A 142,855-nucleotide genomic window follows, 5' to 3' on the forward strand; every position below is an offset into this window, starting at 1 on the left:
AAGGCACTAGCATTTAGAAGGATCAAGAAAGACTCTTTCACATATAGCAGGTTTTTAGCTGAGATTTTAATCAAGCCAGGGGAGAGAGGAGGGAAAAAATTCCAGGGATGGAAGATAGCAATAGAACAGTAAATGGAAAAGACTATATAATGATTAAAAAATACTTTTTTGCCATGTATGAACCTCACCCAATTAATACTGGAATAACTGATAGCATTAGTCTTATCAACTCAAATAGATTTGTTTCTTAAGGACAGGACTCATTTTTTGAACATCATAGAGCAATAGATGCATTAATAAAATAATAAAACCCAGTGCCTGACCTTATTCCTTACATAAGCATTTCTTTACATGTTATAATATAATGAAAGAAACCTTAGGAACAATCTAGAATCAGTTTTCTTTGCTCCCCAAATGAAAAACATGAAACCCTGAGTGGTAAGATGACTTGCCCAAGGTAAATATTGATTATGAAGTTAATGTTGATTATTTGTTCCATAATGAAATTTATCCAAGATACAAAATGCCTAAAAGTCTATTCATTCTTACCTTTCTGGTGTTGTTATATCACAAACTGAGTAGCAGTTTTTCCTTACATCTTCTTCTAAAGAGGTAGCCAATTCTGGAACAATAGTTTCTTGGTGATGATGCCATGAATACTTGTGAGAAAACTCTGGATGAGTTAATAATGTACCCCCAGGTCTCTTTTCACTTCCATTAGAGCCACACTCTTCCTTATTAATGGTCTTCTTAAAAGAAACTGTCTTAGATTCCACATTTTCCTCTGGTTCCATTGATGAACTATCCCTCTCACTATCACATGAATCCAAGTCATTCTTGTGTTCCAGAGTAAGGTGTTCAGCTCTGGAAAATTCTTTGTCTGGAGAGGGTGTCAGTGTCTATTAGGAATTTTAAAGGGAATTAAAATCTGAACCTGTCTCTTTCTCCAAGCAAAATTCTAAGAAATATTTCTTGGTTTATAGCTTTCATCTTCTCAGATCCCTCCTTTTTCAGTCTAAATAAAACAAAGCCACTTTTCCCTCTCTAAACTTTCCCTCTTAGCTCTCTAACATATTTTCATTTTTTTCTGTCCCATCCTTTTTATTTACAATGTCTCTCAAGGTTTTGTTTTTTAGTTTCTCTATCTTCTTCATCATTTCTACCACTCAAAATTCCTGGAACTCATTTGTAACTTCTATTTGGTTTTCTTATATTTCTAGTTGCACAATTCATTCTTTTCCCTGAAAAACACCCTAGTATGTTGCTATATACTCAAATATAACTGAATAGCAGGGGGTGAAAATTGATTTGCAAAGAGTTACAAACTATAATCCTTCTTGTAAGATGGAAGAACCACTAAGTCTTATTCTTGTCCCTGTTACTGTGCCCTATAGATTTAATAGATCTGATCATGTGCCCAACCATTAGCTGTCATTTGGATTTTAGGGTATGGCCATCTGGTTTGCTTATGTCTTTAGAAACCCTTGGCCTTGACATCTATATTTTCATTGCACCAGAAAAGATACTAGGTCATTCTCATTCTATCCATCCTGCAGCTGTTGCTTCACAATTAGAATGTGACCTCTTAGAAAGCAAAGACTGGCTCATTTTGAAACATGGTAAGTATTTAATTTTTTTCTTCATTCCTTCATCCTTCCATCTTTTTTCCTTCCGTTACTCTCTCCTTTTCTCCCTCACCCTCATTCCTTCCTTTTCCCCTCTCTCACTCATTTTTGCTTCCTTCTTCTATCATTTAGTCCTTCCTTTCTTCCTACCTTCTTTCATCCCTCTCTCATTCCTCCCTTCTTTTGTTTTTCCTTCCTTTTTTCCTTCCTTCACATCTCCCATATTTGGAACACATAAAGTATTTTCTTTCTCTCATTATCAGTTTTCTCTAAATCATTTAGATTAAATCTCATAAACCATAAATTTCTAAAAGAATGTGGTCTATGATCTTTTTTCCTGTTCAGTTGTAAGCTTCTTGAGGGCAAGAATTATCTTTCACTCTTCTTCATCTCTCTATTGCTTAGCACAATGCCTAGCACATAATAGATGCTTAATTAATCCTTATTGATTTAATGCTGTATAATTGATAAATGCTATTGATAATGATGATTCCCTACACTTTATAAAAGACTAAGCACATTTTTTTCTACTTTACTCTCTCTTAGTAGAAATGTATATTCAATTTAGTGGATGGATGACCTCTTCTGTAGTTCTTTTGCTTTCTACCTTTTAAAAATTCCCATCCTTCTGCTCTTGCTTAGACTATAGAGCTACTGACAAAGGGAAAATATAAATTGAGTCCACACTTTGAAGTCTCATTCTAGTTGACTCAAGTACAAAAGGAGAATGTAATAAGGGAATGGAAGGAACAGGAGGAAAGTGTGAATGAAAAGATAAAGGTACAATAGTGCCTTTTTAACAGATTCTTTACATTTATAAAGAAGGAGGCTCACTGATATTCAGGTAATAAATTTGCCATTAAACTCTTTCATAAAACTAAGGCAATAAGTGTGCCTAAAATATGCATCTAAATTTCCAGATAAGAACAATTTGATCTAAAAAAAAATATCATCTTACCAGCAAATCCTGGTCTATTTCAGGCAGTGTACCTTTAAGTGGTCTACAGAGACACAAGGTAACCTTGTCAGGAGCACCTCTCAGTAGGTGAAGTACATCCTAAAAGTCATATACATGGATGTTACCAATGGTTAGTGAATTAGTGTATCTATAGATTACAGGTTCCAAGCCAGAAAAGATGGCAATGGTCATCTCTTTGTTCTACAGATGAGGGATCCTTGGTTCGAAGTTAAGTGACTTGCCCCAAATCAAAAAGTTTCAAGTGGAAATTGTTTTGAGTTGTTTTGAACCTAATCCATAATTATTTCCATTATGCTATTCTACTTATATTAGACATTGAGCAACATGTTGTTCCCATTGCACTTTTCTACCTTTCCTAAAAGAGTCCTCAGGTCAACTTCTGCCAACTCTTCAGTGTGAGCATTCATACTTCAGATGTTGGCAGACAATATTAGGTTATTTTTTGTTGATTGTTTGGTTGAGAGTGATGAAGAAAATATTAATAATGCAAATTAAACTTACAAATGTGTGACTATATGTATATATATATTTAATAACCTTTCCCTTCTGTCTTGGAATCAATACTAAATATTGCATCCAAGGCAGAAGAGTGATAAGGGCTAGGCAATTGGAATTAAGTAACTAGCCCAAGGTTACACAGCTAGAAAGCATCTGAGGACAAATTTGAACCCAGGACCTTCCATCTCTAGATCTGGATCTTTATCCATTGAGCTATCTATCTGTTCCTCCTTATTTTTCAGAGAGATAGTTATTAGACACCCACCAATGAAACCTTGTCTTTCTTCTTATAATAATGTTCTAAAGGGAGGCACCATATGCCCACATACACAATTATTTTGCATAAAATTTCAGGATAATCTATAGACAGTATTATTTTTCAGCATTTTCATTTCTAAGACTGTCCATTTTAGGTACATGGCCTATAGTTGAGAAGAACCTATATTTGAACCAAGATGGCATCATCTTCTTTTTATCCTCTCTTATCTTCATTGTTTCCTCTTTTTCCAATTTGTGAATTTTAATAATTTTATATATTTTTTAACAATTGAATATAGGCTATCCTGAGGAGCTCTGAGGAAAAAGTGCTTTATGTAAATAGATGAAAGAATAGCGTGTAAAGTCCAGCTGTAGTCCCATGTGAGCACTTGAATAAAATCTTTTCCCATATTCTCCAGATGATTATAGTACATAATAAAAAAAATCCACTAAATTCTGTGGCTAATGAGAAAACCAAGGACTAGCAATTATAGTATTTTGCATTTACCTCCTTTTAAATTGCTTAGAAATAAAAGAAATTGATTCCAGAGTTGCCTAGAATTGACCAATCAATGAAGTTGGAGATGAAATAGACAGTATTTTCATGTGCTTAGTAGTTGAGTCATATATAATATGTCCTTCAAAGTAATATTTCCCATTATACACACCAAAGTGAATAAATCAAGTATACAGGTCAGAATATTGTGTCTGGTGTAATAATTAAGTTAATTATAATCAATACTAACCCAGTGCTGCCCATTTCCAGTGCTATGAAATAGAAAATTAAATGCAGATAATTATTCTGCATAACTGGTCTATCCTTCCAGCCAAAGATGATTTCTTCACCTGTAATCTTTAGACAGAAAAGTAATTCAAAGCAGTGAGCCTGATGAAATTCAACTTGGCTTTAATTATATCCTACCATGAAGAGCATCATTTGATAAGCTCCAATACCTGGTAAGAGAGGCCTTGTGTAGGCTTTCCATTCACAGCCAGGATAATATCACCAACTGCAATTTCCCCATTCTCTTCAGCTGGCTGCCCTGGAAACAGCCTCTTAATCCTCACGACATAACTTCTAAGGTGATCTGAGCTCTCCCTTGCCATCTGGAGGAAGCTGAATCCAAGGCCACTGGAGTTCTTCGTCAGAGTGACCTCAAATGTGTTATCTGTTTGATGAGCAGTCAATAAAAGGAATTCATCAGTAGATGAGCTCTGGGATTATCCCCCCAGTGATTGAAACAAATGGAAACTATGTAAAAGCTTTACTCTAAATTTATAATCCCCAAAAAATACAAAGCAAATTTGTCACAATTTCAAGTTTAGTTTTGTAATTTTCCATTTTTTGCTAAAATTACATATATGAATGCAAAAAATTCACTCATGTACACACACAGTCCACTACAGTTTTTGGCATTACCTTTTCAGACCCACCAATCTTAAGAGTCTACAAAACTTTCATGAAACAAAAATTCAAATAATTGGGTTAAACAATCCAAAATATAAGATTAGGAGAAGATTTTTTCTAAAAATGGGAATTATGCTCCAAATTCCTTGTGTGATTGCCAAACTCTTCATTTTGTTCTGCTATGTGGACTTAAAACATAATTGTTACCTTTGGATATCATGTATTCAAAATTGTACAAGAGAGTAAGATGGCCTGTCAGAAAAATCAGGTTTTCTCCTGCACGATGGTAGGCGGAACAAAGAGAGACCCAACAATGATGATGGTGAGCATGCACTGGAAGGAGAACTGGTTAGGGGTCAGTGGACTTCTTCTCAAAGCCTTTCAAGGCTACTTACCACCTGTGTGACTATTTAAATCACTCAATTGCTCTGGGACTCAATTTCTTCATGAGCCAAAAGAGGGGATGGGAATGGGTGATCTCCATAGAGAACCAGGATAATTCTATGATAATCTTAGCTCAACATTCTGCATGGATTTATGGTTTACAGAGGACTCTTCTTAGGACAACCTAGGGTGAATAAGCAGTCAGTATATGGGCATTATTAGGCTTGCTTTGTTATTCTGTTATTTCATTTCTATCTGCCTTTTCATGCCTCCATTTGGGTTTTCTTAGCAAAGATGCCATTCCTTCCCCATCTCATTTTACAGATGAGGAAACTGAGAAACAGGATTAAGTAGCTTGCCCAGGGTCACACAGCTAGTAAGTGTCTGAGGTTAGATATGAACTTAGGAAGAGGAGTCTTCCTGACTCAGGGCAGGCACTCTATCCACTATGTCATCTAGCTGCCCAGACCTACTTCACAGGTAAGGAAACAGGAGCATTTGATGACTTTTCAGGAAAACTAGAAGTAATGTGATTCAAGCCAAGACCTGTGTCCAAGTACTTCCTTTGACAATAGTTATGTGACCATGTGTCTTGGGCATTATTCCTTCTACCTAGGCTTTGAACATGAGGAGCTCCTTTGTCATGGAGACAGACTTCAATATGGATCAAGAGAATGCACTGTTTCCGTTTAGAAGGAATCCTATATAAACTACTATCAAAAAGGAAGGATAGATTTTTTGGATTTGATGGGGATCATTATAATTAGTGACCTATGTGCCAACCCATTGGAAAATGTCACTACTATATCCTTACTAAGTGTTTGCTTATATATTTTAACTTAGTTTTTAGATTAAGTAAACTGATTTTTTAAAGTTTCACTCATTAATTCAACCACCCTCATCCAGAATTTCTATTGGGGGCCATTGTGCATTTTGTTTAAGATATAAGTTTTACAAAACAAAAATACCTCCTTAGACTAATCTACTAAGTCATACAATTGTAGCATTCTATGCCCAACAAAGGGAGTTCCCAAACTGGAAATTCTTCACAATGGAAAAAAAGTCTGCGCTTTGGCATAAAACCATTTAAGGGAATCTAATGCTTTAATAACTTATCGAGTTTTTTAAGCCATTTTTATCTTTTCTCTAACAAAGATGTCAAGGTATCATTTATCTTTTAACAACTTTTTTTTACTGAAGTCAATGCAGCTGTGAAAGAAAATGATTATCTTTTCTTTCTCTCCACTTTGATCAGCAAATAGTTAAAGTGATGTTATACATATGAAAGATAGGTGGGCTTTATCTTTTCTTGCCCCAGAGAGTAGAATTAGAAATAATGTGTAGAAATTATAGTGAAGTAGGTTTCAGTTTAGCATCATGAAAATTTTCATAGTTGTTTTATTTATAATAAAAATAGTAGTCACAAACTCTTCCAATTAGATCATGAGCTCCTTTCCTTGAGAGCATGGATGGTCCTTTACCTTTCTCTGTATCTCTAGCGCCTGGCTCAAAGTAGGTACTTAAATGACTGACTCCTTTATATATCTCATCTGAGCCTCATAACAACTTTGTTGGATGAGGGTGGGGAACCCAGTATGATGCCTCCATTTTATAGTTGGGAAATCTGAGGCTCAGAGTCATTACATGCCTTGTCCAGAGTGGCACAATTAATACAATTAAGATGCAGGTTTGAAATCCTAATCTTCTTCACTCACTCATTGAATATAGGCTATCCTGAGGACCTCTGAGGAAAAAGTGCTTTATGTAAGTAGATGAAAGAATAGTGTGTAAAGTCCAGCTGTAGCCCCATGTGAGCACTTGAATGGAATCTTTTCCCATATTCTCCAGATGATTATAGTACATAATAAAAAATGCACTAAATCGTCTTTCCACCTAATCAGTCACTATGATGGAAAACTGAGAAAAGCTTCTTGCAGAAGGTAGGACTTTAGTGGAAACTTGAAAGAAGCTAAGAAGCTGGAAGAGATGAGAAAGGAAAAATTCCAGGCATGGGGCATAGCCAGTACAAATGCATTGAGTAAGAAGATAGAATTTCATGTGTGAGGAACAACAAGGAGGTCAGTGTAGATGAATTGTATAGTTCATAGAGAAGAGATGTAAGGCTAGGAAAGCAGAACTTTCCTATGTTTATGAAGCACTTTAAAACTCAAACACAGGATTTTATATTTGATCTTATAGTTAATAGGGTGCCACCTGGTCAGACCTGTGGTTAAAAAAGATCATTATGATAACCAAGTAGAGAATGATCTAGAATGAGGAGAAAATTGAGTTAAAGAGATCAACCAACAGGCTATTTCAGTAGTACAAGAATAAGGTAATGAGGACCTGTACCATGATGGTGGTAGTATCAGAAAAGAGATGGAGTAGTATTTGAAAGATGTTACCCCCCCCCAAAAAAAAACCTATCAGGTGTCAACTGATTGGTCTGACTATGGTAATATTGCCATCACCAGAATATGAGTCACCAACTGCTAAAGCTGTCTACTACTTATGAAAACCATCTATTAAGGCACAGGAGTGAAATGGTCTGCCTTAATAGTGAATTTCCCACCACTCAGGGTCTGCAAGGCAAAGACTGAGTGGCTACTTGCTAGGAATTTTGTAAGGAATATTTCTACTCTGGAAGGGGTCAGGCTAGCTATTTTCCAACTCTAAAATCTGCTGTTTACCACAGGATCTGTCTGCATTGAGACTGAAAAAAAAATCCCTCTATAAGAAGATTTAAAATAGCTTAGCATCCAACATGGCTGGCTTTGGAATTCAATGTTCCCTTAGGGCAAAGCAAATTAATCAGCAAAGGGCTTTGAGACAGAGAGTGAGAAGGTGTCTGTTACTTCTAAGCAAATTGATGGGGGTGGGGTGTGTTGTTCTCATTTTCAGATGGGGCGAGTCTTCTTATGTACCATATTAACCTAAACTGCAGCATCTTATTAACACTCCAAGAGATGAAAGACTTGACCAATCAAAGCTCCTCTGTCATACTTCAAGATGGAAAATTGTCCCATTCTCCAAATCCAATCTTAATCTCAAACACTGTCACACAAATCTAGTCAGAGTCAAACCACAATTTCTGGAACAAGCTGAAAAGAATATCCTGCCTTATGAGCATTTTTGGCATCTTACCCTTTTCAGAAAAATGCTTAATTATTTTGCCTTCTATCTCATCAGGGAAGATACCCAGTTCCTTATCAGCATCATTCTGTTTTCTCTTTAACACCTATAGAAACCATTTTTTCCACGCCCTTTTTTTAGTTCACTATTTCAACACCACACGAGGACAATATGACAATAGTAACACTCGATTCCCTCTCCTCTCACCATCTGTCACCAAGGCGCAGCTCTCAGGGTTGTCAGGCAAGGTTGTTGCTAAGGAAACAGCCACACATTCATCTTTCTTTCTGTCATCAGCAGATGGACACTGCTCTGCCGGTCTCTGGTCTCTCCTTTCTAAAACCAGCCTTGCAACCTGCAAGGATGGAGGGAGAAATGCAATTTACATATCATACAGAGAGCATAAGCTTTCACATCTCTCAAGAAATTCTGCTTTTCCCTCTCATGATCTGCTAGATAAGAAGAAACTGCTTAGACTCCAAATTCATCTTCCCCACTTACTTTTCCTGACACAGCACTAAAAGCATCTGACTTTGGAAATCACACCTAGGAAGATCTTTGGCCAGGTCCAATTAACTAGGAAACTGCAACAAGTATCAAAAAAGGGGATGGGGACCAGAATGACTCTATGAATTCTTAATAGAAAAAATAATTGTCAATCAACCAGTTCTTAACTGTGGTCTGGGCTTCTGAAGTGCATAATCATGTCAAATCTTTTACTTGATATTATGGTTATCTGTATGATATCCCATTTTAGACTAGAAATTCGTTGTTATAAAGATATTTCATTTTACCAGTTACAATATAAAAACAAATTTTCACTTGTTTTCCAAAGTTATATGATCCAAATTGTCTCCTTCCCTTTCTTCCCTTTCCTCTCCCAGAGCTGGAAAGCAAATCTATCTGAGTTATATATGTATTATCATGCAAAACATACTTCCATATTCTTCATTTTTGTAAGATAATAATCATATAAAGTCAAAACCCCAAAATATAAATGCAAATAAACTAAAGGGCAAAATGATATACTTTGATCTGCATTCTGACTCTAATAGTTCTTTCTCTGGAGGTGAATAGCATTCTTTGTCCCTCAGAATTGTCCTGGATCTTTATATTCCTGAGAGTAGCAAAGTCTATCACAGTTGACCATCCCACAGTATTGCTGTAACTGTGAGAAATGTTGTTTTTCTGCTTATTTAACTCTGCATCAGTTCATGTAGATATTTCTAGTTATCATCCTATTCATCATTCCTTATAGCACAATAGCATTCCATCACAATCATAATACCATAATTTTTTCAGCCATTCCCCAATTGAGGGGCATCCCTTCAATTTCCAGTTCTTTGCCACAACAATAAAAAAAATACCGTAAATAGTTTTGGTCCTTTCTCTCTTTTTTTAAATATCTTTAGGACACAGACCTAGTAGAAGCATTATTGGATCAAAGAGTATGCACTGATTTATAGCCCTTTGAACATATAGACTATAAATTTTTGAGAACAGAAATAATCTCATCTAAACTTTGCACTTCTTCAGTACCACTCAACTCTGCATATCAGGACTCTGAATACAAGAAGGATTTAATACTAGTTGAATAGATGAATGAACAAATTTGTAGACTATGTTTATGTTGAGACTAGACACATAACTAGTGTGGAGCAGCCAAAGATTTGTTGCAGACCTGGAGAAAAGGGTAGGACATAGGGTAATTTTGCTATTCAAGAAATTGAGGAATTATGAAGTAAAAATGACTTACAGGTAGTAAGTCAAAGAGTCAAGATTCAATTATTGCTTATCTTATTGTTTTTACTATATCTGAGTCATCCCGTTACAAGAAAAAGCAATGAGCCTAAAATAGAATGAAAATGAGATGGATTTGGGGAAAATATATTCAGCAAAAGTAGGGATTTCCTTAATATGAAGAATGCCCTCTTCTACTTTGAGGTCAGCATCTTCTCTGCAACTCATAATCTAAAAGTTGACCCAAATGCTGGCTTGTCAAAAAGTCTCACAATCAGCATGTAACAAACAGGATCTGAGCTCAAGTCTTCTGGGCTCTAAGGCCATGTTGCCTTTTGAAGCAAATATAGCTGATGTAACTCTGATATCTAGAATCTATCAGAAACTAAAGCAGATTTTTAAGAGTACAATCCTTCCCTCAGTGAATAAAGGACAAAGGATATAAACAAGCATTTCTTGAAGAAGAGACAAGCGATAAATAATCACTTAGAGACATTTAAACACTTTCATATCAAATAAATGCAATTAAAATATCTTTGGAATATTACATTACATTCACTAAACTGGAAAATATTTAAAATGATCAAAATCCCATGGTGGTAGGTCTGTTGGGAAACAGGCATACTATTATATTGCTGGTGGAGAATCCATTGAGTGCAATTTTATTGAACATAAGACAAGTTATAATAGGAATTATAAAACTGATCATTCCCTTTCATTTAGTGATTACACTACCAAGATTATACTCAAAGGATGTTACCAAAAAGCAGGAGGGAGGGAGGGAGGAGGAAACATGGAAAGGAATACTACTCCATGCAAAAATGTTCATAGCAGCTTTATACATAACAGAGAAAAATAAATCAGTCTGTGTGGTCAGTAATTAAAGACTAAATGAGTAAGTTATAGTATGCTAATGTAATGAAATATTGCTATACTACAAAATTGCAAATATGAAAATGTCAAAGAAATATAGGAAAACTTAATGAAAATGATACAGAGAAAATAAAGCAAAAGCAAAATTATAACATCTATTTTGGCTACAGAAAAATAACAGCAATAACATCTATTAAGTTCACAACTGGAAAATGCTTAGAAAGAGGGACAAAGAGAATTAGTTATTATGTTGTTAAACTACATAGCTCTTTTCCTTTTTACCAAATTGTAAATAGTTTGGAGGTGGTATTATCAATACTTCTATTATTTTATTTGTTTTGTCAATATTATCATATTTGATGTTGTATTATTTTAATTCTTTTCTAGTATATTAAGAGACTTTGGACCATCATATCCAAACATCATTTTATAACTAAAGAAACTGAAAGTCATTGGACAAATGTAAAATAAAGTAAAATAGCAAAGTTAGAATTTAAACCCACATTTTCTGACTTGTAAGTGTATTGCTTTTTCCACTAACTTATGCTGCCTCTCAAAGGAAAAAGAATGGATTTTGGTTTCTACATGTTGCATTGTATAGAGTCCTAAACCTGAAGTTAGGAAGACTTGAGTTAAAATCCAGTGTATGCCATATACTAGCTCTATGACCTTGGATAAGTGGTTTAGTCATTATTTGCCTCAGTTTTCTCTATGGCAAAATAAGGATAATAACTGCACCTATTTCCCAGGATTGTTGTGAAGGTCAAATGAAATAATAGTTTTAGAATTTCTGACACCTAGAAAGTGTTCTTTTTCCTTTTTTTATTCATTTGTCAGCCCTAAGTTCACAAAACATTAAAAGAGACTGCTTCCATGGAGCACTCTTTTGTAACTCCAACTTTAGGTCATCTCTTGCTTCTTCCACATTGTACCCTGCCATCCTCCTATATATTTTCTCTCTCGGTTTTTCCCACCTTGAAAAAAGCCAAGTATACTTGGAAACTCCAGTTCCACTTCTCCCACTCCCTTCTTTTTTAAAATTTTTAAATTTTCTCTTATTACTATGAACTTAATAAGCACAAACAAACATGAATGTCCACATTTAAAGCACAGAAGAAAGGACCACATAAAATTCCCTTTCTCTTCTAAATCCTCTGCCATCTGGCTCCCAACCTCATGACTAAATGGAATCTTCTCTCACCAAAGTTACTAATGATCTCATGATTGCTAAATCCAATGGCATTTTCTCCATCCTCATATTCTTCTTAACTTCTTTAAAGCAATTGATTCTACTAACTACTCCTCTCTTTCTAGATACTCAACCTTCCTTGGGTTTTCATAATACTGCTCTCTTCTGGATCTTCTCCTACCTCTATGGCCACTTGTCAGTGTCCTTTGCTAATTCTTCACCCACATCACATCCACTAACAGTTAGTGTGCCCCAAGGCTCTCTTCTGAGCCCTCTTCTTTTGGATCTCTACATTCTCTCACTTGGTGACTCCATCAGCTCCCACAGATTCAACTCTCATCTTTCATAAGCTTTTAATGAATGCTTGTTGTTTGATTTACTCTAAGCAAATGACTCCCAGATTTAAGTTAGCCCTCCTCAGCTCCTCTTAGCACTAAAATGAAATAACTGCCTATTGGATATTTTAAACTAGATTTCCTATCAAATCCAATAGGTTCAAAGCATTAGACATTCTCTTTCTTCCCTAGAACCACTCTTCTTCCCAATTAATGTCAAGAACAACACCATCCTTGTAGAAATCCAGGTTACCTCCAAGTAACTTCAGTATCACCCTTTATTCCTCATTCACACCCACCTTACATATTAAATCAATTGCCAAATATTGTAGTCTCCACTTTTGCAGCATCTTTCATTATATTCTCTTCTCTTTATTCCCACTATTGTTCAAGCACTCCTGAGCACTCCTTGCTCAAGCCCTCATCTCCTTTCACATGGAATATTGCAGTAATTTCCAATTTGGTCTCCCTGTTTCAAGTCTTTTCCCATTCCAATTCCTCCTTCAAGTAAGTACCAAAATAATTTCCCTAAACACAGGTTTGACCATGTCATCCTTCTCTCCCCCTTCAAAAGACTGCAATGCTTCCTTATTACCTCTAGGATCCAATGCAAACTACTCTGATATTCAAAGCTCTTCACAGTCTGGCTCCTTCCTACTTTCCCCATCTTCTGGCACATGAATCTCATCCATATACTTTCTAGATTAGCAATACTGGTTCCTTGCTGTTCCTCCAACCCAACTCTCTAGTTCCATTTTCTACATCTTTATACTGGCTGTCTTCCATGCTTGGAATGCTCATCATCCTAACTTCTGATTTTTGAAACCTCCTGTTTCCTTTAAACTTCAGGTGCCATCTTCCACATTAAGTCTTTTCTGATCCTTCTCCAGGAGCTAGTTTCTCCCTCTCAAAATTGTCTTGTGTTGTCTTTGAATACATGTTGGACATACTTATCTAGTTATCACTGTTGTCTCCCTTGTGACAATGGAAGCTCCTTGAGGTCAGCAACTATATCATCTTTGTCCTCATATCACCAATGATTAGCATGGTTCCTGACACACATAGCGAGTGTTTAATAAATGCTGATTGAAAGACTTATAGATTCTCAGTTCTTTTTTTAAAAAATATAATGTTTTACAATTGATATTAAGTGGCTCCAAGGCAGAATACTGGTAAGGGCTAGGTAATTGCCTAGGATCACACAGTTAGAAAGCTCCTGAGGCCAAATTTAAACTAAGAACTTCCTGTTTTCAGGCTTGATTCTCTATCCACTGAGCCTTGTAGCTGCTTTTAGATTCTCAATTCCTATATCACAGAGTCAAAGAATCCTATCTATTTGATAATTAATCATAATAAATAAAATAAATAATGTTATTAATAAATTAATAATAATTAATTTTTCTGACCCTATATAGGAACAATGATATTCATATTACTAACTTCATAGAGCTCTTTAAGGAAAATGCTTTGTAAAGCATTACATAAATGTTACCAATCATTATTACACTTGTGCTCTCTCTCCATTGCTAGAATGGCTTTTTTGCACAGATGAGGTATCTCCTATATCAAGATGATCATGTGCTTATTTGCTCTGCAGAGACTATTATTGAACTTTGTTTGCTATAGATAATCAACCAATAAATGAGTATTTATTTATTAAGCATCCTACTGAGTGCTTAATATCTATATTAAGATAGATATCTTATATATAAATATGTAAAGATAAAAAAATTGATCATTCTTTTTCTCACCAAGTTTATATCCTATAGGGCAAGATAAAATTCTCAAATATACATATAGACACATATAATGAATGTACATAAACATGTCTGTGCATAGTCATATATATAAGTACACACATCTCACCAAACAGGTGTGCACACTATATCAAGTGGGCATATATGTATATATACTCATGTATATATATTCACATGTACATGTATAGATGTATAATCATCCACAGAGAGAGACAGAGAGGAGATAGAGAAATAAAGAGAAGTAAAAAGAGACAGAGACAGAGACAGAGAAGGAGAAAGAGAGAGTGAAAAAGGAAAGAGAGAAAAAACACAAACTACAAGGTAGGTAGAAAAGGAAATCAGTAGCAGTTAGAAAGGTTTCATGTAAAAGATGCTGGAGCTTCATCTTGAAGGATGTGAAGGACCAGAAGGTGGACCTAAGAAGTCAGGGCATTCCAGGGCTGAGGACAGCCAGGGCTAAGGCACACAGGTGAGATGCAGAGTGCCATATATGAGCTCATCCCAGAAAGTTTCCATTTTCACTAGTCTCTTGACCTTTATCCAGATTCTTTCATTGAATATAATATTGTTATTTCCTAAGATGAGAAGGACAGTGAGTTCTTGATGGTTACACCCACTGTGACATAAGGAAGTATCTCCCTCAAGTCATACACACATAGACACATTCACTGCTGGCATGCCATCTGTTTGGTTGGCAGCTAACTATTGATGGTGTCCAAATTTTCCATAAAATCTTCCCTGATTATGGAGAAGAGACAGAGTGCCCAGGGGGCAAATGGGCATCTGCAACAACAGCCTGTGTGATAATCTGAAAAACAGAGTGGGGCTTGTTAAGCCATTGGCCTTTAGAATCCAGGCAGCCCACTGCATTAGCCAAATTTCAACAGTCTTCAAGCCAATATACAAAGGACAAGATTTTCAGCTGGGAAACATCTGGCTTCACCTGGATTTCATTCTGCTAAAAAAGTGAGATGACTAAGAGAGAAGAAATCTTGGTTTTGTTTCTTGCAAAAGTATGCCTAACCCAAATTAGCTACAGTTTATGGGTTTCTGTGAAGCTTTCTGAAGTGGAAGATCTCAAAAGGATAGAGTGGATATAATTACTGCATAAACCTGCTGGGAGTTCTTGAGGCATTCAACAGCCTGCTTGTGGGTGATCCCGCACAGATTAACTCCATCCACCTCCAGCAGGCGGTCACCTGGGAATGAGGAAAAGACTGATGTCAGTATTTCCAGTCCTTTATTCCAAAGATGCCTGTGTTCAGCTCCCAACATACACATACTCCCCAACATTTCCATGGCTACAAGAAGTATTGTCCCTTATTATTTCTTTTTCCCAGCACAATCCTAACATACTGAGAGAAGAGAAGGGAAATACAATACCATGGCTGAGTTTTGAATTAAGAAAAGAAACCATACACAGTATGATGATGTAATGAGATTAAAGTATTTAAAATGGAAGCTTAAGGGCAGCTGGGTGGCTCAGTAAATTGAGAGTCACATCTAGAGATGGGTGATCCTGGGTTCAAATCTGACATCAACCACTTCCTAGCTATATGATCCTGGACAAGTCACTTAATCCCCATTGCCTAGCCTTTACTGTTCTTCTTCCTTTTAACCAATACACAATATTGATTCTAAGATGGAAGATAAAGTTTTTTTAAATAGCTTAAACCTTTTACAGGAGCAAAATACAGAAGATAAGGGTTATAAAAAATTATGAATATAAGGAATTAAGAAAAACATGGGGAGACATATAATCTGAGTGTAGAGTGAAGACAGCAGCACCAAGAGACAAAAAGGGAAACAAAATGAATGCCCATAATCTTGGAAATGATTAAACAAATTGTGGCATGTGAATTAAGAAATGATGGAGGGGCATCCAGGTAGAACAGTGAATTGAGTGCTAAGCCTGGAGTCAGATGGACATGGGTTCAAATTTGGATTCAAATATTTCCTACATGTGTGACCCTGAGAAAATCCCTTAATCCCGTTTACCTCCCCCTTGCCACTCTTCTGTCTTAGAAGTGATACTAAGACAGAAGATAAGGGTTATAAAAAATCATTAATATATGGAATTAAGAAAAGCATAGGGAGATTTGTATAATCTGATTGTAGAGTGAAAATAGCAGAACAAAGAAAATATATCCAATGACCACTAGGCTTGTTGTCCTTGATCCTCAAAGAAGATTGAAATGACTTTACGATGTTGGGATCAATGTACAGTGTGCCTGACTGTGACTCACCAGACCAATGAGCTCACGAGGCTTTTATACAAGTTGGGAATAAATAGTTCATGTGAGCATTTGAGATGCATATATCTCTAAATTTGCTTATCTTACATTAATACAAAAGAAAACAAAAATGATATCAAAATCCAACATTTTTCTCAAGTGCAAATGTACCAAATTAAAGTATAATTGGGAAATATTTTTAAAAATAAAAATAGACCAGAACATAGATAAAGTTAGTATATGGTTTTCTAAGTCAATATGCATCCTAGGAGAAGGGAATCCTCATGGAGGTTTAATAGCCCTTATTTCCATTGATACCATTGCAATAGAGAACCAAAGATAATCCACACAGCCACATACATTTCTCTCTCCTCAATATGGGGGCAGAAAACTACAGACTGGGCTGCTACATACACTAACAGAAATGGTCACTTGTAGTAGTTTGTTATATTTAATTCTTATTCTTTTTTACAAGGATGGAATCTATGACAAGAGCATTATTATTATATATAATTATATATTCATTCATTATTAACATAATAATCATATATAAATATACAATAATATAGTATTATGTAATAATATTGAAACATTATTGTGTTATTATTAGTATTAGACAATACAAGTGATATAAAAATCAGTTAAAATATCAAGAAAACAACAAAATAAAATGAAAAGTATATTTTTTTAGTCTTTTTCTAACATTTGAATGTATACTACCTGCAGTAGATACACATATATACTGAAGTCTCAAACTAACCTGGCAGGACCCCTGTGTACAGGGAAGCATCTCTTCATTGTTGGACTCATCCTTTAAGTAAATGACTAATTAGAGTAAGATGATAATAGACTAAAAGAATTCAAAGGGAGAGAGCTTTTTATGCATAGAACCTTTTAATATGTATAGGGAGGACCTTCCTTATATTGCCTCCATCATACTATTGAAATTGCTCTCTCCTTTTTATTGTCAATTTATAGCCTTGTTTCATTTCTGAAATTACCTCATAATCAAGTCAACATTTATTAAGCATCTACTATATATATATATGCCAGCTACCATGCTAACAAAAAAGCAAACATGGTCCCTGCTCTCAAGGAGCTCACAGTCTAATGGAAGAGACAATATTCAAAAAGCTATGTTTAAAAATGAATATGCAGAATAAATTTGACATTAAACTTAAAGAAAAGACACTAGCATTAAGAAGAATCTGCAAAGTCTTCTTGCATAAGGATATTAGCTGTGACTTGAATGTGGCAAGGGAAGACATAAGGTAGAAAAGAAGAGAGAATTTCAGGCATTGGAAGCATCCAATATAAATGTAGAGTCAGAATACAAAGCATCATCGGTGAGACACAGCAAGGAGACCAGTGTCATTAGCTAAACAAGTTTATGGAGAGGAGAAAGTATAAGAATTTTAGAAAAGTAGAAAAATCAGATTGTGACAGATTTTAAGAGCCAAACATAAGTTTATTAAATGGAGGAGAACACTGTGATATGGTCAGACCTGCTTTTTAGGAAAATCAATTTGAGAGTTCATTGGAGGATAAACTGGTATAGAGACTGATGAAGCAAGGAAACCAGTCAGAAGCAGAAAGGTGGGACAATACTTAAGGAATGAAGTGATGAGGAGCTGCATTAATGTAGTAGCAGTGTCAGAGGATAGATGGTAACATATAAAAAATGTTATGAAGGTAGAATTAGCAGATCTCAGCAATAAATTAAATGGGAGGAGTGAGGGAGAGAGTGAGGCATCAAGAATAACAACTAGGTTGTTTTTTGGGGTGACTGGGAAGACAGTGGTCCCCTTGACAATAATAGAGGAGATTAGAATAAGGAAAGGTTGGGGATGTGGGAAGATGAGTTTGACTTTGGACATGTTGAGTTAAAAAATATCCATAGGACAGTTAGTTCAAAATACCCAAGAAGCAATTGGAGATACAAAACTGGTCAGGTCAAGAGAAAGATTAGGACTGGATAAATAGATCTGAGAATCATCTGCATAGGAATTATATTTTCTCTTTTTTCCCATATTTCTCTCCAAAAGGGTCTAGTACCTCAGCTCATATTTCAAAACAGGACCCTCTTGTGTCAACATCTGATGCCAACTATTCCCCACATGCAGATATAAAGCACCAAGTTATTATTTTCTCCACCAATGAGAATAGTTTTATGAAAATTCATCTGGTTTGCCCCCATCATTACATAGAAATAAATATAAAGTTTTGTACTTGACCTCAAAAAATAAGCTTCACAAGTATAATATGAGAGTAAGTATAACTAGATAGACATTTGTCTGAAGAGAGGGAAAAGGGGGGGGGGTCTTACTGAACAGCAACCTCAAAAGCCACCAACAATGTGAAATAGCAGCTAAGGAAGGGAATGTGATCTTGGGCTGTATTGAGGGTATAGTGTCCAGGACTGTGGAAGTAATGTGACAGTTCTGCCTTATTCTACTCTGGGTAGATCACTTCAAGCGTATTAATGTTCATTCCTAGATATTTTGGTTTAGGAATGATATTGATAAGCTAGAAGAGAGAAATCAGGATGATGACATGCTTTATTTTATCTAATTTAAGAAATTGGTGATGTTTAATCTGGAAAAACTCATAGGGGACATTAAAGCTGCTTTCAAGAATCTGAAATATTGCCATTGGAGAAAGGAATTAGATTTGTTCAGGTTGCCCAGGGAACATAACTAGGAAAAATAGATGAAAGGTAGAGAGAGAAAAATGTTGGCTAGATAGAAATAGGGAAAAATTTCCAGGCCATCAGAGTAATAACCCAAGAAAAGATAATAAGTTGACTGTGGGTGCCTTGAAGTCTGCAAGCAAAGGCTAGGTGAGCCCTTCTCCAATAAATCATAGAGGGGAGTCTTGCTCCAATATGGAATGGATTACAAGACGCCTGAGAGTCTTTCTAATTAGGAGATTCAGTGAATCAATGCCTATTTAATAATCTGTGAACTGGCTCATTACCTCTAGTCTTTCTCTGCTCTAGCATATACTTGACACCACTGTCAGCAAAATCCCTTACTTGGCTACCCCTCACCAATAAGTGTTTTAATCCTCAGTAGAATCCTTGAAGCAGAGACAATCTAATTTTTGCATATCTGTTTGGTCTAGCACACATTAGATATAACAAATTCTTGATTAATTGGTGGATTATGTAGTTCAATCTCCTCATTTTACAGAGGAGGAAACATGAAGTTATTCTTAAAGTATTTCTGATATTTCCTTGGGCTTCAAAAGTATCTCAGATATGTCCTTGGTCTTCAAAATAACTTTGATTTGTTTTGAAAAACCTGATTTAAGGGGCAGCTTGATGACTCAGTGGCTAAAGAGACAAGTCTACAGATAGGTTCAAATCTGGCTTCAGACACTTCCTAGCTGTATGATCCCAGGCAAGTCATCTAACCCCAATTGCCAGCCCTTGTTACTCTTTTGCCTTGGAATCAAAACTTAGTATGAATTCTAAGACAGAAGGTAAGAGTTTTTAAGTAAATTAAATGTTTAAAGGAAATTGATTTATAAAATATTTCCACTCTGCACCAGTCCCATCAATCTGATCTCTATATTCCTTCTACTAAAAAACTTTGAAGAGTTACCCATCATCTACAAAACTTATCCTGGCAATCAAAGCCCTGATCGATCTGGTTCCAAACTAATTTTCTAAGCTTATCTCACACTATGTCTCCCTCCACCTCTTTGTTGAAATTTCCCCTTTATTCAGGTCTTAACTGGGATATGTTGAGTTAGATATGCCTATGGAACATGTAGTTCAAAATATCCAAAGAGAACCCAGGAGCCCTGATGAGATCACCAAGCAAGATAGAATATGTATACCTAGAAAGGTCCATAGACTGATGAACTATGGATAATCTCACTGAGCTTTCCACCCAATCATCAGGTCTTAGAACACAAAAATACCTTGCTAGTTGTCTATTGATTGTAAGAATTTCCCAATTACCTACTTTGTAACTCTTGCTCAAGGAAGAATCAGTATTACTATTACTATGAAAAAAGGGTATAAGATTACTACCCTGTGGCTCCATTTGTGATTCCTGATGCTATTTAGATCAATATTCTCTTCTTTGGCTACCATTCCCCAATATATGTTGTTACCTCTACCTCTTCCATGATATCTTCCCTGATCCAATTCCCATTCCTCCTCTCCCACCTACCTCCCAATCTGGAAGTTATTTCTTTGAATCCTAAATGTTCAGTTCAGAAATTTCAACTATGAGTTCATACTTTACCCATCTCAATTTGCCCTTCTTTAGCAGCAGGTCCTCCAGGAACAATGGATTTCACATATATGCCTCCATAGCACACACTAGTGTTAATTCCACCCTGAAAAAACCAAACATGCCATTTGTCAATTCCAACATCAAAAAAGCAAGATAATGAGTCTCAGCAAAAGTTTAATTCATATGTAGCTTCGTAACAAATGTAGTACTCTGTGAAACACAAATGCATATTATAAAAAACTTTCATAGAGGGGGCAGCTGGGTGGCCCAGTGTATTAAGAGTCAGGCCTAGAGATGGGAGGTCCTAGGTTCAAATCTTACCTCAGACACTTCCCAGCTGTGTGACCCTGGGCAAGTCACTTGACCCCCATTGCCTAGCCCTTACCACTCTTCTGCCTCGGAGCCAATACACAGTATTGACTCGATGACAGAAGGTAAGGGTTTTAATTTTAAAAAAAAAACTTTCATAGAAATGAATTGAAGGAAGAAACAATTCTAATGCGGATATAACCCCTTGTCAAAGTAAGTCAGACCATAACATTTCAGGAACCATTTTATAAACAGATTTTCTCAAAACACATCAGTTATTTTGAAGGTCAAGGAAATCACTATACCTGAGATACTTTAAGAATCACTGCAAATTCCCTACTTTGTAAAATGAGGGGATTAGACTAGATAATCCATCAATTAAATAAGATTCATTATAGTTAATATGTGCTAGACAAAACAGAAACATAAAAGGTAGACTGCCCCTGCCTAAGGGAAATTTCATTCTACTGGGAGTTATAACATGTACTGGTAAGTGGCAGCTAGGTGGCACAGTGGATAGAGAGCCAAGCCTAGAGTTAGGAAGATTCATCTTCCTTAGTTAAATCTGATCACAGACACGTACTAGCTGTGCAACCTTGGTCAAGTCACTTAACTTTGTTTGCCTCAGTTTCCTAATCTATAAAATGAGCAGGAGAAGGAAATGGCAAAGAACTCTATGATCTCTGCCAAAAAAAAAACAAAAAAACAAATGGAGTCATGAAGAGTCAGACATGACTAAAACAACAATAAGTCAAAGAATGGAGTACTGATCTAGCTAGTTTTCAGAGATCAAAAACGGAGTCACAGGGTAGTAAGCTACCATACTCATTTGATTATTCTTCCTGAGCAAGACCTGGATAGGCAAGTGAGTAATGCTTACATCAAAAAGGTAGGAGGTAAAATATCTGAACTTTCTAGACTCAGGAGATTGGATGGATAGTTCAGTGAGATGATGCACAGTCCCTGACTCAAAGGCTAGGTCTACATATTCTATCTTGCCTGGTGATCTCATCAGGTCCCCCTGGGTTCAATTATCATCTCTATGCAGATGATTCCCAGATGTATATATTTAGCCTTTGTGTCCCTCCTGAACTCTGATTGCAACCACCAACTGTCTTGAACTAAATGTGCCATTTCCCACTTGTCATGCCCCTAAGAGAACCCATCTTTCCCCCTACACCTGCTCCCCAAATTTGCTATTTCTATGAGGGTATCACTCTCCTCCCAATCTCAATATCATCCTTAACTCCTCAATCGAATTCACCCCTCTTATATAATATGTTATCTAATCTGGTTGTTCCTTCCTTCACCCCACTGTCTCCTACACATTGCCTTTCTCTCCATTCACAATAGCTGCCACCTTGGTACATCATCTCTTATTTGGACTACTGCAATAGTACTCTAAATACTTTCTTATTGCTTTCCCTCCCTCATGTTTCTTCTCAGTCCAATACGTCATCTATTCAGCTAATAAAGCAATTTTCCTAAGGCAAGATCTGACTATTAACTCCAGGGTCAAATATGAATTCCTCTATTTGTCATTTAAAGTCCTTCATGTTCTAGCACCTTACTAAATTTCCAGGATTCTTACCCTCCCCAAGCCTGGGACACTCTGCTACCTAGCATTTATACAACACTTCAAGGTTTGTGTTTAAAAAAAAAAAACACTTACCTTCTGTCTCAGTATCAATAAGATAGAAGAGTGGTAAGGGCTAGGCAATCAGGGTAAAGTGACTTGTCCAGAATTACATATCAAGGAAGTGTCTGAGGTCAGATTTGAACCCAGGTCCTCACAAATCCAAACCTGGCACCCTATTCACTGTGCTACCTGGTTGCTCCATTAATTATTCACATAGATTTTTATAAATATTATCTTACTCTCACAGCATCCTTGGACATAGCGGCTGTTATTACCCCTATTTCCCTGATGAGGAAACTGAGGCTGACAGAGGTTAAATGTCTTGAACACAGTTACATGGCTATTAAAAGTCTAACATTCGATTGGAACTCAGATCTTTCTGACTCCAGATCTGACACTCTATCCATTGAACCTCGTAGTAGTCTATATCTTCTCACCTCTGCCTCTTCTTTCCCTGACTTTCTTCAAGTCACAATTCAAATCCTGCCCTCTGTAGGAAGTCTTTCTTAGTCCATCCTACTACTGGTATCATTCCCCTGAGATTACTTTCCATATAGCTTATATATACATACCTACTTACATGCTATCTTCCCCTATTAGAATAAGAGCTCTTTGAGAGAGAAGGAAGAATTTTTTAATTTTTTTTAATTCCCAGCACTTAGCAAAGTGCCTGGAACACAGGAAGTCTTTAATATATGTTTGTTGGCTGATTGACTGACTCAGATATTTTTAAATATTATTATGCTAGGCTAGAAACAATTAATTTTGCACTATAATAAGCAATGCTTTGGCATCTTTTTCAGGCAGGATTGTCAGAGCTGGCTTATTACCCAGCTGCACCTTGTTAAGCAAGAAGGCAAGCAAGATGAAGTAGGGAGGTGTGCAAATATTTGTCTATTGCACCCCAATACTAAAAGCTTTTACTGTTGAGCTAACAGCAAATCAGTCATTTTGTCCCTCTGGGAGCTGAGACTTGGTTGACTTTCTTTACCTGATCTTTACACTCGATGTAATTAATGGAAAGTGCTCTGAATTTGAAATCAGATGATATGGGTTCAAATCATAGATCTACTCCTTACAAGCTGTGTGACTAGACAAGTTGATTCATTGTGCTGCATCTTTTTCCTCAAGTGAAAAGAGGGAGTTAAAATATGTGGCTTCTAACATTCCATTCAGCTCTAAATCCTATGAGTCTATGAATAAATTGTTCTTCAGCATCCCAGGGGGGTAAGTATTTCATCCCTTCACCTGTGGACTTTATAAAATCTATTGTCAAATACTTAACAGTTACACTGATTCCAAAGGTCCCATTTTCCTTAACCAATTCCACACAGTAGGTTTGGTTGCTGTTGTTTTTTGCAGATGGTGAAGGAGAGGCGGAGCTGATATCCTGTACAGAGCAAGAATGGGAAACAATCAGGATAATTGGTTCCATTTATGCAGCTGGTTGAGTGGCGTACCTTTAACCTCTTACCACAGGAGACTACAGCAATGTCTGATAATGCCACACATCCAGAAAAAAGCTGGAAAATAGGCAGTAAATTCCCAGTCCCTGAGTGTTTGTTTTATTTTTTGTTACTCCAACTACTCAGCTATCAGAGTGAAGCATTCCATTTTTATCTGGCTCCTTGACACTGGAGGCTAGACCAGTCTTCTTGAACAGTAAGAAATATTCAGGGGCTGCTTCACTGGTCCATTCAGCCATGGTATTTGGACTGGATCTCTGATTTTGTATTCTTTTAATTTTTTTCTACTATGGCCAGACAGAAGTTCTCTAGGGAAAGAGATGACCCCGTCAAGAACAGAGAAAGAAAATACACATCTTCATGTTGTGGTATGCCTGATCCTTCTGGCACCACTGGGGGTTATTGTCCAATGCTTTCGTATGAATTACTTTTTGCCATTAAATATGCCATTTCTTTTGGAAAGCAGTATGGCAGAGGGGATAAATTGGTGGCCTTGGAGTCAGGAAGAACTGAGTTCAAGTCCTGCCTCTGATACCACATATGGGACTATGGGCAAGTCATCTAACCTCTCACCCCCACCTCAACCCAATCCTCTAAAGATACTAGTTGGGGGGGGGGTCCTAATCTACATTGTTGAAGGAAGTTTTCACACCAGGAGTTCCCTACACTAATTAAAATCTCATTTCCAGAAAACCTAACACTCCCCCCCCAAAAAAGCCATGTGGAAAACTTTCAGAGAAGATTCTTTCCTTTCTTAATCCTACCCATGTTGTGGCATTAATATGTATATTTCCTCAAGATACTCTCCAGAAAGTGCTCCCACTTGGCATGGAACGAGAGCCCTTCTGGGTTTGTTCTGTGCAATTCAGTACACTAAGCATCAGTGTCATAGCTCTTGAAGGTCCCCAGTACCTCCTTGCAATAGCAGAGATAACTGCAGGTAGCTCCAGATCCAGAAAAGCTCTCAGCCAGTCTAGCCTGATCTTCTCTTGACCCAAGCAAGCATCCCTTCTCTGTCTAAATGTCTCATTTGCATCTGTAGTATCTTATAGGATGCTGCCCTTCATCACATGTTTCTAAACCCATTACCTCTCACTCCAGATAAGGGAATGAAGGCAAAAGTACTAAATCCACCAAGAGAATCAGTGTGGTTCAAGTAGGCCAATGAGTTGTAGAATATAAGGTATGCCCAGGTTTTCTGTCTTTTACATGGCCATGGTAGAAAATCCATGAAACTGGATAATTTGTAAATAAAAAAAAAAAAACAACAGACCTCTGTTAAGAACAAATATGATATGAGATTTCATCACTGTGGTTGCATCCATGTCCTGACACAAAATCCCTGCCCTTCCATGTTTCATTCCATGTGATTCTTCCCTTTGATGTCTCCAAAATCTTCCCTTTTTTCTGACCAAGCCTGTGATTTCACCAGGATAGATCAAAGAACTACCTCCCTCTGCCAATACAGATCAACACCTGAGTCTTGCCTGGCACGTTGAGATTAAACAACTGCCCCAGCATCATACAGCCAGTATATCTCTGGGAGGAAACACGTAGTCAATTCTTCCTGTTCGATTATCTTTATAATAATAAACAGCATGTATTTACATATCACTCTGAGATTTGCAAAGCGTTTTATAATTCTGATCTCATTTTATCCTCACAACAACTTTGGGAGGGAGGTTATATCATTATCCCTATTTTAGAGGTGAGGAAACTGAGACAAATAGAGATTAAGTGACTTGCCCAGAGCCCTACAGCCAGTAAGTGTCTGAGACCAGACTTGAACTAAAGATTCCAGATCTGGTACTCTCTCCATTGTACCACCTGTATCTTCTCTGCCACATGGCCTCTCCCAATCCTCCTTAAGGAGAAATAAAATATTAAAAATAAGCCTTTCAGGACCTATGACATTTCCTTCACTATATTTCTTTGTTTTAACAGGCTGACATGCTACAATATATAGCTTTTCATTTGCAACCAGTCTCAGGTGGTAATTACCTCTGAGCAGAGTCCGCCAGCTGATGGAGTTAGAAGCTGAGGTTGGCCCAGGTTGGGCACCAAGCTCTGAGAAAGCATTGCCTGGAGCTCATCAATATTTATGTTTTGCTCTTTGCTGTATGATGAACAGCTCCTTTGAAGGCTCTTTCTCCCACTGGCTGCAGGAGAGACCTCAGACCTGGCAGGGCTGTGTTTTCTCTGACGGTTCATTCCCTCTGTGGATGCTGTCTCACAGACTTCTACAAAAACAATCCAACAATCAATTGCCAGCCCCTGGAGAGCAAGCAAGAATCTATATGTACATATGTAGAAGTAGGCATGCATCTTTGTCTTTCAATCAGACGTGCCCTTTTTAGGGGCTTTGAAGTTGCCCATGTCAGTAGTTCCTGAATGATATAATCATTCACTGGTTTGTTGTTTTTTTTTAATTCTTTGGCAGAGAAGGACTGGGGAGGAGGCAGGAGGTGCAATTACACAACCTACTAAATGAATGAATGTTATGTTTAGAAAACAGGGACTGGAATTATGAATTCATTTTTTTTTAAACCTAAAAATGTTATCACTAAGCCCAGATTGGCTGAGAATCCAGTATTATATAGTCAATGGCACGAGAGATTGGAAATCTGGAGACTCAGTTCAATGAAAGTGTCTGATGTGGCATCTGGAAGGTCTAGGGTCACATCCATTCTCTTAACACTCTTTTGCTGTCAGCCAAGAGTAACTCACTTAATGTCACCTACCCTCAGTTTTCCTACCCATCAAATGGTTGGCTTGAAAACTTTCAAAAAATTAAATATGTCCCTAAGTTAGAAAGGGCTGCCTTGAGAAGCACAAGGTCCCTCCTTCTTGTAGATCTTCAAGCAGAAACCAAATGACCACCTGGTTTGATGTATTAGAGTTGGGGGTTCCTTTCATGTATGGGTTGGACTACTCCTACTCTCAAATTCTGTAATTTTGGGAAACAAGTATAATAATATTATTATTATTTATCATGTAGGCCTTTTTAAAAATTGAGTGAGATGAAGTATATAAATGTTATGTCAATTTTAGTGATTTATGTATACTCAAGACATTCCAAGATTTTTACTTTAATAGTTTTTTATTTTGTTTGTTTGATTTATTTTATATTATACATTATATACTTTTTTCTATTTTTATTTATTTTCTATTAAATAAGCTTTAATATCTTTTTTGTCATGTGTTTTTTAATTTTATATTATTTATTTTATGTTTAATTTTCTATTTATTGATTTTATTTGTTTTTTATTTTTATTTACTTTATATATTTTACACATTATTTATTTTATATTATGTAAACTTTAATAGTTTAATCATTGAACTGCACTAAATCTTTGGGAACATCCTCTGTGAATATTTCTCTCTAAAACACATATAGAAACATACACATAAATATACACAGATTAAAAATATGTATTTACATATATAGCTGTATGTTATATGATTCATGTGTATAGCTATACTGCATAAACACATGTACATATATAATATGTGTGCATCCTATTAACATACATGTAGATATGTGTGTATGTGCATGCCTATATATATGTATATGTGTCATCCATTATCTTTGTTGGTTTTATGATTAATTAGTCACCCACCTATCTGAATATAACATTTTTTCATCTATAAAGTCATAACAATAATCTTATTGCCTATTCTTTTGAGGAAAGTAAACTCTAAAGCTGCTAAGTAACTGTGAGTTATTATTATTAACCAAGTTTTTTATACTATATCTATGATTTCATCAGTTCATAGAACGCCCAGATCAGAAAACTCCTCTCCTAAAGGAGGTCAGCATTTTGGTTTTACAAGTTATAGTAACATAATTATTGTAATATGATATGTTAAAATATAATAAAAATTAAAATTTTGATTTAAAAATTAGTTTTTAGAAATTATAGATATCCCTTCTACATCATGACTCTCCTTATCATGTTTTCTATACATTGCAGGTCAGGATAAGAAATTAAATGGGAATTTGGGGAGAGTTTTGCAGAAGGTACAGATGACATGCAGAGGCCAGAAGATGACACAGAAAAAGGCTAGAAACTCAGAAATACATAAAATTTATATAGAATATTATATATTGTCAACATATTTTATTTTTTATACCATAATATACACTATTTTTAAGTTAAAATAAATAAAAAGTTAAAGTTTGCAAAAAAATATGAAAGTCAGCAGACAATACACAAATGCTTGAAATGTTAACATTCACCTACTGACCATTTAACCCAATAAGGTACTATAAACACCCCATTAAAAAAAAAGAAAGAAAAAATTCAGACTTCTTCTCTGGTATGACTGAAGGACCAAAAAATTTTGCATGGATTTTCCAGATCTCAGAGACTCCAGGATGCCACTAACTCCCATGATGTTAAAGGGATACCTGTATAGTCTCAGAATCTTCCTAGGACATGGTAAGGTTCAGTGACTTGCTCCAAATTTCTTAACCAGTCTGGAGTTAGGTGTTGGATTTGAACCCAGTTCTTTCCTATTATGGATTCAAGCTTTCTATCCATTATGGTTATCTGCCTCTTTAATAACACTTTACCCAAAGCTAAATGTGACCTTTTCCTCCCATTTCAGAACAGGTAAGGAAGGTGCTGATCTAGAGAATAAGGAGAAAAAAGCATAAAGAGAGCCTCCTAGCAAGATGAATCAAACAACCAAGAGGAATAATAGCAATAACCATTTATCTAAAGAAATTAACCTCAATCCCACACTCTCTCATTATCTATTTCTACAGAGAGAAAGAGAGAAAAGTCCCAGCTCTGCAGATTCTAAGAAAATTCACTTTAACAAACCCTTATTCCAAATCTTCCCATCTTCCCCCTCCAGAGTTCTCAGCCAGAGGCTGAATCACAGCAGTGATGTGAATTTGTGTTCATCTTGCCTCACTCCCCTACTGGCAGAATAGACATAGGTTGGTTTCACTCTGGGCAAATTTCACCAGTCATGGGGTAAAATTGTGTTCCCCCAGGTAATTGTTTAAAAAAAAAAAACAACTTGGAATCTCAAAGTTGGAAGGGAGTTCAAAGACCAAATAAGGCACCTTATAATAACATAGAACTCTCCTCTGTCCTTCCACCTCTCCAACAAATGGTGATAGGGGTGTTTTTTGCTTGAAGACTCTAATAAAGGAAATGCACTGGTGATTCCACTTTTGCATAGCTCTAATTTTTACAGAGGTTTTCTTTATGTATTGCATAAATTGAACTTCAGTAACTTCCACTCATTGTTCCCAATTCTTCTCTATGTTCACTGTAGACTTTGAGCATTTTAAAATTTAGAAGTGGAAGCAACCTTAAACTTTTGTAGTGTATAAGTAGAAATTTTCTACCTTTGAACTATGTTCCCCAGAATTCCTTTTGTATTTCCCAGCATCCTTTTTCCTTTGTTTACATGGGTCTTTATGTGATTGTTTATAACTTTCTGGGACTTCTCCCTCTTTCTCTTCGAGATCAGGGCTTGAATTAGCTCCTTTTTAACTCTAGTTTTTATTTTAATAAATCTTATAAATATAATACTTGACCTATTGTATATTAATTTTAATTCTCACAGTAGTCCAGATCCATCCTTTTAAATATGGAGAAAGGGAGGTTTCAAAAGAGAAACTAAGTTGCCTGGCATGATATGTTGAATGGAGTGCTGGATTTGGATTTGGTCACAATAGACACATTTATCTGAAGTAATAATAATAACTGATGTTCATATGGCATTTTAAGTTTTGCAAAGAATCTTACTTATATCATCTCATTTGATCCTAAGATGAGCTTTATTATTATCCCCTTTTTTTCTGATGAGGATATGCGAAGTGTCTTGTCTATGGTCCCACAGTTAACCATATGAAAAGTGCTTCTCATTATCCCCCCCTACATTCTGTCTCCTACCTTGCTTTTCCTTAATGTGCCTCTACTTATAAATCTATATTTGCATGTCTACGATGGCTAGCCATGCCAGGGGTGGACTAGTTGTGAGGAGCACACAATGAACTGATAATTACATCTAGCCACTACTAAAAGGATTTTCACCTTCAGGGGGGAATTTAAAGGTTTGATCTGCTCCCCTTAAATTTCCTATCTATTGATCTATGAAACTATATTATTTAGCCATTCATTACCGATGGAGAAAAGCAATTTTTAAAGTCCTCTGGATACTTACAGGAGTCAGTGTTCTTCACTAATCTCTTGAGCTTTCCATTCCTAAAAAAAAAGCAAATCTCTCAAAATCCACTTTATCTCCTACCTTTGGGTTGAGAAACAATCAGGTCCAATTTGTCAGGAGAATTCTCAATGATTTTAACAGCTGTATTAAATGTGACACCCTCCAAACTGATGTTATTCAATGATATTATTCTCCCTCCTGGAAAAATGAAAGCATTCAGAGAAACACAGAAAATAAATAAGCGAGAAAGAAAGTTAACCCTAAATGAAATCATTACAGCTCACACATTCAGCTAGTACTGGAGTTTTTTAACTTGACTGGCTGAGATGAACAAATGTTTCTTTGGTTGTTATTTTGTTTGTTTATAACTTCATTTTGCTACAGTTAGCTTCCTTTGTATTCCCATGTATTTAATGATCTATTTTTAAATTTATTATGGGAAGCAGAGTTCATAGGCTTTACCAGACTGCCAAAGGGATCATTTGACACAAGGTTAAGAAGCCCTGATATTAATGGCTAACTCCTACTTATCACTTTAAGATTTGCAAAACACTTTACATTTGTTGTTGGGTTTTTTTTTTTCATTTGACTCTTGTAACTTCCCTTTGAGGTAGATGCTATTATTATCTCCATGTTACAGATGAGAAAACTAATACTGAGACAAGTAAAGTGACTTTTCCTACAATGACAAAGTTAATAGATGTCAAAGGCTGGATTTGAACTTGGATTTTCTCGACTACAAGTGCAACGCTGTCTGTTGAGCCACCTCTTTGTCTCAAAGTGCTTTTGTAAACATTGTTTCATTGGAGGTTGTCCAGGTATTACTGAGAGGCAGCATAAAGCATGGAAATCACCAAAGGATTGGACTTGGAATTTAAACTTTAACTTGACTCCATTCAAGTCCAACCTCTGATATTTATTAGTGATCATATACAAGTGATTTAACATCTCTAAGATTTCGTTGTCATTGTTATTAGGTGGTTCTAGTCATGTTCAGCTTCTTGTGACCCCATTTGGGGGTTGTTGTTTTTTGATAGAGAAACTACAGTGATTTGCCATTTCTTTTTCCAATTCCTTTTACAGATGAGGAAACTAAGGCAAAAAGGATTAAATGAATTACTCAGGACCATACAATATGTGTCTGAGGCTGAATTTGAATTCATGAAGATAAATCATCCTGATTCCAGGTCTAGAACTCTATCCCCTGCACCACTTAGCTGTCCAATAAGCACTGAAGAGGGAACTAAAAAAAGGAACTGAAATCCAACTTAGCTACCAACAAGCCCAGAACCCTTTCCCTTATGAGCATCCCACCTCCATGTACCTCCCTCTCTTCCCACACCCCATCCCCACCTTGGCACACACAAAATTCCATTATTTCTCTAGCAAGCACTTTACAGTAAAAAATATTTCACATACATGATCTCATTTGACACAGCAATCTCATGCAAAGCAATGGTAATTTAATGAGAAATGCAAGATTTACCTGGCTTAATCATTTTTGTTCTCTCAGCAGGTCCCCCAGGTATAATGGAAGTAATAAAGATTCCAAGGTCCAATTGGTCCACATTTTCACTTCCAATAATGACAAATCCTGCAATAGAAGATGATATTTAAGGACATGCAGGTTGCAAGACAGTATCATGGCCTTCAAGCTATGGTGTCCATAATGTAGGAGTAATGATTTCTTTGGATGATGTAATAAGCAACAACAAAACAAATGAACAGTAAAACGTTAAAGCACAGCTCAAACAATGAAGTGAATGTTCCCCAAACATCTACTGAGGAGGATGCCCTACTAATGGACCTCTGCAGCCTGTAGGGCAATCAGAATAAGTGGAAAGGATTTGCAAAGACACAGGTCTCCAGTTGGGCCCATTTTTTCAGGATTTCATCTCCAGAATAGGTAAGAAAAGGATAAGTATGGCAGAGTGGGCAGTGTGATAGGCTTAGCATTAGGAAGCAGTTAGTTTAAATTGTGACTCTTGATTTTTTCTACTTATGCGACCATGGGTAAGTCATTTCACTTGTCTAAGCTTCAGACAATTCTCTAAAGCTATAAATTATATGCTTTATAAAGGAACTTGGAAAAGAGACTCAGAGAAGTGCACATATGGGAAATGGGGTGAGGTGAGGAGAGCTGTTATAAAACCCTAAATATAAAGTGCTTAAGAAGTCTAAATATAATAAAAATTAAAAGATTAACAAATGACATGGATATAATCTTTATACTGCCTTGTTATTATTATTTAGTCATTTTTCAGTTATGTCTAACTTTTTGTGACCCCTTTTGGGATTTTCTTGTCAAAGATACTGGAATGGTTTGCCATCTCCTCCCATTCATTTTACATATAAGAAAACTGAACCAAAAAGATTAAATGCCTTAGCCAGGATCACACATCTAATACATATTTGAGGTGTGATTTGAACTCAGGAAGATTTATCTTCCTGACTGCAAGCCTGATACTCTGTTCAGTAGATCACCTGGCTGCCCTTTATGCTGCCTCTGGGATCTTATAATACTATCAACATGAATTAGTCTCTTAATAATATTAAGAAGGAAGAAGAACCTACTGTAGTAACTAGAGTACTGGACTTAGAATCAAGACTTCCTGGGTTCAGACCCTCCCTCTGACACTAACCAGTTTTAACTCTAAGTCACGTCTTCACATCTTAGGGTCTCAAGGAAGTCCCTAGGATTTCCCTCCTAAAGCATAGGTAAGTTGTGAGCTTCCCCACACTGGGATAACCCCCGAGAAATAGGCTAGAAAGATAAATTATCCCCATGACAACAAAGGGTAATTAAAATATCAGTTGTTTAAATGACTTACCTGATGCCACAAAGCTAGTAAGTGGCAGTTCCTAGAACTCAGTTCTGTTTGATTTTTTAGTCCAATGTTTTTTACAGAATTGCCACCTGGGTCATTGTTAATGTTTAACAATCCTTCAACTCAGTCAAGTCTTATCTACTCTTTATCTCATTCATCACAGATATCTCCTTAATTGTCTTTTGCCAAAACCACCATGACTGGGAAAACTAAGTCTACAAAGCAAGAACTATGGTCTTCAAATCTTCCACTGTTTAAGTCTCCAAATAATTTTTAGAATCATCACCCATTTTCTCCTTTCCTTCTTTCATTTCCTTCCTTCCTGCTTTCTTTCTTTCTGTCCTTCCTTTTATCTCCCCTTAATTCTTTCTTCCTTTTTCCTTCTTTCCTGTCTTATTTTTTGTTCTTTCCTTCCTTCATTCCTTCCCTATTTTCTTCTTTCTCTCTTTTCTTCCTTTTCTTTCCTTCTAACTTTTTCCTCTTCCTTTATTTCTTTATTTCCTTCTGTGCCTCTCTCCTTCCTTGCTTTCCTTATTTCTGCCCTTTATTCCTTTATTCTCACCTTAATTCCTTCTTCCATTCTTTCTTGCTTTCTTTTTTCTTTCCTTCTTTCCCTCTTTTCTTCTTTCTTTCTTTTCCTTCCTTTTTTTCTTTCCTTCTTCCTTTTTTTCTCTTCCTACTTCTTTTATTTCTTTCTTTATTTCCTTCTCTTCCTCCTTCCTTGCTTTCCTTCTTGCTGTCCTTTCTTCCTTTATTCTCACCTTGATTCTTTCTTCCATTCTTCCCTGCCTTCTTTTCCTCTACTTCTTTCTTTATTTCCATCATTTTTCTCCCCTTAATTCCTTCTTCCACTCTTTCCTTCTCTGTTATCATCTTTTTTGTTCTTTTCTTCTTTCCTACCTTCTCCCTTCCCCTCTTGCTTCCCTGTTTTCCTGCTTTCCTTTCTGTCACAGAAGCTGAATTCTTATGCTTCACTAAGGCTCAAATACTACTCATTATATGTGTTTTGGGTTCCACTAATTACCCCTCTCTCAAAGACTTGTCTCCAAAGGAAAGCCTTCAATTTCATGTATACTCACTCTCCCTTGCCGCTAATTCCTTCTCATCTACCTACTATCATTACTAGATCTCCTCAGTCCTTAAAAATAAATATATATTCCCCCTATCACTTATTCATCTATTATCCTATCTCCCTGTTTCCCTTAACTGTTCAACTTGAAGAAAAAAATGTCTACATCTTACACTTGCATTTCCTCTCTACCCATTCTCTCCTTCAGTGCTAGTAATTGAACTACTTCTCCCATCACTCAACTCACACTGCTCTCTCTCAGGTGAGCCATGACCTCTTAATTATCAAATTTATTGATTTTTGCTGTTGTCATCTTTCTTGGCCTCCCTGAAGATAGGGAGGTTAACTACACTTTCCCTTACTCTTGTTAGATGATTCCTTCTCATATTCAATGAACTTTTTCCTTGTTTTCCTAATGTTTCAATAACATTCTTTCTTTTTTCTTGATGGATTTACTTATTTTTCCAATACTGTTTAATGTGTGTCCTCCCCTCCCTTCTTCATTAAACATAAGTTTCATGAGGACAGATACTCTGCCTTATTTAAATAATATCCTTCTCTTGGCATCTAGTACATCATTTTGCATTTAATAAGTGTTCCACATGAGTCTGATGAATTATGATTGACCCTTGGACAAAGAATATCCATGATGCATTAAGGCAGAAATTTTTAGCCTGGGGTATATGAACATGTTTTTAAAAAACATTTTTAAAACTGTATTTCAATATAACTTGTTTACTTTGCAATGTCATCGACTTTATACAATGGATTTTAAAATGCTACTGAGAATCAGCTTATAGGCTTCACCAGACTAAAAAGGATCCCTGACACAAAAAAAGATTCAGAACTCCTATGTTAGAATCACATAAAGAGAAGAAAAAAAGCAGAAGTAGTCTAGAAAAGAAATTAGTCTGACTGAGAGAGCTGCAAAACACACAAAAAAGAGACAACTATATTTCCCCATTAAGAAAATTCACCTACCCATAAATGCTTGGTTTCCACATACTTTGGAGAAGATGTTGAATAGCACACAATGTCCATTTCTACTTACCAAAACCATGCTGTGGGTCTCTTTTAAGAGTCACACAAATGATTTCCCTTTCTAGTCCAGTTAGAAAATTTTCTCTTTGAAAATTTTGTGGTCCTGGATGCACAAAATGGAAACAAATTTAAGGTCAAGATATACAATGATGAAGAAGTATTTAATCTGAAGAAAAAAAGACTTAGGCTGGGACTTCACTACTATTTTCACACAAAAAAATCATGAGATCATAGGAGTTTTGGAGCTGTGGAGGAGTTTTAAGAACATTTAGTCCAAGTCCCCAATTTTCTAGCTAAGAAAACTAAAGACTAGAGAGATGGACTTGTCTAAAGTTGTATTAATAAAAATAATCTTAGTAGAGGTGGGATTTTAATTCAAGTCATTTCGAAGAGATATCATATAGGAGAGGAGTTGAACTTGTTCTCCTTGGACCAAGAGAGTAAAAATAAAAGCCCTAGGGAAAACTTAGACAGTTTGTGGTTCAATGTAAGAAAGGACTTCCTGACAATTGTAGCTATAATGAAAGGAGCTAGAGGGAAATGAATTCAAAACAAATGAGAGCTACAGAAAAAATAATTGAAATAAGGAATTAATATCTTGGCATAAGAGATACAAAACTTTGCCCAAGCAATGAACTGCCTGAAAATTAAAATAGACTAAATAGAAGATAATGACCCCATGAAACAATGAGGAATATTAAAACAGCATTAAAAACTAAAGAAATGGAAGAAAATATAAGGCATCACCTAACAAAAAGAATCAACCATGAAAACAGGTTGAGGAAAGATTACATAAGAATTACTGGACTACTTGAAAGCCATGACCAAAATAAGAATATTGACATAATATTTTAACAAACCACAAAAACTACAAAGATTTCATAGAACCAAGGGGCAAAATGGAAATAGAAAAATAATCTATCAGTCACATTAAGAAATAAACCCCAAAATGAAAACTCTGAGGAAGGTTACACTGAAAATCCAGAGCTTATGAGTAAAAGAAAAATATTTCAACCAAAAAGAATATTTGAAGTCCTGAGGAGCCACATTTAAGATTATATATTATACCACTATAGAGAAGTAAAGAGTTTATAATATGATTTCAGAAAGCAAAAAAAAATATGGTCTTACAACCAACAATAATTTACCTGAAAAAACTGAGTATAATCTTAATGGCAAGGGTAGAGAGAAGTTGGAATTTTAATGAAATAGCATTCCAGGTGAGAAGAACAGAGTTGCAAAAAAAAATTCTGAAGCACAAACACAATGATCAAAAGAAATATATGAATATAAACATGAGTAAATAATAATAAGTAACTAAATAAGGATAATTTGTTTACATCATAATATGGAGATTTTATACATGTGTCCCCTCAGAACCTTAACATCATCAGGGGTTAGAGAGTCTAATTAGATGGAGAACCTGGGAGTGGTTCTATCATAATGATCTTTTAAAAAGAATAGAAAGGGATGGGAAGAAAAGAGGAGAGGATGGCTGAGCTAAATTATTTCACATAATCAGAGTGCACAAGTAGAAGTCTACACAAACAATGAGGAAAGGTGGAGGGAATGAATTATAATTGAGTTTCACTTTCAACTGAACTAGTTAAGAGAGAATTACTTATATTTATCTTATTTATTGTGTTAAATATATGTATATAAAGAAATGTATTTTACTGAACAAGGAAACAGAAGGGAAATGAGAGAAGAGAGGGGGAATAAGAAAATATTAAGATTTGTCCTAAGAAAAACAAACTCTAAAAGTGTACAAAAATATTTATAGTAGTTCTTTTTGGGGTGGCAAAAAATTGGAAACTGAGAGCATTCATATCAATCAGGGGATGATGGAATATGTAATGGTATATAAATCTGATGGAATGCTGCAATGCCATAAGAAAAGATAAAGCAGATGGTTTCAGAGAAAGCTGAAAAAAATTAACTAATGCAAAATGAAGTCGGCATTAAGAAGAGAACAAATTATACAATTACTTGAATATTATAAAGATAGATAACGCTGAAAGACTTGGGAACTCTGATCAATGTAATGGCCAACCATCATTCCAAAGGTCAGATAGATAGATAGATAGATAGACAGACAGAAAGAAAGAAAGAAAGAAAGAAAGAAAGAAAGAAAGAAAGAAAGAAAGAAAGAAAGAAAGAAAGAAAGAAAGATAGATTGACAGCTAGATTGACAGCTAGATGGAATGAATGACATTTGTTTTGCTTGGATATATATGTTTGTAACAAGATTTTTTTTTCATCTCTCAATTGGAGGGGGTAAGGGGGTGGATGGAGCAAAGGAAAATTTGTGCTGATTGAAAAAATAAATTTAAAAAAGAATAGCATCAATATCACTAAAGCTTAAAATAAGCAAAGACAACACTAAACAAAAATGATTTTGTCTGGGGTATGTTAGGAGTAACAAGTTTGAAGCAAGGATAAAACATGTATAGATAAGATGATAATAATGGACATTGAAGAGAAGACAAAACAACTCATTTCTTTTCTTTCTTTTATTTTCTCTACCAAGAAAAAAAAACCTTCAGATTTAGGAGGATAGAATAAAAGTGTTAACAAGGAATTAAAAGCCAAAATAAGTAAAGAGGAGGCAAAAATAGAACCTTGCTACTCTCAATGAATTCAAAACATCAGACTTGAAGAAGGGAGTTCAAGACAGACATCTCCCCATTTCCCAGCTGGATGTCTTACCTTGAGATTTTTCTGACTTCTCCACCATGCCCTAAGAACCTTAATATCCTTCAAATTTGAATCAACCTCGATACTTGCCTCTCATTACTACTCTCTGTCCTTCTGATTGGAGGATGGAAGGATTAACTCCAAAACCTCCATTTGAGGAAGAACAACATCTCAGAGCATCCCTTCCTTTTTTCCAGCCAGCTACACTACATTTTGGATTTCTAATGATTTCTCCACTGTGGCCTTACTTCGGCCTTCATCTCCCTCTTCGCTTCTCCATATGTTTTCATCTTCCTTTTCTATATCATCTTTCCCTCATTTGATTTTGAGTTTCTTGAGAGCAAAGACTATCTTCCCTTTTTTTGTAATTATATTTCTTATACTTACCACCACATCTGCACATTAAAAGCACTTAACGAATGTTCACTATTAACTAATGAACAACATCCCAGGGTTACTAGCCTAGGAGATCAGGGAAATATTCTACACATAGATATCAGTTTCAGCACCTTCTGACAACATCTTTTAAGATATAATTGTGGACAAGATGGAGAAAGATGACCTAGAGGATCATTGTCATGTAGATTCAGAAATACTTAAATAATTGGATATTCCAATGGCTCTCATAAGAAGGAGGGACTTAACTCCTTTGATTGGCATCAGAAAATAAGACTAGAAGCAACAGGGATGACAGGGATGAGAGGATGAGAGATGTGGCAAAAAAAAAAAAGTTTAGGTTAAAGGTAAGTTGTTTTTTTAAAGCTTCCCAACACGATTAAAGCTCTTCAGAAGTGAAGTGGACTACTTTATAGGGTGGAGGGGTAGAGATCCTATGATTCTGAAAGTAAAAAATACATTTAAATTGAAAATAGATTATGCAGTCATCAAAATGATAGATGTGTTTTGGGATGTGTATGTATTTTATAACCGTCATGATTCCACATTGTGGCTACACCTCTCCCCTGCAGGGTCAATTTTGTTATTCATTGCTCTGAACCCTGGCATTAAGAGCTTTTCAAAGGAACTCTTCAAACTTCTGGGCTGTCAAAACTGGAATTTCACACTCTCTAGGCACAATCTATCATGACAGCTCAAGGGATGGAAGCTGAAATTTCTCCCAACCGTGAGCAGTTTTAAAAATAAAATTAGCAAACACCATTTGGAAATTTAAAATTCATTAAACTGGAGACAATAGTTAAAAGACTGAACATGTAGTTCTCTCTGAACCAAAACCCACCCTTTTCTGCTGAGTGCTTGGCCTGTTCATATACTTACCAGGGACATTGTTCTGTGCCAGCTGAGCTGACAAACCCATCCTTTGGTTTTCAGTTATATAGAAACATGGCTCTGGCTGTGACCATCCAAAAGAAGGGCTGAAATAAGAAAGGATACCCCAAGATTGTGACACTCTTATAGGAAGGTCCTTTATATTTCCAAATGTAAAACTGGGAACTGTGCCTAATGAGATGGATAGATTATTTCCTCTCTACTGCATGATTTTTTTAAAAATGCAAAACAATTAATTCCCTGTCAGTCAACTCTTATTCATTTGTTTCAGTTGTGTCCAACTTTTCCTGACTTTATTTGAGATTTTCTTTGCATAAATACTGGAATGGTTTGCCATTTCCTTCTCCAGCACAATGTGCAGATGAGTAAACCAAGGCAAACAGGGTTAAATGACTTGTCCAGTGTCACACAGGTAGTAAAGTGTCAGAGGCTAGATTTGAACTCAGAAAGATGAGTCTTCCTGACTCGAGACCCAGTATTCTATCTACTGCTCCAACTAGCTGATCCATCATTCAAATAGGGTTAGTCTAAATATGTTAGAATAAACACCAAGCCAACTAAACCTTTCTTTCTTAAAAAAAAAAAGTCATTATCAGACTGGGAGAAAAGGAAAGAAACTGATTGCACTGACCAAAAACTCAAGAAAACCCCCCATGATTATTAACTTATGATAATCTTTTATTTCCTAGCCTCTCCAAACATTTTTGGCACATAAAATATTTAGCCAGACTCAGTATGTTGATAGCTAAATACAATTCCTATTTTTCTCCCTGAACAGCTTGGAATTACCTAAAGAAGAATGATTGCTTTCTTTAACAGTTAAATGAATTAAAAATCACAGAACAGAAATGCATGCAGAGAGTGAGACAAGAATAAGATGACCTAATTCCATTATAATAAGGTGAGAAGGGCCATAAAGTGCCTTTTTAAAGTCCTTTAATACATGCACCTCAAGCTCAAAATGGTGAATACCACATTGAGTTTTGAGCCAACTGTGGCATATATATGGCAATTCTCTGATGAATTCTAACCTAAAACTTAAATGTCTTATCTGAAGCATTGATTTCTCCAAGAGCCTATACAAATTGCTAAGAAGGACCAAATATTTTCTTAAATGAAAATGTAGCTCAACATTAAAATAGCCTTTTATTCAATTATATTACTATTTTGGTTTATTCCTTTCCCACTAAAATACAATCCCCACAAACTACAATTCCCAAAGAAGACCTCTTATATGATGGCTTGACCCATTGGTTTGAATTGTATAGGATGGGAAAAGTCACACACTATGAATAGTCATGGATGGGATATTGTCTACATTGTTAGAGAGATGGTATACAACAATACAATCATTTATGAATATTAGAATTTATTAAAAGCTTTAAGATTCGCAGATAGTTTTATGTGTATTATCTAATTAGATCTTTCCAACAATCCAGTGAGGCAGATACTGTTATCTGAATTTTACAGATAAGGAAACTGAGACAGAAAAAGTTTAAGTAACTTGTCCAGGATCACACAGATAAATGTCTGAGATAGATTTGAACTCAGATCTTTCAAAATCAAATTTCAGCCTTCTAATCACTTCATCCCATAACTTTCCCTCCTCCAGATGCACTAAAATAATTATTCTTATTTAATAGAGGCTGATAGACTTTTTAGCTAAAAAGAGAGTTCCAGGAAAATATGTTACCACTATCTCCAAAATAGTGGTGGAGATAAAGTGTAGGAAATAGAAATATGAACTTAGAATAGGATCAGGAAAAAAAAAAGTGAGTTCAAATCCTGCCTCAGATACTTATTATTTGGGTAATTGTGAGCAAGTTACTTAATCTTTCTTAACCTCAGTTTTTTCATCTACAAAATGAATGAGGATGATAATAGTACCAATTTCACAGGGATATGGTAAGGATTAAATAGGATAGATGTAAAGACCTTTGTAACTTTTAAGCACTATATAAAATGTTAGCTCTCATTACAATCTAACAACCAAGGGTATGTCAGCAAATGTGAAATCAAATCCCCTTTTTAGTAAAGTCTGATCCATGAAAGTGGAGAGTTTTTTATTTATCTCAAGATCTTACCCAAGCATGAACATTGTAAAGGCACAATGTAAAGTAGTAAAAATACTACTGGGCTCAGAATCAGGAAAACTTGAGTTTAAAGCCCTCCTTTAACCCTTACAACATTTGATGACTTTAAAACATTCTATGACTCCTTAACAAATAAGTCCAAACCATTAAGTATACTAGCTGTTATCTGGACCCTGCCTACCTTTCAAGCCTATCCTCCCATTTACAATCTCCACTTGAGACAAATTGTTCTATTTAACATCCCCTGAACATTATTTTCATATTCTCAACTCTCTACTTTTATTCATGCTATTCTGCCTGCAATGCCCTCATTTCTACCTGCCCAAATCCTACTGTGCTTTCCAACTAAAATGCTGCCTTTTCCCCAAAACTTTTCCTGATCTTATCAACCAGAAGTAATCATTGCCTCCTCCAAACTTTTATGGTATTTTGTATGTTCCCTATATCATTTGTCACATCCTTCCCTTGTGCAAATATTTCATCACTCCTGATAAAATATAAACTCTTGGAGGCCAGGAATTTATGTTCAATTTATCTCAGTATCCCCCATGGTTTCTAAAACAATACTTCACACACAGTACGGGTTCAATGATTATTTGCTGAATGTTCCTTGAAATTAATGTTGACTCTCCATTTGACTTTCATCATGCCTCCAAAATGGAGGCCAGATTCTCTCTTATGAATCATGTAATTCAAGGCTCAGAGGATATTTGAGAACCTGTCTAATGGCTCTCTAAGTTTTAAGAGAACCACTAAAAAGCAGTAGTTTCAGTTAATTAAATAATGCTCTCTTTCATTGAAAGTGTTAATAAACCTGACATACATTGAGGGGTTGATTAATTCTTTCATAAGCATGCTCTATCAGTCTGCCAAGTGATGGCTATTCATTTGAAAGATCTTATAGAAATGTTATAATGATTTGCTAAATTTAGTGGAAACTGAAAATATCATGTTGAGCCAAGAGCCTCTGGAGAGCTGTTCTGGATTTCCTTCTAGATGGCTAGCTGAATGGACAGTCTTCTTTAACCTAAGTCACTTCTCAAAACTGTCATTCCACATTAGTGAGAACTGAGAAGAAATTGTTCTTAAGCATTAGAGCCCAGAACATCTGCTCTAGGGAAGCATTGCGAGACCCAGTGTGCTTCATCCAGAACAGAGCATGATTTTTTATTATTTATAGCATCTAGAAAAGACAGGAAATGGATCAGGATTCTGCCAGATGGAAAGAAAAGAAGATAGAAACAGAAAGAAAAGAAGGGAGGGAAGAGAGGGGAAGGAGAATGTCCAGATCCAAAGAGTAGTCATTAAACAATCAATGTCACCAGAAAAGGAAGTCTCTAGCAGCATATCCCAGGGATCTTTGCTTGGCTGTATACCATGCAGTAATTTTGCCAATGACCTGGATAAAAGCATAAAGGGCGTTTATCAGATTTGTGGATGTCACAAACCTAAAAGGGATAACTAGGGCACAATATGACAAAGTCCGGATTCAAAAACATCAGACTAGAACTTTCATAGGCCAAATATTATAAGATAAAATACGATCTTACAACCTCACAAGAATAAGATTGGGAAAACTAGCTAGTAATTTACCAGGAAAAAACTCCTGTGGGTTTTAGAATACTATAAGCACAGTATGAGTCAACAATGGGATGTGTCAGCCAAAAAGTTAATGTGAGGTGGGGAGGTGGGGGGGGGGGCAATTAAGTGGCTTAGTAGATTTAGAGCCAGGTCCAGAGATGAGAAGTCCTGGGTTCAAATCTGACCTCAGACACTTCCTAGCTGTGTGATCCTGGAGCAAGTCACTTAACTCCCATCATATAGCCTTTACTACACAATATTGATTCTAAGAGGGAAGGGGAGGATTTTAAATAAAAACCAATAAAGGTTTAAAATGAAAAAAGAGAGAGATGATTTCCAAGACAAAGGTGATCTTCCTGCTATACTCTGCCCACACCAAACTACATCTAAAGCATTGTGGTCAGTTACAGGTGCCACATTTAAAAGGACATTGATGAACTGGTAAGCACCCAGAATCAGGTAATTGAAATGATAAAAAAAAAAACATTTGAGTTCAACCAAATGGGAGGATGAAGTTAGAAGAAAGCATCTTAACTTAAGCCATATGGACCTGGATCTATGGATGGATGTTAGGGACTATACATCTGGGAAATTGCAATTTTCTTTCCAATTACTTCTAACTGAAATTCAGAATTTCCCTCAATTATTTAAAAATGTTATTCTGAAAAGGAGTCCATAGCATTCACTGAAAAGTCAAAGGAGTCCATGACACAAAGGTTAAGAATCCTCGGGTTAGAGGAACTGAGGATATTTAGCCTAAGAAAGGACAAGACTTGGGGGGGGGGGGGGATCCAGTTATAACTATGTCCTTATACAGTGTTTGGAAATGGTTGAAGAATGAAGATGTTTAGCTTAAAGAACAATGATCTGTCACAACAGGACCATGACAGCTGTCGTTAAGCATTTGACAAACTGTCATATGGAAGAGGTATCCCATAGTCATATCACAAAAAGTTATCCCATAGTCACAAATTCTATATCTCTCAGGACTATGGGTAGGAAAGATATTCTTTTTTTTTAAACCCTAGTAACAATTCTAGGACAGAAGGGCAAGGACTAGGCAAGTGGGATTAAGTGATTTATCCAGGGTCACACAGTTTGGAAGGCCAGATTTTAACCTGGGACATCCCCTCTCTACACCTAGCTCTCATTCTCCTAAACCACCTAGCTGCCCATCCCATAGTCACATGGTTCTGTTCTCTGTCAAGTATTTTGGCAACTTCCTCCTGAAGAATAGAGATGAAGCTTTTTCTATGTGGACCTGACATGACTATTCAGCACATGAACTTTTTCTTTTGGCATGTAATGATGAGATTCCCAAGATTCCTTAGATCTGACAACCACTACACACATCTTGTGGTTTGTTGGGAATGAAATATAATAAAATTAAGGAAAAAGGGAGAACTAGGCAGGAAAGAGTTGACTACTGAAGAACAGGATTCATCTTTCTATCTGTGGCTTAAAACAGAAATAGCAGGTTCTTTGCTAGAGGTGTTATATATCTAACAAAGAACATAAAGAATATATTTACCTGAAAATCTGCTCAAGGAAGATCAAAACCAAAAGGGAAGAAAGATGGAGAAAACTACTGACAATCTCTTTACTAAAAGTAGAACATTTCATAAATTCTTCAGTTCGTTTCAAAAGGGAGAAATGGAAACTGATTGGAATTGGATTCCAAACATGATCTTGACCAATGAGGAAATACCATCTTCCTTCTTGTAACATGAGCTCTTTAAGAGTAAGGATTATTGAAGTCACTGTATTTATGTCCTCAGCACCAAGCATGGTGCCTTGTATATAGTAAGAGCCTAACAAATATGTGTTATTTAAAAAACATGTTAAGGAAGAGAGACTGAAGCAAAACTCGTGTCTCATTATAAATGATCAATTCATAGCATATGTAACATATTCATAGCAAATATAAAGACTTTCAGTTCTATTTGTTCATATTTCAGTAGTGCTTTAGAATTCCCAAAGCACTTTTTCTACAACAATCCTAGAGTGTAGATGGTGTACCTGGGACATAGTAGGCACTTAATAAATGTTTATTGGTTGATAGGGTAAATTATGTTCCATCATCTCCATTTTGCACAGGAGAAAACTGAGGCTCAAGGATGTTAAGTGATGTGCTTGTTATCACACAGAAAACTCTGGAGCCAAGATTTGAATCCAGAGCTTTGTAATTACTGCAAATCCATGACTCTTTCCACTATATAGCACTGCCTAACTAGAAAAGTGAATTCAAGATCTTAATTTTTAGAACTGCAGGCTCTCTGGGGATATCTGTGACAGTAAAGGCTAAAGATATTTTATAACCTAGATATGTCTTGGCTATAAAAATAACCAGATCTCTTTACAAATGGGCCCATTTACGGTAAACATACCACTGGCGCCATTTTAAAACACCAATTATGAGTATTCAAAATAAAGATACACATAGAGCTTGGCAAAAAGTCATTAGTCTCAGATGTTACCAGACTGCTTGTTTCTTCTGAACGTCCCCAAAAATTTCCTCTGCAAGTTTAGGTCAGTCTAACCAGTCTATATCAGATGGGTACTGGATAATTTCAGAGTCAAGGGAATTCAGAGCTGTGTGAATGACAGTACCCCAAGAGCAAGAATTAATGGATTGATGTGACCTTGAAGGGAGGTCCCTCAGGGCATTGTCCTTAGCCTTGTTCTATTGAACATTTTGATTCGTGCCTTGAATGAAGACATAAATGCCATGTCTATCAAATTTACAATGGCATGAAACTATAAGGGATAACTAATAAGCAGATGACATATTTAGAATGTAAAGATTGCAATTGGCTAGAATGGTGGCTAAAACCTAATAAGATGAAATGGAATAAGTATAATTATAAAATAATATAACTGGGTTTAAAAAATCAATAACAGAAGTCCATATTGGGGGAGGAGAGGCTAGATAATAATAGTTCATGTAAAAATGACTTGAGAATGATATAGTTAAAATTCAATAGAAGTCAGAGGTAGCTAGGTAGAACAGTGGATAGAATACCATGCCTGGAATCAAGAGGACCTGGGTTCAAATTTGACCACAGAAACCTCCCAGCTATGTGACCCTAGGCAAGTCATTTAACCTCTCTTGCCTAGCTCTTATTGCTCTTCTGTCATAGAATTAATACTAAAATAGAAGGTAACTGTTGTTTTTGGGTTTTTTTTAACTCAATAGGCATCATCAGGAAGACATGATAGTCAAAAAAAAATTCATGAAATCTCAAAATGCATTAATGGATGAATAGTATCATGAATGAAAAAGACAAGCTTCACTCTGACTTCATTTTTTCCTCTCTCTATGGTTTGTTCATTCCACTCTTTCCACATGGAATTCTCCTCATGTCTGCCCATTGGAATCCTTCTTGTTCTTCAATGTCCAGAATGAACGCCACCATGAAACCTCTCATTGCAATCATCCCAATGAAAATAACCTCTTCCAATCTCAATTTCTAGAATTCTTTGTCTAGACCGCCTGTACAGATTCCACTTTACCAATGATTCAATAAATTTGTCAAAATGAATTCAATTTGAGCATGTATCCCAAACATCACTGTAAAATATTAGCATATACCTTGTCTACTAATTGCAAATAGAGATGTCATTATGAACTAATACTTGTAGTACCATAAGGATTGTAAAGTCCTCTTCATGTGTTTCCTCACTGAGAGATAGCTACTATTATCACCCCCATCTTACAACTCTATGATAGAATAAGAAGGCTATGTACTATTTTCCCAGGGTCACACTGATAGGAAATGTATGAGGCCAAATTTGAACCCAGGTCCTCCTGACTTTAGGCCTGGTGCTCTATCTGCTGTGCCACCTAGCTGTCTCCTACAATTATCTTCTGACCTAAGTTCTGGCTTGGGGAACCTTGAGCCAAATTTCCCTAAGAATCAGGGTTCTTTCTCTGGTTTCCCCACAACCACCACCAAAAAAACCCAAACCAAACCAAAACAAAAAACAACCCAAAAAAATCCTATTATCTTTTCCATGAATCTTTCTGTTCTAAAAGAACAAGCATGGGAAATTATGTTTCTTCTTAATGTTGATGAATAGGATACAAACCATTGATATTTTCAGACTGTACCCAGAGTTTTAACTTACTAGCTAAGATAAATTAGTTCACATTTAATCAATACAACAAAGGAGCCTTTTGTTTCCTAAAACACAGTTGGGAAAAGCAAATGTCTTCTTTCACAGGCTCTAAATGGAAAGGAATAAAAGAAAAGCTTATGACAGCTTCCTAGTGAGTTTATACTTCCTTCTAGACTGGCATTTAAGGCCCTCCAAAAGCTGGTTTCCACCTACCTTTTTCAGTGTATGTTTCTTTTTACTCCTCTGTCATGAATCCTCTCTCAGTTCTAGACCAGTTGTTCTGCTAACTTTCCCCCATATCTAATCTTCCATTGCCTCTTGTCACTTTTATTAGGTATAATCGGTCCCCCAGGTCTGGAATGTACTCACTCCTTATCTATACCTCTTTGTATCCTTGGTTTCCTTCCAGGCACAGCTCAAGCATGGGCCACCTCCTATTTGAGACCTTTCCTAAACCTCCTATTCATTCATTCTTTTCCCTTTTTAAATGCCTTTGAATTATTTTGAATATGGATATATTCAACATATACAGTTATATGTATCTATGCCCTGTGTATGTGCTAAATGCCCTCTCCCCCCAAAAAATGCAAATTTCCTGAAGGCAAGGATTAATTTTATTTTGTGGTCTAGACACAGTTCCCCACACATAGTAAGTTAATAATGAAAAGATGTTGTTTTGTTTTCTTGTGATACACTATATTTAAGCAATTTCATAAAAACCAAAGGGGAGAGGTTACAGATCAATCAGTCTAACCCCTTCATATTACAGTGTCATTAAGGACATTGAAAACCAGAAAAATTGACTTGCTTAAGATTACACAGAGCCAAAATTCAAAACATGGTGTTCTGACTCAGTCTGGGGCTCTTTGTACAATACCATAATGATAATTTGGCTGTCCATGAAGGACTGAATAAAACCCACCTGTGTTGGTTGCCTTCATCTCCAACTCTGAGACCAGGTTCCATATTGAAGCTATCACATGATTTGCCCAGCAGCCTTCCAGATGTATTTTCCAGATTGGATCCAAGCAACATATTTTCTGAGCAGGACAATCTTTGATTCAGAGGGAGACACTCCCGTTGGGGAACATTTGCAGAATCTGATTTGACCATTTGCATGAACTGATTAACTTTTGGATTTGAGAAAGGAGGAAAGGAGAGATAGACAGACAGACAGACAGAGACAAAGACAGACAGAGATGGAGAGAGAAATAGTCATGAAGTTAATGCCATTCTATCTGCTGTATCTCACCAAAAATTTAGGCTGCTAGAGACTCTTCGCAGCTTAGCTGTCTCTAAAGCTGTGTTTGCATTTCTAAAAAAAGAAAATGATTGTTGAATTTAGGCCATCTGTTTCCCACTATAATAGAGAAATTAAAGAAGTGCCAGCATTTTGACATATGAGGTTAAAGTAATATGAGGTATAAGTTAAATGTAAATGTGTGAATGTCATCAATTAGAGCTCACCTAAGCCAACTCCCTCATTTTATAAGGAGGAAACTGAGACTCAGCAAGACAAAGAAATTTGTCCATGAATCGAATGTTTAGTAAGTAGCAAAGCCAGAATTAGAATCAAGATCATCTGATTCTAATTCAATTGGTCTTTCTTCTTTAACACAGTACCTGAGATGGATGTAACAAACTGTAGATGCTTTAGATGTTTGTGTATGTGGTGTGTATGTGTTGTGTGTGGGTTTGTGTCTGTGTATAACTGAAAAAAAATCTATCTTCTCAGGTAGCTGTAGCAATATTTCCATTTGGCTTTCCAATGAAGCTGTAGAATGCATCTACTGAAAAAATGCATCTTCTAAAGCCAAGCTTTGCTCCATGGATTGCTTACACATCTTCTCAAGCCCATAGCCATTGTTTTTGTTGGAAAACCAAAGGGGTCTGGTTTTTATTGAAAGAAGAGCTTTCTCATCTTGAATCAAAACTTTGAAACATTTGCTAAATACCTATGTCCAAGTCACTATTTTAAGTGCCTCGGGAGTTATACAGGAATAAAAGATTTGGACTCTGAATGCAAAGGTAACAACTAAATTTGTTAAATAAGTATTAGATGTTGAATCCCAAAACAAAACTGTGTCTTCTCTCAATGTAATTACACTTTCTTTGGCTGAAGCTAAACTCTAGCAAATTCTCTGCAGGTGGTACATAAAGAAATATGGCAAGTGGATAGTATATTGGACCTAAGGCACAGTTGAATTACAAAGAAAAAAATCAGTGTGGGTAGAGAAAAATGGTAGAGAAATAAGGCAAATTCCAAGATCACAAAGATATGTGTCCATGAACAGACTCTAGATTATTAACTTTCTGTTCATTTATTTACTCAGCCTCAAAAGCAAAGAGAGTTTAAGGTTTTCTGAAGTCATGATGCTATTCTATGTTTTAATCAATAAATATTTATTAAGCACCTACTATGTTTCAGGTACTATTAGGTACTGGAACTATAAAAACAAAACCCTTTCACCAACTATCTTTAACTGAATTTAACACAAACATAGCAAATGGATTTGCCCCTTCTAATACAGACAATCCAGAAGGAATTTATTGTTTAAGTCATATAATGTTATGTTTGAGTCACATATTTACCTTGGGCAGCTAGGTGGCTCAGTGGGATAGAGTACCAGTCCTGGAGTCAGGAAGACTCACTTTTCTGAGTTCAAATCTAGCCTCAGATACTTTCTAGTTGTGTGACCTTGGGTAAGTCACTTAACCCTGCTTGCCTCAGTTTCTTCATCTGAAAAAATGAACTGGAAAAAGAAAAGGAAGTGGCAAAGCATTCCAATATTTTTGCCAAAACCCCAAATGGGATCACAGAGTTAGATACTACTAAACAGAAACATTTCCTTAGCTTCTTATTTTTATATGAATTTATTTGGTCATACAGTTACATTAATATGAAATGTTTTTCTTAAGTGTATCCTGCTCCAAAAGGTCACATATTTCAGGACTGGAAGATACCTTATGATGAAATTCAACAAAGGTCTATTGATCACCTACTATTTCCTGGCATACAATCCTTTTTCCCAACACACAAAAGTAGATATTTTCCAGCATTCTATCCTTAGCCCTCTTCTTTCTGTAAATTCTTCTTACCTGTCAATCTCATCTATTCCAAAGATTTCTCCTCTATACAGATAATATCCACATCTATTATATCTAGTCTAACATCTTTCCTTAGCTCTTACGATCTGCATTTCTGACTGCCTGATGGTCATCTGGTTGTCTGAGCTTTGCTGTTAGTTCAACATATTTGTGACAGAACATTTGTCCACCCCAAATCAACTCCATCTCTCACCCTACATCCACCAACTCTTCAACAATTCCTTCCTCATCCTATCTCTCCTATATCTAATTGGTAATAAATTTGATCTGTTTTTCTTTTGACACATCTTTTTAAGCTTTTGCCCATTCTATTTTGACTGAGGGACACAAATGTGATCTAATTCTGCCATTTTTATAAATGAGGAAACTGAGGTCTTGAGAGGTTCTACAACTTAGTGATTCCAATCCAGTTATTTTGATTCTAGGTCTAATACATTATTCACTCTACTATATTTCTTTTATTTATTGGTTAATTTACTTTCTAGTTTTATCTTTATTTTATTCCAATAACAAATTTATACAAAAGTTTTCCAAAGTTACATGATTCATATTGCCTCCTTCCCCTCTCCCCTCCCTGTCCAGAAGATGATAAACAGTTCCATTGCTCTACCATATTTCTTTACATGCCATTAACAGGGATTGGACTAGAGTTTAACTTCAGCTAAAGGAAATATAATCACATTGAGAGAAGATGTAGTTTTTGTTTTGTCTTGGTGTTTTTCAGAAAAAAAAAATAGTATTACCTAAAATGCATTTATTCATTTCTGCCTTATGTCCAATTCCCCTAATGCTATGTCATATCACCTGGTTTTGAAAATGTTTCATAATCTTCTTTGAGAAAGTATAGGCCAATTATCATAGAATAAGGCATTTGAAAATCCTCTCCAGAGAAAAGGCTGGTTATTCTCTCTAAAATACTGCTTTCATCATGTTATTCTTTGCTCATAAACTTCTAGTGGCCCCCTACTGCCTTTAGAATAAAGTTTAAACTCCATCATACATTCAAGGACTATCAGAGTCTGGCCTGAACCTAGATTTTTTTCTTTATTTTTTCCATGGTTACATGATTCTTATTGTCTCCCTCTCCTCTTCCGTCCCCCCTCCTGGAACTGGCACACAATTTCACTGGGTTATACATATATTATCACTGAAAATCTATTTCCATATTGTTCATTTTTGTAATAGTGTAATCTTTTAAGTCCAAAACCCCAAATCACACATTAACTTTTTAATCTTATCTACATAACCTCATTTATTCAACAAAAAGTTACTATTAAATTTGGGACACTAATACACTGCTGGTGGAGTTGTGAATTGATCCAAATATTCTATAAGGCAATTTGGAATTATGCCCAAACAACTTTAAAAGAATGCATGCCCTTTGATCCAGCAATACCACTGCTATATTTTCTCCCCAAAGAGATAATAAAAGAGGGTTGTACAAAAGTATTTATAGCTACACACTTTGTGGTGGCAAAAAATTGGAAAATGAGCAGGTATCCTAGGATTGGGAAATGACTGAACAAATTGTGGTATATGATGGTGATGGAATATTATTGTGCTGTAAGGAATGATGAACTGGAAGATTTCTATATGAACTGGAAGAACCTCCATGAACTGATGTATAGTGAAATGATCAGAACCAAGAGAACATTGTACATAGAAAGTGAAACATTGTGGAATGATCAAATATAATGGACTTTGTTTCTAACAGCAATACAATGATCTAGGTCAATCCCAAGGGATTTATGAGAAAGAATGCTAACCACATCAAGAGAAAGAACTATGGGAATAGAAATGCAGAAGAAAAACATGACTTATCACTTGTTTATATGGGTACGTAATTTGGGTTTTTGGTTTTAAAAGATTCTCTATTGCATATAACATTTGTATAATATAGTGGAATTGCTTGTTCACTCTGGGAGGGAGGGAGAAAAAAGGAGAGAGAAAGAAAATATAACATGGAAATATGGGAAAATAATTTTTAGAATAAAAATAAAATTTCTAAAAGTTACTGTTAAATGCATTCATACATATATAAGCAAATTACTATGTCTGATGCTGGTAAGACAAAAATAAAATTAAAAAAGTAGCTCTTGCCCTCAAAGATTTCATATTCTATCAAAGTAGCGAAGCGTGCACATGTGGATAAAACATGTTCATGGATAAATGTAATGCAAGGTAATTTAGGGAAAGGGATACAACTATTGTCTAGGTGATGGGAGTGGAAAGGAGAAGGCTTCACAGAGTCTCTAGCACCTGAGGTAAACCTTGAAGAGAGAGAGGGAATTCTGAAAGGCATAGATGGGGAGGGAGCACATTCTCTGCGTGGTAGATGGTTTGTCAAATGCTTGGAGGCAAAAAGTGGAATGTTGAATTACTGGAACAACTAGTAATCTAGTGTGGCAATTATATGACTATTGTCAATCAAAATAATTTTAAATAAGCCTGGAAAGGTAGATTGGAGTCATGTTAAACAGAATCTTCAATGTCCCACCAAGTAGTTTGTAGTTTATCTCTCCCTGTGTATCCCTTCTCTGTTTCAGCAAAACCTGGTGTAATCCTTCAGGTCAAGAACATCAAAAAGCATCATGATGTGGTGGAAAGAGTATTGAATTTTAAATCAGGGACCTGGAGTGCTACCACCTGCTATTTGTGTGATCTCATGAGAATTGCTTCCCCTCTGTGGGGCTCGATTTGGTCATCAGTAAACAAGGCATTGCTACACATATACTCCAATGAGGTCCAAGTCAGCAAGAAAGTATTATGAATGCCAAATATTCATGGCAGCACTTTTGGAAGTAACAAAGAAGTGGAAACAAATAGAGGCTCATTAAACTAGGGAATGGCTAAAATAGAAGTTCTAACCCTTTTGTATGCCATATACCACTTTAACAGACTGGAAAAAGTTTTGAGACCCTTCTTAGAATAATGTTTTTAAATGTGTAAATGTATAAAATAAACTACATAGACTATAAAGAAATTAAAAGTGAAAATAAATATTTAATTTTTTCCTCATCCAAGTTCCCAAACTCTCTGAAATCTATCCTTTTCTTGAATCCATTGGCACCAGGTTAAGACCTCTTAGACTAAACAAATTGCCTTACATAACTATAAGGTAGTATCACTATACCAAGGGATTGATGAATATGAAATTCAGAGAAGAATGGGGAGACTTTTATGAACTAATTTAGAGTGAGACATTTTACAAATACCATCCCATTTTATCCTCATATATATCCTAAGAGATATATGCTAAACAGAGCAAATGGAGGTTAAGTGACCTGTCCAGAGTTATACATCTAGTAAGTAGTCAGAAAGAAAGTCATTACACATGCTGGAAGAGAAGAGAAAAGGAAAGGGAAAGAGTTTGAAGCTAGGTCTTCCTGATTCCAAGTCCAGTGCTTTATCCATTGAAGCACCTAACTGCCTGAAGGGACCTATGTTCTTTGGCTTTGTTGAACTGCCTTTTTATTCTATATTGCTTTTTATTTTTTTAAAAGGGTGATCCAATGGATAGGTGAGCAGGGAGAAATATAGGTAGAAATAAAGGTAAGTAAAAATAAAAGATATCGATAAAATTAAAAATAAATAAAATGAGAAAGTAAGACCAGACGACCTCTAAATTTTTCTATAGCTCAAAGTCTATTATCTTGCTTTTCACTTCCATATCTTTTCTCAATTTTCCCATACAAAAATAATATCTCACATTATACAGTGCTTTAAGGTTAACCAAGCACCAGCCTTTCAACTACTCAGCAAAGTAAGCAATGCAAGAATTATTATCCTCATTTTTCAGATGAGAGAAATGGTTCAGAGATGCTAAATGACTTGCCTAAGGTCTTATATCTGATAATAGGGATCCATGATTGATCTAGGGGACATCTAAAAATAATCTCATAACAACCCACGATTCATTTATAAGCAAAACCATAAGTGTGTCATATTAGAAATATTTTCCTTAGAATTGTGAGTATGGCATTACTCACCTGAGGAAACTTGGGAAAACTGCCCAGAGCTCATCTGTGTATTAAATCTGTGCTGGTCAGAGCAGAGGTCCAGCAAATATTTACATGTCTTGGCTGTGTCGGTAATGAAAGTATGTTTCTTACCAGTGATGCTGCTTTCAATAGTGAATTTCTTTCTCTAAAGAATGAAAAAAAATAAAGACTCTCACATGGCAATTTATCCAAATGCAATTCACTGAGTTCTACTAGTTGTGTGTTTTTTTTTCAGCTATCAGGTTCATGAGGAGTGTCTAACTATCTTTATAGTCATCCCTCCAGGACCAAGACAAATGGTCCTAAGCCTGGAAACTTCATCCAGTCAACTTGCCCAAGGCTGTCTCTTCACCCATATAAGCAGCAGGTCTGAATCTCTGTTGTAAAACAGAGCCATGATGAACTGAACTGACTTAATTTTCCTTCAATCCAATTTGGTCATAGTCATTTAGGCATAGCTAATAGCAATCCCCAGGGAAGAGAAGACGCCTGCTGATCTCCACTTAAGCAGTGAAGCCCAAGAAACAAAAACCCAGAAAGAAAGTAAACAGAAACAGAGAAAGGTAAAAGTATTATTAGGCAGACTAAGCAAGTTTAGTTAATGGGAAAGAAAACTGGCTTTGAAAATTTTCAAGGAAAAAAAAAAGTAGAGCCTGATCTTAATGCCTAATCTAATGTAACTCCTGGAAGAGTAGTACTATATCATTTTTGCTTTTGTTTACTTGTTATTTTGTCCTGTCCAACTCTTCATGACCCCTTTTGGGGTTTTCTTGGCAGAGATCCTGAAGTGATTTGTCATTTCCTTCTCCAACTCATTTTATGGATGAGGAAACTGAAGGAAATAAGGTTAAGTGACTTGTCACACAACTACTAAGTGTCTGAGGGCAGATTTGAACTCAGGAAAATGAGTGCTTCTTACTCCAGACACAACACCCTATCCACTGAGCCACCCAACCATCCTTCATATGCATTAGCAACAGGCAAAATTCCTGGTACATATGAATGTTTATTGTTGTGGAGGTGGTAGAAAGTCTGGGTTTGAATCTTAACAATACACTTACATAAGCAATCTGAGTCATAGTTTCCCCATCTATGAAATGGAAGCACTAATGCTAATAATATCTATCTTACTAGATTGCTATATCTCAGTTTGGTTATTTGTAAAATGAAGAGGTTACACTCAATCTCCTTTAAGGTCATTTTATAATTATGTTACAAATAAGCAAACTGAGAAACAGCAATCATGTAGCTTGTCTATGGTCACACAATTGAGAATTGTAGAATTTGAATGCAGGTCTTCCTGAGACCTAGTCCAACACACTATCCACGACTATCCCATGCTGTCATTGGCTATAATTAAATAAGAGAGAAGAGGAAAAACAGGAAGAGAAGGAGAAATATTGAATAAGAGGAAAAAAGAAGGTGAGAGAAAGGGAAAGAGAACTACAACAATTATCCTGCAGAAAGGAAGATAGAATAAATACCTATTTGAACAAGTTACAGCCCATAAATGTTGCTGATTAAAAAAATCCTCTTTTTGGGCAATAATTGTCACAAAAGCTTACATACTAAGGCTGGATGTGGTGCCCTTTAATACAACTGGGCATTCAAGAAGTCAAAAATAAGAAGCCTGAATACTCCTGAGTGCCCAGTCTAGACTATCTACCCACTACTATCAATGCTGATGGATTCCTAGAGTTACGAAAGCTTTCCCCAGAAGGAAAACCTAATCCTCTGGGCATTAAAGTGACATCATTCCCCAGAGTAAAAAATTTAGAAGAATGGCAGACACAGGGTTTGACCTATTCAAGGTTATGGTTTCCATTCTTTCTATAGAGTATCAGGCAACAAGAAGGGGAGAGGGCAGAGAAAGCAAATGATTCGTAGTTCTTGATTAGACTGACCTGAGTAGAAATTTTTCCCATTTCTCTCCACTGGAAACATAAACTTGCAATTCTACTATTGTTTTTTACTTCATATATAATTATGCCCTTGGCGCAAATCCCCAAGGTCATCTCTGCCTCTGGCATTTTCTTCTCTTGGAAGACTCGATAGAAGAACACACCGTATTCTGGAAGCTTCTGGGTCAGCTAAGGAGACAGAAATGGCTGGTTTAGAAGCATATAATTTAATCAATAGATATTTATTTAAATCCTATTGTGTTCAACATTATGCTACATTGACAGTAGAGAGTAGGGCAAGGAATATAAAGACAAATAACAAATTCCTTTCTTTGTCTTTAGATAAGAATTAAAGATGCATACATCTTACCACATATCTTCAGTCTTTGCCTCTCTATGGGCTCCTCTCACCTACAGAAATGTGTGGGTCTTCCCAATCCTAAAATAAAACCTCTTCTCTTTCTTTCTATACTTTATAACTACCATCTATCTCATCCAACCTTTCCACATTCTGACCAAACCTCTTTAAAACAGAGTCTATACTATACTATACTACCATTTCCTCACTTTCTTCTTAAGACCTTGCCATTTGACTTCTGATCTTACCATTGTAATATAACTACTCCTTCTAGAGTTATCAGTAACCTCTAATCAATGAATTCAGTGACTTTTCCCCAGTCTTTATTTTTCTCAAATCTCATCCCTCTTAATCTTTATTTTGACTGGACAGTGAGAAAATCCTCTCCTTGGAGATAGCCTCTTCTCTCTGTTTCAGAGATACTTCTTTCTCCTTCCATCTCTTTAAATGGTCCTTCTTTGTTTTTTATACTGGCTCCCCTTCCTCTTATCCTGAAGATAAGCAAGGTTCTTTGACTTTCCTCTCCATACGTTTTCCATGGGTACTCTTGTGATATCCCATGGCTTCAACTATTGCCTCTAAAGCAAAAGACTCAAACCATATCCATTTAGTGGGTATCTAAATGGGTGTTCACAAAGTTTTATAAATCTGTACATTCGCTTATGTGTTGATTTTAGATGTAATTGGTGATTTCTCCAACTCCTGAATGCCTTCTAGGAATCAGACTCAAGTTAGGAGGAATGAATTGGTGTTAACCTGACTGAGGTATCATTGGGCAGAGTATTATAGGTCTGGAACTCAGGCCAGGATGGCTTATGGTGATACAATCTGAGCTCAATTGACCAGAGGCAAAGGCCAAGTAATGTAAATATGACCAGTCCTCTCGATTCTGAAATTCCGTGGGTTTTTTTTTTATTCTATTATCATGAAGGAGTTCAGATGTTAAACAAGCAAATATGAGAAAAAGAACAGAGGCAAGAGGCATGTCCAGAATCTTCAAGAATCCTGAACAGTAGGAGAAAAAGGATCCAAAAGAATGAAGAATTAGAAACCAAAGTGAAGGTCAACAACAACCAAATACCAAGCAGGTCAAAGGAACCTCATTCAAGCTGAGCTGATTAAAGAGTTTATGCAATTTGCCACACTCAATGAGCTGAACATACCTTGAAGCAAGAGCATGGAAGCTTAATCCTCCCCTGACTCCCTCCCCCGTATTTCTTCAGCTATGCTGGCATTGGACAGCTCCCATATGTGTGCCACTTTGGGGGAAGGCAGGGTGGAGGAATATATTAGGAATATGAAAGACAGCTATGTATAAGGACATTTTTGTCTGTTTTACTTTTAATCCGTCCTCATACATTAAGAGGAAATAAAGCTAAAATGTGGTAGAACAATAAAAATAAATTTGGCAGTCATATTTTAAATCCTCTGATCTTCTTCCTGAGATAAGGGAAATCTCAGAATATTGTAAGAGTTTTCGTCTTCCTTGCAAATTGTGCAGGTCAATTTCCATAGCAACCAACTCTAAGGGATTATCCAAATGCTTTTGTTGTATGGGAATATTATTAGAGAAACATGAAATGTTTATGTTGGAAGGCACCCTAGATGTCATCTTGTTCAACTTCTCTAGCTTTCCAGATGAAGAAATCTAAAACGAAGGAAGTAAAGTCTTTTGCCTAGCTGTCAATAGCAGAAGTGGGTCTAGAATTTGAACTCATCACATCTCTCCCAGTTTCTTTACACTAGAACACAGCATAACTCTGTAATGTTAAATATTATTGATGATAATTTGGTGATTTGGCATTTTTGTTAGAAATGTTTTACCCTAACAATTATAATGGAATTTGATCCTTAGAAGGACTTGAACCTCACACTTACATTTCCATGCTTTACTTAGTAATTGGTATGTTTGGAACTCTCTCTCCCTTCTCCTTTTTACCTATTAAAGTCCAGCACATTCTTTAAAGCTTAACTCAAAAAAAAAACTTCTTTTAGAAATTTTTCCCAAATGATGCTTCTGGCCCTTAAAAAGACCATTGTAGTAGGGCAGTTAAGTGACTCATGGGATAGAGTGTCAGATCTGGAGTCAGGATGACTCAAGTTCACTTCTGATCTTAGACACTTTCAAGCTTTAAGACCAGCTTTGCAACCCTGGGTAAGGAATTCAATTCAGTTTGTCTCAGTTTCCTCGTCTGTAAAATGAACTAGAAAAGGAAATGGTAAACCACTCCAGTATCTTTGCCAAGAAAACCCTAAATGATGTCCCAAAGAGTCAGATAGGACTGAAAAACAAAAGAACAACCTTTTTACTTGGAAGATCATTCCACCATTGTGGTCTTGTCTTCTGGCAAACTTCCATACCTAGTCTTTCAATCCTCTCCTGGCTTCATCACTAACTTTTCAGGCTTTTCTTACATATGAGGTATATTTTTCTCTACACTTTTCCCACACACACTTTTTAGCTCCCTTTTATGTGTTGTCTTTCCCCATTAGAATATACATAGAGAATATATATATATAGGTATGTATATATGTATATATGTATGTAATATAAGATCCTTGAAGGCAGCGACTATTGTCTTTTTGTTTGTATTTTTATTCCCAATATATGGCGCTATGCCTGGTATATAGCAAGTGCTCAGAACATGTCTATTGTCTTTGTTGTAATAAAAAACCTTCACCATTGCCCCTCACATTTTATAGATCATGTAATATTGTATAATAGAACAATTTACAACAATACCTTTTCCCTCCACCAGACTGTCAATTCTATGAGAACAGGAGCTATGCTTTATTAAAATTATGAATCTCTCTCCCCACTCGCATGCCTAGCACAAAGCTTTGTACACAGAGGGTGTTTAATAAATGTTGTTCCTGTCATTCTATTTTTCTACAGCCTGGGAACTAAAGATTCCATTTAATTTATCAAACCTTTATTAAGATACGTGCAGAACATAGACCTAGTCACTAGGGGAGCTACAGCAATTAAATAAGGATTTTAGTCAGGCAAGAGGAAGCAGGTAAAGAAAGGGCTTTTAGCAAGAGAAGGAGTTAATCTGGCAATGGTATGAAGGATAGATTGGAAGGGGTGGGATGCAAACCAATTCCCTCTTTCTCCTTGGAGTTGCCAAATGTGGTATGGCTGTCATTTCATCTAGCATTTATTCCACTCTGTCAAGTCTGCTATCAGTGTGAGATAATGAACTGGCTCAATTAGGCATCCAGTGAAGTGAGGTGAAAACATAAAACTGTAGGAGAACATTTCTGTTTTAAGATAGCATCCTATGACAACAGTTTAAAGGCTTTAAAAAATAGTCCCAAGGAATGGCAGCCATAAGAAGCTGTGATTAAATAACCATTTGACAAGAGCTTTAGTGTTCAAGCAAAGAAAAGCATAGCTAAGACATTTGATTCTCTTGACAGGTAGCATATCATGGCGGAGCCAGGTGACTCCAATCTGCCTGGGACAATGTGTGACCATGGGAAGTCACTCAATCTCTCTTAATCCTCATTGTTAACATGAGGTTAATGATCATGGAACTACCTGCTTCACCAAGTGATTAGAGGACCAAATGAAATAATGCCAGTAAAGCACTTTGCAAGACCTAAAAGGTACTTAGGTGGTGGTAATATAATCATAATAATAACTATAATTTGTAAAGTGTTTACTATTTTTCAGGCTTCATACTAAGTACTATCTAATTATTATCTCATTTAATTTTTACGATAACCCTCGGAGGAAGGTGCTATTATTATCCTCATGTAACAGATGAGGAAACTGAGGTTAACTGACCTACCCAGGATCACACAGGCAGAAATTTATTATCCCCATTTTACAGAGGAGGAAACTGAGGCAAACAGATTAAGTGACCTGCCTGGGGTCACACAGTTAGAAAGTTATTATCCCCATTTTACAGACAAGGAAGCTGCAACACACATAAGTTATAAAATGTGTCCAGGGTCACACAGATAATAAGTGCCTGAGATAGGATTTGATCTCAGGTCTTTCTGATTGCAGGTCCAGGACTCTGGTACTGGCCAGAGTCAGGAAGATCTGACTTAAAAACCTTCCTCCGTGTCTCTGACACTTAGGACTTTACCAACAAGATTCAGCTGCCTTCTTCTCTCAAACTCAGTTTCCTCATTCATAAAATTGGAATGATAATAGCACTGACCTAACAGGCTTGTGAGAATCACATGAAAAAGTGTATGAAAAACACTTTATAAGCCTTAAAGCACTATATAAATGCTAGTTATTACAAAGTATCCTACAAATGTATATTATCAACTTACTATTACTATTATTAATACCAATCATTGTTCTTTATAAGTTTGTAAATGATCATAAGGAGGAAATATACCCTCTGGATGTTGTAACCCTGGGGCAAAGTCTTAGCCTCCTCACAGTGATTACAGCTCTCCAGTTGAATATAGAAATATTCATATGCCCATAGACCACCTAAGTACTACAAATGGAGATGACTTTTCCTCTGTCTCAGGCTTAATTTTCCCATTTCCAAATGGTTAGAACCTGCATCCCAGATCTCACCTCTGGCTTCATTTGTCCAGTTCCGAGCTGATAAAATCTGCATCCCAGATCTCATCCATCTCAGATCTCATTGAAAGTCTTGGTTTTGACTCTGCTTGGACATTGCACAACACAACATATCCTTCCCCTGGAATAGCAGGGCCATGTCACATGCCTGGTTCTTGACCTAAGCCCCTCCTCGCTTCCAACCTGGCAACAGAATTCCCCGGCTCTATCCTCTGACTCCTCACACTAAGAAAGGTACAATGAGCACCACAGATCCCACTGAATCTCAGCCCTGAATGGGCAAAATGTAACAGTGATTCCAAATTATCACTGAAGATTCCAAAGTTACCCAGAGTCATTAGGAGGAACTAGAAAGACTTTTCTGTCTGCTAATAGTCCAGGGAGTAGAGCAGCCAGGAAGGTTCTCAACTTTCTAACCGAGAGGGAAATATGTTCAGAAGGACCACTAGGGCACTACCCAAATAAGCAAGTCTGTCCTAGGAGGCAGTACTGTATATAGACAATAATCTCTGATTCCTAATTGAGTAAAGTGAGCAGACACCTTACATTTCTTGCAGACCTCCTGTCTTCCCCTGCATGGCCTTCATAATACCATTCTCTGACTTGTAAACAAGGAGACTTGAATGTTAGTTCCAGCTCTACCATAAATGAACTGGGACAAATCACTTATGCACTCCCCATCTCAGTTTTCTTATCTGTAAAATGAACCAGCTTGGCTCAAATGAGCCTTATAATTCCTTCCAGCTCCATCATTCCTTAGATATCCAATCAACAGAAACAAGTTCCCTAAAATGTGTCCATTTGTCCCTGAATACAATGGGCATGACAGGAGTAGGGAAAGGATGAATGAAGAAAGAAAGGAAATGAAAGGTACCCTAGCTTTTCAAGAGCCAATGAGTTAAAAACTGCCCTCCCCCTAGGATCAATACAATGTGCATGAAAATGAAATAGTACTCACATTTATAAAAAGCTTAGGGAGCAGGTAAGTGGTCTAGCAAATAGAACACCAGACCTGGAGATGGGAGGTCCTGAGTTCAAATTTGACCTCTGATATTCCCAAACTATGCAACCTTGGACAAGTCACTTAAACCCCATTGCCTTGCTCTTACCATCCTTCTGCGTTGGAACCAATAGATAGCATTAGTATTGTTTCTATGGCAGAAAGCAAGGGTTTATAAAAAGGTTAAAGGTTTGTAAAAAAAATTACTCTATTACAGAAATGAATAATATAGAAATAAGCTTTGAATGATAATATATGTATAACCCAGTGGAATTGCTTGTCATCTCCATGAGGAGGGAAGGAAGAGAGGACAGAGACAGCAAGAATCAGGTAACCATGGGAAAAAGAATTTTTAAAGGAAAAAAATATTTTAACATTTGATTCTCACAACAACTTTATGCAATAGAGTCTAATATTCCCATTTTATAGATGAGAAAACTGGGTTTCAAAAAGCTTGTGACTTTCCCAAGAGTAGTTAATGAGCACTATTAAAAACCTTCTATGCATTGGGTATTAGGGATTCAAAGGCAAAATTACTGCCCTTAAGAAATTTATATTCTTTCAAGTCCCACTATAATAGTAACTGAGGTATACTTGAACATGTCTTACTGCCTCTAGGTCCAATGAGCTATCCACTAGTTCTGTCATGTTGCCTCTCAATTCTTATCAGTGTTTTTTTTTTAAAAGCAAGCAAGCAAGCAAGCAAGCAAGCAAGAAAGAAAGAAAGAAAGAAAGAAAGGAAGGAAGGAAGGAAGGAAGGAAGGAAGGAAGGAAGAAAGGAAGGAAGGAAGGAAGGAAGGAAGGAAGGAAGGAAGGAAGGAAGGAAGGAAGGAAGGAAGGAAGGAAGGAAGGAAGGAAGGAAGGAAGGAAGGAAGGAAGGAAGGAAGGAAGGAAGGAAGGAAGGAAGGAAGGAAGGAAGGAAGGAACCCATTTTTATAATTTAGCTTATGATTATGGTTCCCTTGACCAACAATTTTTTTTTGTAAAATCATGTTAAAATATTTCATAAGACTAGTATAAAAATATTCAATCTGATGGCACCATACCTAGAGACCCATGTAGATTCCAGTGGCATGTGCATCAGTAATTGGGGTTTTTGTCTTATCTGCCTTGATTATCATTGTGCTTCCATTCCCAATAAACCATGCACCAGATTGCTAAAACAACTTAAATCTCAGCATGCAGAGAGGTTGCCAACTTTTCCTGACTCTGGGTATGCATAAAAGCTGAATCTGATACGGACTGGATTTCTGCTCACATTTTTAAAGGAAATTATTTCATTTTAAAGCCATATTGAGCTTACTACACATGAACATTAAATGACTAACTAAAAATAAAGGACCAGACACAAAACTTATCCTAGGACATTCAATTTCCCCCAAAATGTGTCTAAATAAGACTTTCAACTCAAAAAAGAAAACAAGGTCCTAAATATCCCCTCCCAACCTTGGATACAATCTATTCACATGGACAAATAAATCATATGTGGCCATTTTTGCTTACTAAGGTTTCAATACAGAGTAAAATCAAGATATGAAAACAACATAAAATATTCATTGACTTCATTTGCCTTTCCTATGCTAAAATGTTGCGAAGAGGAAGTGGAGCATAATGGATAGAGAGTAGGACTGAGGGGGTCAAGAAACTTTTTTTTTCCCTTGACTACTTGAGATTCATAAGGCAATATCAGTCACTCACAGAATATGAGAAAGAAGAGAACTTAGAAGCTATTTCCATCCAACTGGTTCCAAAACAAAAATTACTTCTCCAACCCAACCATTGCTTTGAAGACCTTCAGGGAGGAGACAACCATTATCTCCCTCCCCCTCATCCCCAGGTCCTGAAATCTGTGCCCCTTTCTGTTTGGGGCTATTTTTTAATCTAAAAAAAAGAGGAATAAATCTAGCTCATAGAAGAACGCCATAGCTCTTATAAAGATAAATGCAATTACAAATGTGGAATATGTGAACTCTTGAGGAGAAAGGCACTACCATAGATTAATGGTACATCTATTCTCTAGGGAACAAAAGCCCATACCTTTAAGAATTCCAATTCAACTTCTTCTCTAGATAGGGAACATGACAACTGTGCATTTTCAAGACCTCTGATTGCACACAGGGTGCTGTCATTCTCTCAATCATGCTTGCTGGAATATAGTCTTCAACCAAAAAATATTGTTTACCTTGTGCCTATGGGCAATAAAAGAAAAGGGGAAAAACTTATGATTAAAATGTATCAAAGCCCTAAACAGAGTAAAAATAAAACATTGGTTGAAAAATGACCTATTCCATTGGGCAGAATTTCCTAAACTTAGCCCCAAGTCAGTTTCCCAAGGGCTGTAAGTAGAAGTGTCTACACGGATAGATGCTAAGGGTCAGGTCAAGCCAAATAAGATGATTAATGGACAAATGAAGGAGGACTAATAAAAGACACAGAAGCTGAATGTCTTCCTCCTTTATGAGGCAGAGTCGGGAAGACCCCAGTACAAATTTATCTTCAGACACTTGCTAGCTATATTAGTCCAGGCAAGTCACATAACCTCTGTTTATCTCAATTTCGTCAGCTGAAAAATGGGAATAATAATAGACTTACCTTGCAGAGTTCTGTTATAAGAATCAGACTACACAGTGTTTGCATAAGGAAGGGCTGGGAAAAAGGAAAGCGTGAACTTGTGATTCCACAGAGAGAACAAATTCCTGGGAGGAAAGTCTTTTTTTATTAATGAAGATTCACAAAAGTTCTGCAACTTAAAATTTTAGGGTTGCCTGGGATGCTGAGGAATAAGTCACTTGTCCAGGAGTTTCAGATCTAGTATATGTCAGAGGCAGTAGTTGAACCTAAGATTTTCTGACTCAAGGCTTCATGTAAGCCATGCTGCCTCTGGCTTTACACATAATGGGTGGTAAATAAATGCCTGTTGAATAAATGAATGAATGAATATGAATATGAACAACTGGGTTCCTAGGGAGAATATTTGAAACAGGCAAACTAATCCCAGCCTGATATTTAGGGAGGTTGCAAGCCCACAAAGGGTCCAACTTCCATTCTAATAGCTCATTCTCATTCTAATGGTTTCCATAAAGGCACTGATGTGGTGGTGGGCCTGTAGCCAGCCCATCTGTGCTGTGATCAGAAGAGCTGCTCTAACTAAGCAGCAAACACTGGAAAGGCGCCACACTTGAAAAGGAGAGTAATAATAATAGTAATTGCTCACATTTCGATCACATTTGAGGGCTTACAAAGCACTTTCCCCCCCATTACAGCCCTGGGAGGAAGGAGAGATTTTGTTATGGGTTTTTATGGACTAGATATGTTATAGAATGATAGGTTTGGAAAGACCCTCCACCAAATCAGATCAACAACACTTGGGTAATTTACAGTCAGTTAGGAAATCTATTAAATGTGTTCAATGTCCCAGGCACTGAGCTAAATGCTAGGGATACAAAGAAAACAAAATGGCAGTCCTTGCTCTCAATGAACCATAGACTAATGGAGGGGGCAAGAGCAAACAACTATGTACAAACAAGATATATATGGGACAAATTGGAATTAATCAACAGAGGGAAGGTAATATTGTTAAAGGAGACTGCAAAAGGCTTCTTAGCACAATTCCTGGCACATAGTAGGCATTTAATAAATGTTTATTGATTGATTGTTGTAGAATTTTAGCTGGGACTTGAAGGAAGCCATGAAGGTGGAAAGGGAAAGGGAAAGAGAAAGGTTTCCCAGAGGCTATGTGACTTGCCCTCTTTCATATAACTATTGTCTCAAAACCATAATTCAAATGCAGCTTTCTCCATTTTAAGTCCTTTGCTCTGTGCATTAAACCATTTGGCCTCTTCAAAACTCTGGGCCACAGGGGCTCATCAGGAGCTGCTATTTAGTTTCTAGCCTACATCCCAAATGACCACAGTTAAATGTGAAAGGTCCAAGAGTTCCTGTCATTTGCTTTTCTGCAGCTTGTCTCAGCAGCCCCAGGGCTATCATAAACAAACCGCATCCAGTGAATCTTAGAGAGCTCTAACATCCAATGGTGCCCCAGTTGTTCAGACACAGGTAGGGCTGACCTAATTGCAAGTGTCACTTGGGAGAGGTCAGATAAGAATTAAGTTAGAATTAAGTCTGCAATAATGGCAGTTGGGTTCTGCTATCTCTGATGGAGATCACTGAAAAATAAATAATACATGGATGGTCCCCAAAGTGCTTTGGTAAAGGAAGGATCCACCCAGATGAGGTCACAGATCCAACAAAGCACTAACTGTATGATATAACGGAAAGGTTCTGGATGTAGAATAAAATAACCTGGGTTCAAATCCATGCTGTGCAACTTGCTACCTATGAGACCTCAGAAACATCACTTCTGCCCTCTTGGGTCTATTTGTCTGCAAAATGAAAAAGATGAGACTTGATCAGGGAACCTTAGCCTTTTTGTGTATTGTGGACCCCTTTGGGAGACCCTATGAACCCTCTCTGAGAATGTTATTTTTAAATATATAAATAAAATTCAGAGGAGTACCAAAAAATCAATTATTTTGAAGTATATTATTCAAAATATTTTTTAAATAACTTCACAGGTCCCGAGGTTAAGGACATTTGGACAAAATCATCTTTAAAACCCCCTTCATGTCTTCCTAATCTATGATCCCAAGCAGAATCCCAGGTGGAATCTCTATCATAGACTGTTATGTTTTCACATTTCTAGTAATCCACTCCACCACCATTTCGAGATCCAGGCCAGTGCTGCATACTCAGGAAACACTCAGAAATGCTTGCACAATGAATGCATGAATAAACATAGAATGATTGACCATGCCTCTGGACTATAGTTCCCAAATTCCACTTGTAAGGCTAATGCACCAAGCTGTAATAACATCTCATCGCTGCAGTATATACGGCTCCTCCAGAATGTCTTTCCGGAGCTGGAGATAAAATTGATGTCTTGTAAAGCTGTGCCTAGAAAAAAAAAAAGAGAGAAGGGTAAATAAAATTACTAGAGACCAGCAGGAGGCAGAGGAAGATGAAAGAGCTGGTGTATGAAGGATGTGATTTTAATCGTTTAAGAATTCCCAGCTGAGAAAAATTTCCCAACCAATACAAGTTGGCACCTTCTCTCTGCAATTTATAGTCCTGGAGAGTTGCTTAGAATACTAAAAGGGGAAGTGATTTACCCAGGGTTACAAAGCCAGTGTGTGTCAGAGATAAGTTTTGAACCCAGATCTTTCTAGCTCTAAACCCATCTCTCTATTGCTACATTGTGACTGGCATAGGAGGACAAACTTAAAAGAATCAGTCTCTTCCATCTAAAAAAGATGGAGACTATGAAAGAAAAAGTGATCAAAGTGTACATATCCCAATTCATTTCAAATTTTACTTTAATAATGTCTTAGATCTGTGATTGCCTCATGTAAAATACTGTCTCCATGACCAAAAAAAACATATTTTCTACCTTTGGAATGTACCTCTCCTCCTCCTATTGGTCTTTTAGATCCTACTCTTTCTTCAGGTTTCAAGTCAGGTACAATTCCCACTAAGGAGCATTTCCTGATTTCCCTAGTTGCTAGTGTTATGTCCCAGGTCAAATTTCTTTGTACCATGTTTAATTGCCTATATTAGTTTAAAGACAGAGGTGTTCATGATCAACTATCAAAGGAACAAACAAGAAGCCCATAATACTTACTGGATAAGGTGAAAGTGATTGACAAAGAATTTTATCCTCAGATAAAGTGTGAAGTTAATGATAGTAGTTTTCTTCTTAGATCTGTCATTCCAGCCTTCTGGTGCCATGTCACACAATTTGGTTTCATCATCCAAGAAAAAGAATTCTTTACCTGAAATGGAAGCATTTGGTGGTTTGAGGCTATTTGATGGCATAGTAAATAAAGATTTGGAATTGGAAATAGGAGGAACTGAATTAAAATCATGACTCAAACATTTAACAGTGGCTCTGGACAAATTGTTTAACTTCTTTCAGTCTCAAATCATCATTAGTAAAATAATAACATTTATCATGCAGGACTGTTAAAAAAGATCAAAAGATAGAATGAATGTAAAAAAGATTTCTAAAATTTTAGTGCTATATAAATGTTAGCTATTGTTGTTGTATGAACAGAAGTGATTATCAGAGGAAGGAAGGAAGGAAGGAAGGAAGGAAGGAAGGAAGGAAGGAAGGAAGGAAGGAAGGAAGGAAGGAAGGAAGGAAGGAAGGAAGGAAGGAAGGAAGGAAGAAAGGAGGGAGGGAGGAGGGATAGATTTGTTAAGTACCTCAATATATCTTAAATGAGATAATATTTATAAAGAGAGATGTGGATAAGGAAAAAAGAAGCCATAGAAGAGCAATATATATTTTTTTTATTTTATATTTCTGCCCAGCTCCCTAAAACAGATTCAGGCTTAGTATAAGTATAAAAACACAGGATTTCGACTTCTATGTTGGGTAGAGGTGGGCAAAAGAGGATCAATGTTGTTGCTGTTAGCAATACATAATAAATGGAAGAAGAATTTCCTAAAAATTTGGAAAATTCAAAACTGAAAACAGCTACATTGGGAAATTGTGAGAATTGATGATATTCAGAGGCTGGATGACCACTTACATGAGAATTTTTACAGAAAATTAATCCATCAGATATGAGATTGGACAAGGTAACCTTTAAGGTACCTTACAATACCATGGTTCTATAATGCTATGAAAGAGAGGCAAGTAGGGAAGGAACTAGTAAGTGATATCAGACTTCTAGATAGTCTTCATATCCATTAATGAATAGCTGGAAGGAAAACAAAGTAGACTTAAACAAGCTGAAAAAATTATCTGATCATCCCTGCTCAGATGGTTTCCTGAACTTGACATAGGTTATCCATATTTTTACACCCACTCTAGCAAAAAAAAAAAAAAACAACTGATCACAAGAGATAGAATAACTATCAAGAAACCTAGTGAGATACTACAAGTGATTTCTTCCAGCCAAGACCCACACAAAATGACAGTTGTTCCTGCCCTGCAAAACTACCTCCAAGACAGATTAATCTCCCAAGGTGAACAGAGATGACCAGGGAAACATGTAGGCTTCAATGCTTTGTGGTCAGAGACATCAATAGTGAAGGAGTGACCTGAAAGCCCAAGCCAGAAAGCATCAATGTGGTCAGAAAGTCACATGGTAAGAACCATGGAAGTCCCAGGAGTGGTGATAGACAGGGACCATCACTTCTCAGATCCAAATAGCCAAGGTCCAGAACCAACTTCCCTTATACTCTGTCCTGAGACACCAGAGAAAACTCTAATGATCTAAGTTTCTGAACCTCAAAGATCCAGTGGGGAAAACCCTAGAAAATGAAGTAATCATGAAAAGACAATGTATGATGAAACAAGGCCAGTCACATCACCCAAGAATACAACATGGGGCAAAGCCCCAGTTCAAGAATTAAAGCTGAAGAGATGAATGAAACAAATAAAATACTATCTGGTACCAAAATTACTGTAAATCTAACCCTATACCCCCATGACAACTGAAAGATGAAATTCAAAGGGGAAAAGTGGATTTTTCCACATCTAGAAAATTAAAAGAGGAAAAATGAAATAAAATCTTTTGAGGAAAAGTATTAGAAGGATAATGAGTAACTTAGGAGGAAGGAGGAGAAAGGTACCCAAAAGTAGAATACCTGAAAACTAGAATAGATGAAACAGAAATCAATAATTCCACGAAACATCAAAAAATAGAATAAAATCAAGAGATGAAAAATAAGAGAGTATATAAAATGTCTGATATAAAAAAAACTAGGAAAATTGGTTAAGGAGAAATAATTTAAGAATCATCAGCATTCCTGAAAATCATGATTTTAAAAATAATCCTAAACACTGTATTTTAATAAATCATAAAGGAAAGGGTCCAGACCTATTAGAACCACAGGGGAAAGTAGAAATTAAAAAAAAAAACAGTGATTATCTCTCAAAAGGAGAAGTCATATAATGTCATAGCAATGGGAATACCAGAAAAAAAAGGGTCATTGAAATATTTTTAATACACAGAAGAAAACGGAAAGAAGTTCAAAAGGAAGCACAAACAGGACAGTTTTAAAGTAATGTATACAATCTATTACACATCCTTGAGGAAATGGTGGGAAATTGAGGTTCACAGTTTCATAAGAAATCTTTTTTTCTGTGTTCTACTGTTCCACTGAAATGCTCTTTTTCTTTTAGTGCTAAAGTTGAGAATTAAAACAATTCATTATAAAATAAAAACTCTTCATAGCAAGAGTCTTGAGATACAGGAAAAAGTCACTAAGGACAGGAAGCTATAAAGTGTCTTTCTCCAGAAATATTCAAAATAATCTAATCACATTCCTAAGGACCTAAAATATCTTTAGTTCATTCAATTGACTATTTATTTCCCATGTACCACACACTTTGCTAAAGGCTAGGGCTTTGAGGAAGAAAAGAAGAAAGAAAGAAAGAAAGAAAGAAAGAAAGAAAGAAAGAAAGAAAGAAAGAAAGAAAGAAAGAAAGAAAGAAAGAAAGAAAGAAAGAAAGAAAGAAAGAAAGAAAGAAAGAAAGAAAGAAAGAAAGAAAGAAAGAAAGAAGAAAGAAAGAAAGAAAGAAAGAAAGAAAGAAAGAAGAGAAGAAAGAAAGAAAGAAAGAAAGAAAGAAAGAAAGAAAGAAAGAAGGAAGGAAGGAAGGAAGGAAGGAAGGAAGGAAGGAAGGAAGGAAGGAAGGAAGGAAGGAAGGAAGGAAGAAAAGAAAGAAAGAAAGAAAGAAAGAAAGAGAAAGAAAGAAAGAAAGAAAGAAAGAAAGAAAAGAAAGAAAGAAAGAAAGAAAGAAAGAAAGAAAGAAAGGAAGGAAGGAAGGAAGGAAGGAAGGAAGGAAGGAAGGAAGGAAGGAAGGAAGGAAGGAAGGAAGAAGGAAGGAAGGAAGGAAGGAAGGAAGGAAGGAAGGAAGGAAGGAAGGAAGGAAGGAAGGAAGGAAGGAAGGAAGGAAGGAAGGAAGGAAGGAAGGAAGGAAGGAAGGAAGGAAGGCAGAGAGAAAGAGGGTAAGAGAGAGAAAGAAAGAAGCCATCCCTGCCCTCAAGGACCTTGTGTTCAACTTTCCTTGAGTCCTGTATTTATAGTTAGGTGGGAGTTTTTACCTTCTCTAGCTTCCAAATCCCACAATGTAGGTAGTCCTGAGCCTTGCCCTGAAATAGCTATCCTATTCCACAGTCAGGGAAGGATTAACACTTCATTATAACACTTACATCATGGCTCTCACACAAAGAACCTGACACTTGAAAATACTGACCCCATTTTTTTTGGAATGGGGAAAGTGAGCTATAGAGATTTTTAAGTGAATTTCCAGTGACACATCAAATCAGAAGGAATAAAATCCAGTCAACCAGAATCTTGGTCACCTACATATCCTGCTGAATATATCATCAGCTGGCTACTGCTAAGAAGGAAGCTGTTCTTTCTTTTTTAAAATAAACTTTTTAAGTTTTCACCTGTTTAAAACTTGTGCTATGGTAGACACTTACCTTTCTGGAAAGCTAAGCCAAAGTAGAAGTGTTCAATTAGGTTGGCATAGGTACTAACTAAATTAAAGACATCTCGTGCCTTGGACTTGATGTCACATTTCACCTCTAAACACTGCCCATTCAGCAGAACCACATAGAGTTCTCTTTGAGACAAATACGATTTCCCCTTTTTTGTCTGTAAAGAGAAGGAAAATATAATACATAAATGCCAGGTCCCTGTCAGTGGGGCATATCTCTTTATAACATATTCCAATTTTCAATGTGGGCTCTATTTCCACAGAGGTGCAGTAAAGACAGTTCCAATGGGAGCCTTCCCCCTGCAGAAATCCCCATTAAAATCCTCAGTGTATCTTCCCTGTCCATCTCCCTGTTGAGGCTTTCAAGGGACCATCATCAATTATTCATTGCACTTTCAATGTTGTCAATCAATCTAATGCTGCTCACTGAGGTTCACAACTTGGAGATAATGATAATGAATTCCATTTTACCCAGTTACCATCTCAACCCAGCTCTCCCCAACATGAAGAATCCATGAATAGTCATGGGAAAGAGATAAGGGGATTAATTAGAATCTCGAAATTGCACAGCACAGTCAAACTCGATGTCATTTATCAGCAGGTGAAAGATTTATTAAGAAACTATTTCTGATTTCTTGAGCTTTCCTCTCCTCCGGTTATGAACACAGGGTGGCGTAAAAAGCTGGGAGTAAGCAGTCTAGTCTACAGCCCAAACCATCTTCCTGGGCAAATTGGCCTCCAGCAGAGCAGAGCAGACAAAAGCAGACAAATACTCAACAAGGAACTATGGAAAATAATAGAAAGATGAGACATAGAAGTCAACCTGTTGACGGCATATTGGATAGAAATCACTGGACCAGAAGTAAAGAAGACCTAGGTTCAAATCTCCCCACTGACATCACTAGTTCTGTGGCCATTGGCAAGTCATTTATATATTCCAAGCCTCCGTTTCTTCATTAGTAAAATGGAAATGATAAAAACAATGGTATCTAACATAGGGTTGTTGTGAAGCACAAATGAGAGAATAGATTAAATGAAGAAAGCAGATATTTATTTGTGTTTATTAAGTTCAAAATAAAAATAATTTTTAATCTGAAATGTCAGTTTGAGGGAGCCATCAGGGAACCCAGAAAGTGCTCTACTCTTAACCTCTTGAAAATAACTTTCATTTTTCTTTGTCAATACCAAAAACTCCCTTAACCAAAGAACTGCTGCTTCACTCTATAGTAGAAGAAACTAATCAATCAACAAATATATAGAAGGCATTTCCTGTGTCAGGCACCAAAGACACAAATTTTCAAAATAAAACAATCACTACTCTCAAGAAATATACATCCTACTATTGTGCTATAAAGAATAATCAATGGATTTCTATAAAAACTGGAATGACCTACATGAACTGAAGTGGAAAAGTGAAAAAAACAGAACCAAAACATGATACACAGTAACTGAAATATCAAATGTGATTGACTTTATTACTAATACCAATGAGTGATCCAGGACAATTCTGAGGGACTTGTGAAAAAGAATGCTATCCACATCTAGAAAAAGAAATGTGGGGGTAGAAATGCAGAAGAAAAACATATAATTTATCACTTGTTTATATGGGTGTATGGTTTGAGATTTTGGTTTTAAAAGATTGCTCTATTACAAAAATAAATAATATGGGGGAGAAAGAAATGTATATCCTATCAGAGGACTGTGAAAACCCTTGAAAGATAGAAAGAGGGGATTTAAATTTTCATTAAGAAGAGCAGCTAAGTACCATAATAGATAAAGCACCAGGCCTGAAGACAAGGAGAAGCTGAGTTCAAATTTGGCCTCAGACATTTCCTTTGAGGAAAAATAACTTATTTTCTGTTTTAGAATCAAAACTAAGTATTGGTTCCAAGGCAGAAGAGTGGTAAAGGCTAAGCAATTGGTGTTAAATGACTTGCCCAGGCTCACACAGCTAGGAAGTGTCTGGGGACAGACTTGAACCCAATAACTCCCATCTCTAGACGTAGATCTCAATCTTCATTAGGTATCTCATCTACAGAAAAAAAATTCCAGGGTCCATCACAAAGAAATGCCACCAAAGGAAATATTCCCCAGGATCCCCAAACTACTGTTAACCGTATTACCCTACTTTTGTGAGAGATCCCTTCCTTTTCTCCTTCACTGCTAATGACACTGTTCTTCACATGGCAAAAGGATGGTGGCTTGGCAAGTCATCGCCATTAGCTTTGGGCTGCAGCAGTCTTTTCCTATATGGTTTGTGGTTATTTACTATCCCTGAATATGTGGGGTCTGTCTACATCTGCCCCACTTCTGCTATTGAGCTACACAAGCCAAAAATATAAATCTCATCAAAATCACTGACTCTGGGACTTTGGGAATATGACCACATACTCCACATCATCCTGAAAGCCCAGAAAACCAGCTTGCCACCATAAAAGCGAGATGGAAAATGCAAAGGTCACGTTAAAGGTAGTAAATTCAACCAAAGAGTTTTTTTGTTCAAAAAAAAAAAAGATGCTAGTATCTCTCTGGGAGCCTCCCAGCTAATGTCAAGAAGGCAAGAAGGACCAGCCTTTAGGTCTATGTGCCACAGAAGAGACAAAATAAAACTGAATCAATTTGTCAGCTTTTCTCCCATCAGCCTTTCAGCTCCAGTTGTGATCATGTTTTGAAAATGTGCTATTTAAGTTTAGGTTTGAGCCTCCAAAGCTCTGCACTCAGTCAGAGCTCTGGCTTATGTCAACCTGACAGCAATGCAGGAATGACAGCTCGTGATTCAGCAGGCCAGATATGAAAGGAATATGAAATTCTCCCTCTTCCAGATGGGTATAGAACTCTAACTAGCACAGGATGAATGGGGTTTTGTTCAAGGTACCAACATCCAAGAGGGCATGGTTTCAAAACCTCACAATGGGGATTGGTGTATTTCTTTATCATGACTGCACTTTGTGGTTTTCTGCCAAACTATATCATATTCAAGCTACTCTAGATAGATAGATAGATAGATAGATAGATAGATAGATAGATAGATAGATAGATAGATAGACAGACAGACAGACAGACAGAAAGACAGACAGACAGACAGAAAGACAGACAGACAGACAGATAGATAGATAGATAGATAGATAGATAGATAGATAGATAGATAGATAGATAGACAGACAGACAGACAGAAAGACAGATAGACAGACAGAAAGACAGACAGACAGATAGATAGATAGATAGATAGATAGATAGATAGATAGATAGATAGATAGATAGATAGACAGAAAGACAGATAGACAGACAGAAAGACAGCTAGACAGACAGAAAGACAGACAGACAGATAGATAGATAGATAGATAGATAGATAGATAGATAGATAGATAGATAGATAGATAGATAGATAGATATCCCTAGGTTCCATGATTATGGCATCTTTCTTGGAGGGCTTATCTTCACACACACACACACACACACACACACACACACACACACACACACACACACATCTCCAGCCTTGGCGAGGATTAGATTGGGTTGGGTTCCCTGTCTCTGGCCAGAAATGCACCTGTAATTAGACTCTTTTCTGCAGCACTTCCCCCCCATGAAAAGTCCCCAGTTTTTTAAAATAATAATAATAACAGTAATAAATAGCACTTTAAGATTTGGAAGACACTTTATATAAATTATCAAATTTGATCCTCACCACAACCCTGTGGGAAAAAAAGATACTATCATTATCCCCATTTTACAGTTGAATATATTGAGCAAATAGAGATTAAATGATTTGTCAGGGTAATGGAGCTAGCAAGTGTCTGAGGCTGGATTGAAACTAAAGTCTCCCTAACTCTGAGTTCAACACTCTGTGCTATGCCATCTATGCCCCGTGAGAAATATTTTAGCTGTTTCTGGCTATGTGGAATGTTCCTTGGAACCCCAGGGAAGACAGCCGTCTTCCACAGCCCACTCTGGAACCATCAGCCACAGTTCTGACTCTCATATATAGTAGTGTGAATAAAGGAATTCATTGCCCCCACCCTTATCCTCCACTCAAGTCATAAATGAAGGCAATAGTTACCACAATGGATCCAGGCAGTTGTAAGGTCACTGGTATCTCTCCCATCAACTGAATAAATTCTGGTCTTGAAAACTAGGAAAAAATAATTCAGTGTTAAAATAAATAGGAAGGCTTTAGCCCCTCTCTGGGTCAAGCCTCCCCTGAATCTGTGTTACCTCAATCATGCTAGCCTTCTCTTCCTTATAGAGAAGGGGAAGACAGGTTCAGGAGGGGAAAATTAAGAGTTTTGTCAAATTCCAAAGGATGAAAGGACAAAGGCCATTTAACCAACTGCACCAAAGTCATCCCTCAGCGGATATTTCAATAAAGCTAGATTAGCAAAGCAATGAGGCTTTAAGAGATAATCCCACCTTCCACACTTAATATCTCTTTAAACTATAAACAAGTCACTTAACTTCATAGATTCTCAGTATCTGCACCCATAAAAATAGGTATAATAGGCATAGTGTCTACCTCACAAAATTATTGCAAGACTCAAATGAGACAATTAGGTAAGCTACTTTGTAAACATTGAAAATCTTTATAATCATCAATTACTCATTCAGAATTGAAATGAGTCATTTAAGTTATTAAAGATTTTTAGAGAAAAGTGGGTGACAAATCCTTATTGGTCCATTGGCCAACCAATAGCATTGGTTGAGTGTCTACTATATATCCAGAACTAGGCTGAATACTGTGGTCCAATTTTACCAGAGAGGTGAAAGGTTCAATATCATGTAGCTAGCAAATGTTGGAATTTTTGTATCATAAAATCTTTGGACTTTATAATAATGATAGTTCACTTTGGTTTATACCAATGATGTCAAACTGAAGTAAAAATGGATGCCACTAGTCTGTATGTACAAATCCCTGCAGGACACATATTAACTTAGTTTCAAAATGTCATATTATCTATATTTTCTTGTATTTTTATTTATTTCATCAAATAATTCTCAATAACAATTTAATCTGATTTAGTCTGCATCCAAGAATGTTGTGAATCTCATGCAGCCAGCAGGCTACTTGTTTGATATCTCTGGTTTGCACATTGGGAACTATTTTACATACTCTCATCTGAGCCTCAAAATAAAAGCCCTCTGAAATAGGACAGTTATTGACATCTTACAAATGAGAAAATTAAGTTTCTAAGGAAGAGAGATGACTTGTCCTAGGTGATATAACCTATGACAAGTCATCTCTCCTCCTTAGAAACTTAATTGATTGAATGGATTCAAACCCAAAACTTTCCAACTTTAAATACACTTTATCTACTACATTAAACTACCTTCCCTCTAGGTTACTGGCTGTTACACCTCCCCAGACTTTTCATGGTGTTGTAGAAAGTGTTCTAGTCTAGGCTCTGCTGCATGCCTTTCAACAAGTTACTTCTCTGCTTTGGGCTCCATTTTTCTCAACTATAAAATTGAGGGGGTTGAGCCAGATTAATTCCAAAGTCACTTCTAGAACTAACTTTCTATGATTCTATAATCTATATAGCAAAAACATGGAAAGCCATAAATTCTAATTTCACAGCCAGCAAGGATCTAAATGAATAGTGTTAAGCCAAACCAAATAAATCATGAATGATGAGCTAGCCTCAGGCAAAGAAGCAAAGAAGGCTCATTTCAGAGAAATGGACATTAATGCCATCACCCACCTACCCTAAGTTGTTAAAAGCATGGAAAATGTGCCTCTATCTTTCCATTGCCATTGACCAAGCTCAGTTTGCTAACTTCTTAGGAGTTTGAGAAACTTTATTCTCTTTTTGACTAAATGAATTAGCTCTCCCACAACTTCTTCCCCATTGTTTGGAATTCTTTCTCAGGTCTATATATGCATTATTTTAACATTACCCTTTCTTTCTTTTGTAGCAAACACATTTGGGAAGAAACCACTGAGGAGGATCTCTTAGGTGTTTTAGAGAAGGTAGATTCTAAGCTGAGCTTGCTATCTTGCTGGATTCCCTGAGGAACTTCATCCATAATCATACTAGCCGATCTAGAAACAAGATATCAGAGTTTAAAAACCATTCATTTTGTGGGCAAGAAACTACTAAAATTAGAGGTCCTTCCTTAACAATCTTGAAACTTGAAAGCATCCAAGACCACAAGTTATTGACTGTACAGGAGGATATGTGGTTATTGATTGCACACATAGTATAAACTCAGCTCACTAGTAAAGGAAGAGAAAATGTCAAGGAAGTATCAAGCAATTTAGGAAGTTCCCTGTGGTTGCTGCTTGATGCTAGCAGTTGGGGTAGAAATAAGTAAGATCCTATTCACGTGTTATGATGAATAATCATAATGGAAAGATAAGATATGACAAAACTATGATTTTCATGGAGGGCTTCTTCATATATGAATGTTAATTCCAATAAGCAGGGATTGTAACTAATTTACTTTAATCCATAATGAGCACAGGAAAATATGGCAATATGAGTAAAACACACTAGAAGCAGGAATTAAGAAACCAATTTGATCCAACCATTTCCTAATTAGCATCTGAAGCAATTGTCTTATCAGGAATTTTCTAATTATATTGGAACTGAACTTTATTTGCCAAAGATCTACAGAAAACATCCTGAATGCCTTAGACCACACATCCATATATACTACACCAATTTATACCTCTAAAAATCCTGGATTAATGGAATTTTAGGAGGAAAGATTGTTTCTGTTTAGGTGTCCTAATTTACAAAAGATATTAATAAGTTAGAGAATATCCAAAGGAAGTCAACCAAAATAGTGAAGGGTCCCCAACCTATGTTATATGAGGATCGATTGAAGAAATTGAAGATATTTAGCCTGAAGAAGAAGACTCAGAGGGGACATAATCACTGACTTCAGAGGTCTGAAAGGCTATAATGGAAAAGAGACATTAGATGTGTCTTGTTTAGCCTTTGATGGCAGAATTAGGAGCAACAGATAGAAGTTACAAATAAGTCCATTTAGGCATGATGTCAAAAAATATAACCAGAATATTGAAAAAGTAGGACAATCTGTGTTGTAAAGTAGATTACCTCAATTAAGTCTTCAAGGAGAGACTTGTATTGTATTGTACTATTGTGGGAATTATTTTTCAAGCATGGATAGGAACACTTGGATGGGGAAGTCCCTTCTAATTTTCAAGTTCTATAATTCAGACCTCAAGACATTAGACATTGTCAGTTTCTCCATAACAGCCCAATCTTCATTTAACAATAAGTCTATCAGAGAACTTGGGGTGGGAGCTCTGCTTTGTGATAATCATAGCCAACTAATATAAAAAGCATGAACTTTTGTCCACTTGACAACTTACCCACTGAGGAAGAACTTGGAGTTTTTGTGTGCTGAAGCATTCAGCTGGGATCCCCATGAGCTCAGTTGTAATGTATTTTTCTCTAAAGTCAACAAAACAGTAAAAATTAGAAGGCAGAGACAATTCCTATTAACCTCTCATTTAACACAGATTAGGGAACTTGGATGTATGAAAACATGACATCTTCCTGACTAAGAAAAATCCACAGGCTTAGCCAAGAGGACATCATAGATTCCTAATTTTGTGAAGGATGTTCCTGGGGTTGTTGAATCACAAAAACTCTTTTTTACCAGTATTTTATTTTTCCCAATTACATGTAAAGATAGGTTTCAACATTAGCTTTCTAAACTTTTTGGTTTCAAATTCTCTCTCTTCCTCCCTCCCCACCACCTTTTTGAGATGGTAAGCAATTTGATATAGATTATACATATAATATCATGCAAAACATATTTCCATATTGGCCATGTTGTAGAAAAAGGCACATACCCCCAAAAAAAAAGCTAATAAAGAAAATAAAATGAAAAAAGTATGCTTTGATCTACATTCAGACTCCATCAATTGGAGATGGATAGCATTTTTTCATTTTAAGTCCTTCAGAATTGTTTTGGATCATTGTATTGCTGAGAATAGTTGTCACATTGATCATTCTTATAATATTGCTATTAATATGTGCTTTCCTGGTTCTGCTCACTTCATTTTTTAATCAGTTCATCCAAGTATTTCTAAGTTTTAATCACAGAAATTCTTCAGCGCAATCTGAACTACTGCCACGCAGTGGTTAGTCTAGGGTCTATGAATTTATATATATATATATATATATATATATATATAATTTCAATATAATTGGTTTTCTTTGTAACCCTATTATTTTGCTTTACTCATTTATAAACTATTATTTCTGAATGCCAAAGCTGTATACAACACAAAAAAATTAAGAATTTCTTCACTATGGTAATTCTAAAGTTCTTTTTTTCTTCCCTGATTTGTCATCAAATATTTCTAGATCTAGAGAAAGGTCTCTTTGAGATGATTATGAGCTTCTTAGTATTATTCTTTTCCTGGGGAGCTTTCTCAGGATGCAAGGCAAGACCAGAAAAATCCAATACTAGATATTCTTGGGGAAGTGGAACTTTAAAGGAAGCAAAAATTTTTCAGGAAAAAAATTAACTATCTATAAATAAGGTGCCAAAATGTCTAAAATATCTAATTTCCTAGCACTTTCTCTTTTCTTGATGAGTGCCAGAAATGAGTGAATTCCTAAAATTTTTCATTGCTGAATATTGACCCTTCCTTTCCTTTAAGACTTTCTTTATATTTTTGTTTTTGTTTTGATTCATTTGGTTGTCTCATCCATTTGGTTCTGAAATGGGGGGGGGGGGAGTGAATTTTTTCAACCTGAAACTGATACTAAAGCATAAGTGGACAAGAGGTTAAAGAAAGTGTAAGATGTCACCTCATTCACACAGTCAGGGAAGCCTGCCTGCATAAAGTGAATTGTGAACAGGATCTTGATTTAAAGGCGACAGGAGGCCCTACCAGCCCTATGAATCAGCCCAGGTTCTGTCCAGTATCTAGTGCGTACTGTCAGTGCTCTAAATTCTGTAAAGGGAATAAATAATCCTATCTCTTGATTTCCCAGAAATGATCTCTCCCCTGGTGTTTGAATCTCTACTGAATATGTGGAGCTAACAGGTAATAATAATAATAACTCAGATTTATCTAGCATTTTATAGCCGTTTCTAAAAGATTACCTCTATTGCCTGCTGTTTTTCTCAGGAATCTGAGTCCTCTTCACTATTTTGTGTTAATGGTTTGGGGCTGAGTGATGTTTCAATTCATCAGTGAATCAAATAAGCCCTCCTTTCAGGGGATAACAATCGAGAGTCATGGACCTTGTTCAGACACAACCCAGTTTCTGAACTTTCTTGCATCCTCTACCAGACAGAAACAAGGATGTTGTCTCAATTTTGGTCATTGCTTCTGACTAACAGTATTTCATCATTCAGGAGAATCCCTGTCATCAACCAGAATATAAAAGCATAGTCCATTAGCCTAAAAAAATTGAAACATTCCCTTTGCCTCAGCTATGTGGACAATTGTCCTGGCACTCATCTTAACACAATGAGAATAGTGTATGTTTGGCCAAATTATAAAATAAATAGGATCCATCTTAAAACAATTGCACATCACGTGTGGTTCTCATTTTTCTAAGAACAGGGAAGGGAAAGAAAAAAATAGAAAGGGATAAGGAGAAGAAGGGAAAAATAAAAGAAGACTAGCAAAGTATTCTGGTTCCATAAGAAACTTTGCCAAATACAACAAGGCCGTGATGGTAAATTTTTTAATACTTTTATTAACTTGAAAAGCAGAGTTAAAAAAAGGAATTAAATCTGCAAAATAATTTCTACTTCTGACTGCAACAAAAGCTATGAATTGATTTCTCCTTTTAACACATTGATGTTCCACTAACATGCTCCTATGTGTCTTTATGACATGGATGGAATTCTGGAGTTTTTTTTTTCCAGGTTGTGCCAGGAAATTACAAACTCTTAAAGATCTTACCAACTTAAAAAAGCTTTTAGCTGGGCTTGGTAATAATCATAGATCAATTGTTGTCTAGGTACCAATTTGGCAAAGTTTAGAAATCTTCACTGAAAGGCTGATCATTAGGTATTTTTTTAAATTATGATAATATTTGAAAAACTGCAACTAAAATTTAAAAGCATTTTGATCAACTATAGTGCCTACAACTGTGAATATACAGAACTTTGAGTTGTCACTCATTGTTCACATAAAGTGAGCCCTTCTTCTTTCTTTCTTTCCTTCCTTCCATCTTTCTGTCTTTCTTTCCTTCCACAAGCATTTATAAAGTGCCAACAATCAGGTAGGGACTAAGAATAGGCAGAAGCTGTTTTGTCTCCCTATCCATCTTAACTCAAAGTTCATGTACTTGGTTTTTAAAAGTATTTTAATAATTGTATTTCAATGTAATTTGTTTCCTTTGTACTCCTATATATTTTATTTCATGCATTTAAAAACATTATTCTAAAAAGGGGTCCACTGTACAATAAAAATTGAGCACCCCTGCTCTAGGGAAAAATAACATGTATGCAGAAATGTAAATGCAAAGTTCACCCAAAATAAAGTGAGTGAGACAGAGCACTAGCAAGGGAATGAACTCATTGAATGTCTATTGTATGAGGTAGCTAAGTTGAGACTTTAATGGAACCTGGAGATCCAAGAGGCATAGAGAAGGAAAGATTGCATTCCAGGCATGACAGAGAGTCATGAGCATAGGGGATGGCAAGAACAGGCAATAGAAAAGAGGTGAATGTGTCTGGACTATAAAATAAGTTAAGAAGAGGAATAGGTGGTCAGCCTGAAAGTGACTTGTCTTGTAGTTTGTCCTTTAACTAAATAAAAGCATTTTAAGTTAATTTATTGTTCTGAATCCAGCTTTTCTCAGTGTTCAAGAAACACTTAACTCCCAATTTATTGGTGGAAAGGTCAGCCACTGGGAACTGATCTGTATAAATGATCCTAAAGACTTGTACACATGTCATTTTATGTGTTTCTTTCCTACCAAAAGAGTGGCATTGATTTTTATGCATTATTCGTAGGAAATAGAAATGGAAGTAGTTTGGTACTTTGACCTAAGAAATGCTCAAAAAATGTACCTGGATCCAGAGTCCATTGGGTGGACAGCAGTGAGAGTTCACTTTGTTTCTGATGTAGTCTTCTCCTTATCATGTCACTTCTATTCTGTTGCACAAACTTGCCTTCTTCAACAACAATCTGTTCCATCTAGGATCAATTGCATTGCAAATTAATGTTCACAGTCCAGAGAGTATCGCCTGAGCTGTCAAACTAAATTTGTGCAAGTTTCTCTGTTCCCTGCATTAAGGGCAGAACAATTAATGCCTTTAGCAAGGTTTGCTCGCCTGACTTCTTAAACCAAAGTGGTTTTAAAATACGCAAGTTTTCTAGGTAATTATCACTAATGCATTTCTTATAGAAGAGGAATTACATTTGTAATCAACCTTGTCTCTAGGTTCTTGATACTTAGTTTGACTTATTAGAAACAGATTAAATAACTGATGGAGAGTCCAGTCAGTTCCATATGTCATGCTCTTCATTTCTAGTCTAAACTGAAATAAACATTGAGTGATGGTCAAGCAGAGACCCAAGGAAATCAAAGTATATTTTATAGTTCCATAAATAAAATGGCATAGGTCACAGACTTATCCATCACTGATTATATCAATATGTATAATAATTTTGTATTACTTTATTTTAGGTGAGGAGTCTACTTTCTCCTCTTTGAGGCCAGAAAAGTGTAAGAAATTAATTGGGGCAGGGGGTTCACAAAATCCTTTCTTCATACTGCTCAGTTCCCACTGCAGATTCCCTAAGAGTGTTCTCAAATAATTGCCCTTGGGGCAGCCACTATCAGGTTCCCAGCTTCTGCAAGTCAATGGAAGAAAAGAATTAAAGAACTTCCACTCTGACTCAGACCTAGGGTCTCTCCAACCCAGCAGAAACTAGGTGGTCACTTATTGAAGATCATAGATTCAGTGTCAGAAATTAACTCATTGGACATCTAGTTCAACTCCTTCATTTTATGGGTGAAGATCCTTAGTCCTAGGGAGATTGTGACTTTCCCAATCTTATAACCAATAAGTAACAAAGCTAGGCTACAAATGATATCTCTGACTTCAAACACAGGAATATTTCTACTGTAGCTATTGTAAAAAGAGGTTTCTGTTTGGGTTCGAGTTGGATCTGATGACTTCTAAGGTACATTCCAATTCTATGATTCTATGATTCTGTGTTTCTATGAGATTGCCTCACCAAATGGCACCAAAAACCATGTTATAAGAGGGTGCCCTTCTTAATATCAACTTCAAAAGTTAGAGGCATCTTCTCAAACACAATCTCATCCTAAGCCATGGGATCATAGCCTCATGGATCTAGAGCTGGAAGGAATCTTAGAGACCATCAAATTCAAGTCCCTTGTCTTACAGATGAGAAAACTAAGACCCAGAGAAGTTAAGTAACTTCCCCAAGGTCACACAAGTAATAAGTACCACAGGTAGGATTTAAACCCAAGATGACTTAAGACTCTAGAAATAGTACTTTTTTTTCCCTTTTAAACACTATTTTATTTGGTCATTTCCAAACATCATTCATTGGAGACAAAGATCATTTTCTTTTCCTCCCCACCACCACCACCCCTCCCATTGGCAATGCATGATTCCTCAGGGTATCACATGTGTCCTCGATCCAAACTCATTTCCATGTTATTGGTTTTTGCATTAGAGTGTTCTTTTAGAGTCTTTCCTCAATCATATTCCCTCCCTCCCTGTAGCCAAGCTATTGCCTTTCCTCAGTGTTCTTACTCCCACTATTTTTGTCCTTTGCTTGTGGGTAGTGTTTTTTTCTCCTTGATCCCTGCAGGTTGTTCAGGGACATTGACACTAAAGGAAAAGTCCATTACATTCAATTGTACCACAGTCTCTGTGTACAATCCTTTCCTGGTTCTGCTCCTTTCACTCTGCATCACTTCCTGGAGGTTGTTCCAGTCTCCATGGATAGAAATAGTACTTTTTAAGCTCAGATTTTTAGTAAGTGGAAATCCTGGTACTGAATAAGTGGTAAGGCATTTTGGATAGAAATCAGAAATTAGACTTACTAAAATTGTACTTCTCTGGGAAAAATGAGATCTGAGGATCCCCATTTGAGAATAGAGAGTTTTTGTATAGAACCATTGCTCCTAAAATATTGGGAAAGGAAAAAAAGGAGATTCTCTTTGTTCCCAGGGAAAATTTTGGTCATTTGTTAGCCCTCTGAGAATGCATTCAAGAGTTCATATAACTATGCTAAGTAAAGATGGTCATGTTTTTACAAGACATGTCACTAGTGTGTGAAGCACATTGTTGTACATGAAGAGAATTCTGGACTTGGAGCCCAAAAGACCTGAGTTTGAATCTCATCTCAGTCATTTTCTAGCTGTATAACCACCCATAGCAAATCTCTTACCCTCTTTCAGCCTGTTTCCCCATCTTTAAAATTAAAGGATTAAATATGATAATATCTAGAGTCCCTCTCAGTTCAGAATCTTGGGTCCTATGCTCCTGGACAATCCAAATTCATAGAATTCTAGGTCTGAAAGAATACTGGATTCTAAGAGTGCAAAAAAGGAGTACCAAGAGCATCAATGAACACCCCAAGCTTTCCTCCTTTCTTGGCCCAGCCTATACCTCATTGCCACTAAGGAAAGCAGTTACTAAATTTAATAAACTCTACTTCTTCTAAACTGCCAGTACCACTGTGTAAATATTCAGCAGTAGATAAATTCAATCCCAGAAGCAAAATAATTTCAGTAGAGAGTGAAGAATTTTTCTCTTTGATAAACAATTAAAAACTGTAATATTTAAGTTTCTGATTAAAAAAAAAACTATGCTATGTCTCCTCTCAGTGAAGAGGTGGGGGACTGTAGATGGGAAAAATAGTATTCTATTATCAGAAACAATTGCCTTATTGTTTGGATTTTGTCAAAATGTTTTTCTTTGATGCATTGAAGCTATAGCAAGTTCACATCATAATGATAAAAAAGAAGACCATAAATTCAGAATGATTTAAAGCTGGAAAGGATATTAGAGGTTACTGAGACCAAGCTCATTATTTTACAGAGGAGTAATCTGAAATCCAGAAAAGCAAATTGCCACGGGTCACCCATATAATGTCTTAGGCTAGATCTGAACCCAGATCTTCCCAACTCCAATGTGTTGTCCACTGTCATGTGGTATATAACACTTGTTTTAAAAGCTGTGGTAATTGGGAGACAGAAAGAAATTGAAGAAAATAAAGGAGACCAAGCATTAACAAACATGGGATCTAGCCAAGACTCATAGAATTTAATAATTGGAAAGGTGCTCAAAATCCATCCAAGCCAATTAGTCCCTAATAAGAAGCCTCTCTATGATATCATCCTTTGTTTGAAGATATCTGGAGAGGGGAAATATATTTCCCTATGAGGCAGCCCATTCCAATTTGGGATGCTCAGACTATTAAAAAGTTTTTCATAATTCCAACCTAAACCTGCCCATTTGCAGGTTCCACCCATTGTTTTTTCAATCTATCCTCTCTGGAGTCAAACAAAACAAGAAGACCATCTCTCATATTATACTGCTTCAACTACATGAAGATAGCAATCTTGTCCCCACTAAAACTAATCTCCAACACGCCAAACATCTCTAAATCCTTCAACAGGTCCTCCTGTGGCAAATTTTCCAGTTTAGTTTCTCATCCGTTGGTTCACCCTCTATTCTACACACTCTAGTTTACCAATGTCCTCACTAAAATGTGGAACCCAGAACTAACCATGATACCCTAATGCAGTCTGACTGGAGGAGAGTTCAACAGTCCCAGGCACTCTCAGCCTCTGTTAATGCAGCTTGAAAACCTAACATGCATTCTCAGCTACGATAGCACATTGTTGACTCATTTCAGAGAGGCGTTCCACTAAACCCTTCCAATCTTTCTCAGATGAACTGCTGACTAGCCACACCTCCCCCATCTTGTACTTGTGAAGTTTTTTTTTTAACTAATGCATAAGCTGTTTCATTTATCCCTATTAAATTTCATCTTTCTAAAATCAACTTTCCAGGCTGTCAAGATCATTTTAGATTCTGAATCGGTATCCAACATGTTAGCTTCCCCTCCTGATTGTATGTGAAAATTTGCCAAGCATGTCATCTCTGCCATTATCTTAGTCATTAATAAATTTATTTAATGGCACTAGACCAGCAGAGACTCCCGGGGGCACTGTGCTAGAGACTCCATCCCCACAGAAAAATAGTGCTTGTGACACTAAATTGCTGTGTGACCACTTCAGTCTCTGAACCTTGTCTGTCAAATCAGGGAATTGTATTATGCATTCTCAGAAGCCTTTTCCTACTCTGTTACCAAGGATTGCCATTTTATTAAATATTCTCCTTTGTATAAATGAATATCATTCCAAGACCAACAATGATTGACCATTCCAGGAATGTGGGGTTCCCCAAGGCTCAGTACCAACCTCTGTGATGTTTCCCAGAACAAGGCTGACCATTCTTTTAATGTAGAGGTGTGTCAGAGAGATAGCCACTTCTTTCTGATGCACATAGCAAGCCTCCAAGATGAATGGAAGGGAAGCACGTTTCTGAGGCAGATCTTCACACATCATTAGCAAAATGGAAAGCAATGGCTCACTCAGTTGAAGAGGCTAAAGGAAAAATACAACATGAAAAATCCTGGAAGAAGCTCTTGAATTAAATCCTTTATCAAAGGTACATAGCAAGGAGGCTAGTAAGAATTAATGCTCTTATTTAGATGAGAGCCGATAGACTGCTCTTCTCTGTAGTTTAAGAAGGGAAGCAAGATGCACGACTATAATAATCCAGAGTCTAGGAAGTCTCTCAAACATCAATTGCTATAGATTGTGCTACTTTTTAATCTGGAATGCCCTTCATGCACCAAGGACGCAAAAGCCTGTTCCTGGACTACACATGAAACCAACAACACAAATTTCAGGCAATATTAAAGAATACCAAAATAAACATGAAGAATATATTTGCAGAAGTGCCTTTTGATGGGCTCTTTGGGTAGTATCATCACTCAGAGACAGGAGATATTAACTCTTGAAATGTTTGTCCAGACCTTTGTGATCAGGCAAAAAGATGGCAGTAAAACCCTCCACAGAGAATTCCACCTCTATATTACCATTTAAATTACTTTCCAGGCTCCCTTCTGAGGATCTTATCAGTGGGCAAGAATTTTCCTTTGAAAGAAGCATTCTACACAACATGCAAGATTTACCAAAAGGTGTTTCTATTGCCTAGTACTCTAGTTTCTTATATAAAGTAACCCACAAAGCAATAATGAAAGTCACCATTAATAAGATTCCTTGCATCTTCCCAATTGTAAGTTAGCATTCAAATCACTGATTCCGGTCAATTACTGAAGTATTTATCAATAAAAGTCAATCGTTTCCTGGTAGGACAACACCATGCAGAATGGCTAACTTAATTCAGTCATTAAGATAACTGAAATCAGCAGACAGAAGGCAATCTGGATATTTCAACCTTCTTGACATCCATATTAGATTAATCACTGCTCAGCATTGAATCTCCAAATAGCTAAGTCAATTTCACATACTCTGTGTATGTAAAAACTATTTTGGGGTTGGTTCCAGATGACTCATTAGTTGGAAAACACTTCCTTCCTCTTGGTAGAGAAATGGTGAATTCTGAATGCAAAATATGACTAATTCTGACAGTTAAACTTGATCTATCAGTCAATTTTGCTTAAATGGTGGATTTTTAAGGGAGAATCCTGACTGTATTAGTAGAAGGGCGTCTTGAAGGAGTGATTTGGGAGTAAAAGCAAGAAGTAATAATAAACTTTTTTTTAAATATCCTAGAATTCCAGAATTCATATTGTCCTCCAAAGCATGTGGATTATTTTCCAGTGTATATAAATTTAATAACAACAAAATTGGGGTTCAAAGACTCTGTCATTTCCAATTTTACTGCTATGTTGTGACTTAATAAAATGGCACATATTCTATGGCTAGTTCATATTGTACACGGATAACAGCTGGCTCATTCTCCTATAGAAACAAGGCTAATTGCTATCTAATACAGAACTTCAATTTTCTCTTTGATCTTTTTTATTTTAAATAAGAATCAATGAGTATTTTGCCCCTTGGAAGGTACAACTAGTCATAAATATCTCCCTTTAAGGCATTTCTTGTCTCTTCGTTACGCCCAGTGAAGACCTATGGATATAATAGGGGAGAGTTCTATGCCACACAATGGGCCAATAAAACTGGAAGAAGGAGTCACTAAAATCTGTTTTAGTGCCTGACACATTAGTGCTGACTACCTACATTAACCAGATAATTAATAAATCATTTATTAGTCCACATAGATGCAATTATAATATCATTGGAACATTATGATGTATTAGTATCAGGTAGAAATAGAAATAATAAATAGCCAGAATTTCACAAATGCATTTGTTAATTAACTAAAACCAGAAAATATGTACCAAGCTCTTACTAAATGTATAATATCATTTATATAATTCAATTAAGTAAATATTTATTAAGTTTCTACCAGGTAAAAAGCATCACATTTAGTGCTGGGAATAACAATCAATGGATGAAGCATTTATAAAGTTCCTAATATGTGTCAGGCACTGTGATTGAGATACAAAGACTTAAAATTAAACAGTCTTTACCTTCAAGGAGCTTATACTCTAAGGCAATGATGGTGAACCTTTTAGAAACTGAGTACTCAAACTACAACTCTCATGCTGCATGTGAGCCTCCCATCTTATCCTAGTCAGAGGTGGGAGGAAGCACTCTCATTGGGCCGCTGGGCAGAGGCATAGGTGATGAAAGAAATATCCTGTCATGTGTGGAGAGGGGGAGGGGAGCATCCCCCCTCTGGCATATGTGCCATAGGTTCACCAACACGGTTCTAAGGAATATAAATGGGTTGGGGTTGCAAAGAAAGAAGGCAGGTATGCAGAATATATATATATATATATATATATATAATATATATGCAGAATAAAAGGTAATTAGATTTCAAGCAAGCTCAGGAGGGAGGACACTAGCTGTTGGTAGATCAAGAAAGATTTCCAGTAGAACTGATGCTTGAATGCATCTTGAATCAAATGAGGGGCTCTATAATAAATAATATACATAAATATACATATAAATAAATATCAAATAAACAAAAATTATTTTTTAATCTATTTCCTATCTTCAGTGAGCCTACATTCTTACAAAATAATGTGCTAGGAGACAATATGTAAGTAAGGAAAATAGGGTTGTGGAAGAATACTAACATCTGGGGGATCAGAGAAAGTTTCATCAAAAGAGTGACACCTGCGCTGAATCTAGGAGGAAGACAAATCCTGAGACACAGATGAAGTATGTATTCAACCATCTGAAAAAACTCTTTTTTAAAGGACCTTGGACATTTCATAATCTTCATTACTTACCAATAGATCTGTGAAAATCTTTGGAGGTGCTCAGAGGAATACAGTGAAATCCTGAAATTCAGACCAAGGATAAGATTTTGACTCTTACTCACCCATGTCAAAAGTCTATTTTCTGGATTTCAGTGGCACAACACTCTCTTGCTGAAGAACATCAGCCCTGAATTCTTATCTCAGGTCATAATGACACTATTGAATGATCCCATGAAAGAGGGCTCAATACCATGGCTGTCACTTCATATTTGTTAGGGTGTTTGCTATGAAGCTGTATTTTCAGCTCAGAAAAATGCTTTAGACAGCTCTTTCCTCTCATGAGGCACTTTCAATCAATGCAAACAAATGCACTGGCAAAAAAGACCCTTAGCAGGATTGTTATCACTATGATTACAGACCTGGTTTGGAGGAACACGAAATTCTGCTGACCAGTACAGAGTCATTCCTAAGGAATAAACATGCACCTATCAGAAAAAGACAGACAATAAGAATTCTAACATCAGTTGAATCACATGGCAGTTCCAGATGCAAGACAAAGCCACTTCCACTAAGGAAGCTTTATTTGAAAGCACTCTAAACTGGGATACTGATATCACAATTGATAAGATGTTTCATTTTAAGGTCAATCAATCAATATTTATTAAGCACCTACTATGTGCTTAATACATAGTATTAAGCAATGCGGATAAAAAAAAGAGATCAAAGGCTGTCCTTGTCCTCAAAGAGCTTGCCATCTAATGGGTCAGAAAACATGCAAGCAAATTTATACAAAGCAAGCCATATACAGGGAGAATGGGAAATAATTGGCAAAGGGAAGGCATTATAATTGAAGTTTAAGTCCCAGTTTTCAGGAATAAAATATAGTGAGAGTAGAAAAGGAGAAGAAGCAATTGAACTGCTAAAATGGAATGACAACAATAATAACTAACATTTAAGTAGCTGGGTCAAGTTTGCAAAGTGCTTTGTTTCTATCATCTCACTATATCTTTACAACCTCCCCTTGAGGTTGGTACCAAGGGTATTATCATTAACCTTTTTCAGAAGAAGAAACTTGATCTCAGAGAGATGAAGTGACTTATCTGTAATTGGATAACTAGTAAGTAACTAATGTCAGAGGTGGAATTTAAACCCAGATCTTCCTAACTCCTAAGGATCTATGTGTGGTTAGCCATAAAATCACAATATCTAGAATCACAATGTTGGTATATTGAAAGCCCTATAGTGCAACCCACACCTGAGAATAGTCAAGAAGAGAAGAAGGAAGGAAGGAAGGAAGGAAGGAAGGAAGGAAGGAAGGAAGGAAGGAAGGAAGGAAGGAAGGAAGGAAGGAAGGAAGGAAGGAAGGAAGGAAGGAAGGAAGGAAGGAAGGAAGGAAGGAAGGAAGGAAGGAAGGAAGGAAGGAAGGAAGGGAGGGAGGGAGGAAGGAAGGGAGGGAGGAAGGGAGGAAGGGAGGGAGGGAGGGAGGGAGGGAGGAAGGGAGGAAGGGAGGAAGGGAGGAAGGAAGGAAGGAAGGAAGGAAGGAAGGAAGGAAGGAAGGAAGGAAGGAAGGAAGGAAGGAAGGAAGGAAGGAAGGAAGGAAGGAAGGAAGGAAGGAAGGGAGGGAGGGAGGAAGGAAGGGAGGGAGGAAGGGAGGAAGGGAGGAAGGGAGGGAGGGAGGGAGGAAGGGAGGAAGGGAGGAAGGGAGGGAAGGAGGGAGGGAGGAAGGGAGGAAGGGAGGAAGGAAGGAAGGAAGGGAGGAAGGAAGGAAGGAAGGAAGGAAGGAAGGAAGGAAGGAAGGAAGGAAGGAAGGAAGGAAGGAAGGAAGGAAGGAAGGAAGGAAGGAAGGAAGGAAGGAAGGAAGGAAGGAAGGAAGGGAGGGAGGGAGGGAGGGAGGGAGGGAGGGAGGAAGGGAGGGAGGAAGGAAGGAAGGGAGGAAGGAAGGAAGGAAGGAAGGAAGGAAGGAAGGAAGGAAGGAAGGAAGGAAGGAAGGAAGGAAGGAAGGAAGGAAGGAAGGAAGGAAGGAAGGAAGGAAGGAAGGGAGGGAGGGAGGAAGGGAGGGAGGGAGGGAGTAAGGGAGGGAGGAAGGAAGGGAGGAAGGAAGGAAGGAAGGAAGGAAGGAAGGAAGGAAGGAAGGAAGGAAGGAAGGAAGGAAGGAAGGAAGGAAGGGAGGGAGGGAGGGAGGGACGAAGGAAGGAAGGAAGGAAGGAAGGAAGGGAGGGAGGGAGGGACGAAGGAAGGAAGGGAGGGAGGGAGGGAGGGAGGAAGGGAGGGAGGGAGGGAGGAAGGAAGGGAGGAAGGGAGGAAGGAAGGAAGGAAGGAAGGAAGGAAGGAAGGAAGGAAGGAAGGAAGGAAGGAAGGAAGGAAGGAAGGAAGGAAGGAAGGAAGGAAGGGAGGGAGGAAGGAAGGAAGGAAGGAAGGAAGGAAGGAAGGAAGGAAGGAAGGAAGGAAGGAAGGAAGGAAGGAAGGAAGGAAGGAAGGGAGGGAGAGAGGGAGGGAGGGAGGAGGAAGAAAGGAAAGGAGGGAATGAGGGAGGGAGGGAGCGAGGGAAGGAGGGAGGGAGCGAGGGAGGGAGGGCGGAAGGATGGAAGGATAGAAGGACTGCTTATTATGGATGGGAAAATAAAGGATAGAAAGAAGCTGTTAATTCTTATTTTTCTTGGATTTTCTCCACCTTTGCTCTGGAACTGATGAAATAAAATGCAAGGAGTTGGCACACAAAATGAGAAAAAATAGGTAGTAAATGACCACCTTATTGAATTCAAGTTACCTGGCCCAGATGACCCCTATACTTAGTAGTACTGAGAGATTCAGCACATGTGATTGATTTCTAAGCCATTGTCAAAAATATTTGAAAGATTGTGGAGAACAAGAGAGGTACATAAGATTGGAAGAGGGAAAATTACCAGTTTTCCAAAAAAGGAAGATAACAGTCCAAAAACTATAGGCTAGTGATACTATTTTCAATTGCTTGGCAAACTCTACAACAGATTATTGAAGAGATAGTTGGTGAATATTTAGAAAGGGAAGCAGCCATAACAAAGCACTCACTAGGTTGACTTCCCCCAAAATCAAGAATAATAAATTAACTTTATTTCATTTTTCAACAAAGTACTAGACTGGTTGATCAGGGAAATGTTATAGTATGGTCTAAGATTTTAATAAAACATGGTCAAAGTTGCTAAAGGTAACTCATGTAGAAGAGGTGAGAGATGTGGGCTAGAATTACAATAAGGTGTATTTAGAATGGATTGAAAGGTTAGTCCTAAAGAGTAGCCACTGATATATTAGGAAGAGGAAATTTGATTTGCCACTCTATCCTATTTCAGTTGATATATTTAATTACTACAGATGGGGTGGTATTGATTAGGTAGCAAGGTTAATCTCAAATTGAGTGATAAGGATCAGAATGGGTTCCCTACATTTTTGCCTCAATAACATTTAACTTTATAAAATTGAGCCCACTTTTTCCATGGACTCTGCCCCCTGAGGGTTTCAAATAGTTAAGCCTAGAAGATAGCCAGATTTCCAAAGTTGACAGTAGTTGAAAAGATACCAGTAGGAGAAGAACCTTTGCTTCTTGGGGAATTTTCTCTCCTGGTATCAACAGCAGTGATTTTCTTTCCCAGAAGGAGACACTCCATCCAACAACTGGAAAGCTTGTCAGAGTTCATAGAATTATAGGGTCATAGACTTAGAGCTGAAAAAACCTTACAGACTACTGAGTTTGAACTCCTCATTTTATAGATGAGTCTTGGATTAAGTGATTTGAATAGACATATAGCCAGTAAGTATCCAAGACACAACCTTTATCTACATATTGCCTCTGGTTAAGTCACAGTTGATGAAATAGAGGCATGTGCTCCAGAAAGATTTGCATACAGAGAAGCAATAACAAGACCAGGAGCTCCTTTCTAGGAGTCTGACTTCTAGCCTCAGAGAAGAGAACAAACTATAGACTCAAGAGAGAGCAAACCTTAAAAGTCTAGAGCTGGGCCGAAGAAAGCACCACACAAGAAACTTAAAGGCTCTAGTAGTAGTAGAGTTGGGAATTGCCCTGGTCAAACATATTCCCTACATTTCTGCCCCACTAACATTTAACTTTATAAGCTTGAGCCCACTTTTTTCATGGACTGTGTACTTTTGAGAAAGTGTCCCCCAGTTCTATTAGAGGATATGACCAATACACTGATGGGAACTTGTGTTTTAGGAGTAGTCACTCATAGAGTATCCTTAGAATCCTGTAAATAACAATCACCATCTGAGGACCCAATTCTTGAGCCTGTGCATATGTTGGGAGGTGGCAGTCATTCAAGGGTGGGGGGTAGACTACAAAGTATTAAATGTCAACCTGAAAGGTTGTCCCCATGGACGTATCCCATAGATCTGAGTTTGGCCTTATGCTGCTTACTATTTTTATCAATGACCTGTATAAAGACATAGATGGCACTCATTAAACCTGCAGGTGTCCCAAAACCAAGAAGAATAGCTAACACATTGGATAACAGCATCAAGAGCCAAATTTTGGAAGCTTTGGAGCATTGGCTGAATCTATTAATATGACGTTCAAAGGAGATAATTATAAAAATCTTAAAACTTAGACTCAAAAAATCAGATTCACAAGTATATGGCAATGGTGGCATTACTAAATGTCAGTTGGTCTGAAAAAATAAGAGATTGAAGGATTTTTCATGAACTATAAAATCACTATGAGTCAAGATTTTGATATGGCAGCCAAAAAAGTGAATGTGATCTGACTGCAGGAAGAGTCAGAGCATCCAAAATAAGGGAAACAATAGTCAAATTGCATTCTATATTTGTCGAACTATACTGGGAATATTATTTTCTTTTGGGGGCATTACATGTTAAAGAAAACAGTGACAAATATCAAAGACATTTGGACAATGTCTAGAGAAGGGTGACAAGGACTCAAATTCTTGACATGTAAGCATTGTTGGAAGGAGGTATTTTGTCTAAAGAAAGAAAAACTGGGGAGGGATGATACATCTTCAACTGTTTGAAAGATTGATATGGGCAATAGGAAATAAATAATCTATTTGAGCCCAGAGAGAAGAACCGGGAGCAAAAAAAAAAGATGGAAATTGCAAAGAAGCAAATTGAGGCTTGAAGTGAATTAATTCTAGCAATGAGAACTGTGGAAAAGGGAGAGAACAGGCTGCTTCTGGGGGAATTGGGGTCCATATCTCCTGAGTTCTTTCACCAAAGACTGGGTGACTTCTTGTCAATTACAAGACGGGGTTGGGGAGAGGGGAGGCACTCAAGTCCCTTTCAGCACTGAGTTATTCAGGTCCATGAAAGCAATATTTCATTTCCCACTAAGACAGAGCATGGAGAGTTGTCTATGAGCCCTTCTACTTCTAGTCTAGGAAGGAGCTTGGTTTGCAATTTGAGCTTAAGTAATAATTATTTGTTTATGGCAAAAAGCCAAACATACTGTATTCTTTGCAGGTCATTACAAAATTCTCCCTGCTCTGCAAATTATCTGGAAGCAAGATGTCTCAGTCCTTGAGTGAATCCACTGGGCAATCAAATTAAATCCTAGGTTCAGGATAATACTGAACAAAAGAGTTAGCTTAAGAAGCCCCATTCTCCTCCCTATGGGTCCAAAATTATAAATTGTAGAAGTAAGGCATTCATGACCTCTCCCACTGATACAACTTGATTAAAAGCATCCTTGCACCCAGGACATTCTCTCCTTCATTCGCTGCCCTTACTATGTCCTCACTCTAGCACTTTATACCTCTCTTTTAAAGAATCAATGATAAATGCCAGAAAGATCCAAAGAGAGCAAATTATTCTCTCCAAGAGAGAGGCAGTTGGGTGACACAATGAATAGTTTTGGACTTTGAGTCAGGAAGACTTCAAATTCTGCCTCAAACGCTTGGCTACTGTTTGACTCTAGGCAAGTCACTTAACTGCTCTCAGCATCAGTTTTCTCATATATGAAATGGGGATAATAACATTTATTGTATAGGGTTATTGTGATAATGGAATTAACATGTATAAAGTACTTTATAAACTACAAAGTGCTATATGAATACTAATTATTGCTATTATATTATCTGCAGTATCCATTCCAACTCTGGGCTCTTTAGTCTTAAGCTTCCCTGCCAAGTAGTTACTGATTTGTAAGCAGACAAATTCCCTAGGGACCTTTAAGATTTAATTAAAGGAATCGTTTTCTAAAGACAGTACTCTTTTTTTAAAAATAGAGATAATATGGACACTCATTTACCTATTTCCTAAGAAATAGAAATAGTGCTACAGAGCTCATGGAAAAGTCATGCATTAAACAGTTCCCTAGAGCCCTGGGGAAAATGTCTACCACAGGCTCTGGGTAGGAAGGATTTCAATAAGAAGGTAAATAAAGCTTCCCCAATCATGCTTTTAAAAGCACATTTCTGCCTCCATATCTAGTAGAGTTCACAGGAACTCACTAGTTCACGTTCACAAAAAAAGAAGGATTCCCCATAAGGATCTGCCTACAGCACAGTGGAAGGGGCTAATGCCCATAAAGGGACACAAGAGATCAGGAAAGACGTCTCTAAAAAGACTCGATGGCATGAGCCTACTGGTTGTCCTCAATCTTAAAAAAGCAAACAGTTATGTCCTGCTAGACATATTTGTGGACACCAAGAGAATTTAGCAGGGACAAAGAAGGGGAACCCTAAAGAGAATACAACACTAATGTGCCCAAGGGTAAGAGGGTCAGTAGAGCCTGACAACAGTCATGCATTGTGTTTTCATTGGTTCATTTGGAGATTTGTTGTTGCCATTAAGTCATTTCAGTCATTCCCAATTCTTTCTGACCCTATTTGACTTTTTCTTAGCAAAGACACTGGGAAGATCTGTTATTTCCTTCTCTTGCTCATTTTATAGATGAGGAAATTGAGGCAATTAGGGTTGAATGAATGCCAGGGTGACATAGCCAGGAAGTGTCTGAGGCCAGATTTGAACCCAGATGAGTCTTCTTGACTCCAAACCTGGCACCCTATCCACTGGACCACCCAGCTACCCATCATTTGGAGATAGGACCTTGGATTTTTTTTTCCAATTTAGGATCACAGAGCTAGAAGAAAACTCAGAGATCACCTAGTTCAACTTTTTCTTTTTATAAGCAAGGAAACTAAAGGTCAGGGAGATTAAAGGGCTTGTTCAAAGTCACATATATTGTGTCAGAGATAGGATATAGATCCAAGTTCTCTGACTCCACAGTTTTCCACTATTACATGCTGTCTCTAGTTATTTATTTGATAATAAACACAAGATATTTGCTACAGTCTTCAAGATGGCCATATCTTATCTCTGTATCAAAAATTGATACTTAAGTAGTAATAGAATACTTGCAAACCATTAATCATTTGGAGCAAAGATTCTAAAACTGTGGTCCATGAATATACATTTACATGTGTTTGTGTATTACACATATGTACATATATAAAAATATGTATGTGTGCATATGCATTATATATTTATAAGCATGTGCATGTGTGCATATTTATTATACACATGCATGTGTGTTCATAACTATTTCAATATGATTGGTTTCCTTGGCAATCATATATATTTTATTCTCTTAAAACATTATCTGGCATTAGCTAAATGGGTCAGTGGTTCAAAATCCAGGATGTTCTGGGTTCAAATATTACCTCAGACACTTCTTTAGTACATGATCTAGCAAGTCACTTAACCCCCATTGCCTACCCTTTAGTGCTTTTCTGCCTTGGAACCAATGTGCAGTATTTATTCTTAGATGGAAGGTAAGGGTTTTCAAAATTAAAAATATCTAGAGGCTTCAGCGGATTTGTCAAAGGGGTCCATGACTCAAAAGAAGTTAAGATCTCCCAATTAGTTGCTCTCAAGGGATAACTGTACTCATCTCTGTTTCCCTTCCTTCTCTAGGCCATACCTGGATGGGATCAGCATCTCCTGGCAAGAGTCTAGCTGCTTGGTTTCCATGGTGCTGACCTAACATCTCCCCACTCTGAGAAATGAATAGAAGATTTTGTCCAGGACATTTCTTCACATGTGCAGAAAGAAGAGAAGAAGAGGGAGAAGGTGAGAGAGAATTTTAGTGGCAGCAAGCATAGCTCAGTGACTAGAAAGACCTCTGAACTAAAAAGGCCAGAGGAAAGAACCATTTCTGAAGTGGACACCAAGAAAGCTACAGTCAGAACCAAGCCCAAGGGGGCTAACCAAGAGGTCCAAACCTAGGCTTCAGGGATAAAAAGCTTGGGGTTGATTAAGCAACAGGATATTGAGCCAGGTAGAGAGGTTTATTTGTTTGTTTAATTTGCCATGGTATTTTGTGGGTACATGAGAATGTTTAAGTCTTATTCCACAAGACCTGCCCCACCTTTCGGTCCCCAACCCTCTCTTCCCTTTCCTAAAAAGCTCCCACCTCTGCTGTTCCACCTAACTCAATGGTAAAAGGGGAAACTGTGCCAACCTGACATGGCCACAGAGGCAGCAAGTTAATGAGCTTGGATTTTTGCCATTTGTTCATGGATCTCACCCAACAATCTCCATGTTTCATGCTACTGGGACGGCTAGAAGCACAGATAAATATTCTTACCTTCGATATTTCCAGTAGTGTATTTTGCTGCGGTCCCTGAAGTGTTTCTGGGGCCTTGAAAGGGGCGGCCTCTATAAAAGAGACGTTGTCATGGAAGGAAAGGCTTCCTGAAGCATGCAGCAGAGTTGACCAAGGGCAGACTACGTAATTAGAGGAACCTGAAACCCAAATGAAGAACAAAGCATGCTCAGTCTTCAGAGCAGGTAGGATTCTAGTCTGAACCATATAACCAGGTGTCTATTCACAACAGAACAGATCAAATGCAATCAGAACCCTATTAGAGGCTGTCATCTTCAATAGATTGAATAGTGCCAAAAGTTGCCAGGGAAATGATCGTCAAGATCTCCCTGGGATTATCCAGACTAAAACCTAAAAGACTTAACATCTCATATCTAATGGCATGAGCTGTCCAGGAGGTAGTTTATCATCTTTTTACACCTGCAGAATGCCTGCTAAAGTCACAGAGAATGGGCATATCTACAATACAACACTAGGGAGCTCATTTCCTGTTATTTGCCTAAAGATTTAACAAGGTACAGAGACTCACAAGCAACTGACAGAAAACCATGACTGAGAAAACATTATTATATATATAAGGAGTCTGGATTTGTGGATTTCTTAAGTGTGATGACCTTCCAGTACAGAAATATCCTCTATAGATGCAGATTAGCCACTCATAAAATGTACTGTCTTTTGCAGAAATGTCTTTGCGTATTTTATTTTTACATAATCTTCACTCTCCCTCCTCTCTTTCTCCCATAAAGCCATCCTTTTTAACAAAGAATAAATATTATATATATATATATACATATATATACACATATAATACACACATCTATTTCTTTACTTTAAAGGGTTTGGCAAAACTAAGACATTATGTAAGTCTACTATTATATCTAATGTTCTACATACATAATCTACCCCCTGCTTCTGGAAAGAAGAAGGGCAAGGTATGAATTATTCTCATATTTCTTCTTTGGGGCCAAGATTGATCATTATATTTTTCTAGCATTTCGTTTTGACTTTTTGTTGTGTAATTTATAAAAAACTGACACGGTCATTAAGAAGTGTAAATGACTTGCCTAATGACTTGGTCACACAATTAGAATGTGTCAAAGATAAGACTTGGAGCCCTTCTAACCATTAAGTAATGCTGGTTTTCATTGCATAAGAATATCTTACATTTACAGAGCTTTATATGGTTACAAAGAGCTTTTTCATGCAAACCATTTCAATTGATCTTCAGAACATCACTGAAAAAAATAGTGAAAATATTATCCACATTTTTCAGATGGGTAAACTGAGACTCAGAGAGATTGAGTTTCCCAAAGTCACATGGCTAGTAGATGGTAGAGCCAGGGCTTCTTATTCCAAGTTCAGTGGGCTCTCTACTCAATCATATTTTTGGAACTTTTAATTATTATTGATTTTATCATAAAAAATATAATCTTCTTACCCTTTTTAAGATCTTCAAGAATCTGTTCAGAAGCCAGAAACAAGAGAGACCACATTTCTTCCTGAGAAAAAGCCTCTCCTTTCACCTGCAAGGTACTGGCAAGAGTCACCAATGACTGATTCATGTCTACAAAGAGAGGAAAGAATTTTCATTCCCCTTCCCCATGTGTACGTCAGTCCTAAACCCACCATAATCTAAATTATGAAGAATTGGCATTTTGCTGATGGTAAAAAAAATACTGGACCCCAAGAAAGGCCATAAGAAATTATATATTCCACTAGTGAAAAGAAGATAAGCCTATAGAGCTAAAGGTGCCATCATAACTATACTGTCTCAGCACTGGAAGAAATGTCAATGCACTCTCTAAGTACAGTGGCCATATCTGTTATCTTTTCACCTCCATCACTCAGCTGCATTGTCTTCACAATGGTACCAACATGGTCTTAATTATATTGGGAGATTATTAGAAAAGCTATTGATAAAACTATATTTGGAAGGCACTAATGAAGGCTTCATGGGAAATTTAACATTTGATGTAGACCTTAAAGAATGGTAAGGAATTAAATATTCAGGTCATGAGTGAAGAGCATTCTAGGGACAGAGAACATTATGAATAAGTCCTAAAGATTATAAAATGTAAATCATGTTCAGAGAGACAGAGAGGCAGAGAGACAGAGACAGAGACAGAGAGACAGAGAGAGAGAGTAGCTTTAGTCATGTCCAAATCTTTGTGACCTCATATGGAATTTTCTTAGCAATGATACTAGAGTAGTTTACTATTTCCTTCTCTAGCTCATTTTTCAGATGGAGAAACTGAGGGAAACAGGGTTAAATGAAATGCCCAGAGTCACACAGTTAAGAAGTGTCTAAGATAGGATTTGAACTTATGTCTTCCTGACTCAAGAAATGGCTCTTAATCCATTGTGCCACCTAACTGCCCCTGAGTAGAGCAGAGAGTGGTGAAACAGACTAACAGGAAAAAGTCTTGTGGACTTTAAAGAGTTTACATTCTACTGGTGGGTTACAATCTGTGTACATTTAAATATAATGTAAGGTAATTTGAGAAAGGAGAAGGCAACAGAAATGTGGGGATTGAGGGAAGCATCATGGAGGACACAAATCTAAATGTAATTAGTGTACAGTACTGCCCCTCTGCCAGTTCAAAGTCTCCAGTGGTACCTCTCCATACAATCTAGTCTTCTCCCAAAGAGGTCTATGCTCCCAAATTATTCCCTCTTTCTCTACTCACCTTATTAAAACTCCAATTTTCAAAAATCTTAAGTAAATGTGAAGTGTGTCTAATTCAGACAATTGACAGTAAGACACGAGTGACCCTTAAGATTGCCTTCTTTTGTTTTTTTTTCCTTTTCTTTTTAGAGAGAAGCTTATTAACCCCAAAGAATTGCCTTGGTATATCTGTCCTCAACTCCTCTCCACAGTTACATGTTCCTCTATCCCACCCTTGCCCCTCAAATCTCTCCCTTAAATTCCAGGATCTTTCAGACAATTCATTGGGACCTTCTTTATCCCAGGCACTATTTTTTTTTAATTCAAGAGACTCTTCCTAATTAAAAGCAGGGAAGGGTACAGTGAGATTACTTATCCTAAATTAGCAATTAGGAACCTTTTCTTCTTCATAGAAAAGAGGGATTTTGGCATTATTCTTTTATTATTGGCAAGTGATTTCAATTTAGGATAGACTTAGATGTGGAAAGAATCTTAAAAGTTACCTAGTCCAATACCTTCATTTTATAGAAGAGGAAACTGAGTTTGAGAGGTTGAATGGCTTGCCCAGGATTACACTACTAAATAATTACAGAACCGATTCTTACCTACATCCTCCAAATCTAATGCCATTTCTACTGTAATAAATACATAGGTTAGCATTTCAGTTCATCGTTAGCTCCTGCACATATGGTTGCATTCCAAGTCAACAATAACTTTAAGAAATACGATCTAGAATCTGCCTGTAAAACTAGCAAAACATAATCATTAGTCTCTGTAGTTTGTGAAAATAAAGCATTACAATCACAAGCATTAAGAATAATAAAACTGATGAGCTCAGGAGTTCTGCATTCTTTTTATTTTTGTTCTCAAAGAATTTCTTTAAATAAATTTGGCATTTTATCTCCCTCCCCCCAAAATAAAAATAAAAATCGAAGCTGCCACATACTAATCTCCAAGCAGAAGAAATGTTCAGTTGTTAAATCACAGGGCAGAAAGCTAGACTTCCCTGGAGTCTATGCTAATCCTGCTCTGTCAATGATCTCTCTTCCACAGCCAGGAGCTTAAATTGGAGACAGGGGCTGAGTGTCCTGGAGTCACTCTGAAATCCATGAATTCTAATCCCAGCTCTGTCACTAGCAGCTGGACAGCCTTTATCCGAGTCGGTGGCCTCCTAATCCTGCACTGACCTCCTCTCTCCTCTCTCCTCCCTCCTCCCTCCACCCTAGAGGATGAAATCTGGCACTTATCAGAACCCCATAGTTCCAAACATTATAAACCCAGAGAGCCTGCATCTCAGCTTCCTTAATAAAATCTTCCTCCCTAGGGTGATATTATCTAGTTGTTGAATAATCATGGTATCAGGTTTAAATTTCCCCCAAGGCAAAGACCAAGTCTTTTCCACAATTCTGAGAACTTTTGTTGTATTTATTCCCAAACCTGCTCAATAAATATTTACATGAATATTTATTGGTGCATACTATTTTATAATACTTTTACATTTTCATTTCCAAGCAACTTAAAGGACTTCGGAATTTATTTTTTTCCTAATAATGCTTGGAATATTCCTCAAAGATATAATGTGGAAATTAAGGCACCAAGAGATAAAGGAATTTGCCTTAAAATCAAGCTGGAAATTAATGGCATAGCCAAGATTAGAAGCAAACTCTCTCCCACTCCCAATTGATCATTTTTTTTCTTTTATTCCTAACATATCAGTACAGTAATATTGTTTTTGCTCTTTTACTTATGACCTGAGTGGTCTAAGACAAGTCATTTAATTTCTCCCTAACCTCAGTTGTCTTCATCTTTAAATGAAGTGTGATTAGATGCTTCTCTACCTCCCATATAGTTCTAAATCTATGAGCCTATAATCTCATTTAAATGAGATCAATTATTCACAGTTTTAAGAATAGGGGAAGAGACTTAAGAAGTCATCTAGTTCAACCCCTTCCCCAATCTTCATCCTCATCCCTTAACCCACAAAGCAAGAAGCTCTGCTATTCACCTTCTATTCTACTTATATCAACATTTTGACAAATAACATTCATATTATTATTATTAACATATTAACATTCTAAAAATCATGCACTTTCTATTCTAACAAGAGTCTCTGTGATGTTTTGGGAAATCTCATTGCCCTGTGACTTTGGGCAAGTCACTACTCCTCTCAGTAAAATGAAGGAAAGTCTTCATGAAAGAGGAAGCCCCCAAGCTTTGTTTTGAGGTTTTCTTCAAGCTTTAGCAAGATGATTCTATGAAGAGAGAAAAGCTATAATCAAGATAATTTATTGGGTTTTTTAATATGTAAAAGTCAATAAACCTTTATTCAGTTTAGACATCTGTATTCCCAGTACTATTATATGGGGAGAAAAGGAAAAGAGAAATACAATTTCATTGAAGTGTAAAGATGGAAGGAACTTGGAGAGACCATCGCTTCCAACAGAGACCTGGAGAGGTAAAATACTGTCCAAAATGACATGGTGGGTTAATGGAAACGCTGAGACTTTAACTCAAATACAAGCCTGCTAATGTCCTATTAAGTTAAAGGCTTAAATGGTTACTCAACTAAAATGTAATTAAGTTATAATGACGATTGATTAGCAGGAGATGGTTGAGCAGATTGTTCAGAATTTCTTGTTAGGTTCATTTTTAAGAATCTCACTGCTTTGTAATCTATAGTAGCTATTTGAAGAAAGAATTCAGTAAGATATTTTTAAAAGCATGAAGATAATCTTTCATTAATGAGTTATATAGCAAAGGTAGATGTGAAGGTAGTATGATGCAGTGAAAAGAGCTGAGTTCAAATACTACCATTGCAGCTGAACAAATTGTAGTATATGTTGGTGATGGAATACTATTGTGCTCAAAGGTGGAGGAATTCCATGGGGACTGGAACAACCTCCAGGAAATGATGCAGAGCAAAAGGAGAGAACCAGGAGAACATTGTACACAGAGACTGATACACTGTGGTACAATCAAATGTAATGGACTTCTCTACTAGCAGCAATGCAATGATCCAGGACAATTCAGAGGGATCTATGAGAAAAACCACTATCCACATTCAGAGGAAACACTGTGAGAGTAAAAACACAGAAGAAAAGCAATTACTTGAATACATGGGTGGAGGGGAAATGGCTGGGGATGTAGACTCTAAATTAACATCCTAATGCAAGCACCAGCAACTGGAAATAGGTTCTGATCAAGGACACATGTAATACCCAATGAAATTGTGAGTTGGTTGTGGGAAGGGTGGGTGGAGGGGAGGGAGGGAAATAATGTGTTTATTGTAACCAAGGAATAATGTCCTAAATTGACTAAATAAATTAATTCAAATTTTTAAAAAATCAAATACTACCTTGCCACTTACTACTTGTGTAACCATAGACAAGTTTTAACCTCTCTGAGTCTCACTTTTTACATCTGTAAATGGGAGGCAATACATGTAAGTACATACATTAGAGAGTATATGTGTCTCAAATTAAATTTGTAAAGAAAGCATCATAAAAAATCATCTTGTGTTATTATCCTGACCATAAGAAAATATTAAGCATGCTGGCATAGGATCCAACTTACTAGGCTTGGATTGGGAAGCTCTAGATCCAACTATGTCTCTGTCACTTAATATCTGAGGACCTTGGGTAAGTCATTTAAGCTCTTACTGCCTCAGTCAACTCCCCATGACTTCTCTGCTAAGATTGGTCCCATATTGGTGCAGGGAATTCTCATACTGACTAAATTAAATATTGCTCCTCTTTGATGTAAGAAATTTTACTCCATTACCTATAAAATTCTCACAGAGAAAACCAGGATTTTCATTGATTATTGGGACAACAATATATAAATCTCCCAATAAAAACTCAAATTGTCAATTTGTTCACAACTACTCTACAAACATGTAAGTCACTTATCAGATTGCTAATTGGAAGCTAGAGGTCCTTAAGAGAAATTACATTGATGAAAGATGGATGTCTCCATCCAATAGATGCCGTGGATATCTGGTAACAGACATGGATATGATAAGGAGATCCCAACATAGTAGAAATAGACATAGATCAGAGACCCAGAAATCTGCCTTCTAGTACAAACTTTAACCACAACTCAGATGTGAGAGATTTTAGGCAACTCATTCCTCATGCTCAGGCCAGGTGATCTCAAAGGTCCTGTTCAACTTCAAATGTTAATGTCCCATTTGGCATTTTGTTTGTGAAATATCTTCAAAAACCAAGAAGCTGGCTGCTAAGAATGTTGGTTTGGAAAGCTAGGAAGGGAACTGCTGTGGCATTCTCTTCTTAAATTGACTCTACTTTTGTGAAAAACTATATGATATCTGAATTATAGGATTGTTAAAGAGAGTTACTAAAGTTCTTCAAAGTGCTTCAGTCATATTTCTTTCCAGTGGCCTAAAGCTTTAATTTTTATCATCTTCATCAGGAACATGTCATTTTGTCTTGTCATTTGCATTCACTGTCACCACTCCAGTATCAGGCAGCTGCATTAGTTGGCACTCAGCAGAGATCAAGCAGGACAGGGAAGAAGAGACCACCTTAAATAGAACTGGGATGTTACTGATTTTTAGTATCTAGAAATGAGAATAAAAAGTGCTGGTATTTATCTTCAGCTTTAGTATTAAGTAGCTATTACCCTAGGAAAGCTACAAATTCACCATTTTCTGCCTCACTTTTGCCATTTTAAAAAATGGGTACAAAATTCAATGCAACCAAAATTAGAAGGGAAGCAACAAACTGGGAGGGGGGGGAGATTTTATAACAAAATTCTCTGACAAAAATCTAATTTCCCAAATTTGTAAGGAACCAAGTGAAATATACAAGAAATCAAGCCATTTCCCATTTGACAACTGGTCAAAGGATATGAATAGGCAGTTTTCAGATAAAGAAATCAAAACTATCAATAATCATATGAAAAAGTGTTCTAAATCTCTCATAATTAGAGAAATGCAAATCAAAACAACTCTGAGGTACCACCTCACACCTAGCAGATTGGCCAATATGACAATAATGGAAAATAATAAATGTTGGAGGGAATGTGGCAAAATTGGGGCACTAATACACTACTGTAGGAATTGTGAATTGATCCAGCCATTCTGGAAGGCAATTTGGAATCATGTCCAAATGACTTTAAGAGAACTCCTGCCCTTTGATCCAGCAATATCATTACTAGGTTTATACACCAAAGAGATAATTAGGAAAATATTTGTACAAAAATATTCATTGCTGCGCTCTTTGTAGTGGCAAAAATTGGCAAATGAGGAGATTCCTTTCAATTGGGGAATGCTGAACAAATTGTGGTATCTGATGGTGATGGAATACTATTGTGCAATAAGGAACGATAAACTGCTTGATTTCCATGTGAGCTGGAAAGACCTCAATGAACTGATGAGGAATGTAAGGAGCAGAACCAGGAGAACGTTATACAGAGACTGAACCACCGTGGTACAATGGAATGAAATGGGCTTCTCTACTAGCAGCAATGCAATGAACCAGGGAGAGAGAGCTATCCACATCGAGAGAAAGAACTGTGGGAGTGGAAATGCAGAAGGAAAATGTTTGACATCACTTTTTTATATGGGTATTAGATGTGGGGTTTGGGATTTTTAAAGATTATTACAAAAATTAATGATATGGAAACAGATATTGAGTGATAGATAACACATCTATAACTCAGAAGAATTGTTTGTTGGCTCTGGGAAGTGGGGAGAGAAAAGGAGGAGAGAAAGAACACAAATCATGTAACCATGGAAAAATACTTAAATTTTAAAATTTTAAATTAAATTAAATTTTTAAAAAGGTATAGCATAGAGTTTCATGAGCTCCCACCTTTCTCCTAGGGATAAGAAATTCAGAGGATCAGATGTTTATAGTTGGAAGGGTCTTTAAAGGCCAGTTAGTCCATGCCCTTCATTTTACAGAAACTTGAGCCAAGAGAACATAAATGACTTCTACAGAGTCACTCAGTTAGTGTCTGTGGTGAACTTCAAACCCATGACTGACTGGTAGAATAGAGTCCATCACTTTATTCATTGTGCCCTCCTTGCCTCTCAAATATCTGTATAGTTCTTCATTTCAAAGGTGCTGTGAACAGCTTATTTTCATCCTCCGGGAAGTGCTAAAATATCTCAGTGTTCCCAAAATAGACACCGAGTGAGAAATCACAAAAGGGGGTAGGCCTCCAAAAGAAGCAAAATGTCTTCAGCCTGACTAGAACTGTCCCAGTATCCTCAGAGTAAAACACTTTTAAAACGTCTTTTCTTCTTTTTCTTTCCTTTCTCAGTGTCTGTCTTTCCATGCCTATGTCTGTCTTCTGTTTATAGGTATGTATGTCTCTCATATCTTACTCCTCTCTCTCTCCCATCTGTAGCCTTTCTTCTTTTTCTCTTTCTCTCTCCTCTACATCTTTCTTTCTCTTCTCTTTTCTCCTTCTTTTATCTGTTTCCCCTTCTTCTCTCTCTCCTTCCCTCTCTGCCTCCTTCTCTCTCTCCCTGATTTTTTCTTCATTTAAAACACCCAAAGAGAAGGGAAGGCAATAAATATTTATTAAGTGACTACTAGGTGCCAAACACTGTTCCAAGCTCTTTACAAATATGAGTTCATTTGATCCTCATGAAAATATTGTGAGATAGTATAATTTTTCCTCTTTTCCAGTTGAGGAAATTGGGTCAGACTGAGATTATGTGATTTGCATAGGATCACAAACATCTAGTAAGTGTCCAAGGCTAGATTTGAACTCAGGTCTTCTGGTCTCTAGAGCCAACACTCTATTCTAGCTGCCTCAAAAATGAACAAATTGGTATCCCCTCAGTGTGGCTATGTGAATAGAGAAGAAGACCTGAAAAACGAAAGGTCCTAAGTTCATATCTAGCCTCAGACACTTCCTAGCAAATCACTTAATCCCCATTGCCTAGCCCTTACCACTCACTCTTCTTCCATAGAATCAATGTATAATATTAACACTAAAATGGAAGGTAAGGGTTAAAAACAAAAAGAAAAAAACAAAAACAAAGAAAGAAATGTTAAAATTTAAAAATTCAAACTTTAGGAAAAGTAGATAAAATGCTAGATTCAGAATCAGGAAGACACTTCCTATGAGTGTGATATTGGTCTAGTCATTTAAATGTTTTTGACCTCAGTTCCTCATTCTTAAAATGAAGAAATTGGGTTAAGTGATCTAAATCTAAGGCCCCTTCAAGATCTAAATCTATAATCCTATGAACCCCTTGTGATTCTATTTATGAACATTGAATTTGGGATCAAATTACTTGGGTTTAAATCCCAGCTCTCCCACTTGCCACCTATGTAATCTTGATTAATAATGATAATATCTCACATTTATATAGCACTTACTATGTTTATAATACTTTAAGGACTTTATAATTCTTATCATATTTGATGCTCATAACTACCCAAGGAGGTAGATGTCCTTATTTCACAAATGAGGAAACCCAAGGTAACCTAGCTAATCAGTGTCTAAAATCAGAATTAAACTCAGATCTTCCTGACTCCAGCCCCAGCATTCTATCCACTGAGTGACTGCCTGATTAAATCCCTGAGCTCCATTACATTATTTGTAAAATGAGGGACTTGGAGTCCATAAAATCTTAGGTCTTTCCAGGTCTAAATATCATAATCATCTTCAAGGAAGCACACAAAACACACACACACACACACACACACACACACACACACACACACACACACACACAGTTATTATTAGATCAAGGGGACATAGTATTTGTAATGTATTTTCATTTTGGCAAGACATTGGGCAAAATCTTTCAGAAGAAAGAGACGAGATGCAGAGATAAGAACTAGATAAAATACACTTAAGTGGGTGGGGATGACCAAAACCCAAAGATTGTTGGTCTATGGATATTATCTGACATGCATGTAAAACTTAACCATTTATACAGTCCTTTCTTCAGCTTTTAAAACATGAATTGATCCTACCTCCATTAGCATCAATGGGTAATTTTATTTTTCCCTACAGGATCTAAATGAGAGATAGATAAACAAACAGAGACAGAGACAGAGACAGAGGCAGAGACAGAGACAGAGACAGAGACAGAGACAGAGACAGAGACAGAGAAAGAGAAAGAGTAGCCAGGAGCAAGGGTAGGATGGGAGAAGAGACAAATGGTCATATTTTCATTCTATTTTTCCCCCTATAATTATTAGCTGTAAAAACCTAGATCCATGAGCTTGATTTACCGACAGGAAAGTAGAGAAGAAGCTCGAACATTGTATTCACTTCTGCAACAAGTCAGGGAAGGAGAGAAATTCTGATAAGAATTCAGGGGTGAGAGTGGATCCATCCCTAGGATACATAAAAGAAAAGAAATGGAATGAACAGATAGTTGCTCTCTTTGGCCCAGACAAAGAGATTATAGTTGACTGCGGAGATGGGACTAGGGTGATCCCAACCAGAAGGAAATTTACCAGAAGCAGTCATAATCACCAAAGACAGGAATAATCTCAAAGTATTAAACTTGAGTCAGAAGACTTGGGTTTAAATTCTGCCTCCATTGGTTTGAGTTATGTGACTTTGAGAAGGTCTCTTTCCCTCTCTAAAATTCATCCTTTTCATCATCGTTATCATCATAAGTTTTCAAAGCACTTTATAAATATTTTCATTTTATTCTTTTTTTTAATCTAATTTAATTTAGATTAAAATTTAGAAAAAATTTAATATAGAAGATGCAAATATTTTCTTCATTTTAGAGAAAAAGAAATTGAGGCAAGAAGAGGTCAAGAGCCTTACCTAAGGTAACCCATCTAGAAAAATATCCAAGGCAGGATTTGAGCTCATGCCTCCTTGACTTCTGGACCATAGTACAATAAAATAACACGTTGCCAGGGGAATATTGTGAGGGAACATTCAGCCATATTTCTATGCTGAGTCCACAAGCAAAGGAAATGCTTTATTCTTTTGCTCTGGGCTAGTGTAGAAATTAGATGTGGATGCCTGCCTTAGGAATCAGTAGTCGGTAATCTATCATGAGGTAGTCTCTAAATGCCTACCATATTCCAGGTATTCTGCTAGATACAAGGGATACAAAGACAAAAAAGTAGAATCATTCCTGCCCTCAAGGAGTTTGTTTACATTCAATTTGGGGAAACAGGTACAACTAAAAATAAATAGAAAAAGTAAAAATAATTTAATTTTGGAGTGGAGAAATTAACAACCAGGGGAATCATGTAAAGCCACATGTAGGATACTGTCCCTCACCTGTGCTTGAAAGGAAGATCAGGATTCTAAGTGGCATCAAGAAGGAGATAAAAAAGAAGAGAAAACATGCAAGGCTTAGTTGACAGTTTGTTCTCAAGACACTGATCTGGAAAATGGAATATCAGGTGTGTGAAGAGCATAAAGTAGGTCAGTTTTACTGGACTGCAGAGGACAAGAAGGTAAATAATATGTCTAGATATGTAGGAACCAGATTATGAATGGATTTAAATGCCAAACAGAGGGGTTTGCATTTTATTCTGAAATTTGTACAGAAGTACTGAAGTTTTTTGAGGAACAAAAATGACATGCTTGGCCCAGTGCCAAAGTAACTTTGGCAGCTGTGTAAAGAATGGATTTGATGGGAAAGAAACTTGAAGCAGGAAAACCATTTAGAAGGCTATTGCAATAATATAGGCACAAGAAGATGAAGGTCTGAAACAGTGCTATGTCTATGTGAGTTCAAAGAAAGGTTCAGATGTAAAAAGTGCTGCAGAAGTAGAAATAAGATTTGGCTACTGAATAAATATGGCAGAAGAGGCAATGAGGATCAAAGCACTTGAGAATGATTCCAAGGAACTTCTGGGACACATAACCAATAAGATGGAGGATTGAACATTTTCTGATCCTTCCAACCTCTCCAAAATAGGAATTATTCACCAAAAAAAAAAAAAAGCAAGTTCATCTTTCTACACAGTTGAGAACACCAAGAATCTTAACAAGCTAATTTTCTGAAGAACTAACAAGAGAGAGAGCTCATTCTTAACCTTTAAAATGCTCATTCAGAATCCCTTACCCCATTGCCCATTATATTCTGGCAGAGCTAAATAAACACATCCATGAGCTTATAACAGAACTAAACTTTACCACCACCCTTCTTCTTAATGCCATATAAAAGCAACAGGTAGAAGTTTGCTCAGGTTCTGGTGGCAGTAAGGAAAAAATTTATGCAACATGACAACTAAACCAGAGAATTAAGGAACAGAGGGAACTAGGGAACAAAAATGTTTATGGTTAGGTGACATCCCACTAAGAAGGAATGAAAGAATTCAGCCTCAAATTGGATTCAATCTTGCATAAGCGCGCACACACACCAGAAATAATTAGGGAAAATACTGAGACCAGTGAATTGTGAATTGTGAATTGCCCAGCACTAGAAGAAGCAAAGATGACTTTGATGTCTATCTCCCAGTGGAATCATATTCAATAAGGAAAGAGTCAGAAAGTGAACAATAAAGAAGCAAAAGGGGAGAAAAAGACTAAACTTATCAAAAATCATAGAAGGAAGAAAACTCAAGGACCTTGAGTATAATCAAATAAACCAACAGAGAAAATATTAATAACAGAAAGTAATAAGAACTTCAAATGAGGTAAAAGCATCCAGACACCTAAAAATAAATATTTCAAGACAAAAATGATGGATATGAAGGAATACTATTATGCTGTAAGAAATGAGGAAAAAGATGATTACAACAAGACATGGACAGATATATGAACTGATGCAGAGTGAAATGAGAAGCAGAAGAGCAATTTTTGCTATCATATCAATATTATAAAAATGAATACTTTTGAAAATTTGTATAAACTGTTAAAGAATGAAGTAAGCTAAAACAGGAGAAAAATTTATCCAAAGGCAGCAACATTTTAAAAATAAACAACTTTGAAAAGTTAAATAACTATGATTAATTCAAGGACCATTCATGATTCTAGAGGACCTTTGGTGAAACACATTATCAATGACAGAGAGGCAATGGAGTTAGGTTGAAGAATTATATATATGTTACTACATACATAAATATATGTGTATATAAATATATATGTATATATATTTAGTATACAACCATTTAGGAAATTTGTTTTGTTTAACTTTATGCACATTTGGTACTAGAAATTTTCTTTTCTTTTGATTCCCTCATTGAAAGAGAAAAATAGATTTCATTTAATGTAAAAAAAAACAAATTGTAATTGAGAGGTTGGAGGGGTATTACAGATATGAAATTTTGCATTCACTTTCTTTTTTTTTTAATCCTTACTTTCCATTTTAGAATCAATACTGTGTTTTGGATCTAAGGCAAAAGAGTGGTAAGGGCTAGGCAATGGGGGTTAAGTGATTTGACCAGGGTCATATAGCTAGGAAGTGTCTGAGGTCAGATTTGACCCTTTCTCTAAGCCTGGCACTCAATCCACTGAGCCACCCAGCTGCCCTCTATATTCACTTTCACGTAGAGTTACTAAACTATTGGTTTTATTTAATAATTTTTACATTATTATAAGAGACCTCTCAAAAAGTGGGAGACATAAATGTTCATAATGAAAAAAATCACTAGAACTTTTGAAAATGTGGGGAGAATCACTACTAACTTTGCCTAGACAAAAGGATCAAGAGGTGCATAGAAAACCAGAAATATGGCTGAGGAAAAAGCAACTTTGCCCCCACTCCCAAATAAGTAAATGGCTATACCTAGAACCCAGAAAGTTGGGATTGGATTTACCAGAGGCCAGAGTTAAGAGGCAATTCACCAATATATGTAAGAAGTAGGTTGGAAAGGTTATGAATTCATCAACAAACTCATGCACTAGGAATCCCAAAATTAAGACTAATTATGTTGGACAGATCTTCTATCACAAGTAAATTCCTAAATACCTGTGCCTTTAGTCCCTTCCTCAGACCACAAAGAAAGTTCTGAATCAATTAAACCAGTGATTGCTCCTGACTTTCACTAATCAGAGGGAGTAAAATGTCCATCTTATCAAGTCAACCAAACCCCTAAGGAGACACAAAAAACCATTAATGCAAGAATGGGAAGATCCCAAATTACCCAGGATACAATGGGCTTTTCCATACTTGAACAGAAAACTTTGTCTTATCCATGCTCATCTTTGCTCAACTCTTTGCTTGGCTACTACAGAAGGATGGGAGTTGGGAAAAGATGGGAGAAATGTCATTGCCAACCACCCTGTGCAGCAGATCCCCACACCTACTCTGCAAGCAGTCTTGAGCACAGAATGAAAAGTCATACAGGTGCTTCCATGACAATGGAGCACATACTATGTCTCTCTCCCCACCAGCAATTCTAATCTGCTTCCCTGGCTTCAAGATTCTTTTTCACAAACTATGTTCTCTTGTGTGCAATGTTCTTTTGCCTTTTGTTGCTAACAGCCCCATAAATTCCACCCCAGCAATCTTTTATCTTTTACTTGCATACACATCTATCTCTCTAACTCCTTCCTCATTCCTTTCCATGTCTTATGTAGTTACCTCAGGCAACAATATTCAATCTCTCTCTCAATCTCTCTCTCTCTCTGTCTGTCTGTCTGTCTCTCTCCCCCCCTACTCTGCTTCCTGGATATTCTTGACTAGTAGAGTATGTTTCATTATAGAATAGCAGGGCTAGCACAATAAAGTATCTTAGAGATCATCTAGTTTAATCCTCTTATTTTTCAGATAAGGAACTGAGACCCAGACAGATGAAGTCATTTGTGCATAGTTAGACAATTAATAAGTGACTTGTAAGTGTCTTGGCATTAGATTTTGTGCTCCTTTATACTACACATGACACTTCCTTCAGGACAAGTTCTATATTGCTTTAGAAATAATAATTTATGAAGAATATATGCCCTGTAACCTTTAAACAAAAAGACATCTATGAAAAAGTTAAAGCTGTTGCTTGGGGTTTTTTGTTGTTTGTTTTTTGTTTTGTTTTTTTTTCAGTAATGGCTCGCCAAAGGTAATTCACTTAAAAAAGAGAAAAACTTCGAATCATATATCTCTGCAACTATGTGTGTGTGTGTATGTATGTGTATATGTATATCTGTGTATATATGTATTTATGTACATATATAATATACACATTTCTATGATGCTTTAAAGCTTACAAAAGACTTTACATATGTTATCTCCTCTAATATTCTCAACAATTCATTGAGGTAGATTCTATTACTGTCCCTTTTTATAGATGAAGAAATCACATCTGAAAGATGCTAAATGATTTGCCCAGAGTCAATCAACTAGTAAATTTTTGAGATAAGATTCAAGTTCAGAACATCCAAATCCCAAATCCAATGCTCTCTACACTAAACTAGAATTTCCATAAAAGGAATTTCCTCATAAAGAGATCCTCAAAAGTATGAAATCCCATAATTTTGCCTACTAAAAACTTATCTAGACAATTTTTTAAAAAATAACTCTGAACCTTTGATGATATGACAGTTTCATGAATGAGAGTATAACATCCAGGGGCACAGATTACAACAGCATCTCATCCTGATACAGTCATCATAAGTTATAATGTTAAAGGACATGACACCATCTAGACATGCAATTTACTACATGTATGATATTGATAGTTATTTCTATTCTTTGGGCCTCAGTTTCCTCATCTGTAAAACAAAATTCTTGAATATATATCATTATTAATCTATAGGTCTCATCCATTTCCTTCCTTAGTCTCTACAGAGACTACCGTACTCATATCAAACTGGTTGGGGGGGGGGGTGCATAGGAAAGTAAAATCTATTTTCCCGCAGTACTAGATCTACAAAACACTGCTAATTAGCTTAATCCATCCCTTTTAATGAGATTGTATTAATTCTACAGATGACCTCCTTTAGAATTGTAATAATGATGTTTCTTAACTTTTTTTAAATTTTTAGTCTGGACCCATGATTCCATTGTTCTATGATACGCCTTTTGCAGTTACAAATACTCCTGGATTTTTAAACTTATAATATTAGAGAATTTCTAGGGGACATCAAGAGGTTAAGCAACTTGCCCTGGATCACACAGCCAGCATATAGCAGAGTCAGAACTCAAAACACAATTAGTAGTATCATCGTTTTAAAGTTAGAAGGGATTTAGTCCAACCCTCCCTCCAATTTACAAATGAGACAACTGAGACCCAGCGATACCTAGTATAACAGCAGTCTCTAGTATCAAAGGCAGGTTTTCTGACTCCATTTCCAGTGCTCTTAACACTATACCTCCCTATTTCTCAATCCCAGAGCTACTTCATGTTAATAATTTTCTCTAAGTGGGAGATTACTCCTGAATCATAATGTATTCTAAATTGCCATTTCAGAAGTAAATCCCTAAAGTTCCTTAGAAAAAAAGAAAAATGCTCTTCTCTCTCCTAGATTAAGCAAACACACACACACACACACACACACACACACACACACACACACACACACACACACACACACTCAACATTCCTGTTCCTTGGACCTACTAACAAACACTTTTTACAATTAACCAGAGCATAGGAGTAAAAGGAACCACCTCTGTTCATTGGATAAACACTACCTCCAAATGTCTCAGGCATCTTTGTGGTAGGTCTTCTTCATCTTCCCAGGGTTCCCAGTGGTGAGCAATGCTTTGTTTCCTTTTTTATTTTCCTCTTTTTCTGCTGTTTCTGTTGCTTTTGTTTATGGCTTGTTACTAAGCGCTCACAAGGGACTGGCAAGTGACTAGAAGAGTCGACAGGTACTTCCTTGACTCTTGCTATGTCACAATTCGATGTTCCTGCCCTGCTTAGTTAATATTTTAGCAGCCTGTTTCCAGTGATCCTGGGTACAACTCATGGGTAAGAACTCAATTGGATTACTAGTCAACTAAGATATCAGATTGAAAGCTCAGGCATGGGTTTTTATAGAGGTCTCTTTCAACCCTGAGCCCAATCAAGAGGCTCCCTAGTACAGGACCAAAGGACCATCCCATGAGGGATCTTAGTTTCCATTAAGCAGGAAATCTTCCCCATTCTGTAACAGAGATGAAGACTTGGAGTCTAATTCCTTGATAAAGAAAGATAGCAGTGTGAAACTGAAACAGATTTCTTAAAACCTTGGACTATAGATAGGAAGGAAAGGTAGGGTTTGCCTTGAACTGACCTGTTGAGGAACAGTTAGTTACCGGTAGAGGAAGGGGAGAGATAAGGCTATCTCTTTGGACCTTTGAGTCAGGGAGAGACTAGCACTGCATAGAATTGGATATTCCTCTCTCAAGAACAGATCTTATGAAAAGTTAGATCCACCGCAGTTTCAAACCATATTAGTCTCTCTTTTTTCAAGATCAGTGTATCTTTCAGGGTGCAGTTTCTTCTTGATTTAGCAATGTAAAAGGAATCTGATCAAAAAGATTCCAGGTCCCAGGGGCAGCTAGATGGCTCAGTTGATTGAAAGTCAGGTATATTGTTTTTTGGAGCTGAGGACAAAAAGAGCTGCTGATGGACAATGGAGTTACTAGCACCAATAAAACCTTTTGGGGGGCAGCTAGGTAGCTCAATGGATTGAAAACCAGGCCCAGAGTCTGGAGGTCCTGGGTTTAAATCTGACCTCAGATACTTCCCAGCTGTGTGACCCTAGGCAAGTCACTTGACCCCCATTGCCTAGCCCTTGCAACTCTTCTGCCTTGGAACCAATACACAGCATTGATTCCAAGACAGAAGGTAAGGGTTTAAAAGAATAAAAATAAATAAAATAAAACCTTTTTTAAATATATAAAATGGGGTGACTGCCAGGCCCAAAGATGGAAGGTCCTGGGTTCAAATATGACCTCATTTACTTCCTAGCTGTGTGAAACTGGGCAAGTTACTATTGCCTAACCCTTACTATTTTTGTCTTGGAATCAATACTTAGTATTGATTCTAAGATGAAAGGTAAAGGGTTTTTTTGTGTTTTTTTTTTTAATGTCCCAGGTCTGGGAGCATGTGAAGAGAGATCCATGTGGGTATTTGGGTAGCCCACTTCCAGAAGTTGATGAAGTAGATTAATGGATCATCTATGTAAGACCCATGTGTCTCAAAAGACTGACATGCTCTCTAGATTTCTTTTCCTAATTGTGACTTTTTGCTTTTCATTCATGATATTTCCCCTTAAACCTCCCTTGTAAGCAAAGAAAAAGATTAAAGATCAAAACAACATATAGTGACCATATCTGATAGCAAAAAACATCCCCCATCCTTAATCTTTTTTCCTATTCTTCCCACTAATCATATACATCATTGCCACACTAATGAAAAGAGTGGAAAGTTTTATATGATCAGTTCTTTAGGATTTAGATGGTTCATTATAATTTATCACAGTTCAACTACCTTTGAATATTATAATTTACATTATTTTTTCATTTGTTCTTGCTGTCTTCACTTTATATCACTTCATTCACGTCTTCCTTGCTTCTCAGGATTCCTTAACTTGGTTATTTCTTATAGAAGAATACTATTTCACTGCCTTCATATACCCTAATTTGTTCGGACATTTTCCAATAGGTATATATAGATTATGTTTTTCATGTTTCCACTTTTAAGTTCTTTCTCTGGAAGTGAACATTCACAAATTATTCCTCAAAAACTAAATCTTTAGCTGTATGTAATATTCTCTTGGTTTGACTTGTTTTCTTTTTCATTATCTTATATAGTTTTTTCCAACTTTTTTAAAAAAATTAATCTATTCATCATTTTTATGGTGTGTGAATTTTAAAACTATTCCACCCTAATCTGGCCATTCTTTAGAAAATCTGATTTATCTATTTCCTGATCAGTAGCAATGGAGATACTTGGAATAACAGAATCAGGCCTTGGAAACTCTACATTTCTCCTCCCTTCTTAGTTTAACAAGAGTTGGAAGGTCTGCATCAAACTCAAGATTTAATTATCTAAGGAAATGGCCTTCAACAGACATGTGCAGAAAAAAGGACAGACCTCTGGGCTGTCCTAAGTCAAGCTAAGTCATCATTGATACAGATGAGATGCAGGAAAGTGATGTAAAACTGTCTATATAAGGCACGTCACTTCCTCTCTCCTCCTTTTTCCCCAGAGAGATGACTCTGGCAGGTGGCAGCATGCTAGGCATTTGGACATCTTGGTGTGGTGGTGGCTATTGTTTGAGTTTGGTGGTGAGTTTTGCCCTGGAGCTGATTTCATGTTCAGGCATCTTAGCTGAGTCCCTTTAGAGGTCAGGCTGATTCTTTCTTCCTTCATATTCCAAACCTTATCTCCTAATCTCCCCCTTCAGTACCACGGGGGGGGGGGGGGGGGGGGGTGAGGGAATGAGGGGGGGGGAGGGAGTGGAGGGGAGGAGGAGAAGAAAACCTATTCCTTTCCTTCCTCCTTCCTTCTCCTTAATCTCCTCCACTATCAATTAAAACAATATAATTTCCAGCTGACTTGGTTTTTTAATTAGAATTTTATAAATTAAATCCTTGGTGACAAAAATAATTATTACATTCAGTCTCAGGCATAATTTTACCCTTTACAGATGCAGTAGCATCCCATAATAATCATATATAACAATTTCTGATTGACGGACACCTCCTCTATTTCCAGTTCTTTGCCACCACTAAGAGAGCTGTTATAATTATTTTGGAATATATGGGTTCTTTTCCTTTTTTCTTGATCTCCTTGGAAAATAGACCCACCAATGGTCTTGCTGAATCTGAGGGCATACAAATTTGCTCTCTAAAATGGTGGGATTAGTTCATAGTTCACAGATACCTCAGAATTGTATTGGTTTGTATTTTCCCAATCAGTAGTGTTTTAGAACATTTTTTCATATGCTTATATATGGCTTTGATTTCTTTATCCAAAAACTGTTGACATCCTTTGTTCATTTATCATTTGAAAGATGGTTTTTTTCCCATCAATTTGACATAGATCTCTATATAATTTAAATATGAGATCACTATCCAAGAGATGGTGAACCCCCCACCCCACCTTTTCTTCTTTCCTTCTAATCTTGGCAGTATTTTTTTTAATTGTACAAAACCTATTTTAATTTAATGCACTCAGAATTATCTATTTTGCATCTCACAACACTCTCCATCCCTTATTGACTCATAAATTCTTCTACTATCTCTAAATCTGATAGATAATATGCTCCCCAATCTTCTAATTTGCTTATGATATCTCCCTTTATGTCTAGGTCAGGTATCCATTTTAGCTTATATTAGTGAATGGTAGAAGATATTAGTTTATACCTAGTTTTTGTCGAACTACTTTCCAATTATCCTAACAATTTTTGCACAAATAGTGGTTTCTTTTCCAAATAGCCTTGGTCTATATTTTTGTCAAATACAATATTATTATAATTTTACTACTGTTTGTTATATCTGTTCTGATCCACTGATCTACCTTTCTATTTCTTAGCCAGTATAAGATAGTTTTGATAATTACTGTTTTAAAATACAATTTAAAATCCAGTACCACTAGACCTCCTTCCTTTACAAATTTTATTAATTTTTACAACATTCTTGATCTTTTGTTCTTCCAAAAGAATTTTGTTATTTTTTTCTAGCTCAATAAGATATTGTTTTATAATTTTATTGGGATAGCATTTAATAATTAATTTAGGTAGGATTGTCATTATATAATATTGGCTTTGCCCATCGATAAATAATCATTTAAATCTGATCATTTGTGGAAAAAAGTATTTTATAATTATGTTTGTGTGGTTCTTGGGTTTGTTTTGGCAGATATACTCCTAAATATTTTATCCTATATGTGGTTATTTTTCATGGAATATCTCTTCCTACCTCTTGTCACAGGACTTCTTTATTAATACACAAAAATGCTGGTGATTTAGATGAGTTTATATTATATCATTACTTTACTAAAAATTATTGATGGTTTCAACTAATTTTTAGTTGAATTTCTAGGATTTTCCACATATACAATCATATCATCTGAAAAAATAGACAGTTTTATTACCTCTTTGTCCATTCTTGTTGCTTGTAGTATTGTCTCCTAAGACTAAGAGTTACAGAACTTAGCAATGATGTTCCTGTGAATTTTCATCTTGGGATCTTTTTGTTGTGAGGATCATTGGATTCTTTCAATTTCTTTGGGAGGGTTGTTTTTTTTTTAATTTTATCTTTAAATTTTCCAATAACAAATACACAGATAATTTTTTCAGAGTTATATGATTCATATTCTCTCTTTCCCCTCTTCCCTCCACTCTCCTGGAATTGACAAGCAATTCCACTGGGTTATTCATGTATCGCTCAAAACCTATTTCCACATTATTCATTTTTGCAGGAGAATATTATAAAACCAAAACCCTGAATCATATACTCAAACAATTGATAAATCACATTTTTCATTTGCATTTCTACTCTAACAGTTTTTTTCCCTTGATTTGGATAACATTCTTTTCCATAAATCCCTCAGAATTGTCCTAGATCATTATATTGCCATTAGTAGCAAAGTCTACCACATTTGATTGTCCCACAGTATTTCAGTTACTGTGTATAATGTTCTCCTGATTTTGCTTATTTCACTCCGCATCAGTTCACATAGGTTTTTCCAGTTCTTTCTGAAATCATATCCTGTTCTTCATTCCTTATAGCACAATAGTATTCCATCACAATCATATACCTCAATTTGTTCACCAATTCCCAATTGAGGGATATTCTTTTAGTTTCTAAGTCTCTGCCAACCAAAAAATGCTCATCAATAAATGATTCTATCAATTCCTATTTTATCATCTAGTTCTAGAACTTTTGGGTAATTTTCCTTAATGCTTTCATTAGGGTATGGAATCGAAACTATTTTTGAGCTTAACTTTTCAGTAGTCCAACAATTTTCAAATTGTCTCTCCTCAATCTATTTTCCACTTCAGTTATTTTTGTAATAAGATGTTTCATATTCTCTTCTATTATTTCATTCTTTTGATTTTGCTGTTATTTCTTATTGCCTTTGGAAGTTATTAGCTTCCCCTTTCTTCCAGGAGTTTTTGGACCACTTTTCCAATTGGATAATCTTTCATAATTTTCCTAATTTTCTTGCATTGCTCTTATTTTTTTTCTTGTTTTTCCTCAACCTCTCTCATTTGGTTTTTTAAATCTTTTTAAAATATCTTCCAAAAACACTATTTGGTGCTTTTCTTCTTTATTTTAGAAGTAGGGGGTTTGAATTTTGCTTTCCTCTGAATCTGAACCCTCTTTTATAGTAAATATCTATCATTGAGCTTCTTTCTCTTTGGCTTACTGTTCTGTTTTTTTCTCAAAAAATTTTAGCAGCCAAACCAATAGGCTTAATTATTATGTTGTTTTTTGTCTTTTGTTTTTTTTGCTGTAGTTGGGCTCTGTTCCCAGGATGGGGGGGGGGGGGGATGCCTCAGGTTTCAGGTTTTTTGTGTTTATTTCCTGGACCTTACTTAGTTCTGCAGGTTTTATAATCCAAGACCACATGTAGTCCCTGTTCCCAGGCCTCAAACTCCAGTCTGTGATTGACCTCAGGGGCCCTAACCAGTAGTTCTGTTGCTACAAGCAAACAGCTTGCCTCTCTGCTTGGGATGATAGTCCAGAATTCCATTCTCCTATGAGTGACTACTGCCAGCAGGGCTCCAGCTCATCAGTAACTGTACTCAAACATGTCCATATTCTCTCTTTCTCTTCCTCTCTGAAAGCTTTGGCCTGAGGCAGCACTGGTGTCTAGTCATCATGCCTGGGCCCTTTCATATGTCAACCCCCAGCTATCAGTAGGTAAGGAGCTCAGGAACCAAGGATACAGTCAACATAGGTGCTCCCAGACCTTGCTTCCTTTAGATTCTACCAGTATCTGACACTTGACTTCCAAGTCAAGCAGACAAAGCAAGGCTGCCCACCCTGCCCTCAGGGCTTATTACTTCTTGATTCCTCAGCGTTGCACTGGGGCAATTGTACTACCAACAATACAAAGCCTGCAAAGATCAGTGATGCCTCTCCCAGGTTGTCCCTGGATGCTCTGCTTCACTCTAACTTTTCCATTTTTGCCACTTTTAGCATTGATTTCGTAGAGTTATTTCTGATTGTTTGTGGGGGAGTTTGGAGAATGAGGCAGTCTCACACCCTACTCTGCCATGTTCTGTGGGTATGAATAACTGCCATTTTTTAAAAATCACCTTTGCCAATTTCCTGGGTGTGAGGTGAAAACTCAGCAATTGTTTCATTTACATGTATCTTTTTATTATTTATTCGGAGCCTTTTAATAAGGCTATTATTGATCATTTCCTTTTTCTCATTATAAATAAATGGCATGCATCTTTTCAAATATTCACATTAAAATTTAATTTTTATTAATTAACTAAAAATTAATGGGTTAATGAATATTTCTCTATTTAAATGTACATCATTGTAGCATATTATAGTGGATGGAGCTGAAGTTGGAATGTGTGATACATAAGTTCCTTTCTCACCTCTGATACATGCTAGCTTTGTGATCCTGGAGAAGTCAACGCCTCAGTGCCCTGGAAAATTCATAAGTTCTGCAGTAGTTGCTAATTTATCTCTATGTAAGAAGATTTTCCCCCTCTTAGAGATATCCCCATACCAATTAAATCAAAAGTCAAGACCCAAAATTAAAAGTACAGTTACCCTGACTGCATCATGATTTTCTCCAAAAGGATTTCAGTATATCATGGATCAGCATAAGAACTTAAATGGAAATTTTTGGAGAGCTTTGCAGAAGTCATAGATGGCTCATAAAGGCCACCAGATGGCACAGAAAAAAAAGTTTAGGAACTCAGAAATGCATACTTAAACCAGATTTTACAATAGAGTATAGTAAAGACCTCATAAAAGAAAAAGAGAAATGCAAACTTCTCTGGTACAAAGTGATGGCCAAAAAATTTTACAGAGATTTTTTGGATCTCAGGGACATTCTGCCCCTAACCCCTATGATATGGACCATCAATTGGCTAATCTCTACAGTTATGTAGTTCACAGCCTATCCACCCTCTGTAACTTTTGTCCATGGCCTCCTGTAAATCCATGGGGGTTGGGGGGGGGGGTACACTGTGGGTACTAATGAAGCAAAAAGGCTATCCATCTGTCAGCATTTGCTCTTGCTCCATCATTCCCCCCATTGCTCTCTCCATCCATCCATTTCTCTGATTGCCTTCCTTATGATGCTTTTCCTGTGGAAACAGTATCATATCGACTAACCAATCAACAAACACTTTTCAAACTTTTCTAACATAAGTCAGGCATTGTGCTAGGTGTTGAGGATACAAAGACAAAAATGAACCAGGCAACTGAATTCCCCACGAAGTTGATGTTCAGATCATCAAAGAAGTAGAAGGTTTTGGGGGGCAGCTGGGTAGCTCAGTGTGTTGAGAGCTAGGCCTAGAGATGGGAGGTCCTAGGTTCAAATCTGGCCTCAGACACTTCCCAGTTGTGTGACCCTGGGCAAGTCACTTGACCCCCATTGCCTAGCCCTTACCACTCTTCTGCCTTGGATCCAATACACAGTACTGACTCCAAGACGGAAGGTAAGGGTTTAAAAAAAAAAAAGTAGAAGGTTTTTGTTTAGCTTAACTTTCTCATTTTATGGTTGAAGTAACTCTGAGACACACAGAGGTTAAATGACTTGCCCAAAGTCCCACAGGCAGTCAATTGCAAATACAGAATTTGAACCCAGACCTTCCAACTTTAAATCTAATTTTTTTGTGTTGCTTTTTCTGCAACACATGGCATTCTGCTTTATTTGTAATGTGTTTTAGCATGCTCATGCTCACTCTTTATTTCTTTATTGCCCTTTGAATAAACATCTGAATAGGTTATTTTATTTTATTACATAAGTCTTAGGTAATCTCACAAAAGCTAAATAACCAATATGCTCACACTGCTAATAAATATTAAAGGCATGATTTGAACCCAGATCTTCCTAACTCCAAATCCAGCACTCTGTTATGCAATACTGTCAATATAAATGGCAATTGTTATTATGATTATCATTATTAGTAATTTCAACTTACATGGATGCCATTTGGGCCACAAACTCATAGGAGAAAGACCCCTTTCAATGCAGTAACTGCATGTCTAATTGCAGATAATATATCTAGAAGAAAAGAAGCAACCTCCTGAGTGCTAACCTTGCAAACTTTGAAAGTAAGGGGAAATTATACAATGAAGCTCCTGCTCAAATCACATCTCTCTGCCATATTTCTTTGCTTCTGGGAGGAGTAATTTTGTTTTTGCTATTCCTAAATCAAAGAAACATCATATGAGTCATTTGCAGTGGAATATTCAGAGTTAGAGGGTTAATTCAATCAGGAGAATCATTCAGATTTGGAATAATCTCAGAGTCCTGCCTATATCAGAGTAGCAAAGATGCAGCTAGTAATTACTGTTGCCTACTGGGTGGAGTATGAATTAGATGAGCAATGCCAGGTCCCACTATCATCCATCATTACCCTGCATATCCAGTTGAGCATGAGACACAGAGGAACCAAGGGGAAGAATTGGAGGAGGCAGAAAAGAACATAGCCAGAAACAAGAGGGCAAGCTGATGAAATAAGAAATGTGGGGGCCAATCCAAGGCAACCTAGGCAAATGCAGTACTTGAAAGCAGAGTCTAGGAAGCAGGGAAGCCTGTCATGAGGCTGGACCACAGGAGGAATGCAAGCAGAGTCATGACTAATGGGAATTTTCATCTGATAGTTCTTGGCGTTTGGTGACTTATTTTGATTGGGTATAACCAGGTGACTGGCTTTCACTCTAGCTCCAGAAACTTACAGCCTTTATACTACTAAATGCTTGGATCAGGCAGAGAGGACTTCTAATCATAATGTTTTGTACAAAATCTCAACAGTTTCCTCTTTCCAGCTCTCAATTTGATTAATGAATCTTCTTTAATCCATAAATCATTCATGCTGATTTTAGCCTAAACTTACTCCATTATCCATTGTATTCTTTTAAATCAGTAATTAAATGTGAACACCATATTTTTCACTCCTGCCTTGCTTCATCCCTTTGTTATTAGCAAAATTGATTTCTACTTGACCCTCTACTTTGATGCATCATACCTGATGGCATCCCTTGCTCTTCTAATCACTCTACTTTTCCTGATATGTGGGGGATGAAAGTTTCTGCATGTTCATGTTTTCTCCTCTTTGGGGAAGACAACATAGCTGAGCCATTGTGGAAGGAAGGTAGGAGGCAGAGCTGCTGAGCCAAGAGAGTCCTACAGCACTTCCATCAAAGCTGGAGCTGTGATTAGCCAACATATTTAAGCAGGGAAGAATAATGCAACCATTGCTAATGTTTGTTAAAAACCAATCCCCATCATTCTATTGATACAGAGCCATTGAGTGCAAAGAGAAAAAGGGAAGTAAGCAGCTAAGACCATTTGATGTAGGTGCCTTTTTTGAGAGGTAGCATGATATATTATTGCAGTTGTGTTAAACTCAAATAGAAATGGGAGTCACTAAACAATACATAAGGATCCCTGAGGGCTGCATACTGACTTAGATAAGGCACCTATAAATACTATTTATATTTTGTTGTGTTTTTTTTTTGTTTGTTTGTTTATTTGGTTAAATATTTCTCAACTACATTTCAATCTGAGTCATGTCAATATTGTGGGCCACATGCAGCTGCAGGAAGTATTTTTTTAAAACCCTGACCTTCTGCCTTAAAATCAATGCTATATATTGGTTCCAAGGCAGAAGAGTGGTAAGGGCTAAGCAATGGGGATTCAGTGACTTACCCAGGGTCACACAGCTAGGAAGCAGGAGGTAGTTTTAATGCCTGGACTGTAGTGGATTGAATGCTATTCTTGGAATAAAGAAAAACCCAAGTTCAAATAATGCCTCAGACACTTCCTAACTATGTGACCCTGGGCAAATCATTTAACCCCTTACCTAGTCCTTGCCTCTCTTATGCTTTGGAACCAATACACAGTGTAGATTCCAAGTAGAAAGATAAGTGTTTAAAAAATAATAATCTATTATTCTATGCAAACTCTATGAGTCCTAGAAATCTTTCCTGCCATATATGTCAGATTTTGGGTGACTGTTGTTATTGCTATTTTTTTAAACCCTTACTTTCCATCTTGGAGTTAATACTATGTATTGGCTCCAAGGCAGAAGAGTGGTAAGGGCTAGGCAATGGGGGTCAAGTGACTTGCCCAGGGTCACACAGCTGGGAAGTGTCTGAGGCGAGATTTAAACCTAGGACCTCCCATCTCTAGGCCTGACTCTCAATCCACTGAGCCACCCAGCTGCCCCCCTATTGCTATTATTTTTAAGGAGAGGAAGAGAAGTTTTTTATTTGTGGCTTTTATTAGTTTTTCATTTTTTTCCCTTCCTTATGTATCTCAAATTCTGGGAAGGTAGACATGAAGACATATCCTACATGTTTTCTTAGCAGAACCAGCAGTTTTTAATCTTCTTCCTGCATGTAACTCCTTTGGCAGTCTGGTGAAACCTGTGTACCCTTTCTCATAATAATATTAATAATATTTTTCATGCATAAAATAAAATATGCAAGGTTATAAAGGAACCAAGTTATATTGAAATAAAATACTATTATTAAAATATTTTAAAAACAAGTTCACAAACCTCTGCCCCAGAGCTTTCTCCTTGTGGTTATTGTAAGATAAGAAGAGAAATGGTCCACTTTGAGCAGAGAGAGCAGTCTCTGACTGAGACAGCTGCAGAGAGAGTGGAGGAGGAGCAAGAAGAAAAAACTGAAAGTTCCAGAAGAGAATGAGAAGCTAAGAAGTACAACTTCACACTTCTTCCAGCTGGGAGCTGGTGGTAAGAAGCAGATCTCCTGGGCTGGGAAGAAGCCTGTCTCTCTCTGGAGATCAACTGTGTCTCTTCCTGAGCTCTTGGATACCTCTCACTCTACTCCAAATAACTATAATCAAAATCCACCAGTGGATATTGTGGACTGGGACTTTGAAGAAAGCTGTCCACAGAGATCCTTTTTCAAGGATCCTCCTCTCTACCTTTACTCTCCCTTTTTGTTCCTGGACTCCTGTATTCAAAGCTAGTTAGGAGTAGAGATCAACTGACATCAGACAAGAAGAGGGCTCAAGACTGGGAAACCAGCCCTTGAACCCCTAAATCTAGGAGGGCCAATTTGTCAGAAGGGACAAGTGTAGGGCCTCCTGTGCCCCTATTTTCCCTACTTGATACCCCTTACCACTCCTTCCCTGTTTGAACCCAATAAATTTATCTGTTACTCTAGAATTAGGACTGGGTCAGTTCCTAGCAATAATAAAGGGGACTGAAGATTTGGGGAGGTCATACCTCATCCCAGAAGGCAGGCTAACCTCTGGATCCCAGGGGTCCAAACTGCCAAACCCAAGGAATAAACATCTCTCCTTGGTAGTGGTGTAGCTCCAGGATCCGGAAGGGAACTGGCAGTTGGTGTCCCTGAGGATCCCAGAGGCAGAAGAATTCAGCTTGCCTCTCAAGAAGAGATTGGACCCTGTAAGGGGGGCAGTATGTCATCTTACTAGGGCTTCCCCCTCTAGTTCTTGCCCTCCATCTCCCACAACCATTCTCTGAGGAGACATACTTCCTCTTCAAGGAGATAGGACTTGGCTATCTCCCTCCGAAGAAAGAGAGGGGAAGAACAATCCCTCCATCTTCCTTATTCCCCTGTGTCCCTATATTACATTATGACTTGTGCATAAAGTTACTCTGGGATCTAAAATGGAAAAGAGCACCAGTAGAGTCAGTTTGTGATGAACATATGCCATAGAATCAGTTAGAATTTTCTATATGACAGTGACTTTCAGATTTGGCACAGTAGGTAGCTCCTCAGTCTCCCAAGCTGAAGGTCCCCAGTTCCATCCTTGGAAGGAGGGTGAGATATACTGGGAGAGGCTTCTGGAGACAAGGAGAGTCCTTTGACATCTTAAAGTCTATTGTTAATCTGAGATCAGTGAAGTAGGACTTTCCCTCAGGGAGGAATTCTCATGTGACAAGGTCAAACCTGGGGTTTCTACCTCTAAACTAAATAAACTGGGGATCACCAAATCCCTCCAAGCTACAAGTCCAGGGACCTCTAGATTCCACATTGGTGATCCTAAAACCAAAACATTCCAGCCCTACAACAGTAGGAAGTGTATTTTTGTCTCATTAAATGCCAAGATCAAAACTGGCAGACTGGTAGACATCTCATGACCTGCTCTTTCAATACAATAGGAAAAGTAGGCTTTCTATGAACCTCTAGGAAGGTGATCTCAACCACTCATAATTCTCACTTACACTGTCTGAGATCTTGTTCCAATTTTGGAATTGAAAAGTAGAGAACTTATGATCCCTTTTATTTTAGGCATGATGAGTTCTGAAGAGATTAAGGGATTTGTTCTATACCAGTGAGAGTAAGGATTTGAACACAGCTCTCCTGACTCCACATCCAAGGCCTTATCTATTACACATTATCTATAATCATTTGTGTTAGCAGGTATCTTCTCTCAAAATCAAAGTATTCCTGGGAGGTGCAACAAATTAAGCATACATCAGTCATTCACGTGAGTTTGAATTTCTTTAGTTAAAAATCTTTCTCTTAACAGCTAGCAGAGATCATCAAACTATGAGAATATAAATCGTAGTTGAGGTATAAGCAGAGGAAAGGATAGTTTTCAATCCTGGGCAGCTGTGTAGAGTGGGAAAGCCTGGATGGTATGCTATAATGATAGTCCTTGAAATAGAATATGATAGAAATGTATTAAGTATTTACAATGTGCTAGACAATGTGCTAAATTCTGATGATACAAATAAGAAGAAAAAATCTCTATGGGGCAGCTGGGTGGATCAGTGGATTGAGAGCCAGGCCTAGAGAAGAGAGGTCCTGGGTTCAAAATTGACTTCAGACACTTGCTAGCTGTATGACCTTAGGCAAGTCTTTTAACCCCCATTGCCTAGCCCTTATCACTCTTCTACCTAGGACCTAATACTCAGTATTTAATCTAAGAAGGAAGATAAGAGGGTTTTGTTGTTGTTGGGTTTTTTTAAGCCAGTCTCTGCCCTCAAGGAGCTTACAGTCTAATGGGGAAAGATATTACACAAAAGGAAGCTAAAAAGGGCAAGGGGAGGGGAATTATGATGGAGTTGAAACCAAATAGAGCATAGATCAGAAAAGAAAAGTTGGCTAAGATATTCAGCCATCTATTTAGGGAGGCATTTTCTGCACTGTTCTCTAGCCCTCAGGGCACAGGGACTGAGATAGCTGAAGATACTGCTGAGACAGTAGCACCTGGATGATGATGCATAGAGCTGAAATCAAGCAGCCCTTGTAGTAGGAAAGCTAAAGAGCTACTAAGGGCTTAGGGGGTAAAATGTGAAGGAATGCTAAGGGAGAGAAAAGGGTACAGAAAAGAGAGGAGGAATGAAAAAGACAAAATTCATCCACTTCATAATTTTGCAAAGGGTCAATCCTGCTTGTGGGAGCCTACTCCATCTCTGGGGCAAATGGGACGAGATTATGGGATCAGAATGATCAGAAAACACCTCTTTTGATGTCTATATGACTTACTCTAGCCTACTCTCCTGGCTTCATATACACCATTTATCTTGGAATTCCCAGGCATTGTGCCACTGCCACTATATTCTCTCTCTCTCTATCTCTGAAAGACATATTAGTAAGAATGCTGTTAGGAGTGTAAGACATAGATCATGGAGGACAGTACAGTGTTAGAATATCAAATATGGAAAAGTTTATCATTTTGATAACTAAATAGAGAATAACTTTGTGGAGAAATTTCAGGAAAGAACAAGAGCAATATGCAATTAGTGACGCTCTACCTACTCAAAGGAGATCAGAAAACTCTGTACTTTAAGCTAAAGTAAAAGGTTCAGTTCTCAGTGATGATCTAATCTAAGTGGAAAAGTCAATTTTGCAAGACTCCAACAAGGACTGATCTAAGGTTTCATGGAGATGATACAGAAATCACCAATTATCTGTATTCTTTTTTTGTTAGAGAAATAGATAACCCTGTTGCCAAGAATAGTGTTACTGTTCAATCATTTCAATCATGTCTGATTCTTTGTGATCCCATTTGGGTTTTTCTTCTTCAGCCCATTTTATAGATAAGAAAACTGAGGCAAACAGTGTTGAGACGTTCCCAGGAAGTCTCTGTGGTCAAATTTGAACACAGGAAGGCTTCATCTTCCAGATTGCAGGTCAACTACTCTAGAGATAATATCAAATTCTTTTCACCTTCATTCCCCTACTCAGAATCCTAGATTTCCCCAAAGTAGTACTTTCTTAATCCAATTCTATTGCATTATTCTTTACCTAATTGCTCTTTTTGAACATCCTTCCATTTCCTGCTCCATAGCCATGCTTTTATTATGACAGCCTTGAAATTTGTCTCAGTAAAAACAGGTTAAATTAGCCTCTTTACACTATGACTCTAGTTCATCTTGTTTAGTAATCATGCTTCCTGCTTTTGTGCATAAGAGTCTGTGACTATGGGTTTTATTTCTAGTTCTCAACTTGGTTATAGCTTCCAATGAATAAGGATTTTTCTTTAATGTTATTCTTTATAACCTGTATTGTACCTGTTACTTTCCATAATATTTGGTTTGCCAAACATATGTAGATGTTTTTCTCTTTCTCTCACTTTGAGGTTTCAAGCCTTCAACCAAATTCCCAAGACTTCAGGCAAATCTTTTTTTTTTTTTAATCTATCCCAGTCTCATTTTCCTTATCTATACAAAAAAGAGGCAAAAATAAACAAACACAATCTGGGCTCTCAAGGAGCTCACTTTCTAATGGGAGATGCATAGGAGGGAAATACAGATTAGATGGAAGGCAATCTAGGAGGGAAAAGTTCTCCACATAGTTATTCATTATAATAAGAGAATGGCCATGGAGAAGGAAATGGAAGGGTATTCAAAAGAAGCAACTAATATTGAATGAAGGTCATGGAAGATGAAGGGGAAAGGGGCCTAGGAAAAGTCTCCTATAGACGGCTAGTTTTAGACTAAGTTTTTTTTTCTTTTTTTTTTTTCAAAACCCTTACCTTCTGTCTTAGAGTCAATACTGTGTATTGGCTCCAAGGCAGAAGAGTGGTAAGGGCTAGGCAATGGGGGTCAAGTGACTTACCCAGGGTCACACAGCTGGGAAGTGTCTGAGGCCAGATTTGAACCTAGGACCTCCCATCTCTAGGCCTGACTCTCAATCCACTGAGCCACCCAGCTGCCCCCTTTAGACTAAGTTTTAAAGGAAGCCAGAGAAGGAAAACATGGAAGTGAAGTGTCAGAGGATTCCATAAATGAGGGACAGCTAGTGAAAAGGCATAAAATTGACAGAGTGGGGATGGGAGGGCAAGTATTATTTGAGGAATAGAAAGAAAGCTGGAATCATAGGGTACATGAGGGGTAGCAAAATATTGGAATACCAAATATTGCAAAGGTAGAAAAGGACTTTAAATGCCAAACAGAGGCTTATTTATTTGATCCTAGAGGTAATAAGGAGTCTTTGGAGTTTATTGAATAGAGGAGTGATATGATCAGACTCTGGCTTTAAAAAGACTGTTTTGATAACTATGTGAAGAAGAATTTGGAGTAGGAAGAAACAAGGAAAGGAGACCACGAAAGGGTTGCTAGATAAGGATAGGCATGAAGTGATAAAAAACTATACTCTAGTGATGAATATGTGAGTAGAGAGAAGAGGACCCATAAGAGAGATGTTTTAACAATAGAAATGGCCAGACCTGGTAAAAGATTGGCTAGGTGGAATGAGTGTAGTGTGAAGGAGAAGTCAAAGATATAAGCCTACATGAACACACAAGGGTGGTGGTGCCTTCAATAGGTTCAGGGATGTTTTGAAGAGATAAGGTTTGGAGGGAAAATAATAAGTTCTGTTTTATATATGTTGAATTCTAGATGCCTATGAATTAGCTTAGAGCAAAACAACTTCTTTCTCCTGAGGGAATCCAATTTCCCCCATTACAGAGGAAATCTTTGTTTAATTCCAAATGCTCAGTAATTCTTCTTTTGCTTATCTCTCATATTTTACCACTTTCCAACCTCTTGATGCAAGTAAAGATTTCCCTTTCTCTCTTAGATCTTTTTCCTCTTTTGTTTCTTGCCTAAAGCATTTCTTCTATTCCACTTCATTCTCCCAAATGACTTGGAGAGCAGAAAAATGTTTCTTGAGGCCTCTCATCTTTTCTAGGAGGGAGACTAAACTATATTTTGTTCATACAGAGTTATTGCATGGCACCAACAGAAATATCAGCATTGGACACTCCTAGAAGATCATTGAAAATTTCCTTTTGAACTCTATTTTTAAATTACTAATTACACGTAAAAATAATTTTTGACAATTTTTTGACATTTTAAAATTCAGATTTCTCCATCCATCCTTCTTCCCCTCCCCAAGGCAGTAGTCTGATATAGGTTATAAAGTGCTTTGGACACTGTTTTTTTAAGAAAGCAATACACAGTCATTTGTTATTATCACTAATATTTGTCACACTCATTCACTGTTCTAGGGGAATCAGTCTTTGGGGGGTCCCCTCAGGAGGATTTAATACATTTTGGAAAATTGGCTGTCCACCAGGAAAAGTTGACTAAGTTGCTTTGATTGAAAGTGGCTGCTTCCTGGCCAGCCCTATTGTAAACAAAAGCTTCCCTGAGCTATCCCCTACATGAAGATTTCAAGGCAGAATCTCATTACCATGTAGGCTTTATACAGTTACCTATCTCTTCTTTCCTCCCCTCCTGTTCCCACTAGTACTTAATATAGCTCCTAGTGTTTGCCTGGCCTCCACATTCTAGGAAAGATTTCCATATCTTTGCTGAGGTAAGCCAGAATCCTCCCCCTCCCACCTCCACTCATAAAAGGGAGGTCATATCACACATGTCCTCCTACAGAAAGGAATAAGAAATAAGGATCTTGAGGAGAGGGGGACAGAAATTATTTTAGAGCTCTTACTCAAGAAGATGTCAGCACAATGGTAAGGGATAGCTCCTGGTTTGGTCAGTACCAAAATTGGGGGAAAATAGGAGAGCCAGTGTAAGTGGTGGGCAGCATTCAGCTGGGAAATATAAAGGAAGAGGAAAGTCTGTTACTAGTTACTGGTAGATGTAATTGGACTGAACAATTTTGATACCTTAGAATGCTTTGGATATCTAACAGTGCAAGGGTAAGACTCAGCTGAATCTCTGGGTTTTAAAAATGGTATTCCCATATTGCCTGGGTATATTGGGGAGCACGTTCCTGATATGATAGAGAATCAATTGAAGGAAAATATGTATCTCTTTATCCCTTCCCTGGGGATCCTGTGCACTGGGTTAATGTTGCCATTCCTAGGCAACAAAGAGTCAGTGTTCTTATGAGAGTTAAGTTGATGATGACTCTTTTTGAGGCAGTCCTAGCTGCCCTTCTGATCTGGTGTTTTTTTGGAAACTGCCCACTTACCTTGTGTATGTTTGAGAGTCTAGAACTAACAATCTACAGAGACATGGAAATGGAAGATCCATGTATTTAAAACATAGCAGATGGGGGGATGGAGGGGGAAGCTAAGTGTCTCAGTGGATAGAGAGTGTAATAATAGGGAGAGGATGGTTGCAAAACACTGCTTAATGCAAACATTAGTGATTGACAGGAGCACGTAATATGGGAGCCTAAGTGTCAAGATCTGGGTAAATATTCTAAGGTCCCAACAGTCTTGGCACTTCTTTCCTGAAGGACCTTGGGTTGGAGGTTTGAAAACAGGTTTCTGGCTTTTGGTGATACCAACTGAAGAAAGGAATCTTTTAAACTGGCTGCTGGCAGCTTGAATGGAGTACTGAGGACTCACTTCTCCACTGGATCTGTTTTGGACAGTTTTCATCTGAAGATCCTGGCCCATTTGATTGGACTCCACTTGTGAGATTTGGTTATTGGGAAAACTTATTGTTTTAGCTTAGATAAGATAGGTTAAGATAGATTTATAGAAATTAGGGTTTAAGATCAATTGTAATAATTCTCTTAAGCCCCTTTCCTTCCTCCCTTTCCCAGACAATAAACCTGATTTTTATATGATTCCTTCTTGTTCATTCCCCTACCAAATCCCACTATAACAAGACGGGAAGTCCCCAAGTCAAATCTGGCCTCAGACACTTCCCAGCTGTGTGACCCTGAGCAAGTCACGTAACCCCCATTGCCTAACCCTACTTAACTCTTCTGTCTTGGACAGAAGGTAAAGTACCAAACTGCAATGTGTCAGGTGCTAGAATCTTGCTCCTTTTTTTCCTCTTCCCATTGGATAGTGTTCTCCTGAAAGTATAAAAGTCTAAAGACTAAGGAAAACACAATCTGCTGTCCCTCCCTTTCCCCATGTATCCTACTTTAGGTCAAAGTTTGTTATTATCACTAATATTTCTGTTTGTCACACTCATTCACTGCTTTAGGGGACTCAATCTTTGGGGGTCCCCTCAGGAGGATTTAATACATTTTGGAAGATTAGCTGTCCACCAAGAAAAGTTGACTAAGCTGCTCTTGACTGAAATGTTTTCTTAACTTTATATAGTGAAATCCTCCATTTTATATCATTATTAGTAGTTATGTACAATTTTAAAGCATAAGCCAAGAACTCTGATGGAAATATAACAGCCATGTTACAGACTCATCAGGATCAGAAGTTGGGATATTAGCCCCAGAGGCCTTCAAGCTTGTCAGGTATAGTATTATGATTATTCCTTTCATGTAGGGTTGGACTAGATGGCTATATTTCCACCCAGCTCTCCGGTTCTGTGTTTCTCCTCTTGGAAGTATGTGATGATATACTGCCATTGGGCTCTACTCACCAATTTTATGACCTCTTATACCAAAATGCCCTACCCTGGCCACCTCTTCCTGTATGTATTCTATTCCACTACTAGAATATAAGCCCCTTAAGGGTAGGGATTATTTTATTTTTCTATTTGTATTCATAATGCCTTCAATATTTCCTGGCATATACTATTTGCTTAATAAAATCTTTTTTTTATTCATTCATTTACAGTATCCAAATTATTTTAATTCCATTTGAAGGAGTAATAGACTATATAATAACCAGATCAGTTATAGGTTAAATTCAAATGATTTAATTTAGCTTGGCTTAGGCTCATATATAAAGTGAATTTTTTTTTTTAATTTTTGCTTCCTAGTCCTTTCTTTCTTCTATTCCCTATCCAAAACTAGGTAGATTTTTCTTAGTTCTTTCTGACTTGGCCTAATATCTACCTCTCACATTATTCCTTTTGTGGTTTTTATTGTCATTTTTTTCAGTCATATATGACTCTGTCACCTTATTTGGGGTTTTATTGGCAAAAATACTGGAGTACTATGCTATTTCTTTCTCTAGTTCATTTTATGGATGAGGAAACTGAGGCAAATGAGGTTAAGTGACTTGCCCAGGGGTCACATGGCTAGTAAGTTTCTGAATCAGAAACTGTCTCATTTTTCTCAACAGTAAATTAAAAATATTAACAGCTGCCTTCTGGAATTGTTGTGAGGATCAAATGAGACAATATTGTAAATTGTTTAACATGGTGCCTGATTCAAAATAGGTACTACATGATAATACATATATAACCCAGATCAAATCACCAACGCAACAGGAGAGGGAAGGGAAGGGAGGGAGCAAAATAAGTTCAATCATATAACTTAGAAAAACTCATGTGAGAACTTGTTTTTACAAGGAACTAAAAAAATTTATAAATTAAAAAAAAAGATAGACACTAAATAAATGATTGTTTCCTTGATCATCTTAAATTGTAATATATCATAACTTAACCATGTCCCTATACTTAGACATTTAGTATTTCTGTATTCTAGCCAGTATTAAAATTGTGAGATTATGCACACACACACACACACACACACACACACATATATATAATGTATGTGTGTGAATGGGAAATAGAATGCACACGTCTTAAATGAACATGGCTTCACAAAGAATGAAATTTAGTCACTGCTTTTCTTAAAGTATGGTTAGAAGCCTGCACCAGCAACACATGTACTAAGTGTGCTTAACACTTTTACCACACAGATTGAATTTCATCTTGTTCTTCCTCATTCGGGTGCTAGCAACTTCTCTTGAAGTTCTCCTCCTGGCACCCAAAGATATTTAAAAAGTGTGTCATAATCTTCCCTCACTACATAGCAGAGGAGGTATATAGCTACTTACTCTTTCCCTAGAATGCTTTAGAGAAAAAAAAAGTAATACCAGAATAAACAGCTTTTCTTGAAGTAGGTGGGGATATGAGCACCTTTAGCAAGATACAGCCTAGGTGACATTATTAAGACCTGTTTCAAAGAAAAGAAATAGTATAGAATGACCTATTTTCCTGGTCAAAAGATTATTAGCTTTAATTGTTTTAGTTTTGCTTTTACAGAGCACTATATAGGATAATAGCTATAAAAGCTATTCCCTGGTTAGGAAGGTATAGGCTAAAATTCCTTATCTGAAAATCACTTTCAATCATCGTCACAGAAAAATCATTTAATCTCTCTCAGCCTTAGTTTCTTCCCCTGTAAAATCACAGTAACAATGTAAATTTTATTTCTATTTTACAGATGAGAAAATGGAATCTCAGAGGGATATAATGACTTGCCCATGATCACATAGTTAATAAATGTTGGAACCAGGGGTCAAAATCAGGTCTCCCAATTCAAGGTCTAATGTTCCATTAACAACATGAATCTTACTCTCACTAAATTTGGAGTGAGGAAAGCTGAATTCCAATTTTGGCTCCACCATTAACTTGAACAGGTTGATTAATCTTTCCAGGTCTCACTTGCCTCAGGTGTGATTTGAAGAATTTGCAAGTAATATGGCCAAAATCAATGTAAATAATATAAGAAGGGATAGCATCAATAGAGAAAAGTTCTTTATATTAAATGATATCCAAGATATGTAGAAAATCAAAACAACTTTGTAAGACCAAAGATCATAGAATTTGGGAGCTGGAAGAAATTTGAATAGCCTTATCATCCAAACCATAAACAAAAATAATCCCAACTATTATATACCATGACAGTCATGCAACCTCTTCCTGAAGACCTCCAAGGAGGAGAAACTCACTCTAGTTGTTAGAATTTTTTCCTAACATCAAGTATAAATTGATCTCTTTATATAAGTATCCACTCATCGTTCCTGGTTCTGCCTTTTAGAGCTAAACAAGTCTAATATCTACCCACATGACAGCTCTTCAAAAACTTAAAGATAATGTCATTTCCACTGTCCACAGAGACTTATCTTCTTCAGCTAAACTTGGTCATTTCCTTCAACCCCATGATATAGTCTCAAGTCTCTTCACCATCTTGGTTATCCTCCTCTTAATATTCCCCAGCTTATCAATATCCTTTTCAAACCACAGAGCCCAGGACTGAACACAACAGGTCAAATGAGGTCTAATGAGGGCAGAGCACAAGAAGACCATTACCTCTCTATTCCAGAAAGCTAGTTTGTATGCTTATTTGTTTTTTAACATGATGCAAGATCAAATTAGCTTTATTGGCTGCAGCATCTCAAACCTGACTCATATCCCTTAAAATACCCAAGATCTTTTTTTCAGAACTGCTCTCTAATCATCCCTCCTCAAAGTTACAGTAGAGTTGGGGGGGGGGGTTGTACCCATGTGTAAGATTTTAGATTTAGTCAATTGAATTTCATCTCATTGGATTCATCTCAATGTTCTGACCTGTCAAGATCCCTCTACATCTTGATTATCATTCACTAACCCTCTCAGCTTTACAAATTTGACAAACATTCTATCCATGCCTTTATTAAAGTCATTGATTCAAATATTAAAAAGCCCAGGGCTAAACAGATCCCTGAGCTTCTCTATTGCCTTCTTTACATTGAACCATCAACTTTGTGAGTCTTGTCATCTAACAGTACTGAATACAGTTAATTCTTTTTCAATCTATATCTCTCCTTCTTCTCCACAAGAATAATTTAAGACAATTTTTTGAATGCTTGCCTAAAATTCAGGTGAATTATATCCACTGTATTTCCCTAATTACTAGTTACTAGTTTAGTAATCCTGGCCAAAAAAAAAAGGCAAAGACTTTAGTCTGGCATGATATGGTCCTAATGAAACCATTTTGACTCTTTGTAATTGTTACTTCCCCTTATGAATATTTTCCAACCCTCTCTTTAATGATCTAGTCTACAATTTTCCAGAGAATCAAAGTCAAACCTCAGTGGCCTTCAGTTTGCAGACTTTCTCATCTTCATTTTTTTTAATGGAAATAACACTCACTCCCCTCTAATCCTCTGATACCTTCTCCTGTTTTCCAAATATCTTTGAATTATCAATGACAAATTTTCACCAATCATGTCCCACAATCCTTCTATTTTCAGTGATAATCTTGGCAGGTGACTTGTATTCATCTAGGGATTAAATATTTTCTCATGCCTTACTTATCTTGTATATCAACTCTCTCTTAGTCATTTTTATTTGTTTATATTCAATACAAAGGTCTTGGCAGGAAAAACAGAAGCAAAATACAAAGGCAGTTCTACCCTGTTCTTTATTGTCAGTTATCATCATCCAATCCTCTCCCAAACAAAGATCCAATCTTTTTTTGAGTCTCTTTTAACACTCAGTATGGCATTTGGGGAAAAAAAAAATCCATTTTGCTATCATTAGTTTCCCTTTCCTGCCTCAATTCATTCTGAATTTTAGCATTCCTGGTACTTTTTTTGGAGGGGTGGGGGGAAGACATAGGAAATACGGATCATGCCACAATCTTAATTCACCTTAGGCTACCTGGGTTTGCTTCCATATTTTACATATTTCTATTTAAAATAAGTTGGTTAGTGGATTTCCTGTAATCTAAATAGGTCTTTTTAGAGAAGTTCCATTTCCCCCCTCATTGTAATTGTTTCCCTTTGTCTACAGAATTTCATCCTTGAGTATATCTTATTCCTCCTATGCTAACTTCTCCTGTAGCATTCTAGTCCTACTTACGTTTCCTCTAAATCCTTTGAAATTCACTTTGCCCAAATCCAAAGTGATGATTTCCTTTTCCTTTTCTCTATCCCAAAAAGTAAATTAGTTCTTTCCAGGCTTCCCATCTTTTCCATTCCAACAACCAGAATCTCCCTGTGAGAATCAGATGAAGAGCTCTCAACTATTAATAACATAGAAAAGATTGCTCCAAATCTCTAATGCTAAGAGAAATGCAAATCAAAACAATTCTGAGATTTCACTTCATACCTAGCAATTAATTTGGCAAAAGTGACAAAATACAAAAATAATCAATGTTAGAGGGGCTGCGTATGACAGGTACATTAATGCATTATTGGTAGAGGCGTGGGTTGATCTAACCATAGGAGAAAGAAATTTGGCATTATGCTTAAAAAAGGAACTAACATGTCTACCCACCCTTTGACCCTTTGATCTCCTTGCTGAGCATATACCTTGATGGAGTCAAAGACAAAAAGAGTCTCATATACACCAAAATATTGATGGCAGCACTTTTTGTTTTACTGAAGAATATAAGTAGATGCCCACTGATGAGAGGATGACTAAACAAATTGTAGCACATAAATGTAATTGAATGCTATGTTCCCAAAATAAACAATGAATATAAAGAATTCATATAATTATGGTAAGACTTATATGAACCGATGCAGAATAAAATAAACATACTCAATGACTATAAAGATATAAAGAACAGTAATAAACATATAGGTTGTGTATTAATAACAGCTAAACTTGGTCTCAGAGAAGATATGAGAAAATGTGCCTCCATCCCTCCTTTACAAAGGGAAGAGACTTTGGGTATGGAATATTACATCTAGAGTTAGAGATGATGGTTGTGTTGGTTGATTTTGCTGAACTGCTTTTTTCTTTTTCTGTGTTAGTATTTGTTAAAAGGACTGGCTTACTGAGAAGGAGTGGGAGAGTGATATATTTGGAAGTGAAGGGAATGTAAACTTTTTTTAAAGAAGTTATATATGACAAATATATATGCAAGCTACAGCAGAACGAATGCTGGATTTGAAATGAGAGGGTTTGAATCTTAGCACTGATCCTTATTAACTGTTAGATCTTAGGCAAATTATGCCTTGGAACTCAGTATCGTAAGCTACAAAATAAGTGAATTGAACTTTGGACATCCTGTCTGGTCTTAAATCTCTGATCCTATAATTTCTAAGGCGGCTTCTATCTTTAGTATTCTGTGATTCTCTTTCAATGAAGCGGTCTCTAGACTAAGCCTCAACCACAGCTTCATTTTCTCTGTCTGTCTATCCCTTCTCTCCTCCCGCCCCCACCATCCCTCTCTCTCTGTCTCTCTGTTTATCTCTGTCTCTGATTCTTATCTCTGTCTGTCTGTCTCTCTCTCTCTGTCTATCTGGCAGAGTAGTTTTAAAGTGATCGTTCCTTCACTTCCACTCCTCTTCATCCTTAGCTGGAGGTCACAGTTCTCACATAAATGAAAGTGATACTTGTAGGGCACCAAGCATCAAATGAAATGTAATAAACATTCTAGCAAGGGACTGGCTGATTAGTTTGGTGACATTTTCGAGGATGAAACATCACCACCAACCAAGCTGAGGGAACCAACTTTTCAGTCTTATTTCCCTGCTCCCTGCTTTCAGGCTTTATCGCTGTGGCTCCAGTCAGGTGAAGTCTATTGTCATTTAAATTTCTCCCTGTCTTCTTTTTTTTTTTTTATCTCCATGTGGGGCTTTTGTAGCTTTTCAGAGCCCCTCAGCATTGTGGAGTGAATCTTGTCTGAGGTTTGATTGACAGGACATGTAGCTCACCACCTGCTTCTCAGAGCTTCACTAGATAATGGCTGTTGAAAAAATTGACAAATGCAGTCCAGTCAGAGCTCCTGGGTGAGGTGGGCAGGGACGGGACAAAAGAAAGCCAATGTGACTGGAGCCACATGAATAGCTCGAACCAAATCCGAAGGAGTTTCTAATTTGAATGTGTGAATAGCTTATTGTCATGCTACATGAGGAAAGGGAGAGGATAGCTTAGGTTGCCTTGTCTATGTTGTCCTGGATCTTTATCATACAAGCACAATGTGCCCCTTTGGGAAGCAGGCAATGGAAACATCAGGAAATATGCTAAATGGCACAGGAAAATTGATCACATTCTTACTTTGGTCCTGGGAAATTAAAACTTATTCTTAAGCATATGTAGTAAAATCTAAATTAGCAAAGACTTTAATATAGAGACAGATATGCTTTGGTAATAAATCATGGATCTAAAGCTGAAAAGAACCTCAGGAGGTATCCAGTTCATTCCCCCCCCTCCCCATCTTACAAAGGCTCTGGGAAGTTGTTTAAGGTCACAGAAATAGTAATCTTCAAGAGTGAGATGTGAACCAAGGTCCTTTAATGCCAGAAACATTAGCTCTTTCCAATGTACCATGTTGCAGTATTTTAAAGAAGGTTAATGACAACAACAAAATCATACCCTTCGGTCTGATACATAATCATAATATAATACAGGGGATAGAATATCAATCAATATAGAATCTATGAAACTTAGGATCAGAAAAGACACATTTTCAAATCTTGCCTCTGTTGCCTATAAGCTGGGTGGCAGGGCTATGTCATTTAATCTCTCTGAGACTCAGATATAGCAGAGATAATAATAGATGAAGAAGTATTTCCCTTGAAGAATTGTAGCTCATATGAGACCTTGTGTCCAGAGCTTCACAAATTTTAAACTGTTATGTAAAGCCAGTTATTTTAACCCAGAGATCTCTGTTCTCCTGGGTATATACTGCAAGGAAGTTGAAAGACAGAAGGACAAGAGGCCAAAACATGACAGAAGCATTTTTTGTAGTAATAAAATGAAAGGAGAGTAGATACCCATAGACTGGGGAATGTTTCAACAAATGGGGACACATACATTTAATGGAATATTACAGTGCCATAAGAAATGACTAATAGGAGGAATTCAGAGCAGCACAGGAAAATGTGTAATAAATTATGGAGAAAGAAGAAAATAAAACTAGAAAAGCAATATATACAGGGACTGTGACAACAAAAATGGAAAGAACAAACAAAATTCTTGATTACAATGTAATTATAATGACCAAGCCTGACCAGAAGAAGACATAAGAAAAAGCACATTTCACCCTTCTTTGCAAAGGTGGAGAATTATTCATATGCAACATTATATATTTTATTAGATTCGACTGATATATTGGTTAGTTTTGTTGAACTAAACTTTTTTCTTTATAACAAGGACAGTTAACTGGGGAAGAGAGAAATATTTGGAAGTTAAGTTGATCTAAACATTTAAAAAATCAATAACATTTATTTTCAATAAAGGTGATTATTATTACAATTATTAATAAATGCAACAGAGATTTATGGTCCTTGAGAAAGAAAACCTCTCACCTGAATTTGTCTTTCAATCCAGCAGAAGAACCTTCTTTATTTGTCAAGGAACCAAAAACTCAGACCTTTCTGTTACAAAGGCACATAGTATATGAAACACATCAATTCTTTGTACAGCCAAGCCATTTCCAAGGGAAATGTGAGTTAGCCTATTAATATTTCTATTTCTTTAGGAGGTCATCAAATCACTGTTTTGTAAGACTTTTTAAAAAGACTACTACCTCATTAGCCTCTGTTCATTTTTTTTCAAGGTCATAGTCATTTGGCCATGGTAGGTTTTCAAAGCCACTCTTTGGTTTAATGGAAAGCCCCAATAGGGACAGATAGTGCTCCATCCTGCTGATGGAAGAGGATGGTGGATTCCGAGAATGATGAAACAAGGCAAAGAAAAGAGTACATTTCTCCCTCCAAAATGGAAGATGAAGGGATACTGCTCTGCAGAGTCAAGGATGTTTTCTTTGTCATTTGTAACTGCTCTCTGAGAAGCACAGCTTTGCA

At 36.9% G+C, this 142,855-nt stretch overlaps 1 protein-coding gene across 1 annotated transcript; it reads right to left on the reverse strand.

Annotated features, from left to right (window-relative positions):
- Window positions 1-2,165: 2,165 nt before the first annotated feature.
- FRMPD2 (FERM and PDZ domain containing 2) lies at window positions 2,166-100,140 on the reverse strand. The gene is given in 26 exon segments (XM_056815416.1): window positions 2,166-2,682; window positions 4,315-4,529; window positions 8,492-8,639; window positions 15,292-15,377; window positions 20,669-20,762; window positions 23,893-24,033; window positions 26,075-26,313; window positions 30,344-30,460; window positions 31,749-31,856; window positions 35,211-35,324; window positions 54,075-54,231; window positions 55,991-56,176; window positions 63,938-63,987; window positions 63,990-64,089; window positions 66,229-66,231; window positions 66,714-66,794; window positions 66,796-66,853; window positions 67,578-67,728; window positions 71,398-71,572; window positions 75,475-75,546; window positions 78,751-78,830; window positions 82,428-82,554; window positions 86,831-87,016; window positions 90,195-90,260; window positions 98,369-98,526; window positions 99,825-100,140. Coding segments are annotated over 26 exon segments (3,144 nt in total). The 5' UTR covers window positions 99,949-100,140; the 3' UTR covers window positions 2,166-2,574.
- Window positions 100,141-142,855: the final 42,715 nt, after the last annotated feature.

Source organism: Monodelphis domestica, chromosome 1, assembly GCF_027887165.1.
Source record: "Monodelphis domestica isolate mMonDom1 chromosome 1, mMonDom1.pri, whole genome shotgun sequence".
Classification (NCBI taxonomy): domain Eukaryota; kingdom Metazoa; phylum Chordata; class Mammalia; order Didelphimorphia; family Didelphidae; genus Monodelphis; species Monodelphis domestica.